This window comes from Gopherus flavomarginatus, chromosome 5 (genome assembly GCF_025201925.1).
Source record: "Gopherus flavomarginatus isolate rGopFla2 chromosome 5, rGopFla2.mat.asm, whole genome shotgun sequence".
Lineage (NCBI taxonomy): Eukaryota > Metazoa > Chordata > Testudines > Testudinidae > Gopherus > Gopherus flavomarginatus.
This window is the reverse complement of record NC_066621.1, coordinates 135,392,790-135,536,968: the sequence shown is the minus strand read 5'-3', so window position 1 is coordinate 135,536,968 and position 144,179 is coordinate 135,392,790. Positions and strand designations below refer to the sequence as shown.

The window sequence follows — 144,179 nt, the reverse complement described above, 5'->3', positions numbered from 1 at the left end:
AGGCTGACTGTAAACTCTTTTGATATATTCCTTAGTAAATTCCTGTCCAATTCAGAAAGCCCAAGCCTTAGGAGTCTTAAAGATTAGCCTCAGATATCTGAGATACTTGTCAAAAGATAGAGTTCCTATTCTATAGGAATAAAGGGCAAAAGAACGTTTTCATAAAAAATTACAATTATATGTATGAACATATGTATTAGTTGTGACTGGCTCATCACAGATAAATACAGATCACTCTTGATAGGTATCTAATGACAAGTTTATATTTCCTACATGGCAATAATCAGGAAGTGGAATTGCTGTCAATAAGTCAATGGTAACAGGTCTAACAAGTAACTATCAAAGGATCTCTTAAGGCAAACCAGCCCCTGACAGGTTGATCCTCTGTTAAAGGGGGTGGGAGACAGACTAAGCTAATACTGCCTAAACCTGAAGAAGTGCTGCCTGAAGCCAATGATAAACTTCAAAAGACCTGGAGGTTCAGTTCAGATAAGTACTGAAAACTTCAAATGGTGATTTGGGCTATCCAGTATCCCACTCTGCAGTATGGGGGCTGCAGAATGAAGCTGAAAATATCCTGAGAACAAGGTTTCAGACATTTTCTGCATTTTTCATGTCAGATGTATGGTAAGAGCAGCCTTTTTTCACAAGATTTTACAGCACAGGTAAGGGATCAGGTTACAATTCCATCACTTCTGTTACTGGCGAGGACCAGGAAGAACAGAGGCCCGTGAAAATAAAAAATAATTGAGGGGAGAGTGATATTATCTGATTTTTCCTTTTTAATCTAAAAATAGTTTTGCTTAGATATAGTTTGACTTTTGACCAAAGTTTCAGGTCAGCACTTATGCAGTATCTTGTGCTAGGGATGAGTACCCTCGAATTTTTCATCTTTTGCATCTTTTGAAATTCATTTCCACATTTTATGGCTTGAGCCCATGTCTAGTAGCAGTCAGAAGCCCCTGGTTCTGCAGTTGGGAAAGAAACTAGAAGGTTTATCTCTGGAGAGGTCAGTCTTGTCCTAATGCCTTTATATCTGCAAGAAATATCTCTGTGGAAATCATAAATGCAATCTCTTTTCTTTGAATTTAAACAAGGAAACACATGAGGCTGCAATAAAAAAAAACATTGCTTTCTTTTAAAGTTATTGTTTCCATATTTCATAGGGCACTGCTGGGAAGGAATGATTCTCACATAATGCATAAGAGAAAAGTTATCCCTTAATGGTTTCCCTTGTGCATAAACTTTGTACCCATTGTAACCATTCCAGTCCTATTGCTTCTTTTCACAAGTTGTTTGGGGTTACAGGTCAGGGTAATTCTCCCCACCAGTGGATAGCAAAAGCTTATGCATATTCAAGGCAAAGTTACATAAACACAGGTTAATTTGCTGACTTTGGGTTGCCACTCCTGATGCTTACAGTCTCCTTCCCATCCTTCTAGAAATACATATATAATGTGCAACACGTATGCAGTCTGAGCCTGGCCCAAAGCCCAGTGAAGTAGATAAAAGTGATCACAGAACTGTGCAGCACAACTTTTCAGCAACATGAGCTACCCTGAGCATAGCAAGCCTGTGCTCCGCTCTCAACACTGGCATCTCATAGAATATTGAATCCAGATCAAGGTCTCAGTCCTTATTTTCAAGGCACTCAGTGGCCTCAACCCAGGATATCTAAAAGATCACCTAACACTCCAGGATGAAGGCAACTCCATGCCTCAGGCACAATGGATCTTTCTGTCATAAGCATAAAGATTGCAGGAGACAGAGTTTCTTCAGCAGGCTGGTCCATGACTGGGGAATGCACTGCCCCAGGAGTTAAGGACCATCATAAACCTCGCTACTTTCTACTCCAGGTGCAAGGGACACTTCTTCAATCTTGCCTTCTCTAACATAAACACAGGGGCAGCATGTACATTTAAACCAAACTAAAACCAAAGCATTCCACTGCACATACAGTTTTCCCCCTGGGGAAAGGATAAGATAATGAACCACATGTGACAGCTGTGTAGTCACATCACTTAACACACCACTGGAAGGTGTTCAGATACTACAGTGAGGAGAGTGGCATAAGAACAGAATAGAAGTGTTAAGAGAAGGACTCTCATTATCTTCAATGGGCTTTGGATCTGGCCCTATATGCAAAGCATTAACTCTGTGGGGGTGGGCTGCATACATTTGTGTGGCACTATTATATTTCCATACAGGTAGTAACTACAAAACTATTTCCAAGCTGAAATGCAAGCTTTGTGAACTCAAGAAAGAGGTAAAGGAAAAGAACCTATTAACTCCCATGGAAAGTAGACCTGGTGAAGCCTAAATTCCTCTGGATTTTGTAGGTAAGAAAAAAAATCTGACTTGACATACTTTTAAAGTCAATATTGCATCCTGTGGGTTCAAGCCAACTGGAGTGAAATATTTCTGCACTTGGAAGAACACACATGCTCTATACCTTCATTAGCATTTAACATTTGAATCAAATTATAGACTGCCCAATTCATTAAAATAAAATGTTAGTCTGTCTCTGCTGGACTTCTATGTAAATTCCATAAGGAGAGTCAATTATTACAAGGATATTCTAAGGAAACAAACTATTCCACAAGGAATGTCAACCACCTGAATGCAACTATGGTTTTAGAGTGTGGGAGTTAGAGAAAAAGACATCAGCAATGGAATGCAGAGGCATGTATTAAAAAAATTATCTCCCATAATCAGACAGTGGGCTACGCTTGAAAATAGCATGACACACGAAAATGAAGATATGTTGAATAGAGGCATGTGAAGTTGTCTGGAACCGTGTTGGAAGTTACAGCAAGAATCATAGAACCATAGGATTAGAAGGGACTGCAAGTGTCATCTAGTCTAACCTCTTGCCAAGATGCAGGATTTGTTTGTGTCTAAGCCATCCAAGACAGATGGTTTTCCAGCCTCTTTTTGAAAACCTCCCTCCAATGAACCTCCCCAAACTCCTTAGCCAGTCTGCTCCATTGTCCTTCTGTTCTTACACTTGGGAAATTTTGCCTGAGATTTAATCGAAATCTGCTGTACTGTAGTTTGAGCCCATTGCCTCTTGTCCTGCCCTCTGTGGCAAAAGAGAACAACTTTTTTCCATCTTTTTTATGGCAGCCTTTCAAGTATTTGAAGACTGCTGTCATATCCCCCCTTAATCTCCTCTTTTTCAAACTAAACATACCCAGTTCCTTCAGTCTTTGCTCATATGGCTTGCATTCCATCCCTTTGATCATCTTTGTCACTTGCCTCTGGATCCTTTCCAGTTTTTCTACATCCTTTCTAGACATTGTGACCAAAATTATGTGCAGTACTCCAGCTGAGGCCTAACCACTGCCAAATAGGGTGGTACTATCACAAATAGCATGATTTTCCCATTAGTCTGTGACTGTTTTTTGTGTCCATGACTAGCTCCCAGAAGTGGCCACTCCGGGGCTGGGCCTGGCTCCATGCTCTGAGCATTGAGACTTGAGGTACCTCGTCACATCACTACTCAGGTTTGACCCACCTGATCTGCCATCATGACTGGAGTAGGAGGATGGGCGATACTTGAGCAGCACCAGGTTGCAATGCCCAAGGTGGGGCATTGGGCCCATCCCCAGAGGACACAAGAGCTGCAGGAGCTGCTGTTGCAAGGTGAGTGCTTGGTGAGCTCCCTCTACATCTCCTCCCCAGCCCCAGGAACTCTGTGGCATACTAAACTGGGATTAGGGCTGTGGTGGTCAGGGCAGAGGGTGCTGCTGCAAGTCGTGGGTGCTACTCTGGGAGGGTGAGGAGGAATGCATGTTTTAACAAAAATCAGGGCACAGTCATAGTAAATTTAGTAACCCATGACTTTTACTAAATTTACCCTGAGTTTTGATACAGAATGTTGTGACAAGTCTGCAGCCCTGATCATAATCCATACACATGGGGGGGGGGGGGAAACCAAATTGAGGCTGTACAGGCAAACTTAATTATGATATTTCTTAACTAAGGAGTGCTTGACTTTCCAACCTTAATAATGTTCTTTTAACTTCTCATCCCAATCAGACTAGGACTCCTGACTCTCCATCCTAGTCATATTACTAGAGAAATTCTCTAGTCTCCACTTTGATTTTCTGATCTTTATTCTGAATAAGCAAAAGTCACTCCACCCTGAGATGGATGCTGCGAACCCTGAGCATGCTCACTGGAAACCCTTGTCAAAAAGCCAAGTATGTGTGAGTGTGGATCAGCAGAATCACAGCTCTGAGGTAAATGACAACAATGAGCATGTGGCAATAAGGGCGTGACAGAGAGGTCAGTTAACTGAGCAGCTAGCTGGTCAGAGCCCACTCATACTTGTCACAACTAGTTTTAAAGGTCAGAGCTGTCAATAAGAACTCTGAAGTAATGGTTAACACTGGGCACATGCGAGTGAGGTCATTGCTTCTAAAAACAGAAAGATATATTAGAAGAGAGGTACCATGTAGCATAAAAGGCCAGCTGCTAGCAGACAGTTTTGGCGCCTGAGTAGTGAGAGAGAGAGGCGATCGGGAGAAGACGAAAGCCAGCAAGAAGAACCAAAGAAAAGCTGCTGCAGAGAGGGAGAGAAAGAAACCCAGAGCAAAGCTGACTGACCAGGAACTGAACAGCAATAGCGACTAGAGAAAAATACTGAAGAATTTAGAAGTAATACCAATGAATTTATAAAGTAAACCTGTTATTCTTAAATTATAGCATAGTATAAGTATAGTGCAGGATAATATACAGGGTTAGCATGTGTGTATGTGTGTGTGTGTTTATAAGAATGCATAAAATTCTGTTATTAATTGCAACATATCTATGTAAACTTTAATGCAAATTTAAGAACTGCTGTCAGTGATTTGTTACAAAGTGACCACATGTAACAAATAGCTTCGCTTAGAATCATTTAAACTATATGATATTGTAGTTTGAATGCTCTTTAACTAGCAATAAGGGATTGTGTCTGAGGGATTTTGTGTTTTGTTTATTATTTTTAAATACATTGTATTAGGAATTATTAGTTACATTAATAAAACGTACTTTGTTTTGGAAAGGGACACTGCCTGTGCAAATTACTTTACTGGAAGGTTATATCCATGTCCTTTAGTGTTTCCTTAACAACCCTAGGAATTTATACCTCAGGAAGAACAGACTAAGGGGGATATAGGCAGCATCCCAAAATCCATTTTGGGGGTAACAGTCTACCCCTCCCCCCCATCTCCTTGCCCAGCCATTCCCAGTTATCCCAGTGGTTGCCAGCTCCTTGTCCCCAGTTTCCTCTCCAAGCCCCAGTTCTGCTCCACTCCTCATCCAGTCTGTCTCTCCCTCCTTCCCACCATGGCCTCAAGTTGCTCCCATCCCCCACCCCAGTCCATGTTCCCCATCCCTACAGTTTCCCAGTCCTAATTTCCCTCCAAGGGCTCCTTGTCCAATCTCTGGGTCCCCTGCTGGCCTTTTGTCCAAGTCTCTCTGCCCAACCAGTCCCTTTTAGCACCCTTCCACAAACCTCCCCCACCACCTGTTCCCTCTGCCCACTGGTTCTCAGTCCAAGTTTCCTTGCCCAGCTAATCCCAGGCTCCCCCAAGATCCTTAACCAAACTCAGTCTTGTCCCCATCTACTGGATCCCAGTTCCCTGTACATTTCCCTCCCTGGCTCCCAGTCGCCATGCCCCATCAGGCCCAGTCTTCGCTCTCAGTTTCTCCCCTGCCTTCCTGGATCCTTTTCCCAGACAATTCTCTCCTCCCTGCAGGAACAGCTTTCATCTCCTCTGCTTTTGTATCATGCGCCTCCCTCTCCCATGCTGTCTGGACCAAGCAGAAGCCATTGAATGCACCAGAGAGACAGTCTCCCTGCTTTTAGTTCAAGTGCCTGGACCTGAACCTGGCCTGGCCTGCAGCAGCCCAGAGTTGCAATTGCAGTGAAAGTTCTGCTCAGACCCAGATTGCAGCATGCTTAGTGTGGATGGACTCTTCAAAGAATTTAGCTGCTAAAATCTAAGACTTCTTTACTGAGCATGAGCAAACTGCAATTTTTTCAAAGGCTTATACCTTGCCTAAATTTGGGTGGATTTTCACAGGGACAGCAAAAGGCACAACCCAGGCATAAAGGCACTCTACAACCAAATTTTAAGTCCCTAGAATACACTAGAATGTCTCCAAGAAAAAGTCACCAGAATTTTTAATATAGGCAAAACAATGCATTTTTCTTAGCCTGAACAGCTGAACCATTTTGGGCTGAAATTTTTCAGTAATTTCAGCCTGAGCCGAACCCCTGACATTGAAAATTCTAGCCCAAATGGTTAAAGTTTGGCAAGCTTATATGCACCTGGAAACAGGGTCTTATAATGGAAAGTGTCAGGCAAGCTTAATAATTGGAGAGAAGGGAGACAGCTATGGAATCACTACCTTCTGCTCTCCCAGGTTTTTCTTGAAGGGTTCTCAATGAATCACTGCCCAGGCTCAACCCTGTTTACCTGGTGTGGCTATTGGTGTTATTTCTATTTTTAAATACTTGTGAAGAGCTCAAATAGCATACCAGCTGCTGGCTCAAAGGTCAGTAGTTGGGAGGGTGCAGCAAGAGATAGATTAGTTATAGACAAAGAGGGTAACTTATAATAGAGAACACCTGGTTCAGTGGTTAGAGTTTGGGACTTAAATTGCCTAGGTTCTATTTCCTATTGGCTATAGATTTCCTGTGTGACCATGGGCAAGTCACTTATTCTCACTTCCTCATCTGTAAAATGGAGATTATAGCACTTCTCTACCACATCAAGGCATTGTGAGAATAAATTCATCAAAGATTGTTAGCTGCTCAAAGAATAGGGCAATGAACACCATATGGCCCTATGATAGATTTAACACATCAAGTTGTACAACAGCAGACAAACCTTTATTTCTCTGTGAAGGATGATCCTTAATTTGTAAAACACCAAAGGTTCTGCCAAATTTCTTGAGGTAAGTAGATTCTTGTTAATAGAATGGACATGTTTCAAAATAACTTCCATGAAATACTGGTTAAGTTGGAACTAAAAGCCTTTTAATATTCTTTCTATCTAAGATATGTTGGTTTCTCTTTTCTTTGTCAATGAATAAATGAAGGAAATATCAACAAAGAGTAAACTCTTTGGGCAGGTGGAGAGCAAATTTCAAGGAAGCACTAGGGAACCTAAATTTTCTTCATCAAACAAGAAGCTACTTTCTGAAGTCTCAGAGACAAGCAAAGTATAATGTACATTACTGGGAGGATGCCAAACCAAAAGTTAGATCTTCAGATTAATGACACAACTAGGAAAAGAAAATGTAACATAGGGAAAAATCATCACTTCCACATGCAGCAGCAGAACCTAATAATATCAAACTTCTCAGGGGGATAGAGCTTATAACATGGTAGAAACCCCTCTCCCCAACCCAAGATAACATGGAAACCCTAGTAAGTTGATTAGAGAACCTTCCCAAATAGTGAAGACAAAGAGAAACTGACATATGGAATATGTTTAATGGCAGGTGATAAATAGTGTATGCAGCAATGCTACTGTCATAAACAGATAGCTAAGGGTTAATGTTCTTTTACCTGTAATGGGTTAACACAGGGAACCAAACATCTGACCAGAGGACCAATCAGAAACAAGACTTTTTCAAATCTGGGTGGAGGGAAGTTTGTGTGTGAGTTCTTTGTCCTTTGTCTTGTGTCTGACCCTCTCGGCTCTAAGAGTGATTTTTCTATCTCCTGGCTTTCTAATCTTCTGTTTCCAAGTTGTAAGTACAAGGATAATAAGACAATAGGTTTATATTGTTTTTTTTGTATTTACATGTGGGTAGTTGCTGGAGTGTATTCTTTTTGGATAAGGCTGTTTATTCATTTTTCTTTTAAGCAATTGACCCTGTATATTGTCAACTTGATACAGAGCCTATTTTTAATGTCCTTTTTTCTTTCTTTTTATATAAAGCTTTCTTTTTAAGACCTGTTGGAGTTTTTCTTTAGTGGGGACTCCAGGGAATTGAGTCTGCAGCTCACCAGGGAATTGGTGGGAGGAAGAAGTCAAGGGGAAAATCTCTTTGTGTTAGATTTACTAAGCCTGACTTTGCATACCCTCTGGGTGAGGGGGAGAGATTAGATCTCTCGGTACTTGTGTTTCCAGGACTGGAAGCAGGGAATCTCCTAGGGTCGTCCAGGGAGGGGAGCCTGGGAGGAAGTAACAAGGGGAGGGAGTTATTTCCCTTTGTTGTAAGACTCAAGGCATCTGAGTCTGGGGGTCCCACAGGGAAGGTTTTGGGGAGACCACAGTGAGCTAGGCACTGTATAATTCTTAGCTGGTGGCAGCGGTACCAGGTCCAAGCTGGTAACTAAGCTTGGAGGTTTTCATGCTAACACCCATATTTTGGACGCTAAGGTCCAATAGCATCTGGGAAGAAATGTTATGACAGCTACTCAACAGTTTAGGACAGGAAGTAGAAAATACTAAATCCATTTGGAAAGTGCAGGAAGAATTTAGCTATGTGGAATGGAATTATCCACATTGGAATTTAGCCAGGGCACCAGGGCTAATAATACCAGGGGAAAGCGCTGAGATGTCTTTGATTACCACACATGGTCACCATCTCATACACCACCAAGTCAATGATCTATCTGAATAAGTCCTTTCGAAACAGACTTTCAGCCTGCCCTCTTTCCCTTTTTTCTTGTTGGGTACTTCAGAAATGAAATGGCACCACATTGTTTTGTCATGTGCTGAGTATAGCTAACTTCCAAACAGCTCCAAGCACACCTGTGCAGCCTGAGGTGACTAAATAAAAGGTGCTCATAGAGCTGTACCTGCCATTTCATTCATTTTATTCAGGAGCTAGAGATTTCAGGGCTGGAACAGCACACAGCTGGCCTTTGGACATTAAATATGCTATATAAGCCAACACCAGTTCAGCACACAGGCAGAAGGTTTCCAGTCTCATGGCCCTCCGCAGCGTTAGAAGGGAAGTGTGTTGGAAATGTAACAACTGGCAGCAGGACTGGCACAGTTGAGCTGTAAATAGTGTGTGCAGGTTGCCAGAGTGAGAGAGGGTAACTGTGCCTCAAGAGGCTTTTAACCACCTGAATAAAGGCATGATGAATAGGGCTCTGCTTGTGTTCAGCGCAAGTGAGGAGTGTAGGCAAATAAAATAGTGGGTTAAACAGACAGGTGCTGGAAGGAGCAAAGATTTGTCTTTGTCACTATGCCTGAGCAAGGAGCAACATTATTGTTGTAAACCTTGCAAGCTCAAAGTCTGCCTCATGGTTTCCTCCTACACTTTCCCAGACCAATACCTAGCACACTGTACTTCCCCAAGTGCCCTATTTAGCAAACTGGAAGGCAGCACCAAGACTCTAGCCACTTCCTGTCCAGTCCTGTCCCACCCACTTGTGCAGGACAGGGTGCATACAGTAGTGCCATTTAAGGCTGCTACTTGCACTTTTGGGTAGCCAAGGTGAAGGATTAAGAGAGCATCTTATGCCCCCTTACTCTCTGGCATGGCCATGCAAGCCGGCCACAGTATGTCCTTTTGTTATTATTCTTCAAGGTCACCAAAATGAAAGAGGTCTATTAGATTTTCTAGTCCATCTCCCTTCTGTACATGCATAGGGTTACCAACTTCCTATTCACATAAAACTGAACACCCTTGCCCCCCCCCCCCGCCCCTCTTCTGCGTTTCCAATCTGGGATGTGACGTGGATGGTCTACTCTTATAGCTTATGTGTTCTCTCATTTGCTTCATTTGATCAGGTGGTTCAGTGGATCAGACATTCCGGCAGAGGAGCTCGCGTTCCTAGAATGGGCATTATTATGGCCAGAGTTTTCAGAAGGGCTCAGCCTGCAAAATTAGGGTCAGATTTTCAAGTGAGCTCAGCCATGTAGGCCCCAAAATAAGTGGTGAGATGTTCAGAATTGCTCAGAATGTTGGGTGTGGAGCTCTTTTGAGATCCAGTGGGAGCTGTTGGGTGCTGAGAATGATTGAAAAGCCTAGCTCCAATCATGGGGGGCTGCACTCTCAAAACCTAGCCCTGGCAAGCTCTTTTGAAAATTTGTCTGTAAAGGCCATTTTCCCAACACCCTCCCACTAGAATGTCTGAATAGCCACACTCAGGACCCAGTACCACAGACCTCCTTCAGGCAAAGCTCTCACAACAGTCTTGCCTGAGTATGGACTGCAGAAATGGTCAAAGAAATTTGAAGTAACAATACAATGTGCATAGTGCCATAGATTACTTTAAATAATTCAGAACTTCTTTATTTCTTAACTAATGTTTGTCCGACTTAGCAAAGCACTCAAATTCTATAATGATGGGTGATGATACAAGAACCCTGACAGAGACATTGATAGCAGGATAAACAGGACTCTATCTATACCAAGTTTTAAATCCAACCCAGGTTTATAGTGTCTGAGTGCAAATAAGAGGTGAAAAATTTCATACAGGTACCAAAGATGGGCTTAAGCTGCAAAATTCAGCTATGAATTTTAAACACCCCAAGGCTGAGAATGTTCGGAAGTGGGATTTTGGCTTGGCCTGTTATGTGTAAAATTTGGATCCAAATTCATATTTCAAACACTGTCTAACAAGTTCAGGACTCTTCTGACCCAGGGTTTTAATTTCAGCCCATTTCTAAAAATGAGAGGCTTCATTTAGAATTTTCTCTTTTGTTTGATGTAAGAAACTCAATATAGCTTCCAATTTTAAGAGCCAGGTCCCCACTCTCCACTATATGCATGAGCTGCCCCAGTAATTTCAGTGGGGTCATCCACAGGGTAGTTGAAGTTAGAATTACATCCTAAATTTTGTGAATAAGAATATCTCCTATTCAGAAAATGTTCATCTGCTTCCCTAGGTGATATGAATTCAGTGTAGTTATCTGTGCCCTATGTTTTTAGGTCTGTTATATATGTCAATGGAAGAACTGCAGCATCTTTAAGAATGAGATTAAAAAAATTTAAAAAACCTCTGTGCCACCAAATAAGAACATTATGAGGATTTCCCCCAGGGCACTGATTACAGTAGAAAATTGTCTCTTTAATTTGCAGATCTCAGAAAAGTCAGAAGATGGCAGCAGTTCATTCATGCATTATGTGTTTTCTAAATCTCATGTACAGAACTGCTCTTCCTTAAACTTATCCTTGTTATGCAACCACGTAAGAATAAACAATCATTATGTACTGAGCACACACATTCTGCTTATCCATGTCATATAATAAACTAAGCTTTTATTTCTGATATTCTCTTGCTTTTTTTCATTGTTATTCCTACAGTGGGGAAATTGATAGGAAAGAAAAAATATCATTGGAATGGTCTAAAAGTGTATTCTTTTAACCTCAAATGTATACAGATGCATTTTTATAGAGATGGGAGAAGTTTTAATTATTTTTAATAATATTCACAAATATCATTCTGAGAAAATGAACGAGAAATTTTTTATGTTTGCAAATGTTACCAAACATAAAAAGGAATTTTCATCTGTTACTCCCATTCCTGCAGTGGAACTTTATTATTCTACAATGTGCTAATCCACTCACCCCATAATTTTCACACAGATAGCAGTGGCCTCTTCCCACTTCTCACCAAAGATTTAGTAGCATTAACACTGCAGTAGGATCTCTTCTTTCTAAATGTTCAAGCATTTGAAACTAGACTGCAGTGCATTTACTAATACAGCATGAAGTGTTAGCATAAATAATTCAAACTAATCAAAATAAATGAACAAAGTGATTGAGACCCTTATCTGAATTACATCAATATAAATATAGTATAACTCCGTTGTCTTCATTGTGATTATTCTGTCTTTGCACTGGTTTATCTGACGTCTAATCTGGCCCATTAGCTTTTGTGATACAATCACCTTGTCATTGTCACTAATTCATAAAATTCAGTCATTTGCAATGGGCCACCCTGTCACTAGTGTAAGAGAGATTCTATTGTATATGATATTTCTTTGATCGCCTACGCACTTAAACTGTATACCCAAGTAAAGCATCAGAGACGATGGCTGACACTGTGGCTCTGGACTGTGAGATTTCCCTCCAGCCTCATTCATATTGCTCTATTGGCATGTTAATGACAAAGTGCTTCCCCAGGTCCTACAAAGCACAGAACAAGTCAGCAAAATTAGAATAATACCCATTCCTAATTAGAACCCAGGTATTTTCTTGACACACAGTTTTGCTCCACATAGCAGCTTCAAATCTTTGTAAATTGATTGATTGCTTGCCCGCTTGATTGATTGATAGGCTCACAGACACACAGGAGAAGGAAGGCTTTTGATGTCACTGTGAACAAAGATAATGACAGACTTACAAACAATGCCAAATGCTGAGTGTATGAATTAAGCGGGAACTAGCATTATTCTATGCACAGTAAGACTCAAAGTGGTGTGTGTGTGTGTGTGTGTGTGTGTGTGTGTGTGTGTGTGTGTGTGTGAGAGAGAGAGAGAGAGAGACCCACATAGCTAAAGGCAACATTCTATTGTTAGGAAGATTTGCAGGTACCATCTCCTGATGGCCTGCAGATCCCTGCATGCAAACAGGGCAGGAGAAATTAATCCAAGGCCTTCTTTTCCTGCAGCACAGAGCTTGGTCTGGAAATGGGTTTCCAGCTCTGACCTGCTCTGACATGCAGGGGCTGATCCCAAGAGGAATCAGATTGAATTCCCTACTACACGTATGTGAGGATCACAAATGTGCCTCTTCAGTGGAACTGGGGCATTAGACATGGCATGTTGGTCAAAGAACAGAGAAGACTGTAATAAGTTTTGGGAACATCGTACATATTACAGGGCCAATAACTCCTCTACCCTTCTCTAAAAAACTTATTAACAACAACAGCAAAACACAAAAACTTTAAGGGGCACCTTGATCCTCAGCTGCTGCTAGGCCCATCCTTCTGTGCTGCCTTTGATCTGCACTCCCCTCTGTTCTGCACAATGACAAATGCACTGCACGCAGGGCACAGAGTGCAGCACAGCAGGTAAGATCCTTTTAGCTAGAGCTGTGCAAAATGTTCATAGCAGAGCCTAAAATCACAAGATACTTGCTGGGCTTCAGGTTTCAGCCCAGACTTGTCAAAAGGTTTGTAAGACTATCTATCTATCTATCTATCTATCTATTTGAGTTTCTAAAAAGAATTACTTCCACTGTATTTAGATGCTAGATAGCTATAGAGGTTTGGATCAAAACCCTGCTAACTTTACCGCTCCTCATGGGTCAATGCAAAACCAGGTGAAGCAAGGTGATTAATTCCAGGAAAATGACCAGTTCTTGCAAAATTAGAAATTTAGAACCCAATTCAGCAAGGGTTTTAAGCACCTAACTTGGAGTATCCAAGTAATCCCACTGATTTTCTTGTTGAGTCAGGGCCCAAACTGGGTTGTTTGAACCCCAAAACTCAAACCAGAACATGGGGGTGTAAATCAAAATCACATGAATCCATGTGAAATGAAACCATGGTGTTTCATGCCACTTTTCTTTCAGTATTTTGCTCACAGACTTTCTGGGACAACAGAAATTCATAACAATAATGCTGTGCCCTTATTGTCCCTTTCAGTTAGCGATCTCACATAATTTTGCAAAGATCAACAAGATGGGTAAGTGGCTTTCACAAGGTCAAACAGGAAATCACTGTCAGAACTAGAACCCAGATCCTCTCACATCCTAGCTACTGTCTTAACCACAAGCTCATTCTTCCTCCTGAATTAAATGCTATATATTTCTGCTTCTACCAGTGACACTTCATAGTTCACTTTGTATGGTTAAATGATCTTTGATTGGACAAACTTGTGTGCCTAGTGCACTTAAAACCAGATGGTGTATCTGTTCAGCCTACAGCATGCTATAAAGTGATATATACATACCTCCGGCCCCTTTTCAGAACTTTCTGCAACCTGTCTGAACTAACTATTCTCTCACTGCAAAACAAAGAGCTGATAACTTGTGCACTAGGAACTGTTTAAATTCAAACCTGACTTTGATGCAACATGTGAAAATGTCACACTCAGGGGCGGCTTTAGCCATTTCGCTGCCCCAAGCATGGGGGGCGCTCTGCCGGTCACCGGTCCCATGGCTCCTGTGGACCTTCCGCAGTCACGTCCACAAGAGCCACAAGACCAGCAGACCCTCCGCAGGCACGTCTGCGAGAGGTCCACCAGAGCCACCTGCCGCCGTCCCGGCGACCAGCAGAGCACCTCCCGTGGCATGCTGCCCCAAGCACACACTTGGCATGCTGGGGCCTGGAGCCGCCCCTGGTCACACTACGGCGCATGACTCTTTTTTCATAGTGCTGACCCATGAACAAAGCCTGACTAGCTTTTACAGATTTTCCTGCGTGAATGTAATTCAGCGCTGAATTGAGTCCAGGTACCAGGACATGAAATGTACAGTGTTTATCTTGTTTTGCAAATTTCCACAGGCTTGGGGACATTAAAAGCAAAAGAATAGGAAGTATCTGGCTAACCCAGCTCAGGTGCAGTTGAGTCATTATGTTTTAATGCCCAACCTTTGTTTGTTTTTTATTTCTCATTTGAGCTCTTTTGCCATGGAGGGTTAAAGATTACTGAGATAACTGGCAATAAATGTGCCTGGCATTGTGACTTTTGACCAATAATTATAACTTGGGTTGACTGAAAGGAATATGTATCCAATTTTGTTCAACATCCTGTAGCAGCAAAAGCAACAAGGGTGTGAATTAAAACTTTAACCCTTTTTATTAATAGCAAAGGGAGGGAGAGGGACAGTCATTTCTCTCTCGGCCATGAGCATGAGCATAGGTCCTGCTCTTTTAGCAACAGCATGGACTTCAGGGCAGCCAACCTGGCCAACTGTTCCTTTGTCCGTTAGAACTCAAATGACTTGGTGCTGAGTGGACTTGAGAAATGACTCAGAGTTTCAATAGACACACACACAGTTACTCGCTTTGCTGCAGACTGAAAAGTTTTCAGAGTAACATTTATTTTTCAGAAGAACCTTTCTAACGGAATATGTAGCTTGTGCTAGACCTGCAAGCTGAAGTCCTATGTTCAGCCACAAAATGGGTGCAGCTTGGACAGCGGCCCAGCAAACTGAACCGTACAACCCTGCGAACAGGCTTAACTCCTATTTTGAAAAGGCTGCCTTTAGGGGTAAGAGAATGCCTTCCCACTCAAACCTCAGACTCTCTGCTGAGGCTTCTGGGACATAGATTCTGACTCAGGAGATAGTGGACTAAGGCTTTCTCTCTATGTGAGATTATAGTCATTGCTGGCCAGCCACCATAAGAGCTCTGCTTCACAACCTTCCAACACAAGGGATTCACCCTTAATTAAAGACAAGAGAGACATTACTGAAGAGCTGGGTCTGTGTCCTACCTATAGTCATGACACAAGGCAATTATTACCAAGTTAACATGAAGCTATAAGTGTTACTTTGTGACAAACACATAGTAATTCCACTGGAAATAACAGTAAGACATATTTCTGTGCACTCATATATCACTTTCCTGTCCAAATGTGTTAGAAATGTGATTAAGGATTGAAATATTTGCATTAGAGGTGAGAAAAATGAGGCATAAAGAGAGTATGTAACCTGGGCAAGGCCACATAGCTAGTCTGTGGCAGAATTGTGATTATTTAGGCCAGGCCTATTTAGGCCAAGTCCTGTGCTCTAAGCCAGTGGCTCTCAACGTTTCCAGACTACTGTATCCCTTTCAGGAGTCTGATTTCTCTTGTGTACCCCTAAGTTTCACCTCACTTAAGATACTTGCTTACATAACCAGTCAAAAAAATACAGAAATGTCACCGCACACTAATACTGAAAAACTGCTTACTCTGTCACTTACCATATAATTATAAAGTAACTCAATTGGAATATAAATATTGTACTTGCATTTCAGTGTATAGTATGTAGAGCAGTATAAACAGGTCATTGTCTGCATGAAATTTTAGTTTCTACTGACTTCACTAGTCCTTTTTATGTAGCCTGTTGTAAAACTAGGCAAATATCTAGATGAGTTGATATACCCTCCTGAAAGACCTCTGCATGCAGTGGTTGAGAACAACTGCCTTAGTGAAGCCAGGCCAGACTGAGAATCCCACTGGCGTAGTTTGCTTCTGCTTAAAACCATGGAGAGTTGCCCTTGTGAAAATCATGGCTACTCCAGGGGTTTACACTGCTGCAGCGACACTGATGGGTGACATCCTAGTGTAGACAAAGCCTAAGATCAGCACCTATTCATTGCACATAGCCATCAGAGGTGGGTAGCTACCAGCCTGACCTGTATTTGAACTGATAACCTAGATATAAAAGGTATCACAAAGCCTTATTGCTAATATGCTGAGCCATCCAAGACCCTAACTAACTAGACACATTTGGTAAACAGTTTTTTTTTGTTTCCTCTTGTAAGTAGTTTCTAGCATCTTGGTGCCATGGAGTTAAAAAACAGCAGGTTTAGTTATTAATAATATGTTGTCATGACAATTTTTTGGATGAAATGATCCAGGAATACAGCAGCATTCATAGTCTGAATAGTCTTTCTGGAGTGAGTCATCATTTTGAGGATTTACCCAATATTTAAGTTTAAAAAAATTCTTAGAGGCCAGCTTGTGAATCCTTTGCTCACACAAGTGAGACGTTCCTCATATGAGTGGGCCCACTGAAATTAATGGGAATACTCTCTACTCATCAGTGAGAGTAAGGGGTTCATGCCCCCAATAGGAGGCACTTGCAATTTCTGTTCAGTCTCAAATTCCAGACCAGCCAATGTGAAGGGCTAACATCCTTTCAGTAAAAAGATGTGATTTAATATAGGGGGACTAGATGGTTTAGGGTAATGAACTGTGGAGTCTTTCACCTCTCAGTGGCCCATTCAAATTCAAGATATTTAGTGAAGTACGTTACCATGTGGTAACTCTTTGGTTTCCCTGTGTAAGATGAAGTGATGGGCTATTCCAGGTCCACGAGCCAAATTTCCACAAAAATCAGTGCCAAAGTTAAAACCCTGGATGGAAGACTCAGGGCAAGCCCATAACTATCTAAGCATGGAGGTGGAGCTATCCTTCAAGTAAGGGTTGAAGCCTATTGATGGGGGTATGTAGGGAAGTTTCTGCTGCCTGTTCTGTGGCTAAATAGGAAACTTCTACTGCAGTACTGTCAATACAAGACCTGTTATGAACACTGCAATTCACCACATTTTTTTCAATAAAGCCCTTTTACATATGTGTTTTGTAGAGTGGTTTATTTAGCAGTTAAGGGTGTAATTAATTTAAAGCATACGCATCTGGACTAAGCTGCAGTCCATGTGAGTCTTTCTCTTTCTGTGTGTTTCACAAACCTAGAGCAAAACTCAGTCAAAAACCATACAGTTTTGTCTGACTGATTCAAAACCACATAAAACCACAGAGCTTTTCATTGTTTCCACTGGACACCATAAATCAGCCCAATGTTTATTAGAAATTTGATTCAGACTCGCATGACTCTTATTCAAGGTTCAATGAAAAGTTCACACTCCTAACTAAATCCTATGGCCCAAATTCCATACAACTGTAAAATGGCACTCCAAAAGCAAAAGCCTATGTTCAATGTGCCGAAGGTCCCTTAACATAGGACACAAACACTCAAGTACTGGTGCATTACAGCTTTGGCTTTAAGAAAGAGATGAGGGTACAAAAAAAAATCAATTTTCTGGTGCCATTTTCCTTCCAGGTCCTACCTGGGCAGAATCTAAATTTTCTCTCCCACCCACAGCTTCCATGCATGTCCTGTAGAGTATCCCAACATTTGGCCTAGATAAAGGCTTGAACCAAATCTCTGCATCTAAATACCCCCTGGCTTTGTAGGAGTCCTGATCAGAATTTAAACTTTGTGGTTTTGACAAATCTCTAATTTGTATCAAGGGACCATTTAGATCATCAGAGTTGATGATGATGATGAATTCAGTGTCTATGATTTCTATATGTCACCTAAACACCAGACAATTTTCAGGCCAGAAAGATCATACATTAGTCAAGTAGAGAATAAGAGACTGTATCACTGCATATGAAGTGAGAGTTATTGGCTAGGCAAGCATCTGATGTTTCCTAATTCCACTGTACAGTAAATCAAGATGTCAGAGGCCCTATCCACAATATCTAAATATTACTGTGCTGTGGAACCTATTTACACAGGACCGGCTCCAGGCACCAGCGAAGCAAGCTCGTGCTTGGAGCGGCAGATTCCAAGGGGCGGCATTCTGTCCAATCCTAGGGTGACACGGCTGCCATTTTTTTTGGTTTGTTTTTGTTCGCAGCTCCAGCCATCTTGTGCCCTGGTGTTTTTTTGTTTCTTTGTTTTTCTTTTGTTTCACTGACAACTTTCAGTGCACCACTGTAGGAGGCGGCGGTGCAGAGGAGGGGAGTGCCCTGCTGGGAGCAGGCTGCACACTCTGTCTGCCCCAGCCAGTGCCAGCTTTACAGCAAGCCCGGCAGCCCATGTCCTGCCCTCCCTGCCGACTGACGACATTCAATTCACCTGCAGGCGGGAGTGGCGCGGAGCCCTCCCGGAAGGTAGAGCAGCAGGAGGGACCAAGTGGCGAGCGCCCCAGCTGAAGGAAGCCCAGGCCGCCCTCTTTTCTCTCTCCCCCCTGCTTCCTCCCCCCCGCCCCGCTAGCACTCTGCTGCCCGGGGCAGGTCTGCAGCTCAGGGAGTCCCGCTAGCCAGAATGCAGCCTTTGCCTGCCCAGAGGCTTGCCAGCATAGCGGGGGGCGGAGGCGGTCGTGAGCCATCAAGTAAGTGGCACCGAAAGTTTGCACTCTGATTTTTTTTTTTTTTTTTTGGTTTCCACTCTGGCCTCCCTGAACCCTGGTTTTTTTCATTTGTTTGGATTTTTTTTTGCTTGGGGTGGCAAAAAAGCCAGAGCCGGCCCTGTATTTACAACACTGTAGCTAGCACCTGATATAGTTAAAGATGGTTTCACCTTGTAGTATAGGTGAGATTAAACTATATGTTCCAGTTGCATGAAAACACCTTATATTTTACCAAGTTTTTAGCATGATTTGGGAACCCAATCAAAACACAACTGAATCACATCTCCAAGACTACACAGTGTAGACAATTGAGACACAGGTTGGTTTGTAGTGTAGACAAGACTGAACTATGTTTTAACTGTCTTTCTCAATAAGGCTAAAACCTTGAACTTTTCCCAGGCTGTAGAAGATTTGAGGTCATGGTTAAAACATATTTTGGCCCTCTCAGTCCTAAAAGCCACATTGTTCAGACTTGTTTTAATCATATTCCTTGGTCATGATGATGACTTTGAGCATACCTATATTTGTTATGTATAAACCATGTTTGGAGCTACTATGTTGTAACTGGGTTTCAAGACATACTACACCTCTACCCCGATATAACGCTGTCCTCGGGAGCCAAAAACTCTTACTGTGTTATAGGTGAAACCATGATATATCGAACTTGCTTTGATCTGCCGGAGCACACAGCCCCGCCTCCCCTGGAGCTCTGCTTTACTGCGTTATATCCGAATTCATGTTATATAGGGTCGCATTATATCAGGGTAGAGGTATAGCTCTTTGTAGTGTAGTTGGGAACTAAAAGCAAAGAGATTTGGGTTTGTAATCATACTCTTTTCCTATCCAACTGCTCCTCACTCCCTTTTCTAAGTCCTTCCCTACCCCTGAAAGAGTTAAGTGCATCTTGTCAACGATATTCAGTTATCTGGAACTTCTGTTTATACAGAGTGGCAATAAAACCTTCAGTGCTCTAGGCCAGTGTAAGATGGGTCAATACAAGCTCCAGCAGTTGTATATAAATTAACCTTTTAAGGCTGGCCTAATCCATAATGATTCTTTGACAAGAATTATTCCAAGAGGCTGAGCTGCAACAAATTCTAACAGTGGTAGCTAACTAAGTAACTCACAACTGCTGAAAGCCCAGCTGCCTCATAAGATCAGATATCTAAGGAAACATTTTAAAAGGGTTTGACAATGTATTTCCATGATCCTTCTTAGAATGAGGGTCTCCAATGATCTTATGCTCTTAAAGTGCAGAATGAAAATATCAAGAGTCTGAATATATACATGAAGGATGTTTTGGAAGATTTTTTTGCTTTCACCACAACACTGACAAAATATGAAATACTCTCCACTCCAGAATGCTGTAGTGGTCACCCAAGAGATCTCATTTGTTCTGTGCACTAGGAGTTAGCCATGATGGTATGATGGTGCTTTTGAACTGAGAAGCCTGCAGCATATTTGCAATTGTCAGAATTAAGAGTGAAGAAAGACAAAACAATCTCTCCACTCCTACCTTTGAAAATGTGTAATGACTATCTGGACGTGCACTGTATATTTAGCCCTGAAGTCTGTCTGAATGCAAACGATTAATTTGATTGCTAGCTGTTATATTTAACAAACAGGCATGGTTCCAATATCGTTAAGGGGCAGAAAGATACTCTTCTGTGACCTGGGGAAACCTGAGCAGGGGGTGGAGTCTTTTAATGTCAGATTATGTTCCAAGTTGGGAAATACAAAGTGGGCTGACTAAAAGGAGAAAAAGCAAATGCATAATTGAAGGCAGTGAGAATAAACTTTCCCCAAAAGATGTCTGTGGTTAAATGGCACCAGAGTCATGTCTTTTTAAATGAGCATCTGCAAAGTTTCTAGCAGTGAAACTGTGCACGGAACTGCACACTTGTCAAAAGTTGCCTTCCTAGGCTAAAGTGGACACTTAAAGCAGCTCTCTGCTTTTAGAACTGGTCAGGCAGAACATGCCATAATCCCCCAAAGGTTCATTTCCACTTCCTTGGACATCTAGCTACCTAATCCCTTTACAGATAGACATAAAACCTTCAGGATGAAAGGCACTAAAAATATAAACTGTTGCAACAGGTACATGGTCACATAGGTCTTTGCAGTTGGTGTTATACTGCAATAACAGTGGGACCAGTTCTCAGCTTCTTGTTTTCCAAATAGGGTGAAAAATCAGGACAGGGAGTGCGGGGTAATAGGAGCCTATATAAGAAAAAGCCCCAAATATTGGGACTATCCCTACAAAATTGGGACATCTGGTCACCCTAGTTCCAAATGCATAAGGCCGTACTACTTGGGCTAAAGGGCATACCATAGTACATCTATCACCATTAAGCAGTTCTGATTCAGAGCAGAGTGCACTGGATGCACACCAGCTAGCTGGCTCACTACATTATTATAACTATCATCACTTCTTTAGTTGTGCTATAGCTATTTGGTTCTTTTAATCTTGCCAATGTCATACTCTTTCCTTCACTGTTATGGAAGAAGGACACTCATGCTGCCTGTGTCCAGTTTCTTTGTGGATTTTTAGCAAATCCCCCTAACGTGTTCTTTCTGTGTGGGGAGACCAAGGTTGTGTAGCCACTGCAGTGCAGGGTGCTGAGTATTCCATAAGAGTTGCTGAGCACCTGGAGGATCAAGCCCTTTGCAAAAAGGCAAAGGACATGGAAATCTTTTTCTCTTCTCATGTTAGGTATACTTGCAGCTTTTGCTAGGGTGCATTCCTCTTCGAAAATTGACCCTGTTTTGTAAAGAGTTGCCCAGCTAACATTACAGGCCAGCAAAGGTCACAGACCAGCAAACTTTGCAAAACAACAGCAGGTATGTGGAATTTGATTAAACTGGACAAAAACTCACATCACAAAGATAAACTCACAACATACTAACTGTTTTCAGTTTCATGTAAAACACAATATAAATTTTAAAGAGCTTTAGCATCACTTCATCCATCTAAAGCTGCTCCTCCAATTTTACTAGATCTGTGACAAAGTTGGAGATGTCTGGGCCTTGCAAGGGTTCTTTTCCTAAAAAAGAAGGGTTGAATTTTGTCCTGATGTACACCCAGTGATGCACTTATGCAAGTCAATGAAGCACCCACGTGGAGGCATTGCAGAACTGAGCCTCATTTTCTAGTACCGACGTTGGTAGTTTACAATCAATCAATAGGAAGCTGTCCAAAAGTGAATCATTCTGCAAAGACAAATAACTTGGATAGGAGGAATGTATCTTTGATTTAGCAAAGCACTTATGTCAATGGGATGACTTGTGCTTAAAGTTAAGCACATGCTTAATTGCTCTGCTGGATTGGAGCACAACATACAGAGTAATGGTTGCAAGATTTTCACTTTCTGGGAATGTTCTTGGAATGAACAGAAAAGAATTGCTCTTACAAATGTTTGTGGGAAATGAATAAAAAGACATGTGAGTGCCATTTATATATGAAAGAATGTTGCTGACTCTTTCTTATAGTATTCCCCAAACTATTAATCATGCAAACACATACCTAGTTTACAGTAATAATGAAGAATGAGTTTTGTTGCCTTCTGCAATCTATTTATTTCATATTGCGAAATTTTCAATAGCACTTCACTGGCCAACAGTTGAGCAGACATTGAGACAGAATGAATTTCCCAGTGTTTGGCCTTCCAGAATAAAGATGAGGGCAACTTGTGATGCAGTGCTACTGCAGCCGGTCTGTGGATAACTAGAGGACTTCGGACTCAAGAGTGCTCAGTCTGATGCCTTTCATGAGCATGACATTTGCTAAAAAGAAATAAAAAATCGTAAAAGAAAAGTGCTAGAAAATCAGGTGCCTATGTTAAACCAGCCCCTGGCACTGATCTAACTTAAATGGTGAGCGTTTATGAGGCAGATAATCCAGCTTCTCATTGATCTTGGCAGTGCTAGTAGGGGGTAATATTTACATTTGGTTCAATTGCTCTTGGACAATTTTTTTTCCACAGTATTAAACACAAAGAGACTTTCCATTAACACCAAGGAAGCAGGGCTTTTCATTCAACTACTTTTTTCTCATCTATTTTTAAAAACGTGTGGCTGGATTCTCTACTCCCTTCTGCTGGTCTTATACTGGTATAAGTGCACTGAAGTCAGTGAAGTTGCACTGACACAAAACCAGAGCGATAAGCTGAAGAATCAGGCCCATAGCATTTATAGAAGCAATACAAAGAAACTTTTACTTTCCTCTAGTTGCTGAGTTCCCCTTTGCCCCTCTTCCATGAAAACAGAGCAAAATCATGTTCCTCCAATATTTCCTCCCTGTTTTCCCAAGCTCCCTTCTTTTCTAGCCTGTAACAATTGCTGCTCTTTGGTGAGTGGAGCTAGCAATTCTGTCACGCACAGGGGAAATGAACAAGGTCTCCATGTTGTGGCATGATGATTCGGAACATGTCCCTTTTCCAGCCATCCCAACATGGGTGCTGGCATCAACATAAGTGGGGGCTGAGGTGACAGTATCCTGGGTATCAGAAGAGGCAGCACTGGGGAGCAAGCATCGGGGTCAACAGACTGTGCTTAGGCAGCATTCTCTCACTGTGAGATAAAGACAGTACCCTTCCCATTGCCCATTGTGTCCAGCATAGCTAACAGGTGGACCGGGGGCACAAAGGAACCAACAGCAGCTCCTTGATTCTAGGGCCAGTTCTATGAGCACCTCAGCCCCATCATATACTAGAGCATCCCAGAGCCATCCGCCAGCCGGGGTAGCCAGAGCACTGTGCTCTGCCACAAGGTTATCCTCCACACCACTTGCGGGTGAAGCAGCCAATCAAGCCAGCTCTATGCATGCTGAGGAGATCTGGCTAATTTCTGTTTCCTTTGCACCACCAGAGCAATAAAAAGGAGCTAGAATGGGCTGGAGAAACTGGCCCATGTAATCTCTGACCCTTGCATCATAACCAGAGAAGGCCTCATTCTCAGCTGCCTTGCTTAGACATTTAACACCGGTGCAAGCTGTGTGAAGAGCTGGTGTAAAACACTACTGTACTGACTTGGTAGTATTTTACACTCACTTTGGACAGGCGGGTAGTGGAGAATCAGGCCCAGAGCTTCTATGTTATTGTTTTATAAAGTGCAATGTATATTTCACAATAGGCCTTATACACTTAATGTATATAATCATCAGAAGTTATTCCCTTAGCCTATATTTTAAATAGATGGCTAAATTTGTGGTTTGCCTTCTATGCCTACAAGCTGGCATGTAGCCACATGTTTGTACATTTCTTATTACAGATTATGGGCTGGATTCTAAAACCTGTTGCACGAATTTAAATCTGGAGTAATTCTACTTACACCAGTGCGAATGAGGCCCACTGTATTTCTTTGACTGTACAGTTTCAGTGTATACAACTATCTGTAGCTACTTACACATACATTAATTATTGGTGAAACAGCAACCAATATTAATGTAATAACTGAGGTCTCCTCACTTCTGGTGAGAAATTTGAAAGGAAGCAGTTGTTTCTTTTGTTGGTGAAAGCCAATAACGGATCTTTGCCAGTATAAAATGTCCTTCTCAATTGATTTTGCTTTACAAAAAATCTCAAATGAAAGCTGTATACAGTAATTGCCTTCAAAAATAGCAATAGGCAGAGATTGTAAGAGGGACATTTTTCATGATAAATGTATGAGTGTAAAGGTAACACTAACTGTACAACAGTACTAACCATGCCTGTCTTTTTATTCCAGCATATAAATGTAAAATATAAAGTATATACTTAAAAGTGGCATATTTTATTATAGATACATTTTGAAATGTTAATCAGGTTAACACATATAAGCAACAATAGTTGATAAAATATGCCTTTTCATTCTCTTTGATTTATTATTATTAATAATAATAACAATAGCAATAATAACAAATAAATAAATAAATAATATGTTGGTAGTGCCTGGGGTTCTCAACCAGGGATCAGGGCTATATTGCACAAGGCAATGTACAAGCAAGTGATAAGAAGAAAATCCCTCTCCCAGAGACCTTACAGACATTAAACTGGATGATGATGATGATGGCTACTATTAAAAAAGCTGACTCTTACATGCACTTTGCCGGTGTAGATCTCAAAGCTCTTTACAAAGGAGGTAAGTATAATTTTTCTCATTTAGCGAATGGGGAAACTGAGGCATGGAACAGTGCAGTGACTTGCCCAAGGTCACCAAGCACTGGAACCCAGTTCTCTTGAGTCCCGGTCCAGTGCGCTAGCTACTTAGCTACTTGGGTCAGATTTTCAAAGGTATTTAAGACCATAAAGATGGAAATAGACTGCCACTGGTCTTTTCAAAAGCACCTAGGTGCTCAACTCCTGCTGATTTCAATAGGAGTTTGGTACCTAGGTGCTTTTGAAAATCCTCGTAGGCACCAATCTGCATCTTTGGGGACTGAAATGCATTTAAAAATCGGGTCCAGAGTCCCTGCCCCGAAAAGAAAACAATCTAATTTGAAGCAAGGTGCAAAATGTGAGTGCTCCAAAAGGAGAGAAGGGAGAGCAGAGACAAGGGCAACAGCAATAAAATCATGTGGTTGTGCAGATTAGTTATAGCACAATTTGATGGTTCCAAGTCATCTGAAAGTCCTTCTCCTGTTCCACCTTTTATAATATATATAAAGAAAACTAACCCTCCTGGACGGCTGCTTAACATAGCTATAATTGATTGACTGATTTCTAGAGGGCTGCCTTGGTTCAACCTTTTTTGAGTATGTGTATCACTCTGATTTATCCTCAGAACTTAAGCAGTTTAAAACGTACATAAGTGTTGGAAAGGGTTCAGAAAAGAGCTACAAGAATGATCTGAAGTCTGGAAAACCTGCTTTGGATGAAGAGTCTCAATTAGCTTATCAAAAAGAAGGTTAAGAGGTGTTTTGCTCACGATCTAAAAGTACCTAAATGGGGAAGAGTTTTTTAACAGTAGACAGCTCTTTAATCTAGAAAAACAGGCATTATGAGATCCAATTGCTGGAGGCTGAAGCTAGACAAATTCGGATTAGAAAAAAGATGTAAATTTTTAACAATGAGGGTAACTAACTACTGGAACAACTTACCCAGGAAAGTGGTGGATTCTTTATCACCTACAGTCTTTGGGTATGTCTGAACAGCATCTGAGAGTGAGCCACCAGCCCGGGGGCCACACACGTGTGCTAGCAGGACTTGGGCTAGCATGCCAAAAATAGCAGTGTAGAGGATGTTTTGATGTTGTGGCTCGAGCTGTAGCTCAGGCTGTCATAAACAGATAGCTAAGGGTTAACGTCTCTTTCACCTGGAAATAAGTATCTGAAGCACCTGACCAAAGGACCAATCAGGAAACAGGATTTTTTCAACTCTGGGTGGAGGGAAGTTTGTGTGTGAATCCTTTGTTCTTGGTCTTCTGTCTGACTCTCTCTCGGCTATGAGGGGATTTCTATTTCCTGCTTTCTAATCTTCTGTTTCCAAGTTGTGAGTACAGAGATCATAAAAACAATAGGGGTTATTGTTTTTTTCTTTTGTATTTACATGTCTATAGTTGCTGGAGTGCTTTGAACTGTATTCTTTTTGAATAAGGCTGTTTATTCATATTTCTTTTAAGCAAATGACCCTGTATTTGTCACCTTGATACAGAGAGACCATTTTTATGTACTTTTTCTTTCTTTTTATATAAAGCTTTCTTTTTAAGACCTGTTGGAGTTTTTCTTTAGTGGGGGACTCCAGGGAATTGAGTCTGTGCTCATCAGGGAATTGGTGGGAGGAAGAAGTCAGGGGGCAATCTGTGTGTGTTAGATTTACTAGCCTGACTTTACATTCCCTCTGGGTGAAGAGGGAAGTGCTTGTGTTTCCAGGACTGGAAATAGAGAAGGTGGACTCCCTCTGTTTAGATTCACGGAGCTTGCTTCTGTGTGTCTCTCCAGGAACACCTGGAGGGGGGAAGGGAAAAGGTTTATTTCCCTTTGTTGTGAGACTCAAGGGATTTGGGTCTTGGGGTCCCCAGGGAAGGTTTTTGGGGGGACCAGAGTGCCCCAAAACACTCTAATTTTTTGGGTGGTGGCAGCTTTACCAGGTCCAAGCTAGTAACTAAGCTTGGAGGTTTTCATGCTAACCCCCATATTTTGGACGCTAAGGTCCAAATCTGGGACTAGGTTTATGATACAGGCTCTGAAGTCCTTACTCTCCCCAGGCTTCAGAGCCTGAGCAACAACATCTAGACAGTTATTTTTAGAAGACTAATGCAAGCCCTGCTGACACAAGTCTGGGGACCTGGGCTAGGAGCCTTGCTCCTAGATGCTGTGTAGACATACCCTTTAAGGCCTAGGTCCTCAAAGGTATTTAGGCATCTAATTCCCATTGATTTCTAATGGGCAGTGGGACAGTGGTGAGCTGCCTGAATACTTTCAAGAGCTGGGCCTCAGTCAAGACTGGATATTTTCCTAAAAGATATGCTAGAGTTCAAGCAGAAGTTATGGGCTTGATGCAGAAATTATTGGGTGAGGTTCTTTGGCTTTGTTATGTAGATTGTCAAATCATAACTATCCCTGCTGGCTTGGAAATCTAGAAATTTGTAATGTTTGAGGGCAACGGACCAATCTCAGAAAACTGAAAGATTCGAATTGAATCAGCTCTAGGAACATGGCGTCTGAACGCTCAGTGTCCCAAAGAGCTATAAAATTAGTCTCCTCAAGGCACCTAAATGTTTCCCAATATTAATCAGGAAAAAATCAAGATCCTATGCATGTGGGAACATGCCTGTGCCAATGAGGAGTTAAATCTTAGTAGCTTCCCTCAGAGTCACAGGACAGCATTTCAGTCCATCAGTGGGTGAACATAAATACTCCCATGGATGAAGCATGTACTCCATGCTGTGCAGTGCCAGCTATCGCAGCTGGTGAAGAGAGGAAGGGATAGGCTGTGCCATATCTAATCCCTATAGCTACCTTCCGTAACCCTGACCAGTATCATGTGATTGGGGGTAGGAAATAAAATGTTAGCCTTCTGCCAGCACTCCTACCTGTCACACCTTCATTGTACCCAGCCCTCCAGGGATGCTGGCACTAGCTTGGAGCAGTCCTTGCACTCAGGGACTGCTGTTGTGCCTGACTCCCTCCCTTCCTCATTGTGCACCTGCGCATTGCCAGGCATGACTCAGCCTGCAATGGGATGGTGGCTGCTCTTTGTCAGCCAAAGCCCTAAGCTCGGCTGCCTGCTGTGACAATGGCTGGTGGTTCATTTTCACAGTGTTATTATGCTAAATGACAAGTTGAAGCATGTCAAGCAAGCAAACTGGTAACTGTGAGCACTCAAAAATCATGAGTTTGGCTGTACAAAATCATGGGATTGGATTAAAAATCATGAGATTTTTTAAAATAATAAAAGTTGGATTCTTTTTCTTTGCCTTCTGGTTGCTGAGCCTTAAGGATGCACGTGGGTCACTTTTTCAAGCTTTTTTTCTGCTAGAAACTTAACTTTATTTTAATTAAAACTGAGATTAACATGGAATCACATGAATCTGGGAGCTGGAGCTTTCAGAAAACTACCAAATATCACAAGACTTTCGATATAATCCTGCGAGTTGTCAACACTGAAACAGTGGCTAGCCCAAAGGCATGGCTTACAGTCTCATTGAGAGTGCTGATGTGTACTTTTGAGAGCTAGTGGCTGTCATATGGGAGTGATGCATTTGTGCCTGGTCTGTGGAAAGCTAGTGTGCAGCAGATGCTTTTGTAAGGGATGATACTGCTGTCTTTGAACTTTTATTCCCCAAGTCCAGAGTTATTATTGTTTCAGTCCAGAGAGACACAATTTTTTCACCCTTAAAAAAGTCAGTCACCTCAGTACATCAGTCACCACAGTGACAAACAGCAGGGACATACTCTACCTAGGCTTCGAGTTGTGAAATCTCTCAGTGTGTTGGAGCTGCTACTATTGTTATACGTGCTGTTGCTGCTGCTGCTGCTGGCCTTGAATTTTGTTATTTGAGGGATTCCCACCTCTTGGTGCACAGTGCTGCAGTTCCTCCTTCATAACAGGTAAACAGAACAGAGAAGTTACGTCACCCCACAGCCAGCGAGTGGCTGAATCCAGCTATAAAACCTGGTGACCACGAAAATGAGGGTATGAGCAAAGCAGCAGATGCTGCCATAGCATCATTATTGACTGCTAGCCTGTCAACCCCACTGGGGGATTTCTCGTTGACTGGGCAAGGTTTAGGCATGACACCATATGTCAAGCTGGTGTAATGATATTGGTGGTGGCATTGGCTGGAGAACTGAGAAAGCTGCTGTAGAAGTGGAAGAAGGGTAGGAATGGGCTGGTAGTAGCTGCAGAATAGTTAAGTACTCCAGTGAGCTCTGAAAGTGTGCATGGAGCTCTGTCTAGCTACCAGTGGTGGAGTGACTGATACCTCCAAGCCCTACCTTAAACACATCCTTGAGAATTTTTGAAACATTTCCTTCCAAACTGCCGGATAAATGAAAGGCATGGCAGCAGCAGCACTTTTCCAGAGTAGGTAGAGCTCGAGGGGATAATATATCTCTGGTGTGGAACATACATCAGCTGCCTACAGCCTGTGTCCATCTCCTCCACCAGTTACAAAAAAGGCTGCAGACTCAGTGCCATCACCTCTCCCATTAGCTGTGTGACAATCAGAACCACAGCAGTGGGAGAAGAAAGAGTTTTCCTAGGTCTTGACCTGAAAGGACTGCATCATGGGGGGATTATTAGGCAGGGACTGGCAGGCTCTAATGCTGCTCCTACTGCTCATGCTGCTACAGTACTGTGCCTCATCAAAGGGGTTGCAGAGGCATAGTAGGAGAGCAGCAGGAGAGTAGGATGCCACATGGTGAGGGGGAGGAAAAGAAAGAGGTGGAGGAGGAGGCGGACTGGAGATATAGTTTAATGTGTCACGCCAGGCCTCCACTGCTGCTTTCGTCTCTCACGCACATTCATTATGCACTTAATTGGTGGGGGTGAGGTGGAGGAATGTTGTTAGCATTATTGTGTTGCTATGTTGTGAATTCACATATAGGGTAAGAATTGGCAGCATTCTCAGCACTGTACCTAAAGGAAAACATGGTCCTTGCCCTGAGGAGTTTACATTAAAGGCCACAATTCTTTGATATGAGTGATTTCATGCCCAAGGGATCCCACAGTGTGACTACCCATGTATGTAAAGTTACTCATGCTTTTGTCTTCACCTCAGAAAGGATTGTTTTTATATCATGGCAGCTCACTCAAGCTAATGGAGACAAAGGGCACTGTAGATTTTACTTCAGTGTAGCTAGTTGAGGTAAACCTCAGGTTGCGGGTATAGCATTGAGCTCATCTGTAGCTACACTGAGGTAAAACTATGGTGCCTCTCTTCACTGGTATTTTACATCAAGATGCACTTTTTTGCACTGAAGATGTAGTGTTCGCAGAGTCAGGCTCCAAATGGCAGCAGACACCAGGAGGATGTTTCCATTTGTGAGGAGAAGAGAAACATTTATGGGTATTGCGGAGAGAGACACTCATTGGTTTGGGAGGGTAATTTGTGGGACAATTGTTCATTTGCCTAGGGTTATTAATATACTCATTTAAAAATTATATTTGGAAACTGTGGATCCAATCTTATTGTGATTTATACTAAAAAAACTTTTTGGTTTCCTGCCATTTGGGGAATGGATTTTGTATTTTGGTGGAGCTGAGATTGGGGTCAGTTTAAAAAAAAATTGGATTGTTTTAAAAAAAAGTTTTGAAAACCTAACCCTGGCACTTGCTGTAATGGCCATCACCTCTAGCAGAGGTTTCCTGGTCTCGGTAGCAGCAATAGCATCACATAAAATCTACCTACCATTCAAAAGCAACCCTTAAACTTGGACCAAAAGTTCATTTTGAGTGTATGCTTTTAAAGACTCTGTTGATGAATGGATCTGAATTTTTCAGATCCCTGCCATTCATTACATGCTGCTGTTGACCCTGACCTACCTTTAGCTTTAGAACTTAGTTTTCATTTCTATTTATTTTGTATGGGGGCTGGTGATGGGAATTTTATTTTTAAAACCAACTGCTGTGTGCTATTGCACTGTGGCTGACCCCTTGCTTACCTTATGTTTCCTGCCATAAGTGTTTCCAGATTCAAATATTCCTCCATATCTACTGAAGAGTAGGGAACTTGAACCCATATATCTTGAAAATCAGACTTAGGAGACTGGGGTTCATATTTCTGCTCCATAACAAATGTCCTGTATGACCTAGCACATATTATTTAGTCTCTTTGTGCTTCATTTCCTCAGCTGTAAAATGGGGATAATAGCCCTTCCCTACTTCACTGGGGTATTGTGAGGATAAATCATTAAAAGATGGTGAGGTGATCAGATACCATGGTAATGGGGGCCATGTAAGTCCCTAAGATATCTGAATATTGAGGTATTCACCCATCTTCAACAAGTCAGTCCAAATGCATGCATGTATCCAAACTTTCTGCAGTTGTCTGACTCTCCATCTCACACATCACATTCTTCTTGCCAACACTTTTAGGCCTTATCTGCACTGCTAAAAAGGTACATTTTTACTATGGGGGTAGTAACACACATGAGCTATCCTGATATAAAAATTCAGCGAAGACAGGCATTTTAGTTTTACTATGAGATAAGCAGACTTCTAGGCCCTCCAGGTGTCGACCTTGGTGAATTTACCTCAGGGTAAAACTACAGTCCCTGGTCTTCATTGTGTTTTTACCTCAGGATGGCTCACATGTGTTAGTTACCCTGAGGTAAAAAATACACATTTTTTTAGCAGTGAAGAAAAGGCCTCAGATACTTCTTTACACTGATCTTTTCCATCACACAATTGCTACCCCAATGAGCCCCACACCTATTTCCTTCCTCTTTCCCCTAACTGTGGTTGGTTTCCTGTCTAACCCCACTGGCTTGGATTTAAATGTCCACATTGTCAATCTCAGCACCCCCACCCCACTTTTCATTCTCTCTGTCTCTCCCAACAAAGTCTGATCTGACCCTCTGATTCCTCTAGTTTCCTGATATTCCCTCAAGGCCACTGGAAGGTCCTCGCAAAATGTTTCAGTAGTCCAGGAGGCTGGATGCAGCATTGCATGCTTCAGGGCATCCTCAGATCAAAGGATTTCTATCAGAGCAAGTCTATACTACAGCACTACATCAGAACAGCTGCACTGATGCAGCTGTGTCACTGGCGAGATGCGCTATGCTGACAGGAGAGTGCTATCCCATTGGAATAATCACTCCACCTCCTCAAGAGGCAGAAGGTATGTTGGCGGGAGTGTCTCCTGACGACATATCACTTCTGTGGACAGCCCTTAGGCCACTGTAACTTCCGTTGCTCTGGGAGGAGTCTTTTACATCGACATAAGCGGTAGCGCCCTGATCTGTAGTCATGGCAACGGAGGCAGATGTAAAGACAGCAATTGGCCAAGCAGAGCCTTCCAGACCAGATGAGACCTCACAATGGGCACCAGCAAAAACAGAATAAGTTGAAGGAAGAACAGACCTTGGGTGCAGGGCTTGTGTGTAGCTTGGGAGAATGTACCTGAATCAGTTTGTATCATTGAGAATGTTCTCATTCACTTCCGTCATGGCAGGGTTGAGGTTTAAGCCAGCTCTTATTGCTTGTCAACCAGCTTGCTCATTCATAGATCCTGACTGTATTGTTCATAATAGTAGATATAATGACAGTGGAGATAAAAATTAATTGCATAATATCGGGCAATAAAACAGCAATTCAACTGCCATTGTTTAAAAGGAAGGCTCATTATGATGCCACTGAGAAATAGGATTATTGATTAAAGCAGTGGTTCTCAACCAGGGGTACATATACCCATGAGGGTATTCAGAGGTCTTTCAAGGGGTACATCAACTCATCTAGATATTTGCCTAGTTTTACAACAGGCTACATAAACAAACTAAAATTTCATACATATGATGACTTCTTTATACCACTCTATATATGATACAATGAAATGAGAGTACAATATTTATATTCCAGTTGAGTTATCTTATAATTATATGGTAAAAATGAAACTGTAAGCAGTTTATCAGTATGAATGTGCTGTGACACTTTTGTATTTTTATGTCTGATTTTGTAAGCAAGTAGTTTTTAAGTGAGGTGAAAGTTGGGGGTACCCAAGACAAATCAGGCTCCTGGAGGGGCACAGTAGTGTGGAAAGGCTGAGAGCCACTGGATTAGCATACAGGACTTGGCCTAAATAGTGCTGGCCTAAATAATCACAGTTCTGCGACAGACTAGCTATGTGGCCTTGCCCAGGTTACTTACTCTCTTTGTGCCTCATTTTTCTCACCTGTAAAGCAAGTATTTCAATCCATAACCACACTTGTAAAACACTTGGAGAGGACAGTGATATATAAGTACACAATAATAATATTATGTTTTATTACTGTTATTTTCAGTGGAATTACTATGTACTTGCCACAAAGTAACACATATGGTTTCATATTAACTATGTAATAATTGCTTTGTGTCATGACTGTAGGTAGGACACAAACCCCGCTCTTCAATAATGTCTCTCTTGTCTTTAATTAAAGGTGAATCCTTTATATTGGAACTTATTCAGTGAATGCATATGTTTACAGTCTTCCAAGTAATTTACTATTCAACACACTAATGCAAATCAATGGCCACAAACAACTTATTTATTTTGTCCTGTACATGCTTGCACCTCTCACTTTTCATTTACAGTTTCTATTTTTACAAACTAAAGTGTTGAATTAAATATGTTCAGAAATATGGCTCCAACCATCTCTCCTTTTGATCAAGGGACACGTACCCATCTATCTGTATGCCCTTCCCTGGAACAGTAACCCTGGGGGATACAATAGAGCATAGAGACGATACAATTTAATAAAGTCACAATAAAACATCCAAGGCCTTTCATACTTTTTCACTTTCTTTAACTCAATTTATTTTTCATTTCATGGACAGAGATTTAGTCCTGGTATTAGTTTATGATTTTGCTGAGAGAATTACTCAACACATACAAAAGGAAATATTATTTTTATTATTTATTTTGTGCCATGTATACCATAGGAAAAAAAAACAGGGTTGAAATCACTTCAGTACCGCTGTGTTTTTCATTACAGAGTTATTACATATAGAAATTACTCCAAATTATCTGAAATGAATGGAAATTATGAGGTTTAAATTCCCCAGGTTACTGCAAGCACAGCACTGGAAATTTATTTTGTCATCTTGCTGAACATAATTGCTACAACAAAATTTCTTCCATTTTACTACCACAGCATAACTTATTTATACTAGTGTTGTTGTAATTTTACATCAATACGATGCATGGGAAGGAGTACACAGGTGGTAATTGAAAACAATAATTTGTTGTTTGGTCCAGGTGGAACAGTTGGCTCAAAAAAAGACTTCAGTTGCTGTTCTGTAAAAGCTTTGCATCACTGTGGCCTTTTACCATGGTATTATCAAACCTCTGGTGCATCAGGCACTGAGGTTGCCTAATTATCCTAAATTACATTTCAAAGTGTCAGCTGAGGTGAGGGGAACATGGGATCTATCATTATGGCATTGACCTGCAGACCACAAGCAGGAGGCAAAAGCTGTGTGTTTGGGGACATTGTAAAACTGGAACCATAGACCTGATCCAGAAATCAGCAGGGACTCTGGTAAGTCAATGGAGTTACCCAGGTGGAAAACGGCAGTAAAGGGAGATCAGAATCCAGCACCACATGAAAAAAATGCTGACAGCCAATCCCAGACACTGCTCCTTATTTCCCTAAAATATTACCACTTCCCAGTAGCATGAAAAATGCCTGCTTTTTGGTTGTAAAAGGAAGTACTATTATTTGATCAGTTTCAATTAAGAAACACAAACTCTATGTTAAAGTGTTAAACGCATTGATTCATACATCGTTCCACTCCTTACCAACAAGAATGCGCAGTTTGGGTGCAATATACAATCACTTCCAGGCCAGACATCCTCACTTTTAAGTTCCCTAATTGTTGATGGGAATAATGAAGCTGCAGATGTTTATAGTGAATCTAGAGGCTGATGAATTTACCAGTTTGAGTTCAGTTGTCCAAGTTTAAAAAAAAAATAAAAGAATGACCATAAATCTGCCCTATTTAAAGACCACAAAGCAGGAAGATTTTAGAGAATAGGAGAAAGACAAACGAGATGTCTTTCTTTTGTGATGTCCAGATTCATATTTTCATGAGCCTTGAGAGACAGGCTGAAACGTTTTCTGTCATAAGTTTAAGTGGAAGATTTTATTGCCACATCGATATCCTAGAGGCCTTTGTTATTTCAAACAATTCCAAGGAGTTTATATCCCCGTGAAATCATGGCTGGGGGAAGCTGATTGAAACCAACATTAGAAAGCAGAGGACAACAGGAGCATCGCACTGTTTCCCAAATTTCAGGATTTGTTAGTGCTGGATTGAGAAGTGATTCCCCCCCCTCCTCATGCAAATTGAGTCCCGAGTGAGCCTCCAAACCGAGATAACGGTCGATATAGTTACATTATGGGACAACTTTTTTAAACGGGCTCTCACCAGGAAGACACCAGCCCGTCTCTAATAGCGTCCCAACTTTTCGCACAGTTGTGCCAGCTGCGGGACCTCACAGCGTATCTGTACTCAGTCTATTCCGTGGAGCCGTGGCACTTAATACGCAGCGTTTTGCAAAGACACAAGCAGCAATCCCTGCCTTGCATTCATTAGCAATAGCGAGCACGCCAGCCCTGATAATAAAGCCCACCCCGTTCCTCCCAGCAACAACAGACAACTTTAGCGGTCCCCCTTGTTCTTTGGGTTTCAGTTAGATTCGGAAACCCGGGTGCTCATTTCATGGCATGAAAGAACCCAAGTGGCATCTTCTCATGATTCATGCACTGAGTCCCTTTCACTGAAAGGAGGGCGTTAATAAAATTCCCCCACGCCCACACACACACACCCTGTAGTTCATCCCATTGTCTTGCTTTTGCCTGGAAAGTGGTACAGAAACAAACAAACACACAAACAAAAACCCTAAGTAGGAGAGACAGAAAAGGAGCTGCCTCCTGGTTAGCAAGAGAGGCACTCGGGTCACAAATATCCTACCCCCTCTGAAGTCAGTGGAAGTTTTGCCACTGCCCTCACGGGGGGCAGCATCGACCATTTAGTGCTTGGGTCCAAGATACAAACAGGCTGCCCTCATGTCTGCAGGAACCTGTCTCTCACAGACGCGGAGGGCCCGATCCTGCATCCCTGACTTAACACAAAGCTCCCGTCTGCTCCAGACTTAGATGGGTGGGGTTTTTCTTCTTTGGAGGTTTGTTTGGGGTTGTGTGGCTCCCCCTCCACTCCGCCTTGATGCGGGAGGGGTGAAGGATCAGGCCCCCACATTTCAGCTGTCACTCAGTAAATGTTTGGAACGAGGATGGAGGCACAGAACTCAGCTGGAAAGGCAGAAGATTCCCAAGGAGCAGAGCACTGGAGATAAGCATTGGGGATGTCAATGTTGCTGGGATGTTACTTCCCAAATCTGGTCCCGAAGACGTCAGCAAGTGACAGACAAAAAGTGGGACAAGCCCAAGTCTAAAGAAAGAGCTAACTTTGCATCCCTTGTGGCTCTATCAAGAGATCTGGGGAGTGGTAGCAGATAACGCGTTATCCCCCTCAGCTTTCATTTGACTGACAGCCTGAAATACGCCAGTGTTCTCACTTAAGGCTCATCCTACCTCACTCATGACAAAGAAAATAAGGTGACTCAGCGGTGCTCTCTCTCTGTCTCATATTAATGGCTATCAAAGCTATAAATGAAAGAGACCCACCAAACTGTTCCTCTGATTGTTGTTTTGCAGTCCCGTTTACTGCTACAAAGTGTTTTGCTACAGAAAAAATATACAGTTTGTGTTATTATATCACCCACAAATTTGGTGCTACAACTACATCATTTTCAGAAATGATGTAAAATCATTGCAGACAAATATACACGGAAGCCCCAAAGACCTCTTTTTATCTTTTTCTGTAAGGGATCTGAAATGAGAGATACTTGTACAATACGTGAAGGCAGAACTGCCACCACGGGAGCTTTATTAATATGTATGTAAATGTGATCTAGTTAGATCCTGTGTTTCTATAGCTCCTCACAAGGCAGAGCGGCTAACTAAGCCGATCGGACCAATGCCCTGCGTTTACACTCCTTTTCACAAACACCACCGCTTAAAGATTCAAAGGGAACAGGAACGAATAGACTCGTTTCAGCTAAGGTTGATTTCTCGCCCACTCTGCCCAGAGCTCTGTAAAAAAAACAAAACATTTACTTCCAACTTAGCACGAGCTTTTCGAGTGAAGCATGTGAAGAAACCTAAAGTCACATCAGACAGACTTTGTTGCAGAAATTGTAATTCTGCTGAAAAGTTGTTTGGCCAAAAGGGAGAGCGTGGAGACGGATTTAAAATGCGCCCAAGTAACAGATTCATCTCATCCTCTTGCAAGAATGTTGGGAGTTCCTCTTTTACATTGAAGTTACAGTTATTTATACCCACTCCAAATTTCAGCAGAAGACATCACATGCTTTAAAAAAAAGGGGGTGGGGAGGGACACTCAGGAGCTAAACCACGTCTAGGTGCCGAAAGCTCTTGAATCGCCATGCCTTGTTGCATATACAATAAAATCGAATATTTACAACTGTATTGGTTTGTTTTCCCTTAAGGAAGATGTTACTGGGTGAGAGTGATTTGTTATGATCCGGTATGAACAGAATCATCAGCTCGTCGGGGCAGGATTTTTGTTTTGCTTTATTTCTCCTTTAAAATAAAAGAACTGGAATCTGTAAAGCCTGTACACAGGCAGCGCTTCTTTTTAAAAATAATTTTTCGTGTTCCTTTTTGTTAAGTGCCAAGCTGCTTTTCCTAGCTTTAATGTTCGCGCGCGTGTGTTTGTTATGTGTTAAAACACTGAGATGGGGGAGAGAGAGAAGAGAAAAGGAACTTGGACAAAGCAGTCAAATAATCAGTGGGACAGAAATCCTCTGACCATAGCGCTATTGTGCCTTGTCGCCTGAGACGGGGGAAATGGGGAGGGGGCAGTTCAGCTAGCCCCCAGAGAGAAGCAAGCCCCTCTTGTTTGTCTGCTGTCACCGATTGTGACTTGGATATCGACAGAGTGGGAAAACAAAGCAGTGGGCCAGCTGCAGATGGAGGCGGGGTCGAGGGATAGGTCAAGGTTAGAAAGAGCCTGCTATTGATCTGGCTTTGAACGCGAGACAGGGAGAGCAAGGAGACTAAAGGGGGAGCTGTGAGACAAGACATTAACAGCTTTCAGTGCTAATGATCACAAGTGCCAGACAGGGGAGAAAAGAGGAGACTGAAAAATCACTTTGGAATCTCCCCCCCCCCCCAATTGGGATATATTTTAGAAGGAGGAGGAAGAGAAGGCAGGATTTTAAAAAATGGTTAAAATAAGCTCTGTGTAAGGCGATGCCAGCTTTTACACTAGACTGATCTCACTTCAAAGGGAGAAAGACCGCATCCACCCCAGGCTGAACCATTAGAGGCAATAAGGGAACGCAGCATGGTCAATCATTTATGTGTCCTTATCTTTGGTTTGAATGCCCACTGTAAGACAGTGGTGAATCAACAAATGATGCCCAGGAACTCCCTGATAAGGGTTGCTTCAGGTACGTGCAGCTTCCTGCAAAGATCTGAAACCGGCCAAAGTAATGCGAGATGGACTTTGCACCCACCCCACACCCCTGGCTATCAGTAACGCCATTCGCGCTGCACCTTTAACCAGGAGCAGCCAGTGGGTTTGCAAATGCCCTCTCCCTTTCCCTCTAGAATCGCGAGACACATTTTGTATGAGAGTCACACACACAAAGCCTGTTTGCCACGCCAAGCGAAGTGCAAGGAAATGGGGAGTGGGGAGCATGGAGGGACCAAAAAAGAAAGAAAGAAAAACTTCTTCTTGGAATGAATGAAAGCGAACCCTTATAGGAAATGGCTGTAGAAATATGACTCAAGTATCTAGAAATGCATGAAGTGCAGTATGTGTGTGTGTGTGTGTGTGTGTGTGTGTGTGTGTGTGCGCGAGAGAGTCGGTAGAATTATTTTAAACTTTTTGTTTTTGGTTGCTATTTTGTATTTTCTTTGGACTTTCAGCTGCATTCCTGGGAAGGCTACAACCGACCCCTGTGGCATCTATCATGCTGACACCAGGTGGGGCTGGTGCTTTTCAAGCTTTAGGTAAAACGAGGGTGGAGCTGCAGGAAGAATGGTTCAGCAAAAGATCCCCTGAAAGGCATGGGAGGGGACATTGCTGCTCCCCCAGCCCAGATTCCTCGGAAGGCGTTTTTCCTCTCCTCCCTCCAACCGCAGGCTACCTCGGACCTGGACCTTCCTCCACCTCTGGCCCTTGCTGTGCCACCCTTTTCGCACCCTATTGTTTGAACAACTTTTTGACAGGGCTCCGTGTGTGTAGGGGCGTGTGTGTTTAAAGCAGCTGTGGATCTCTGAATTCCCGCCCAGCTGCTGCGAGTTGTGTTACCACCACACCGTTCATTTTCTTTGTAGGACCCTGTTAGGCAAAACAAACAAACGCCAGGAAGAATCTAGGCAGGGTGCTAGGAGCTGAACTGGCTTTTCCATAGTTGCTGTTAAGGGAGAAAGGTGGCTGAGCCAGGGAGAAGAGGGCATGGTAAGGTTGGCCCTGTGCCCGCCAACAAAACCCATCCCTAGGCCTGGTGGTGGGATTTCCTTGGCTTTCCGCATGTGACATCCCCAGTCAGAACTAGGGTCTATGGAAAGAGTGAGGCTGATGAAGTAGATCTCTTAGATCTGAGAGGGTCTCGTTCTCTGTAGGGGGAAGCAGATTTCCCAACAGTTGCTGGAAGAGGCAAGTGTAGTTGGTTAGCCAAATACTGCTCAAAGCAGATTAAGGGCACGGAGATGAATTTTGGTCCCCTAAGGCTCCCCTGCGACTTCACACACAGAAATATTCATTCAGCGTAGAAAGCGAATGACACGAATGCGGAATGTCTTGCCCAGCGTGTCCAGGATGAAGGGTGATGATTTTTATTGGATTTCACTGCAGCCCCCATATCTGGCTTCAAAGCCCCCCCTCCACTTCCTTCGCTCTGTCCAGACCTAGTGCTGAAAAGCACTTCGCAAAGAAGTTTGCTTTTCTGGGGTGGGGTGGGGGGAAAAGGGGAAAATACAGGGGGGTGGGAAGAAGGAGAGGGCGGGGCAAGGAAAGTTGGTTTCCAAGAATCTTAAAGTTGGAAGCGCACTCAGCCGGGCATTTACCTGCCTGTGAAATCAAATGAAAAGTACATGCAGTGTCTTGTTCCGCCGTGATCTAAATGCCTCTGGATTCTCCCTGTCTTGGGTGAGTGCCACTAACTCACACAAAGATCTTCCCTGTCAGGAATTTTCATACGAACAACCACCATCACCACCACCAAAGGTCGAAGCGGTGTGCGTGTGTGAGAGAGACAAAAAGAGTCTCCCGGTGTGTTTCCCTGTAGCATCACTCACAGATCAGGGAAAGAAAAATCTCTCCCCAGCCCACACAGGTATTTGTGTTAGTGCAAAACTGTTTGAAATACACTGGGAATGTGCCTGCAGCTGAGTACCTGGGGTGCTGTCTGAAGGAAAGAGAAGCCGTTTACGCCGGTGATCCTAGAAATGGAGCACAACGAAGCAAGACGCAGAGTCAAGCCTGGACCATGGAGATCCTATGCCATCATTAATAACAGAGCGGAGCGATCACTCTCCCAGGACCCCGGCTTAGCCCCGCTGCCTGAGTCGCTCTGAGCTGTCCACTCCGATCCTGACCTCTCTTAGCCCGAGTGGCGGTGCCACGCTGCCTGGCATAATCCCTTGGACGATTTAAGTCCAATCGAGGCACTTTGCCCCAGGGAGATTCCCAAGTCACTCCCCTAGTGAGTCCCTGGCCGGGGTGAACAACCCGCTCGAGCCTCACCTCCCCAGCCCCACGGGAGCTGGTCTCAGCACAGACAGGCCAGTTAGAACAGGGGAGAGGGAAGTTTAGTTTGCACGATGATTATTTATCACGATGGTGATTACTGATCATTATTATTTGGCTGGCACTCGGAGTGCCGGTGAAGGAGGCAATGCACAAAGCCCGGAGCTGCTCCCGATCCATGCATGTGCTTCAGTTTGTGTGTGTGTGTATGTGTGTGTTTCTTGTTCTCTTGCAGGGTACAATGTTAAAAAGCCACCGCTAGTCGCCCCCAGTGCTCCTACTCTCTGGGTCTTTTTGTCTCTAGTGCAGATTAAACGTCACGTCCGCACTTGAACTTGAATTTTATCCCATTGTACAGAGGCAGCCCCAGCCATAGAGAGACAGAGCGCTCCCAGAGAACCAGGACTCCGCCATCTTCACATTGCAATATATAATAGTAATAGCCAGCACCAACCCAGCTGCACTGGGGGCTTCCTTCCTTCCAGTCCCAGTGCCAGGCGAGGGGAAGCAGTGCAAAGTGGTGCAGAGGCATTGGCAATCCAAAAGCACTAGGGCAAAGCAGTGCCACTTGAACTGGGAAAGAGGAGACACAGTTTTGGCTACCCCTTTAAAAAAACCCAGCAAGGGTCAATTTCTGAAAAAAATATTTTTGGGGGCATTTTTGTGTGTGTGGGCAATCCCCATTCTGTACTTTAAAAAAAATCCTGATTTTTTTTACCCTCCTGGTGGAAGAAGTGCACTTGCCAATTTGCCAAGCACTCTGGAGAGAGAGAGAAAAAAAGTGTCACTGTTGGTGCAAATCCTCCTAAGTTCGAGAAGAGATCTGGAAGTCCAAGTGACAGAAGCAGTGGAGAAAAGACAGTGAGAGAGAGAAAAAAAGAAAGAGCTTTTCCTGATGATGATGTTTTTTTAATTCAGGGGGATATCCCACCTAGTGCGCCAGAACAACAAAAAAGAGGGTTTTTCTTGTCTCCATTTTATTTTATTTTTTAAAAAGAAGAAATCAATAAAGAAGAAGACGAAAGAGTGAACGAAAAAAAAAGAGGAGGAAGATCCGCCCCCACCACATCCCCCCCAACCCAGTACAGCTCTCCGGGCGATGCCAGTGTAAATGCCAGGGCAATGTCCCGTCGCAAGCAGGGAAACCCGCAGCACTTGTCACAAAGAGAGATTATCACACGTAAGTTTGAACTTGAAACAAGAACGATCAGAAATCAAGACTCAAAAGGGGCAAAAAGTCCAGGAAAAGCCAAGTCTAGTAAGTCACTTTAGAGCCAGAGAGAGAGGGGGGTGGGGGAAGAGGAGAAGGAATTAAAGGGGGGAGGGTGTGTGTGGATGGGAGGAGGGGGGACTCGAGAAAACCAAAGTTTGCAGTGAATTTGCAGGCTGTGGCGGCGCGGGAGGGAGGCGGCAGGCGGCGTGGGGCAGAGAAGGGGCCGGGGAAGGAGTTGGCGGTGGGGTCTCGGTGTTTTGGTTTGCAAAGCCCGCGTGCTGGCTGCAGTGGGAAGGGCCGGGGAAAGTTGGCGAGCACACGCGGCGGGGTGACAGCCGGCCGCGGGAGATGCGGGGAAGGGGAGCCGGGTGGGGAAAGGCGGGCAGCGGAGGAGAGCGGCGGGAGGACGGAGTGTGTGTGCTTGTGTGTCGCGGGGGAACCCCACGGAGAGGGAGCTGCCGCCGGGGAGCCCCTCGGCCAGCGCGCTCCGGGAGGAAGGGAGGCGAAGCCGGGACCGTCCGCCGCACCATGCGGGCAGGGGGATGGGGGAAGATCGCCGGCCGGGGGGTGAGATCCAGGCAGCCCTTGGGCTGGGGGCTGGGGGAGGCGAATTCGGAGGGGGAGAGCAGCGGCAGCGGCAGCCCGGAATGCTTGTCAGGCTCCAGGTAGCTGGGAAGGCGGCTGCCCTCCCTTAGCCCCCTGCGGAAGGAGCTGCCCAGGTGCCAAGGCACGGGCGGGGGCTCCTTCCCCTCCACCGGCCACCAACTCAGGCATGGCAGCGAGCGGACCGGCGTGGTCCGCTGCGCGCCAGGACCCAATTTGCAAGGGGGTGGGGGTGGGGAGAATTACCCCACGAGGCATCAGCTGTAGCAAATAATACTAATACTAATAATCACAATCACAATAAAGCAACTAAGCAGAAGCGTTAGATCCCCCAGCCCGGGCAGGACTGAGAGCTTCACTTTGCAAAAGCTCCCATTGTAAAAGAATGAGAAGGTAATAAGATGTAACAATCTCTACGAAGATCCGGGGGACAGTGCAGTTTTGTGTGTGTGTGTGTGTGTGTGCGCGCGCGCGTGTGCTACAGAAGCGGCTGCAATTGCACCTTCTCTGTGCACGTTCCCTCCCCTCCTACCCCTGTTTTTAGCGTTTATTTCCCTAATTCGCCATGCACAATTTTAGTGCACTAAAAATCAAACCTCTTCTAGGTGCAATGAAGATTGCAGGCAGGATTTTCCCTTGCATGGTTCTCCGAAATCCCACCATCTGATGTGGGCAAAAAAATGTAGCCAAAGAACAAGCAAACAGCATCAACAAAATAAGTCCCGAACTTGTTTTTAAAGGAGTGTTGCGCATAGAGCAAGCCAGGGGCTGAGTCTCAAACGCTGCAGATCCGAATATTTATGTTATATTTTAAAAAATTTAAATAAATAAATAAATAAATATATACGAGAGTCTCCCCTCCCCTGAAAACCAAGAATAGAAGCCATCTGCCAGGAGCATTTGGTGGTTGCGATCTCTCCTTTGTTACAGCTGATAAATTTTGTTTGTAAGAATTTGTTGGAAATACTTTTTTTATTAGATATCTTGGGTGGCGTTTGCCTTCTGAAATTTCAATTTCTTTCTTTTTTTTTTTTAGCTCATCTGGTTATTTCATTTTTTCACCCCCATCTCCCCCCCCCCAACCAGCACTTGGTGCAACAAAATGAAGATGCATCTGATATTTGACTCTTTTTTGGGGCGGGGGTGTTTTTAATTCATTGTTATTTTGCAACCAGATTAGCATGCCCATTTAAAAAAAAGGCGACTCTCCTCTCCCGCTTTTGTTATTTGCATTTTTTTTTTAAATCTGGTTTGGAAATTGCATTTTCCTTTTCCTTTTTTGTGTATGTGGGGTGATTGTTGATTTTTAAAGACATCTGCATCATCTATTGCAAATTCTACTACTTATTTTCTGTCTCATTTGCAAGGAGATATGTGGTTTTGAAAGGGGCCGTGGACTGTGTGGATAATCTGGTTTGTTGCGCACGTTTGAATTTGTTTAAAAGGGACAAACATATATATATATATATATATATATATTTTTTTTTTTTTGGGAGGGAGGGGAGCCAGGTAGGTTCGCTCTTTAATGACATCTTGTTTTCATACCGCCTTATTTGAAAGGATGTAATGAGACAGGGAATCATTAATAAGGGTTCCAAGAAGCAGCGTGCACAATGGGTTTGGAGGGGAGCCTGCGAGGAATGGAAGGGAAAGCTGCATGCAGTTTCCCTCCCTCCCCTCTTGTATTTATCTCTCTCTCCATCCTGAGGAAGCTGGCGGAGAAATCAGGATGCATACTGAATAGTGGCAGAAAAAAATAAAGGTATCGATTCGGGGGTGAGGGGGTGGGTGGGAAAGCAGGAAATGCGGGCATTTTAGCACACATACACTGAGCCTAAGCTGCAGACTTTCAGAAGGGTGTTTTGCCAGACAGGAGTAGTGCTACCAGTTTTCAGGAGGCTTTAATTCATTATTAAAGAGCCAGTGTCTGTCCTGTGAAAAGGAGAGTTTGGGGAGTAGCTGGGGGGAAAAAGCCTAAACTAATAATCAAAACAACAAGCTGGAATGAATTTGATATTGTTTCCTCAGATGCATATATCTGATGTTTAGCTCCGCGTTTTTGGCATCTGTCAGGATAAATGCTTTGCAGGGTGGATAGGAGTCCTGTGCAAGGCAGAAAAAGAAAAAAGAGGTTTTCTGACACTGTTCCACTGATATATATATATATATATATATATATATATATAGTTGTTTATTCCCAAATTGGAACAATTATTATTATTCATAATCTGCAAAATTGAGTGGCCTATTTGCCTCACTCTAGGTTTCTCATACAGTGTTGCAATAGATATATTTGCAATGGAAAAAAGAGAAAAGAAATTTAAAACAAAAGTCTGGACCTTTATCCAGCGATGGAGACAAAAACTTGTACCTGAGCTAGTTAAATTTATAGACAAAGTGAAAAAAGGTCTTATACAGAAGAGATGATGATATGCTGTAGAACTGCTCCATACCAAGAAGGATTATTTTGGTTTGATTAAAACTGCTTATTTTGCAATTTAGCAACTTTTTAAACTAGAGAAATGTGTTTTAAAACCAGAACTATATTTTAGAGTTGAAGGAAATGTGAAAGAGAATCCGTATAAAAAGCCAGCTTCTATCAGTTTTGCAGAATAAGGCAAAATAAGCAAAATGAATAAAACAGTAGAAAATATGGAGGAAAAAAGCACAGTAAAATGATAAAATTCCAGATAGAGAACTAGAGTTCCCCAGGGAGATTTCTTTCAAAACTGGTCAACAGGTTCCCTAGGAAGATTAATAATTTATCCTATCAGTTCATATATGTACAAAGTAATTTAAGCAAAAGAAACAACTAATAAAAATTCTAGTACATAAAAGTTTTGCAAATTGCTTCTGAGTGCAAAGAACTCCACTTAAAATGCATTTAGATTTGCTGCAATTAGTGCGCTTTTTGCCTTCAAAGAAAACAATTTCACCTAGTGTCACACATTGAGAATGTAAGAGATTACTAAAGAATTAGCTAGGAAATTATTTTTGGAGATGGCTGCATTTTTCTTAATACACGCATAGCTGTGCATACAAAAGCATAATATATTTTTTAAAGACGTTACATGACAGCTTTAGGTAAGGCAATACAAAAGATGTGTTCTTTATCAGTCTTTGGGATGCATTTTATATACATTTATTTGTAATTTACTCTTGAGAAAAAAACAGCTCATTTTCATAGCCTTCCTGGCTTTAAAAAATAGCGTATTTTAAAAAGCCAACACGTTGTGGCTTTGTATTATGAATCTGTATTGCTTCCTAGTTTTTGCTTGATTTGCTTAGTGATTTAAATAGCTGTACGATGGATAAGAAAGCGTTTCTTATTGTTTCATTGGTAGGCAAATACAGAGAATATTTTGTCAAGCTTATTTAAACATTTAGCAAACAAGTCTAAGATTTTCCTGTGTTGTTGTGTTTAATAGTAATAGTTTGTTGAATCCTTGTCTAGTGCAAAATGTATCTTGCTATGTTGAACAAAGGGATGTCTAGTGGCATATTTGACAATAATTATGACTTAGATGAGTATGTGCTAGGTAAAATAGTACAAATTATAGATATCAATGACTGACTTTCATTGACACCTATTCTGTTGTTTTTATCAGAACTGAGTTTGCTTTTAGCATAATCTTTTTGTTTAAAAATGCTTTGTACAAGGCATTTATTTCCCTTTCACATTTCCTATCTAGATTGCTTTGCTCTGTGGATTGTTTGTTGATATAAAATACCTTCCAAAATAAACTTTGCTTGGCTTTTAGTTGAATTGCAAGTCTCAGTTGTGCCCTCTGGCTTTAAGTGACATGTGTTGACAACTAGGGGGAGCTCATAGCCTGTATCATAGTAGATTATGGTTTGAATCATCCAGTACTGTAGTACTGGTGGGTGGGATACAATAGCTTGGGAAATAATAGCTGTATCTGAGGCAGTTTATGTTGCTGCAAAATATTTTAAGTGTAAAGTTGAAGTATTGATTTTCATGCAGAGATCTATATGGTACTAGATGAGTGAGATTGCAAGTTAGATAAATCTATTTTTAAACAAATCATGACTGATTAACAGACTCCTGCAGTTAGAAGTTTTTAATTAAAATTAGTTTTTAACAGTGTCTTTTATCCTCAACATATAATTTTTAAATTCTCAGTTTGTTGTTGTCAGATAGTGACCAGGCTGATGATAGCCATAGGTATAGATTCATTGTAAAAAAATGGGTATCTATTTGTCTGCTTCCAGCGTATGTATAAACATACAGCGAATATTAGATTGTGTACACTAAAAAGCGCATGCACATTCGTGTAATTGTGTGTGCTTACATTTCAGAAAGCTTGAAATCCCACTCAATTGTATCAAATTTTGGATAGCTTGTATTGCTTTTGATCCTTGAGTCCTTTTAACATACAGGCCGCAGTTCCTGTAAATAAAAATACATCTTTCCCTAAAGAAATAAACACAAGTCTCATACAATGTGTAAAACTTTCTGTGGAACAAGCGATAGGCTGTATAAAGGGCTTCTACCGTTCACTGTTTTAGTTTGCCTGTGCATTGTTGATAGACTTTAGTGGGACACTTCTTGCCCAAACATATAATTTAATCGTGTACACATGGAAAGCTTTGATCACTGGATGTTAGGATATAATGTTTACCTCACCAAGTCCGAGAAATTCATCAAGTTACAGTTTTGTTAACATTGGAATGACTTATTCTTATTTTAGGGCACAATATGTGGGTGGAGGTTATCCCGTGACAGGAAAGAGTGTTTTATTCTAACCTGAAAGAGAAATAAATTAGGTCAGACAAAAGATCAGGGCTGTCATCAACTGTAGAAAAAGCCTTCACTCTTGAGTACAGAGGGCCAGCAATTTATCTGATGATTTCTCTACTTCATTTAATGTTTGAATTGAGCTAGTTGGAAGCATATAGACAGCAGCCAGCCCATTTGACAGACCTGGAGGATGAAGAGCACAGTGGCTCAAACCCTGATGATGCTAACATTCTCCAGCTATGGGAAAACCTTTTCTGCAGAAACCTCAAACTTTGCTGATCGTGGCTGTAAATTTTGACTAAGAGACATAATACCTCCGCCCCACATACGCTATAGTTGGGTAGAAACCCCCTGAGATTGAAACACCTTTTAAAAAGTCTCGCTGAAGAGACTTACTACAACCAAAATGGCTCTCCACTTCCGCTGAACATTTTCTTCTTTTGGTGGTTGTTCCGCAGTGCAGCAGTCCTCTTTGGTTCTCCGCGCCCAACACATTGAGTTAGAATTGTTTGTAGAATTTGGTCTTTCAAGGTTAAGAGTCGGGTAGCCTCAGAGAAGGCTAGAGGAAAAGTAAGCTGCCTTTTGGGGCTGAATCATGACGCACAGTAAAGTTACGGGTGCCAGAAAAGTGCCTTGAGAAGTGTGTACCGCTGTTACATGCAGATAGATTTATATATATCTTTGTAATGAGGGGGAAAAAAGACATCAATAACAGCGTGAAGCATTGATAAATGTATGATTCATTCAGCTGCTGCTACCACAGCACCTTCCTCTTTCATGTTTATTTACTTTCATAAAATGTGTCTATGCAGGCTGTACACTGCGCACTGTTCCTTTGCACCCTCAAAGGCAGTTGTGTATTCAGAGTAAGTTACAGCTTCTAAACATCAGTTAAATTTGCTCACTGCTTTCCTCCCTAAAAAGCTGTTGCCTAGCCTGTTCTGTATCCCCTCGCTAGAGCTCTAAGCAGCAGCAGCTTTCCCCAAGGAATATATAAAAAATGCCTAAAGCAGGCTATTCGAAAGCAAATTAAAGCAGAGGGATGCACTTCACGCATCGCAGGCACGCGCCAATGGAAGGGGTTAGAAGAATACCATCATTTTACTGGCAAAAGTGACACCAGATCGGGGATTTGATTAATGGTATGGCATTCACAGGGACTGAGTTCTGTATTTTTGACATATGCAAGTCTTTTGTGTAGTTGCCTCAACGGAAGAAATTCAATTTTTTTTGTCTGAAGCAGCTGATAATTTGTGTGTGTGCTGTAATGTGCCCAGGGTCCTTTCCAGAGACTCTGTACTAGACAGCACATTATAAAAAGGGAAGTTAAGGGGGAGAAAAAAAAATCACTAGTTTATTTAACTTTTTTATGACCCCTTCCACTAAGCCACTGGCATAAGCCATAAATTCATTGAATGTTATAATGAATATGCTTCAATGAAAGTCAAAAAAATGGCTCAAGAAAGTTGTATACGAGTAACAGTGATTTATGCTTCATTGAAAACACAACCTCTTTGGAGACTGAAATTTTAAAAAACAATATAGCTGTGTGTTTAAATCCACACGAGAAACAAAATACCTAACTTCCATCATGCTTTTTAAATATTTTGTTAAGCGTCTGTAATTCAGAGATTCTTTTCCAATACAGTTAAAAGATTGTACTTCAGTAGTTTTTTTTCTTTTCTTTTGTGTATCCAGTATCTTTTTTTTGTATGTGTGTTTAGTTTTAAATAAAACAAATCTATTCACTTGGGAACAAAGAATGCTTTTATATCACATCATCACAATCCCTGTTTTATCTGTGAAGATTTACAGCTTTTGTGGTCTATAAAAGAACTGATGCATTTTAGGCTCTCAATAGCAGTAAATCTTTTTTTTTTTTTCAAGAGCATCTATTTTATTTAGGAAAGCATACATCACCCCTTTCTGTAACATTGTGTGTGTGACTTCTGATTAAATTACATCTGAGAAATGCCCAAGATTTAAGTACACATTTGGATATGCCTGGCTTTTGTTTTGTTTGGTATTTACATTATTACTATTTCATTTCCATTTGCATTTTTCTTATACTGTAATCCTTATAGCATTTTCTGCAGTGGCAGAGAAGTTTGTTCTGTCTCAGGTGTGGACTGAGAGTTAAACTGCGCTCTGAGAGGTTCAGGACACTTCCAAAATAGGTGTTTGATGTACTGTGTTGCAGAAGAGCCCTGAAACTCACAGCTGTGTGTTCTGTTTGCTAATGCATTAGATCTAAATGGGCTATTCCCCTCTCCCCTCCCCGCATACTAGTCCCTGTGCTGCCTAGTGATCGAAAATCATAAACATCTGAAGGCTGTGCAGTGGGCTATGTGAAGCACTGATCTCTGTCCAGTACCTAGTGAACAGGTGTTCACATCATAGCAAAAAACGCCCCTCTCTGCCACAGTTGGAACTAATTGGCATGCTATGTGACTGTCTTAGCAGACTGAATGGGCCAACGAGACTAAACTGTCCTCTACACCCAGAGATTATCCCCACAGGTCAAGGTTGAGGCACATTGGCTGGGCAGCTTGGGGAAGCTCATACAGCTGCTGCCTGTGCTATTTTGTGGATAAGTGGAGAATCTGAATCTCTTGGGCTGTCATACACTTTTCACAGGCATGAGGTTCACTTAAAAGTAATACAAAAATACGAGAGCTTTATTCCCTTTTGCTGTTGTTTTTCTCTTTACTAATCCATCCTCAGCTTTCTATTTACGAAGAATTGATTTTTAATCGTGTGGATCAGAAAAATTAAATATTGATGGCAGCAAAAACTGGCCGGTGCTGCTGAGTGTGATGTTGGTGCAATTTAGACATAATACAATATCTAAACACTGCAATTCACAGCTGCGAAGATGAAAAGAATCTGTATGCAGGTTATTGCTAGACTTTGGATGGTGAGGAGATGAAGCCTTTGGTTTCCAAAGTATTAGTTGTAAGCAGGTAAAATCATGACACTAGGTGCTTCGGATAACCTAGCCACAGCATGTGTTGTCTGCGCTATTTCAATAATTCAATATTACAATAAGTGTGACATGCAGGTGTTGTCAGTGGGACATCATTCTAAAGTCTAGTTGTGGGTAGCACCTTAAGGCAGTGGTTTTCAACCTTTTTTCATTTGCGGACTTCTGAAAAATTTCGAATGGAGGTATGGATCCCTTTGGAAATCTTAGACATAGTCTGTGGACCCCCAGGGGTCCGTGGTCCACAGGTGGTAAACCACTGTTTGATGGCTTTGACTATCTTTCTCGGATCTCTTAGACATAGTATGCAGGCTCCAGGTTGAAATTCACTTCCCTGAGGGCCCAGTCTTTCCTTTGTGCCTTTTTACCAGGACGATGGGTAAAACATTAAAAGTAGGGATTTGGTTTCAAAGCACTGTAGAGTTTCTTGTGTTTCAGTGCAGTGACTGTAACATGGATCGTGCGGCTGATATCGCCACATACATGGGGCGTAGGCAGGAGGGAGCGTTTGCCATATCCTTGAAGGTAGAATTTCCCTGTAGATGGGGTGCAGCTGGCAAGTGCTGCAAGATTTATCAGTTCATCATTACAAGTCGCAGTCAGACCTGGTTAATCTGAACTCTGCTCATCTGGGACTGTGGAAGATTTACATGGTAACCGATCTCACAGTACCCATGGCAATTGGGGCACCCGCTAGCTCCTCTGTAGTAAAGGCTGTGGCAGTGTTTCCATCAGCCTCTGCTTTTATGGATTTGCTACTCAGCTGTAGAAACGGTTCATGGGGAAGAAATTTGACATGCAGGACTTTGTTCTGCGATCAGTGTTTTCTCTCCCACTTCTTTAAACAAAATAAAATATATTAACATTTCGTATGTTTTATACTGTACGATAAGGGAGGGAAAATAAGCAAGAGGGCAGTTTATTGCTTTTGGGTTCTTTTGTATGTTTAGTACTTAAATACAACTAAAATATAGAAAGAAATGTAACACTCCCTTTTATAGGCCTCACCCAAAGCCCAGTGGGAGTCTTTCCATTGAGTTCCATAGCCTTTGGATCAGGCTCAGAGTGTAGTAACTGAAACTCTCTTGGTATTATGAATGAGCTTGAAGCATCTGAAAGTCAGAAACCATTGCAAGTGTAGTAATTTTAATATTGTGTGTTGGACAATATACATGTGCATAAATGCTGTAATGGTGCCACCAGGCTAAGAATTGTAGTGTCAATGGTATTGTGATAGAGCCGTTACAGTCTTGGATGAAAAAGCACTTTATTTTTAATGCAGATTGGTGCGAGAGATAGTAACAGTGCTTAGAGATGCCGCTAGGAGTCTGACAAATACAGTGCTGTGAATGAACATTGTTTAAATACATTCGCATGAAACCATTGAATGACACCAGTTTCAGAGGGTTTCCACTTTGGACACCATCTCCGCTGCATGGATCACAATATTCCCTGTGAGCGATTACTGACGGGTTGTTTGGAGAATGCATCGGGGTGTGGTGAGAGGCTGGGCACACCTTCACCCACCTGGCTGGAAGCAACTAGTTTTCACTTTGCCCTTTTCCATGTGAGAGCAGCCAGTGTTTTTTAGTTCCTTTCTTTTTTTTGTGGTTCAGCTTTTCCTCCTTTTTAACATTCTGTTTTCAATAAATAATAATTAGAATAAAACCTAAGTAATGGTGAAACCCAGCAGCCCAGCAACAGAAATGAAACCACAGAAAGCGAAGTTCAAATAATGCGAAGGAGCATCTCATTTTAAATCCACAAGCAAAGTCAGAGTTTTCGTTCAGAGTCTGACCTAAACTGCCCAGTTGAAACTGCAGGGATCTTAAGTGGTGGAGGACTTAACTTATGGTGTTATCCAAGCTTGGCACATGAGTTAAGGCTGGATGTTTAGCCTTTTCCGTCCTTACCTTTGTGAGTTTATGTCTGTCCTGTAATGCTATTTGAATGTAGGTTTTTAGTGGCTTATCTTTGTTGAGAGGGAGCTTTTTTTGTTCTTTTCTGAGTAAAAAATTAATATGCAAATTGATATGGATAAAATGCATTTGAAGACATAGTCAGTGTTTTGCCTGACATTATTTTATGACCATTTCCTGGCCCTATAGAAAGCTGTGTATGTATCTTACATCGCTTTGAATTGATAGCTATCAGACTGATCTTGTTCTGGATGATTTGTTAAACTAAAATCAGAAATACAGTGGAGTGAAAATCATTGAATACTTTGGAACCCAATTACTACAGATCACGAGGGCTTAGTGCACCCAGAAAATGAAAAGCTGATTTTCTGTAATGTGAAGACTGCCAAAATACGAAAGAATACCAGATGTTATTTTAAAAAATACCAGTGCAGAATCCTTGGAAAAAGAGAGAGTGTATAAATGAAGAGACATATGTGGACGTAACTAATATTCAGATTAATTGTAGAATTGAAAAGAAGGAATTCTGAACAATTTTAGCAGCTAACAACTAAAGGATACTTCAGCTTTTCCACCTAGGCATAGTCAGAACCCTTATCAAATGAAGCAGTTTTGCTACGTTTTCTGAAACAGCAGGGGAAAAAAATCCTATACATCAAAAAGATAATAAAGTTGAGATCCATATGTGTGTTTATTTATCAGTACCATATACCAGAGTTAAACTTTTGTAATTTGAGAGACGTATTTAATCTGAAAGCTGAACAGTGATGTTATATGAACCTGGTAACAGGCATTTTCCCCCCTCCCTACCACTTTTCCTTAGTTCAATTCAATTCTCATTTTTATTTTGTCTTTTGCAGGGCTTTGTCCCATCTCTCTTTTAGTTTGTCTGTGTTTTAATATTTTGACACTTTGCTCCCACTTAATAAGAATTCTAGCCAGAAATGGTGCACATATTTCTTAAAGACCCTGTTCACAGTCCTTTTCGTTTGGCTCTAAAATTATGTACATGCAATTGGTAATTAAGGTGCAGTCTTTCTTCAATATAAACAATATTGCTCAATGTTAGATCATTAATGGGAACAGAAGCACTAAATAATTACCTTTTGCATTCTGACACACTGTTCACAGAAATTCACTCTCTCCCCAGCAATCTTTGTTCAGCACAGGGTTATGATTACGTATTCACTATGGCATAGCATCTTTTCAGAAAATAAATTGGTAAATTAATTATGTAGCATTGTCTTCAAACTCCTTTTAAAGTTAGATTAAGGGGGGGGGGGAAAGTAATTAATCGTTTGCAGAAGGTGTATCATGCCTAGACTTTAGTTACCTCGTAGATTTATTTTGTTATAAGTTAGTAAATTCAAAGCCCTATATTATATATCTTCTGTCGATAGGATGTGACTTGCTCAGACATTTGTTTCATAGGATGCTAGGCCTAATCTTATTACCATAGATATACGAAGCATGGTATTTTTTCTCACTTTGCATACTCTAAGCCAGACTACTGTACCCCTTTCAGGAGTCTGATTTGTCTTGCATACCCCCAAGTTACACCTCATTTAAAAACTATTTGCTTACAAAATCAGTCATGAAAATACAAAAGTGTCACAGCACACTATTACAGAAAAATTGCTTGCTTTTTCATTTTTGCCATAATCCTAAAGTAAATCAATTGGAATATAAATATTGTACTAACATTTCAGTACATGGTATATAGAGCAATATAAAAAAATCATTGTATGAAATTTTAGTTTGTACCAACTTTGCTAGTGATTTTTATGTAGCCTGTTGTAAAATTAGGGAAATATCTAGATGAGTTGATGTGCCCCACCCTGGTTGAGAACCATTGCTCTAAGCTGGTAGAGAATCCTGATGCAACTTGAGATACAGCTGGTGGAGGTACTAATCAGCAATTTATCTTGTAAGGGGAAGACAGGGGATAAGCCTCCTCTATACTTTTTCTGTGGCTCACAATGTTCAGTAACTTCCTAGCTATAAAGCATATTTCTCCCGTTCCTCCATCTCTTTTTGTATACTTTTTGCTGCAGTTTGCTGTATATATTGGCCAAACTCCCACTGACTTCAAGGGAGGAGGATCCAATTCTATATTACGACATGTTGTTTACCTACTGCTTTGAGAGATTTGCACGCCTTTCCTTTTCCAGGAAACTGAAAAACAAAGCACTGATGCTAATGTAGAACTTTCCCCCTACTATTGCCTACTCCAGATTCAATAGTGTTGTCTCTCTACTTACTGATTTACATACTGCTAGTTCTCTATGTACTGTTTGGGCCAAATCCTATACTCCTTTCTTAGGTAAAACTCCCTCAGGTAAAAGTCAATGGAGATTTTTGCCTGATTAAAGACTAAGGTTTGTGAGTTTTGTCAGTTCGGCTGTAGAACAAAAAACCAAAACTTTTCGCTCTAGAAGAGGTTTGTGAACTACAATTATTTTAGATGTATTAATTGGCTTAGAATACTTAGTGATTGATTATGAAACTAATAGAAATTACATGTTCCTTCGAAACTGACTTTGGTGATCGAGTAAAGAAATATTTTCTGAGGCTGAAGGTTTTAAGGTAATTATTTGAAACCCGCACACTTTAATTCTCTATCAACTTAATAAGAAAATGTTCTACAACCTGTAGAGCCATCCCGAAATTTGGTGGTAGAACAATGAGCAGAAGATTTAAAGTCCAGCTAATATTCCTACATGGAAATAAGTGAGTTTCTCTCTCTCTCTCTCTCTCTCTCTCTCTCTCTCTGTGCAAAGGCTTTTGAAAAGTCCCTGACTTCTCAGCACAGGCCATATCACCCTACTTACTTGAGTAGGTTAATGTAACTAGTGCTATTTGGCTGCCACTTAGCCTTGCTACTGTCTATGTGTTTGGATAAGTGTGTGCCATAGGAAGCCCAACTGTGAATTCCTCAAAGCACCCAGAACACCCATGGTAGTCAAGTGAGAGTTTTAAGTGTATAAGGATTGCTGGAGTGGGTCTGTGCTGGTTCGCAGGGAGATGCAGTAGGAATGAGAAGATGGGACAAAAAAGTAACCCTTTCAGAACAAAACGTGAGCATTGCAAAATGGCTCTTTGCTGATATTATTGCAGTGTTGGCAGCAGTTAGGAGCTATCAGGAAATCTAGGCCAGGTCAGTCTATGATTTTGTTTCACAGACAGTCTTGGTTGCAAAATATATTGAAATCATTTGGGGAGGGGAGGAAGACATGGAAAAGAAAAGAAAGATACAATCAGGCTGTTTTGGCTGACCTCATGGTGCATCATTCAGATTCTATGAACATTCAAACCAATCTCTCTCTCCTCCCCACCCCCTTTCCCTCTTTCTTCTTGTCCATGTAAAGCAGAGGCTGACCATGTGGAAACGGTGCTTGCCGACGAAGATGAGAGCCTGGCAATAGCGGAGCCGGGCGGCATCAGCATCGCCCCAGGTGGGACAGACCCCGATTTGTTAACCTGTGGACAGTGTCAGATGAACTTCCCCCTGGGAGACATCTTGGTTTTTATAGAGCACAAGAAGAAACAGTGCAATGGCACTGGTGGTGTCTGCTATGAAAAGAGCCTGGATAAGAGCAGCCCTCCCCCCTTGTCCCGCTCCGAGCTCAGGAAAGTGTCAGAGCCAGTGGAAATCGGGATCCAAGTCACACCCGATGAAGAAGACCGTCTTCTCACGCCTACAAAAGGAATTTGCCCCAAGCAGGAGAACATTGCAGGTACAGCATGTTTTACACTCAATCAACTACCTAGGTAATCTTTTAAAGCAAGCCCTCTAGAAAGTGCTCTGAAACGAAGGAACCATTTGCCTGGAGCAACCTCACTAGTTAGGGCTGCGGAAATAATATTGACCAATTTTTTAATATGGCAACACCTTTCTGTGGAGGACCAGCTGTCAGGGAGACATGGCTGTTTTCAATGTTTGCAGTTGGTCTTCTGGGATAGCTGTAGGTACTGCCTGCACACACAAGTAAAGCTCAGGGCCCAGGGTCAGAGAGGCCGTTTTGGTGGTGTCTTCCCCAAGTCGGAAGGCAGATAGTTACTCAGGAGAGACAACAGAACATGACACACTCGGGAAATTCATCCCAGGGCAGAGGCCTTACGCAACACTTAAAGCCTGCAGAAAGGGTCAAATCCTGATCCCACTGAAATCAACGGCAATATACGCATTGATTTTAATGGGAGGAGGATTTGGTCCTGAGGAATAAAGTTGGGGCTTACCTGGTGTATAGGGCCTTCCTCACTCCCTCTGCAATGGGGTGAATTTCAGTTTCATTATCCAAATGACCTTTTGATGGGGCTGTGTTTACCGATGCCCCGTAAATCCTGGATTTTCATAGATTTAGGCGATAAGGAAGGGAGCTATTCTAAAGCATGCCCCTAAAGGAGTTTTTGAAAGTAGAGACAAGCACGCACTGGCCTGGGAGAGCAGATTACAGCATTTTCTTTTCTAAAATGATTGGATTTCTTGGAGAAATTGGGTGGGTAGGTTAAAGCTGCCCCAAGGCCAGCACTTATTCAGCAGATCACCAGCGGTCTCACTGACCGGGACATTACAGGGGACTGTATCCACCTGGATGAGTTGTTCTGAAACCTTTTCTGCAGCGCACACGGCACGGAAATCTTTTCTATTGCATCAAGTATATAGTCCGTTCCTTTGCTCTGCACCTATGCTTTCCTCGGTTACTAAGCACACACTGCTTATGACAGTTATGTGACTTGCTCTCTCTCTTAGTGTGCGGGTTTCCTGTACTATCAGAGCATGGAATCTTGAGTCAAACTTGTCTTCTTGGTGGAGTCCACTTTCTCCATCCAATACTGAAGAGCAACAGGATGTGGTTATTGCTTTCAGTATGCTGGCTTCCATAGGAATTGCCATGCCGGATCAGATCCGCTGACCCAGTATCCCTTCTCTGCTAGTGACCACAGCACAACCCCACTGGTCAGTGAGTATTACGTGTCCTCAGCGGGGCTTGATTGACAGAAAATGTGTGTCGGTTACATCCACTAGCTGTAGCGGCTGTCTGTTTAGTTTGAGCTACAAAGACTTATGCTGTTAGCAGTGGAGGCTGCTGGTTCAAGCCCTAGTGTCTGCTGTTACGTAAGTGGGTTTAAACTGGTGTGGGCATCAGATGCTCCAGATGATCTTCCTCTGTTGAGAGGAAGTATGTAACCACTGCTGGTGTGTGCTATGCCACCCGCCCTGCGATAGCTGCTATCTTGGCTGACACTGGAGTGCGAATCGGGGAATCTCCAAAGCTAAACACATGAGTCTCTATCAGATGATCTAAAGAGCCAGGCTCTGTAGCTAGGCACTGTAAGAGACACACATCTCCCCCTCAATTTATGCACTTAGCCCCCCAAATTAGAACTTGAGCAGGTACTTTTCTGTTTTTCCCATTGGAATGTGATTAGTCAGAACATGCTTTCACCCCATTTCCTCACAAGAGTGCATTGGCTTTTGAAGTGGAGCATGTGAAGGTAGCAGTTTTTTGGGCATCAGAAGTGATAGCATCATGAGCAGGTTGCACTGTGGTAGTTCTCCCACTCGTTTCCCATGATTCCAAGATGCCCTTGTGCATGCATTGTCTGGCAGATAGGGCTTCTTTGTGGTCTAATAACTTATTAAAGGGCCAGATCCCATTGAAATCAATCAATTCAGGCCTTGACTTTAATGGGAACAAGAGAGAGCTCAAAGCGTGCACTTGGCACCTGATTTTGCAGCCATTGAACCCATATTGCAAGGTGCTGAGCATTCTCAACAACCATCGACCTCCATGGGAGCTGAAGGCATTTGGCACCTTGCAGGAGGTGCGTAGTGCCAGACAGGATTGGCCCTAGAGTCTTTTCTGTAGCTGCACGTTGCCAAACGTCATGCCCAAATGTAATCCATAGTTAAAACACACCGTTGGCCAATCCCAGACCAGAACCTAGTGCACCATTTCATGATGCTTTGGCTGTTCTTTGGGCCAAACTCAGGGCAGCCAGGACACTGACACATCAAAGATCTGCAGAAGGAAAAAATGCTCACACATAAGTAGAAGGAATTAAAAAAAAAAAAAAGAAGAAGCAAGCCAATCCAGAGCTCCTTATCTCTTTCACACTAACCTGAAGATCAAATGGAAGTGTGTATGGGATATTCTGAATTTACAAAAATAAAAGGAGTTTATAGATTGATTGGGATTTTCTCTGCACTGCACTCAGATAGGGACTCACCACTAAATACTGCAGTAATAATGCTTTCTCAATTAGGAACTGAAGTCTCAGATAAAAAGGTGGTGTCCTTCTATGTTTTTTAATAGCAGAGGATAGTTTTCAATAGTAGGATAAAAGCCTCACATTACAGCCATGGAGTGTAGCCATGAAAAACCCACAGAAGTCATTCACTGGAAGGCTTTAGTGGGGTATACCAGGCCCCTTATTTATATTTCAATAGAAAGGCTTTCTGCATTAGCCAAGAAAATCAGAATCTGCATTTAACATTAAAGGTATTTCCCAGTGAGAGGCTGTAGAGCATTGTTGTTAGATTTGTTAAAAAAAGAGGCTAAATACGATTTCATAAAAGGGAAACTTAATCTCTAAGGCAGCTTTCCCCTACCCTGCCCCCTCCCGTTAGTTTTTTTAATTTTTTTTTCGGTAATAATGCAGCAGCCTACAGTATTTTTACTTTATATGTGACGAAAGATATTCTTAGCCCTTCTGCACTGTGACAGGAAGAATGAATTTTTTTATTCCACCAAGAAATATGTAAAATAATCCCTTAGAAGTATGGTGAGATATGTTTGTTCAAAGCATTTAAAATGCTATTTTAATCAAAGGCACAAAACACTCTACATGCTGTGTCAGCTAAAGGAGACCATTACATTTTAACAGCAAATCATGCTCCTTTTTTCCCCCTCTTAACCAACCCCCCTCCACACACACTTTGAAACAAAACTTTTTTTTTATTAAATAAAAAGGAAAAGATTAAAGAATAAAAACTTCAGTGGCTCAAATGTATAAAGTAATTTAATATAGCGGAAGCATTAATTATTTTAGCTTAATTGAATTCTGAGGACTGCAATAGTTGCATTTTTGTAGACAAGCTCTGTTTATTATTTCTTTGTGTAGATTAACAGTAAAGGAAACATAGATAACTTTCAGTTATTTATTGTAAAATAAATGTGTCAATTCATGTGTAAAGCAAGCTGTTCAAAGATAATTGAGTCTTTATATTTGAAGAGAGAAACCAGAAATCACCCACTTGCCACTCCAGCTTCCTGAAATATGCTGCCACCGCTGCTGCCCTCAAATAGGTTTCAGCTACTCTCCTTGATCCCGTGTTGTTTTCGTAGACCTTCTTGTTCAGTCGAAATGATTTGTGTGGCCTTCTGCTGCGTGACTTAAGCTGCACGACATTACAGCCCTCCGTGGCTGAGCGTAGCCAAGGTAAGTCAAGCAACGAGCTTGGCTGAGCCACAGAACCCTCTTACTCTCTGCATGCGTGGGTGTTTCCTCCGGAGTGCCGAGAGGCAGCACATTGTAAAACTTTAATCCCAATTCAGGGTGCTCCATAGTTGTGAGATTTTTTCTTTTTTGGAATGGTTGGGTTACAAGGTTCCATATTGCAAATTTCCAGCTGGATTCACGGCCTCATTTTTCAAAGCCTTGAATTTTGTTCTTTAACGTTTCATGATTTAGCCGAGTTCTTCTTTCTTTGATAGACCAATGGATAGCTTTCTTTCGTTCTTTCTTTCTTCACAGCATTCATCTGAAGCCAGGTGTGACTCCACTTAATATGCTCCATGAATCCTACTTGACCACATCACTGGTGGCTTTACAATACTTGCATAGTAAAAAGAGACAGGTGGATCCTGAGGATCTGCAGGAGAGTGTGCGCGTGTGTGTGTGCATGTGTGTGTGTATAACACAAATCCAGAACTTCTGGACTGCCATAGAAGAGGAGGTAACTTTGTCTCCTGAATCAGGATTAGATTTTAAAGACCTTTTGATATTGAAGTCTGTAGTGTTCTCTTAACTTGTAATTTGCTAGGCCGAACTCTGTTTGATCAAAGAGCTTTCTTTTTGTTATCACGAAAGCCGTCTATAAGATATGCTTTTGAATGTTACATGGCCAATGTAAAGACATGACTTGACTACGGGCGGTTCATTCTGCAAATATTTTTTTATTTTAAATTGGCTAACCTGTTGGAAACCCATTCTCGCTCTCCTGCAGAAAGCACTGTATTAACAGATGCTTCAGATTGTTCCACAACAAAATGAAGCCAGGCCAGTGTATTAGCTAGGAGTTGTCAATCACTGTTGCATGTATTTTATAAATGTCAGTTGTTTTAGAAGTAGTACGAGAAATACAGTGGCGTTCTGTAGCTTGTCTTGCTTTCCTTGGATAGGTTCTGTGGTTTTTGTCTCTAGTTCACAAGTGTAGACCAGGAGCCAGACATTTCCAAAACAACAGCAGAAATTCATTAGGACAGTGGAGTTAATTTATGCAAAGACAGTGATGGGAGTAAGAGTTCATTTGAATTCCTTGTCCATCCAGTTCAGGCCACCAGTGCTGAGTTCCATCCATTATGGACTCGAACTAGATGTGCAAGGTGGAAGAAAAAACCCTCCCTGTAAAATATGGGATTTAACTGCAACCCCTGCTCCACGAATGTGCATTTCAGGCTTTTAAATGGTAAAACTGCCTGTAGAGAAACTAAATAACCGGCATGTGCTGGAAGCCAGAGATAAACACTGCCACAGGTTGCCATGAAATAGGCTATTTGATATATTTAGAATTGTTATTTTTCTCCAAATTAAGATTAGTTAAATCCATGTGTGTTGTGTGAGTGATTGTTAACTCAATGGCATGGATTATCCTTTTTTCAAATCATGACAGCTAATTATTATTGCTGTCTAGTCTGAGACATTCACTTACAATGTACCATTACGGGCTTGTGCACCCATATTAACTATAGGACTCAGCCAGCCGTCACCATGTCTTAGTACACCAGCAAAGGCAAATGCAAGCTGAGAAATCCTAGTTTGATCGCCCGTGATGTCAGACAGGTTGGGAACAGGTGGTCTGAGCAACACTGAGCTGGCATACGGCGCTGGAAACCAGTCAGCATTGGCTGATCTTCTCTTTATGAAGTCTGCGGTGGCACCTGATCCCACCACCAGTAGCTCTTCAGTACAGTAGCTGTAGCATGGATAATTTATCAGAGCAAGGAACGGAGATGGCTAGAAACAGTGTTAAACAGGAAGAAAAGGCTTCCGAAAGTAAATGATATGAGGGCCTAAGAAAATCAGCTTACTGTAGGAGCCTTTTCCTTAGGCTTCTAGAGACAACATTACGGGCTTGATTCTCCTCTCATTTTTGCCATTTCCCCCTGGTGTAACTCCAGTGATGTCACTGGAGTTACCTTGATCTATCCTGCTGTGAGACCAGAATCAGGCGCTGTGATTTTGTCAGACGTTTATCAATATATTTTGCTAATTTGCATATCTAACATTGGAAAACAGAACTCTTTTCCCCCCCACAAGAAACAACAAAACACCCCAGCCCTATCAGCCCCAAACCTGATGAGAGCAGTGGGTGCAGTGTTGCAGTGGTTTAAAGAACAAGTCTTTTGCCTCTGGAGACCTCGGTGGAGGCCCTGACTTGGGTCACAAGGCAGAAAAACAAGTTGGATGAGCTCATCCTTGTTTGTGCACATCACCAAACGAGTGCAAAATAAAGCATGTTGAGGAGTCTCTCTAGTCCAAAACGAAGAAGAGAAAATCAGTCCTGCGGTACATTCGTACAGCAAAGTGAGAACAATTGCACAGTGCCTGCCTGCATTATTCTAGGATCTCCCCAGTGCCATAACTGTGGTTCCACTCATCTGTAAGCTGTACACACTAATTCTGGGAGGGGAATTTCTCATGTAGTAACTGCAGAAATATACTACAGCATTAAGAGTTTAAACCAATTTCTAACTGTGAGAGACCAGAATCAGGCCTGTGTGAGAGGGCAGATTAACCCACATCTGTCTGTTGTGGGGTTCTTATACTTTCCTCTGCAGTCTGGTGGTGGCCACTGTCAGAGACTGGACACTGGGTTAGATGGACCTTGGATCTGATCCAGTATGGCAAGTCTTGTGTTTCTAGAATAGATTTCTTATTGGTTCCTCTTTGGCAGGTTAGCTGCTCAATAGAATAAAACCCTTTGCCTGGTTCAGTTTCCACTGCCATTGGCTTAGTCAGAATTGTAACTCTCCTGATGGATGAGTTTCCACTTCTAAACACAATGCAGAAGTTGTCCCTGGAGGGGACAGGAAAGCTAATGGGGGAAGTTCAGAGATGCTCTTGAGCTACTTTCTGCTATTGAAGTGGAATAGGCTGCAACGGGAAAGCATATGGCTGGTAACCACAGTCATGGTAAAGCTTATAGGGTAGGCGTGAACTATAACTTGTGTTGAGGGTCGGGGACTAGGTGATGAGAGGGGAGCAGAGAGTGAAAGGTGGACTTAGCACTGGACCAGGAAAGAGGAAAACATGGGTGAAAAACAGAAAGATTAACCTAGTGTCCCTTAATTCTAAACCTGCAAAGAAATACATGTACAGATACACATCTAACACTTAGCTAGACACACACATATGCAGTTGTATGGCATCACTATAGGCATAGTGCCTTGGGCAGATGTTTGAGGAGATACATACACAGAGCTCCAGCACAGATAATCACAGAAATAACGGCTCTCGTTTATTTGTCAGTATACAAAGTGTCCTGCAAAGGCACAACAGCAAGTGTAGGAATCCTGGGAAGAGTTAAAGGTGAGAAACCCGCTTATTATGAAACCTTTTCTTTTCCCCTTTCTTGAACTTCTCCGCACCCATTTGGCACTTCTGATGTAGTCTTTAGTTATTGTTTTTCAACTATCCCTTGGACAGACTAGACAGCCCCTGCCCTGTGAATTGTGCTCCGTGTCAGGGGTTTGTCTTGTGTTTTTGCCAGTAGTCCATCCTATCAAAGCAAACAAGGAAGCCAAATCCTGCTCTCCTTACTCTGTCGATGACTCCTCTTGATTTCAGTGCGGGCTACTGCTGAGAAAGATGAGAAGGAGTTAGCCTGGATGGTGCAACATTTCTCCCAAAGTGGATGAAATTTTGTTATTTAGATATTTTGGAAGAAACATTTTTTTTTTAAAGGATGCTGCTGTCTATCAATTTGAAATCTAGATAAAATAAATAAAAGTAATTTCAGGTAAAACACCCACCTCAGATTCTCCCTGCCAATTTTTGTGTGTTTATAATCACACTTTCTTATATTTCGTAAATGTTTTTGTCTTCTGTTGCATCATGATAGACCCACACAAACAACAGGGGAAAGTGGCTGTCTGACTGGTCAGGAGGAACAGTGAAAATGATTACTCACAAAGGGCAGGTACATCACTGTATTACTCCACATTCACAATAGGGTAACTCTGTTGAAACCAGTGTTGTTACACTGAACTGAGTGGGATAATGGAGCAGTGACTCAAGCCCAGCATGCTGTCAAATGCACGAAGTAAAAAAGTGAAAAAATCGGAACAAATATAATTTTTCCCTCTAATCTCTTTCAGTTACAGTCATCTTGTGACAATACTAGGTAAAACTTTTTCAGACGGAAATGTGATGTTTTTTCAAGTTGGAAGAAGGTCGTAGAGTAATGGAGGTCAAATTCTGTTCTGATACTGATATAAATCTCGAGTAAATTCTCTGTGATGCTGGTGTCAGAGTAGTATTTGCACATTTTTTAAAAAAGCAGTGGGCTAGAATCCCCCTCATTTACATCAGCTTTACACTGGTATTACTCTTTTGATTTCAGTGGAATGACTCCTGGTTTGCCCAGGACTAAGCAGAGCCAAAATCTCCCCCATTAAAATGTTTCTCTGCCTTCATTGGGACCTCTGTTGCAGTTATATAGGGCGTGTGTGTGAGATGAGTGAGCATGTCTGATAATTATTACTACTGACAGGTTGATAGATTTTTAATGACAATGTGATGGCAAAAGATGAACAAGTGCTGGTCATCCAATCATAAGTCATTTTCCTGATGTTCTTGCAAAAAACCAGTCCATTGCAAAATAAAGACATGCCTGGTAATTATAAAAACCTGCTATGGCATTTGTTATTGCATGGAAAATAATAATAAAAATACTTTGTATGATTAGTGGAGTATTGACTGTAGAAGTGAGTTTGCTGAGGAATTAGAGGCAGCACTGAAACCCTAGTTGGTAAGGACATTTACATGCGCACCTTGTATTGTAGAAAAGCCAGCCTGCGAGTGCAAATTATTGGATTGAGAATGATGAATGATCAATAAAAGCCACGGTTATGGTTTTACAATACATAAGTAAATAAAAATAGATGCTCCTTTGCCTTTGCAGGATAGGACTGCTGTACCACAAGAGTAGCCTCCCATCATGTCTTGTGGAAGATTGTAGTGATTTCTCGGTCCATGTTTGAACCTGTGCTGCCTAAACACACTGTGACCAAATCAGCTGTGACACAGGTTGCCCTTTCGCAGGGTGTCTGAGATTGGAACATTTTTCTGTTGTAGCTAAAAATCATGAAATAATCATACATTTTGTACTAGGAAGACTTAGATTTCTCTGTCATGTCATCTCATGTCACTCAGAGGCCATTGATTTTAGGTTGAATTTCACCTGTGAGCATGTTCATGAGAGTAGGGCGTGGGGGGCAGGGAGAGCACGAAGGAGAAGGAAAAAAAAAGTCATATATGTGAAATAGTGTTGCTTAATTGACAAAGCTGGAAATAAATCCAGAGCCCCAGAGAAACTGGGTAGTTCGCAGTTTGAGAGACAGACACGTTGATTTCACCCAGAGCATCCCTCTTTAGAATCACTTGTCCCCATTCCCTCCCACCTTGGTAATTGGTGGGTTGTGCTGTATAAATCTTTAGAAAAAGTGGGTGGGGTATCTGGGGACTTAGTGTCTAAGCTCAGGAGCTAAGCCGGAAATCCCAGAGATGTAATGAAAACAAAACGGACTTTTCACTCGCGCTGTGGCATTCTGGCAGTGAGAACGCTTTCATGAGCCAATGTTTTCATTGTAGGTTTTCTCGAGAGAAGTAGTGGAAACGAATCGTTAACCCCTTAACAGGAATAAATGTGGTTGCAGCAGAAGCAAAGCATTCTTGCTCTCAGTTGGCATGTTGGAGGGCTCCAGGTGGGTGAGGAAGCTGGGAGGAGATGCCACTTGTAAGAAATTTAATAATCTTAATGGCAGATGTGAAGTGGTTTCTTGGTGGTTGCTATTTTTTTCTTTTTGCATTTTGCATGTTTGCCTTTGCAGAATATTCGAGCATGCTCAGCACTAACCACTGCTGAGTCCAACATCTCGGGACCTTCAGTATTGTGTTCTTGGGCTTGTTAGCATATTTCTTGAGCGAGAAAAGGGGGACACTGCTTGTTGATCTTTCAGCAGGGTCATGAAAGTCACAGATGGAAAAGACCAAGCTGTTGATCCTTGTCCCTTTTCCAAGAGCAGGGTATCTCTATCTATTGCATCCTTGACAAGATTACAGGACCAAGCACTTCCATAAGAACACATTAGCAAAAAGAGGATTTTTTTCCCCCAGTAATTAAGCTAATTTACTTTAGCAGCTGGTTTTTGTGAAGAAATCATTCCCCCCTCTCAGCTGATTGTACTGCATTTTATTTTGATATTTTCTTTCACCTTTTGATCACGGGTGGCACTTACCATACGCTCTCTCTCTCTCTCCAATCTCTCATTAGGGTCTTTTATCCACATTTATTCTTGCAAACAGTGTGGCGCATCAGACCCTTTTCTAGCTAGAGAGCATCTAATCTAGCCTTTAGAAACTTGCAGAGCAATTAAAATCATTAGACACCTCATTCCTGCTGTCCTAGATCCTCCTGTCCAACCTCGCCATGCAGGTTCTTGGAAGCTCAGTGCCATGCATAATTTGGGCATAATTGCACAGCTGCTGCAAGGGGGCTGTGTCTGTGCAGCTGACCTTGGTCAGTGTGTCTGGCCTCTGAATACATCTTCTTCTTCTTTCTTTCCACTTTGACAGTTCCCCCTCTTCTCCTCGCCACCCTCTTCCCCAGCCCACTCCTTGTCTGTTCTCATTCTATAAACACCAAAGTGGAAAGGTATTCCTGAAGAAAACTGCCTTTGCAATGCACGAGGGCGGCTGGTGGAGGGACCGTTCCAGCTTGCTCGCTCTCTCTCTCTACGTACTTCCCTTTGGAACATTTAAAAAAAGAATAAATGTTATTTAATAAATGACTCATCTGGATTTTTACACCAAGCTGATGTTTTTTACTGGTCATTTAAACAGGGTGGGGTGATGGGGGAGGAGCAGATACAGTAAGACAGCTAACAAGGATTCAACTGCCAGTTTCCTTTTAAGACATTTATTATTTTCAGAGTCAAACCCGTAGCCGGCTAATATAACTGTAAAAGTTGCTATTTGAATTATTGGCTAGGAATCCTGAAGTACTCTATTATAGCTGCTATTATTCTGCGCAGACAAATCCAGATTAGAATTTAGCATTTACTTGTTTTGTTTTATTCATTAAAAAGACTCTCTGCTAATTTTTCCCCTCTGAACCCCCCCTTCCATTTTCTAGAGTGCCCTGTTACTAGCTCATAAAAAAGAGTTTGAAACTGAAGCGAAGTTTCCTGAGTAAGGTTTTCTTTTTCTTTCTGCCCTCACCTCCACCCGCGCCATGGTGGTAGCTAGACTTGGCCCAGTGCCAACTTGTCTTTCATCAAGTAAAGAGCCATTCCAAGTTGAAATTTATAGAGCAGAGTCCAGGTTCAAGGGCTGAGGCCCGCCAACCGCTCCAGCCTCTTTGTTACTGATTAATTCTGCAAGCAGTTCAGCTGGTTTGCTCACTTTTGCCTCCTCTTCGCAGCACTGCTGCATTGCTTCCTAGGCAGCAAGCAGCGGCTGCTGCTGCTTTCCCTTTCCCCCCTTTTCAGCAGCGATTCCCACTTCTCTGCTTCGTTGTTTTAACCACTTGAGGGCTGAGTTGTGCAACAATGTCTTTAAATTAAAAAAACAGAATTCTCTGCCTCTTCTTATTTTACCACAGCTAGTTGTAAGTGTCTGGGGCTTCCCCTTTCACATCAACTCCCATTAACGATTGCTTCTTGGCAGCATTTGGACCCAAAGTTCCCATGTTTTAATTAGTTTATTCAGACGCATGCAGCGGGGTAAAATAGTTTCTTTCAGCTCTACCTGCAAAGGATGTTTCCTGTCACAGCACGGTTTCCTGCATGGCAGGGTCTTAAAGAGGGGCCTTGAGGTGGGAAAGGGGCATAGGTCAAAACAGCAGCAACATAAGGACAACTGCAGAAACGTGGCTTAAAATGGTTATGGCCTCAATCCTGCAACGACGTTAGTGTGAAAATCTGACCCTCGTGAAGTCAGTGGGAACTTTGTCATCCGCCCCAGTGAGGCATCAATTTCATCCTTAGCATGCACTTAGCTTTCTGAATGTGAGCGGCGTCATTGAATTCACTGGGATTACTTGTGCATAAGGCTAAGCATGTTCATTAAGTGTTTGCAGGATTTCTGGCCCGTGTTCGTATTTTCAGCCCAAGTGGATTGTGTGTGGGAAATGCATAGGGGTAGATAAGGAAGGTGTAGTGGGCTGCCATGTTTAAGCACCCTTGGGAAAAACCTGTGATGCTATTACAAATATCTGAGGACTAATGTGTTGCAAACTGTGACACGCTTAAGTTCTTAAAAGTATCCCAAGAAAATAAAAGACCAGGATGAATGCGTCTCCCCCCCAAACCCCAAAACAGTAGTTTCTGAATCCCCTGTATGCATCCTTACAGTGAAGCTCTTAATTTCTTGTTTAAACATTTCTCCAAAGCTGTTCCTTAGGAAATAAAAAGGTACACTGTTTGCCTATAGCAGATTAAAAGTTTACCTTTAATGTGACAGCTTCTCAAGTCTAGTGTCGGAAGCATGTCTCTATTTTATGATATTGTGAAACAGGTCTGGACCAGACACAATGCATTTAACTAAGAGAAAACAAGGTAGAATTTGTGTGTGGTTTATTTTTTTTTTTTTGGGTATAACCAGAGACCTTTTCTGTGTCTCTCTGTCTCTTAAAACTTGTAAGTTTACAAATGGCAAGCACATGTAAACCACACTTGAAAATTTATTAACAAACAGTTAACCTTCAAGATAAATTGTTCTGCAAAACTGAACTTTTTTTAGTCTAAGGACTGCTCTGTTTAATGACCTGGCAGAGAAATCTGAAGATGGCTTTTTTTTCTTTATAAAAAATTTATAATTTTAGCACTGGAAAGTCAAACACACACAAACTCTAAGAAAGCTTTCACATCTGTCTCAGCCTATGTGCTGTTTCCCTGGGGTCCCATTTATAACAATCTAACAAGATAGAATCTGCCTTTGAATATCAGTAAATATGGCTAAAGATCACAGAACTGTACTCATAATTGTTTGAGACTAAAAGGCAGAATATAGTGTTTAATTAATGTTTATGGTACGGAGTTTCTTTGCAGAAAACGATAAATCACTTAACCAACCTCCCCTCCCCTACCTCCCTTCCCCCAGCCTCCACCGCAGAAACCCTACCCCATTTTTGCAGTGTTCATCGTTTAGGGAGAGGTGCTTTATTTTAGATTTTGAAGTTGATCAAAGGTGCCTAATTGTATGGGGGAATTTTTCTTGAAAGAGAGACATTATGTGATTTCACTGATACTGTACAGGATCTGGTTTATTTACTGGGATTTATTTACCACCAAAAATTATCCATCAGTGTTTCCTCTAGGGCAGGGTATGTTGGCAGGGGAAGTCTTGCCTGATGCTGTCCTTGCTAGATCTTCCATGTGGACTTCAGTCTCCAGAGCTCTGGATCAGACCCCTACAATTCACTAAAAATATTAATCAGGGGGAAAAATGCACAGAAATGGTCATAAGAGGTCATGAACAAGGACACTTGTTTATGTTTGAAGGGTTAGTGTTTGTCATCTAAGTGCTTATATCGTTGCAGCCTGTACAGCTGTCATCAAAGGTTCCGATTTGTTCAAAGGGATTGAGAACTATAGCATTAGTTACGTGGGGGTGGTATCGTACCATCCTGCATTCTGTCCTCCTGTTTTTTTCAGTGCCTCTCTAGGGATACTTGGGAACTGATTCCCATTGTCTCCACTACTCATCTGGAATGATGTATCATTTGGGGAGAAATGCAAAATAAATCCTATCTATTATCTATCCATCCTGTGCTAGTTAGCTCTTCTGAAAATCTTCTTAAAATGGTAACTCGGACTTTAAAATAATAAATTTATCGGTGTTTAAAATTTTTTGGCTTTTCACAGAGGGAATGAGGAGAGGACTCAGAACTCTGCTCCATTATAAATGCTGCTCTAGATTCCCTTGAACAGATTTGATGAAGTGGTAAAGATGGTTTGCCCTCCAGAGATGCTGTGTATGCAAAGAGGGGGATAGATTTGTGCAACAGCATGTACTAATGTATACTCAGTGCTGTTCTCCCTCACATGCTTCTGCCTGTGCAAACACAGGCTCTGGCCCCTACCAGCAAAAAGTCTGCCTGGAGGAGTTGCGGGTTGTAGTCTAGCAAAGGCTACAGGCTGCCTGTGCAGCCCAGGAAGTGGGAGGGGCCTGCTGTAGATCGGGTGTGGCTAGGATACCCAGCAAATGAGCTGGCCGATCCATGGTGAATTTAACAAAGAGAAAGGAGTGTTCTAGGGAATCAGGGTTAAAGTGCAGAGGTAAAGCCTGCAGGGCAAGAGATGCGTATTTCCCAGAAAAGGTTGTTTTTTATTGGAGAGAACACTATGACTCTTCTGGGTGAAATGGTAACTAATATGCAGAGCGCCTTCATAGCAGAAACCCCTTCCCCAGTATGCAATTAGGTAGGAACCTTTGCACTTTGAAAATCATGCTTGAATATAGCTGTTTAGCATTTGCAGCTACTAGGATATATTTGCCAATTTTCCCCACTGTGTCTACGACCCAGGCAGTTCTACCAGTGGTAGCAGTGATAGAAGTGTAGAGGTCTCCATACAGCCCCCAGCAGTTTAAGTTCAAAGCAGGATTACATGGCCTTACGCTTTAAAACACCGGAGGCCAATGGTCCTTTATCTGCACTAGAGCTGTCCCTGGTCCATGGAGCAAGGGTGGGACGTTTTTCTAAACATCTAGCGAGCACCAGAGTTTGTGGTGCATCTTCCCTTCCATCTCTTTAGAAACATCAACAAATCATGATGCCTATGTGAGCAAAGGATTTGCATCCCCATTTTATAGATGAGACAGAAAGATGGTAATGGCTTGACTTTCAGAGGTGCCCCCACATGAGTGAAATTCAATGGGAGTTGCAGGTACCAATACCAAAAGTGACATGTCCAAAGCCACTGAAGGCAGTGGGTGTCAAAGACAGGATTAGACCTCAGGAGTTCCTGGCCTTCAGTTCAGTGCTCACACTGCTACACCTCTCTGCATGTTTTGCTATTTTTGAGCAGCAAGACCATATCCCTCCAGGTTTTAGTACTGTTATTTTGAAAAGATAACATTCACCCCTCTACACACACACCTCCTCAGCACACATGAACACAGGTGAAATCACAGACTGAATTTAAGACCTTTTCTCTCCTTCCCCCCCTTTCAGCCCCTCCGCTGGCTACATGTATAGGGTGACTGCTGGAGGGGGCTTGATGTGTCATTTCTCAGTGGCACAGCATTGTTGCTGCTGTGGGCTCAAAGCCAAAAGATGGATGCTGCTACGTAGTTGAATAAGGATCTAAGTAAATTATCACTTGGCACATTCTGCAGTCAAAAAAAAAAAGGAATACTTTGCCCATACACAATAATTTTTCTTATAGTCGTGGGCTAGATCCTGCTTCTATTGAAAACATTGGGAATCAGCCATTACGTTCAGCAGGTGCAGCTTGGGATTCTCACCTCAACCACATACACTGGTCCAAAGCTTGAGTCAGGATTCCTGCACTGTAGATACCCACAATTCATGTGCTAAGGGAGATGGGCGGAAAAAAAAAGGAAAAGATCTGTGGTAAAATCGTGCGACGCCCACGTAAATATTGTTTGTATGAATTGGGTCCTTCATCTTTTGTTAGCAGCAGCTTATTAATTAACAGCAGATTAGTGCTGCTTTCTTCTGACACATGAATATATTTTGGGTTAGAAAATACTTGTACTCAATAAAATTGTGTGACTGAACAATTCAGAAAGTACTAGCGAAGATCTGTAATGGATTCCCTTTTTATGCCTCCACAACGGCCCCCTCCTCCTTCCTTAAATGCAAGCAGATTTCTGCCGTCTAGTGCAGAAGAGATGCGTTAAACACATCTAAATAAATCATGTTTACTCTTGGCGTTCTTGGTAGTGGAAAATCTATTGGCTGTTTTTACTTCCTTATTTCTCAGCATTTGCTTCCTACCTGTTTTTGAGTGAGTGCCCAGAAATAGTAGTTTTGTCAAAGGAGTGGATTATGCCAACCGGCAGTTTGCTCTGCCAAGTAAGCTGCTGGATTGCAAAACCTAGTGACTTTTTTTTCCCCAGTGACACTGAGCTACCTCCTGCCCAAAGAAATTAGGATGTAGAATATGGGTATTAAAACCTGCATGTGGGGAGATGGAACTAGATACTAGCAGTTTGTGAGATCAGTTTAAGAAAATCAGAACATGTATTACAGAAGCGTTTTTTTTTTTTTTTTTTAAAGCAAACTATTTGTGATTGTGAAGGAGAAAGGACTGGAGTTAGCAGTAATAGAAACCAGACATTTTTCTCTTCCCTTAGTCATTCCCTGTCCCCCATCAGAATAGGTACGGATATCATTTCAGTGTTTTTTTCCCCTCCAGATACCCTCTCAGATGTGAGGAAAAGGTGACTAAGCCTTTATTTTAACTGAGTTGCAACTCCGTCCTCTCCTCATATGCTCTGCTGTTGTGAAGGAAGCAGGTTGTTTTTCTTTTTGTCATTGTGCCTGTTAGGGATATGAGTGGGGACAGCCATTCCATTTTCTTTTGGATTCCAAATGGCAGGTTTGATTCTGCAGTCTGTCTTTACTTAGGCAACGCTCCCACTGATTCTGACAGGGGTTTCACCTGCGTACAGACTGCAGGATGGGGCCTGGGCTCACACCTTAGAAGTGGAAGGAAAGTCCCTTTTTCACAAAGACATACAGGGCTATATTCGTCCGTGGTGCTGCTCTGTTGTAGTCAGTGAACTACGTCCTCTAGAGATGCCCAGACATGCCTATGTCTCCAGACTGTGGGCCCAGTGCTGCATAATCGATGCAGGCAAAGCTCCCACTGATTTAGAATTGAGATTATTTTAACTGTAGGGCATGATCCTGCAGTCCTTTATGCCAGCAAAGTTACTGTTGAAATCAATGGGAGCTTCACATGAGTCAGCGCCCTCATGAGTTTACTCAGGCTAGGTCTCCGTTATGAAACATATGTTGGTATAATTATGTTGTTCAGGGGTGTGAAAAATCCACACCCCTGAGCGATGCAGTTATACTAACCTAACCCTGGTATAGACAGTGCTGTATTGACGGGAGAGCTTCTCCTGTCGACATAGCTATTGCCTCTCAAGGATAGTGGATTAACTACGCTGTTGGGAGAAACGCTCCCATCAGCGTAGTAGTGCCTTCACTGAAGCACTACAGTGGTGCAGCTGTGTTCAGTGGAGACCTACCCTCTGATTGATTGAAAAACTAGAAAAACACTCCTTTCCTTCCCGCCAAGGCCTCAAATGTGATTCTGTGGTCACACTGGACGGTCTGTCCCTTCCCCCATGGGAGCCTGTGGAAATCTTACCTTCGATTTCAGTGGGAGAAGGATCAGGCCCTCGATAAAAATAGGAATTTCTGAGGCGTACCTAAAAATCCATCATTGTAAAATTCACCCCAGGGTGGAGGCTCCTATGAGGCCTTTTCTACCTGACGAGCTTTTTGGGGTGAGAGCATAAGGTGAGTGGCCGCTCAGAGGGGCATCCATTTCCTGCACATGCTTTTGGTGCATGCTACATAGTAACTCTGAACAGGTTGGTGCAGAATAGGGGTGATACTGGGAGCAAGCTAAAGTCAATGGCTGGGAACACAGCACACTGGAAGGCTGTGCCCTGTCCATTGCTGGGAGACGGTGAATTCCATATCCCCAGTCCCAACTCAGTTCCCTGCACAGAGCCTGTTAACTCAGGCTTTGTTCTTACACCTTAACTGAGCTCATTATTCACTGTAGATTATTGCTGTAAACAACCACATGTCCTGAGAAGTCAAATTAATTTCTTCCTTTGCTTTAGTAAGTCCAGAAATGCCTGATCAGTTTCAGAACGGGAGGAAAAATAAAACAGAATCAAAGTTTGTATGTTATGATTCCTTTAAATTTCTGGTGGGAATACTCTGCGATCAAAATGATATTTCCATGGAGGCTTTTGCTGCCAGTTTGTTTAATTACATTAAACAGTGGTATAAACCTCAGCAGAACAGAAGCCTCTCTTACAGCCAGTCAGTAGAATATTAAATCATAAGGAATAATGATACTAGTGTTAACGGGTTATAACAATCTTTATCAAATTAGTGCTCTAAGGTGTTATTTTGTTTTACCAGTTCTGATATGCATACACATTTTGCCTGATCACCTGTTAAAAGACTGGAAAATGGATTGAATTCTATTACAGAAAAATCAGGAAGTTGTTTTGAGTGATACATCAGAACACTGTTTGTGATTTTGCACTCTTGATTCCACTCATCCTTTAAGGAAAGGTTCACAATATGTATATTGAAATGCCATCTACATCCAGAAAATCAGAGTTAAAAGGACTGCTGTGTTGAAACTAATTACAGGATGATTTAATTTTTTTAGTCAGTGACATTTCAGAAATTTGGCTTGAAACCCAAGAAACCATAGAAAGATTTTGTTACAGTGTGATATAAAGCAGTGAGCTCCAGTTTGAGGGTATAGACACTTCCATCAAAAACAAAACAAAAAAATCCACTGGCATTTATTTTACTAGGATAATAAAGATGAATTGACTATAACTTCCCTATGCTGAACATGGCTAAAATGGTTGTCTTTTGCTTGCCCCTCTGATGGTGCAGTACTGCCGTCTTGTTTTCGACTTGGTTTTATTTTTTTAAACGTCCTTTTTGATTCAGTAAATCAGTTTGGCTTCAATTTCAGACAGACATACTAAGAGGGCCTGATTTGGCTGTACTCACAGTAGGACTACTTGCGCAGTAAGATACTACTCAGTATGAGTAAATGAGGTAGAATCAGGCCCAAAGAGAATATAATTACAGCGTCATGTCCAAATGGTTCTTGTTTTCTTGAGGCTGAATTTGCTGTTATCATTCTGCCCTGGTTGTGAGGAACAAGGGGTTGTTTCTTGATTGTGCTAGTCTTGTACCTTCCCAGATGGAATTTGATCATCCAGTCTTCATCTAGGCAACATTCCTAAAGAGCCTGCTGCTGCTCAGATTGAAGCACTGGACAAAACTATAATTGATTAATTTATATAACATCAGGATTGGGTCCAAAATTTGTAACACATGGCTTCCTTTTGCAAATAACATTTGATTAATTCCTCAATTATTTTAAAACTCCTATACTACCCCTTTCCCGCTTTTTTTTGTCCACCTTAGATGACTAATCAAACCAATCTGCTTGGTTAATTTTCTGTTCATGTATCAATACTTTCTGTACATGTATCATTTTGTTATTTATTCAGATTTGTTGGCTGACCATTGAATTGAGAATTAAGTTTAAGATCCTGCTTTTGACTTTTAAAATCCTCAGGACTCTTATAGCTTTGTGGATTGTGTCAAATTTGCTGTTGGTCACTTTACCCACTTCATTTGTACATTCAAGGTATCAAATTTTGGCACATTTTAAGTCCTCACTAGTGGAGTTTTCTCCCCAGAGAGATCCACAAATCAAAGTCCACCCTTATTTTTTAAATCTATATTGAGTATTTTCCCCCTAACTACTTGCCACTCTTTGCTATGTTTTAGTTTGCTTATGTGAAATGTCATGGTGATTGTTAATAGCGCTATATACACGGGGGAAAATTGTGGTTACAAATTTGTATGTAAAAAGTCAGGAAAAGCAAAAGTGAAATTGCTAGTAGTATAATTAACTCATCCACATTGTACGTGTTTGCAATTTTTAATTACTAGAGGGGCTATAAAATTTATAGCTTAATGCCCACATTATAAATACTAGATAAGTTAACATTGCTATCAGCAGCAGACTGTCAGCAGGAGACTGGAAAAATAAATATGTGTTACTCTCACAAACCAAGCCCAGCTAAGTTGCAGCCTCTGTAGATATCACTTACAGAAGGTAGTGCAGAACTGCAGATATGCTCTGCATACAGTGATATGAGCTGATCATCCTCCCTCCACTTTCTTGAGCTAACAGTGAAACAGTTGACATTGTTGAGACTTAAATTGTTGTCATTAGTCTTCAGAGTTAACAGCTGTTGAGCTGAATGGGGCAGTTTGCAGCTCTCAGAGCTAGTGTTTCAAAATGTCTCTAGCCTCTGATAAACAGCACTTCATTGATTTACATCCCATTCACAGCAGAAAGTTCCATCCTAGCCATGAGCACCTTAACATTTCCATTTCATTTGTGCCCATTCTTGGCTTTAACATTGCATCAAAGGGTTAAACATTACAATCCCTTTGTTTCTTTTTAGACAAAAAGAAGGAAAAGAAAGGAGGAGGGGACAGAAAAAAGAGACAGAATACCATAACTTTCTGCTCTTGTTCATTCCCTTCATTCTTTTATTGGTCCTCTCTTCTCTCTTTGCCTCTGCCTTCTCTCTTCAGCCTTCCTTTCTCCTTGGTCACGCTCTCTCTGTGCGTTTCACACCACCACATTTCACATTCTTTAAGTCTCCTGAAATTCACCATAATAAGAAAACCACTTTTGAGACCAGAGAGCTGCTTAAGCCCCACTACAGTCTAATTCTGCCACCAGGTTTTTTCATTGGTGAGGGGTGATTTGTGGAGGACAGATGAAAAAGAGGAAGGTAGAGGAGAAAGGGAAAAAAGGGTGAGGAGAATGGTATGGGGACAAATTTAGGGGTGGTTGGTGGGAGGAACTTGTCCAAGCCGCAAATTCCTTCTGCTTTCTTCTCTAAGGGCCAAATTCTGCATGAGAATGCTTGTGTGCATTGAAATATGAGCAGCTGAGAACAACATTTGGTCCCAAATGGAGAAGTTCAGAAGCCAAATGGTCAGCATAATTGACCACTGGTTAGTCCAGGCTCCTGCCCTGCTTGCTTACTCATGTCCCTTCATTTTTGCATTTTAAAATAAGATCTATCTCACATGCATCTGTGTGTCTATATCTATATCTATAGTGTGTGTGTGGGTGTATGTTTGTATCTTTGCCCACATGCAGCCCTGATTTCACCCTCTAATTCCCTCCATTAATTCCAGGATCTGTTAAATTGCTCCAATCACCTATTGGGGCGATTATATGTTTTAATTATGATTATATCAAGAATATTTGCTGAATATTCAGGACTAAAAATGTAAATCCCCACAAGGATTTGTATAACCATTGAAACTCCTCGGGACTTAATTATGAGAGCTAGGGAATGAAATCAGGGGAAAATTCATGCACTGTTTATTGTCAATCCTGTATTTTTTTTTAAAAAACTTCCACAATTGGAGTGATTATTATTATTTATTACTTTATTTCAGTAGCACCTAGAGGCGCCAGCTGAGATCAGGGCGCCATTGTGCTAGACACTGTACGTGCACGTAGTAAGAGACCCTGAAGAGGTTACAGTCTGAATAGACAAGACAGACAAAAGATGGGAGGGGAGAGAGGTGAAGTGACTTGCCCAAGGTCACAGGAGGTTAGTGGTAGAACTGGGAGTAGATTCCCCACTATCCTGACTCCCAGTCCAATGCTTGCTTTACTAGACCACACTAGCTCAAATGAGAAATGGTTTTGATGTCCTGTTTGTTAATGCTAGACACTTTAGGCCTGATTCTGCCCTCAATTACCCTCCCTTCTCTTCCTCCTGTCACTCTCTAGTATTTAATACACCCTTATAGAAATGTAGGCAGCTACCAATGATGCAAACACTCTTGTCTTGAGGAGGAGAGAGCATGGTTTAATTTGGACTATAATAGCTTTGGGTTTTGGTGAGTAATTCTTTTCATATATTTAATGGAGGGGATTTAAAATGGCAAATATTTCTTAATTATTTTGCATTTTAACTGTGAGTGGTTAAAAAAATAACAGAGATAAATGAGCAGGTTTGGTTCAATGACCCTGCTGTGACATTAGACAAAGTAGAATGTAAAGTCTTTGACCTGGTTCTCTAGCCAGGTCTATTGACCAGGTAACAGGAGCCCCTGCATGAGATCCAGAGTGGCATACAAAATACGCACTGTGACATCAGTTGTTGCCGAATAGTGGGACAAAGACAAATGAACATACCTGTCTTCTAAAGGGCAGGTTTTGGCACTCCATAAGCAATCTTCAGGGATATTAGGGGTCATCTGTGAAAATTCAGATTGTTTGTCGGGTAAGTAAAAATATCCTCATCCTACTCTTTAAACATGAAAACCCAAAATAGGACACACAATTGTATGGATGATCAAAAACATAGATATGTACACACGAAGAGGATTTGCGTGCACAAAACGGATATTTAGGCATTTAATAACCTCACATGGGGTGTTTTAAGCTCAGTTTATTTATGTTTGTAAAGTGCTTCCAGAGCCTTGTATGGAAGGCATTAGTGAAATGAAAGTTGTTTTTTATTATTGTTGTTATTTGTATTACTATTATTATTATTTATTTCATTATAGCATCTGACTACTACTAGGACCCTACAACTTGCATGCACAATTTGGGGCCCTTAAATTTAGAGAGTGATTCATAAAAACGTGACCCTAACACTTTTCACATTGACTCCTTGTACTGAATGTGTATTCAGCTGATCCACTGAAAGATCATTTTCTGTCTAGAAGTGAGTAAATAGGGTGCCTTTTAAAGACAGCTTAAGTAAATCTTTACCTTACATATAAATATGCGTTCTTATGATTGAGCATAAAAACTTCAAAGACAGAGCTGCAAAGGAACTGACTGTGTGAGCTGTTAGTTGCTTCCATGACATTTTTTTTAAATACTACTATTAAATAAAACCAAGGAATTGCATGGACAAAAGACAACGTTTACATTGTGTTAAGGATCTGACATAAACTAACAAAAGTCAGGAAGTATAAAGCTGAAGTCACATTCACTCTTTTAAACCAGCTCTGTTGTGTTTAACCACTGCAGCATATATGTTATGTAACATAATACTTCAGACTCCTACAAATGCTTAGACACAACAGGGCATGTTAGGAAGAGCTTGGCATTGTTCAGAAGACAAAATCTCAGCTATAACTTTGCATTTCCTGAATGATGATGTTTAATCTTAACTTTATTTACATTTAGGCTTTTTTCCCCTTTACAGTGCTTAAATAATAGATTTTTTTTGTCTTTCTAAAAATGGATAAGCTATGGGAGAAAATCCCATCAGATCCATCTTGCCCTTTTAGAAAGGCTTCGTCTGTGGAGATTTTATGCAATTTGTGGCTTCATCCTTGTTCTTTTTTTAAAAAATAGCATTGAAATGATACATTCTGAAGAAATCAGCTAATTCTTTAATGATTCCTAGAATATGTTTTTTAGATTTTAAAATATGGCAATAATTAACCTCAGATTGTAAAAATCTGCAGAAAAGCCAAACAGGCCTGTGCAGCCCTGGGATCTAATAACAAAGAAGGTGAGTCCGATTTCCGCTGTCTTAAGAGAGACCCACGGAATGATGACCTACATGCCTTGGTCCCTTGAGCAGCAGTTAGAGCTTAGCTATCTGGTGCTCAGTTAAGGTGGCACTCAACTTATCTGGTGTTGGAAATTTCAAAACAGAGGATGTTGTCTGCGGTTAATTAGATGTATTTTAACTGCAAAATGATTTTGGTAGTTAATACTGCTGTTATGTGCTTCAGTGTGAATCCTTAGTGGAGCTATTAAAGTGTGAGAGCCTGAACTTACCAGACATTTTGTAAAACTGTTGGATTTTTGTAGCACTGTTCAGAAACCCTGTCAGGAGGGGAGTCCCTTTCTCACTTGGAGAATGTTGCATGTGCATTTCCTACCAACTGATCAGTTGGTTGGGACCTTCTTGAACTCCTCTTTTCCACTGGGCTCCCAAGGATGCATGCTACTCCTTACCTGGTATGTTTTTTTGTTTCCAGACTATGGCCACACCCAAGGGTGGACTTTATAGTGTAGTAGAGACCACACATACTATTATAGGGCTTGGTCTGCTTAGTGCAAAGCACCTCAACTCTTGCTTGAGTCATAAACCATACGTTGAGGGCTTTCAACATTTTGTAGGTGCTGAGCACTATGCAAGAACAGACACCTAAAGAGCAGTGCCTCAGAACAGACAGGAGAGTTATTCTGTATTTTCTTATCAATTTATAACCAGGAAACTCCCAAACTTTTCCAGGGTAGATTTGACAAAAATGACTCGCACTTAATAAGCAAACAGTACATTTAATTATGGGGATATTTCTCCCCACCCTAGTCTTACTATATAGTTGTTTTCCCTCTTATAATTTAAAATAAAGTGGCTGGTGCAATATTGAACCAATGAAAAGAAACTAGATATTTTTTTTCTTTATTTGCTTGAATTTGAATGGGGTTATCTGCCTATCTTGTTTATGAAATTTTGTGCTGTCTTTGCTGCACAGACTGTGACTCCCAAATCTTCCACAGCTCCATTTCCATATTCCTGCGTGCTTGTTCTTTGTTAATCACTTGGCAAGCGCTTATTTGAATATTAAAAATTTCTTTAATCATCAAAGGCAGGAGCACAGCTTCATGAATATTCATATTTTTTTCCTCCTCAGACTGAATTCTAGTTCATTACCCTGCAGTAAAGCCAAACAGTCATCAATCGCGCTCATTACAGCCGCTGGCGTTTTGATTGGCTGCCTGCTGCTGGTAGCTTTCTCCCTCCCCCTGCCCCCCACCTCTCCCCTTTCCTTCTCTTTGAGCTGTCGTGTACCTGCCAACAACAACAACAAAAAAATATCAACAGTGCAAGAATAAATTTCTCTGGTTGAAAAACAACTTTGCAAACTTGTCAAACAGTCCTCATCACTTTTTCCTGTTTTACCTAGAAAAATAAAATAAAAAAAAATTACAAGGGAGAAACTTGAGCTTTAGAGATGAATATTTGTCAAGAGAGTTGACGTAAGTTTCATTTGCATAATGACTTTGTACTTCTGCATTAATAAAATTTGCATATGAAGCCATGTTAATTACTCCTGATCATGCTTTTTGCATTCATGCATAGTAATTTTCTCCGACTTGTGAGAATTAATGTCTTGGCATGGGGGGGGGGGAGACAAAGAGGGGGAGTTAGGGTACTGTCAAGTTTCTGTGCCAGTGTCCCTCACTCTCACTCTTTCTCCTTCATGCTCACAATGTTGCTGTTCTTCTATGACTCATTTATGCATTATCAGTTGGAATCCTTGGGATAAAAAAATGTATCTATTCAAAAGGAAGCCTCATTTGCCAAAAAACAAAAAAAAACACTAAGCAGAACACCCCTTCCTTACAACATTGCATTTCATATTTGTAGATAAAGTTTAGCTGGAGAAAGACCAGTATAAATCAGGCAGTGTGTGAGTCTGAATAATCACAAATAGTTGTGTGTGCTTCGGCTTGTAAGGTGTCGTGGCTCGGGCGTCCATACCTCTGAGTGTTTGTGTGTGAACATGCCTCTGTGTGTGGGTGTGTGTGCACGTACGCATGCATGTACATGTTTTATGTGTGTATTTGCATATGCTCTTCTGTGTGTGTGAGAAAGGGGTATTTGCCTCTCTCTGTGTACATGCCGTGGTATGTGTGTTACCACTGAAAAAGGTTAGAGCCTCTATGAAAACCTCAGTACTGTACGTACTTGGTGTGTGTGTGCTTGCTTCCATGTGCATGTGTGTGTCCCTGTGGCCATGTGTGTGCCACTGTGCATATGTGTGCCTGTCTTTGACCTCTGTGTGTGTGTGTATATGTGAGAGAGAGAAAATCCATGGTTAAGAGATTATAATAGTAGATGGAAAAGATTTGTATTGTAATATGTAACATAGATGAAACAGTTCGTTTTAGGAAAGGCTTTCAGATCAGCAGGAGAGATTATCAAATAGATGCTCATTGCACTGTCAGATGTGTCTGGCTCATGGCTGCAGCACGGTAAATACAGAATACCAGACTTCTCAGAAATAGCTGTAGGAGTGTACCTGAACACAATGGGATGGTGCAAGCATGGGTTTGCAACCTATATCCTGAATTTCCTGCTTAGTACTGACATCTGCCATTATTTTAAGAGCTATTTTATATAATGTAACTGAATCTGTCTGCCTGCCTATTTAGCTGTCTACCTGGACATGTGGGCACAGAGAAGTATGTACATACAAAGGCACGCACACACTTGGAAGAGAGGCTTAAACAAATGTACACACACACAAACATAAAGGCAAACACAATACATCGAGAAAGGAATACAAAAATACACACACATATGCATGCACATTGGTCACAATATAATACGTAAAACAAGATCTCTCTTCATCTGGTGTCTGTCTTAAAAACTCTGAACATAACGTTCCAAGGGTAGGCTACAATTCCACTCTTGTACCACTCTGTTGTGCTTAGATACTGTTCTGGTGATGTGTCTGAGAGGATTGTTTTTTTTTTTCTTCATATACAATACAGTATGTCCAGCCATGCCTAGCCACGGTGAGGGGGACAATGAAAGGATAACATTTATGCTTGGATTGTGATTTTCCAGGGTTTTATCATTGTCAGCAAGATCCTTACACTCATTTTAATTTTGGGGGATTATATTTAATTTATCTTAATTTCTTAGACTCATAGATTCAAAGGTCAGAAGGGATCATCATGATTATCTAGTCTGACTTCCTGCACATGGCAGGCCACAGAACCTCACCCGCCCGCTCCTGTAATAAACCCCTAACCTCTGGCTGAGTTACTGAAATCCTCAAATTACGATAAAAAAAACTTGAAGGTACAGAGAATCCACCATTTACACTAATTTAAATCTGCCCCATAGTGCAGAGGAAGGCGAAACCCCTCCAGTCTGACCTTAGGGAAAATTCCATCCTCACCCCAAATATTAGACCCTGAACATGTGGGCAAGATGTACCGGCCAGATATCTGGGAAAATTATCTGTAGTAATTCTTCTTTGTAAGTTGTAAAAATAGTGGGAAACAAAAATGACTCTCAGATGTATCTGGGAGTCAATTCAGTTGTGCTGTATATGCAATGTAGAGCCTTTTTAAAGTGCAAGGGAAAATGTATTCTCTCCCGTATGCATTGGACATCTTTTATCCAGACTGTGATCTCTCTAGGCTTGCTTCACGCTATTCTACCTGCAAAACTCCCATTGACATCAATAAGAGCTACACATGCAGAATGAGTAGAAAATATGCAATAGGGATCTGCAGTGCAGGTGAGTGATTCTCCCATACTGACTGCAAAGGAGAATTATGCCTCAAACATCTAGGCCTCAAAGATCTAGGTATTTTATATCTATCTAGCTCTCTGTCTATCTAGATAGATATAAAATACACTAAAACAATTAAATCAATTTTTCTAAAGTAGCTTCTAAAATTGCACCCACTTTTTCTTTACATCCAGACTGTGCAGGCTGGGCATCTAGATTTCTGAGTATCTGATTTTCATGTGTAAATGTGATTTCCTCAGCCTGGTTTGAGTTTTTTATATGTACAAAACTTGGATGTGAAGAAGCATGGACACAGTTTGACAGGCCAGTTATGGACTGGGCACTTGTCAAATTTTAGTCCCAGAGCCTGCAAACCTACATGTTAGTGTGATTGGGCCAATCTGGAAGTCTTTACTTTGTTTCTGCTCTGCCCCTATTCTGGCAAAATCTTGCCGTGATGAATGAGACAATTCTATCTCTTAGTTACAGTGGTGTCAATCCAGAATAACTCCAAACCATTCATTGGGGCTACTCCAGAATGATAGTAGTGTGATTGGGAGCAGAATTTATCTCAGTGGGAGATTTGCTGAAGTAAAGGATGGGTAAATGCTGAGTATCTGATCTTTTGAATTAGGAGGGAGTTCATAGATTTTTAAGGCCAGAAGGGACCATTTTGATCATCCAATCTGAGCTCCTGGATAACACTGGCCATAGAATTCAAGCCAGTGATTCCTGCATCGAGACCCGTAACTTGTGGCTGAATTGAGAATGATCAGTATCTCACATCACTGTCTTAAAAGGGCAGATTTCTGCTTTTCTTGCACATGTCTATACTTAAAGCAGTTAAACTGATGAGGAGGTACCCTACCTTCATTTTCATCTTTAAAATACTCTTTGGGCTAGGGCTGCCTGGTACCCACTGACAATGGGTTGGATGTGCAAAACCCAGACATATCCTTAATGTACACACCCTTATCGGGGTGTTGCTGGGCACCAGCTCTGCAATTTATACAACCAGAAGGAAGCTTTGTTTGTTTAAAAAAATGCCCTAATTTTCTCTGGCAACTTCCCTTGAACCAATGGATGAGGCTTCTCTGCAAGTTTATTTTCCAGCCATTTTGCATTTGCCAAGGTGCCACCTTGTCTGACCCTCATTTGCTTCAGAAAGTTATTAAAAATGAAGGGAGAAATGAGAAAAAAGGAGGCACCAACTGGTCTGTAACTGCTGACAGAGGAAGGCATGGCCATGTGCTAGTCTGTAAGCCCTGGGAGTTTTCCTCTCTCACAGCACCAATCCATGCGGTAGTGGCATTTAAGACCTGCCGGGGTTGTGTTTTATTGTTTATTGCTTCTCACTTCTTTTCCTGCTCTTTGCCTCACATTTGCTTTTTCCCCTGTTAGAAGTGTCCTTTTTGATACTTAATTTCCTTTCTTGACTAGAGCACCTTGGACTAGAATTTGGACTCAGTGTCACTACCTGAGGGCTGTATTGCATCTTTTTATGATCCTGAGGGCTGTGGCTAAATGGAGCAGCTTGCAGCCACCCTGATCCTTAACAGAGAGTTGTGGTCCGTTGAGATTTTAGGAAAGACTACTTGTGCTTCATTTTGATCCTGGCATTTGGGTCATGCTGCATGCTGGGATCTGTGCTCCTTGAAGGCCTCACCTCCGTATTAAAGCTGAGTTCACCCACCAGTAGTATAGAATTCTGTAGGCCCATATGGCCTGGAGGCAGAACTTTGGCCACCCCTAGACTCCATTGTAAGCTTTGGTTTTGTTGAAAGGTGTAAGTGACTGGAGTACACGTCACCTGTACTCCTTCTGTATGCCCCAGTCTGTCTCTTAGAAACATTATGGTGCAAACGTTGTGGTGCCGCACATGAGTAGTTGGAGATCTGACACTGGTTGCAGTATAATTTTGAATATTAATGCCCAATAGCCATCCTGTGTACTCAGATATCAAGCTCACAACTCTTCCCACGACACACAAGTTCCCCAGTAACCAGGTGGTTGAACCAAGCCAGCAGAGTGCCAACCTAATTCATTGTACTATTTTTTAAAAATAAAAGTGCAATGATTCAATAGCTTTAGGATGCCTTCCCTCATTCTTAGGTCTTTATTGTTGTATAAAAATACTTCTCTTATTATTGTACTTTAAAATTACAATGAAGTGGCCCCTATATGTATATGTCTGACATCTGTTTCTTTTTGCCTGGCACACAGTCATACTCAGAATGTAGTACAGATACAGTCCAGTTAATGGTTCTCTTTACCTGTTTTTGAAGCATTTGCAATGAGATCAAACAGTTCCAAAAAAAATGCCCCATGAGCCGCAGAGATGGCTTCTATTTAAAAGCAGCCCTTGCAAAAGAGCACAAATTTTATCCTTGATGCTTGGAGCTCAAGTATTTACACAGGGAATTTAGATTCTTCACTTGTGGTTTTGGCAAAAGCTTCACACAAATGTTTTGCACTGGTGGTCTCTTAGCCATTTAAGATAAACGACAAAATCAAATGCAGTCCTTGCAGACTAACGCTCTGGATGCTTTGCCAAGGATGAAGTATCCCTATTTGCCTCACATGTGTAACTGTCAGATCAACATGTAGCCATAGTTTTCGAACTGGGACTCTTGAGATGGAGAGGATGCATTATAACATGCGGCTTCTAATGTCATAGGGCTTATGGCAAAATAGTTCTTGATGCCCGGGTGTGTGTATGTTTATGCATGCACATGCATGCACAGACCGAGTTGTCACCATTAAAACAAAAGAGCAACAGTGTTTGCCAGAAGATACCCCACAGTTAACACACTTATTTCCTGATCTAAATGTAGGGGAAAACCTGTGGTTTCCGAGGTACTATTGTGAGGTAATTGTTGGCAAATGCCAGCTTTTGAATGGTGACCACTGTACCACATAGCTTTATTTAGAAGCTACCCTGGATTAGTTGCAACTGCTTTGTCGAGTAATTAAATAAAAGTCATGGCTTTAAATAAACATAAGAGTGCCAGATCTTCTGTTCAGTCACATTTGTGTAGTTCCATTGACTTCAGTGGAATTATGCTGATTTACAATATTGTGTGTGTGTGTGAGTCTGCATGTGCATTTGTGCATAGGTATGTGTGTGTATACACATATTTTAAGATTTATATTTTCTTTTTTAAGTCATAGGGCTCCTTTCTGACTAGTGCCTGGAGAAGAGAGGGTTTCCAAAGAAGCAGGAGAGGATTCTAAACACAGCTTAAATAGCAGAAGATTTCTAGCTGCATTTAAAAATAAATAACACAGTTTGAGGCTACAATATCATTTTTCAGCTATTAGGAAAAAGGTTGTTGCATTCTTTATAGGCTTGATAGGGAAACAGAATACACAAATGGGGCATGCAAAATGCATAACTGGCTGCAGCTCAAATGGGAAGGAAGCACAGTGGCCCATGAATGCTTTATTCTGGGAACTTGATTTCTGGCACCTCTCTGAAGCCATTTGAGCTGTAAGTCGCTGCACTTTGTCTGCGCTGGTGGGTTGATCCTGTTTCAGCAGCAGCTCGGCAGAAAGCTTACCCAGTTATGTGTCAGTTAAATGCATTAACACGCCATAAAACAAGAATCCCTCTTTTGATTCAGTCCCTAAGCACATGTTGGTGGGTCTGGTAACTGCCTCCAGTTCTCATCTGCACCATCTTTGACCTTCTCTAGCTTCCGTCACCGGCCACCTCATCCCCTTTCCACGTCCCCCTCCCTTGGGCCCCTCCAGTCTGAGTTCGCTTCCAGAAAATTGCCTGTAGCAATCTGTGGTTTTGTAGTTCTTCAGGTCTCTTGCCTGCCCATCCCCCCGGCCTGGCTTCTCCTCCATGGCTTTCCAACGAGCCACACCATTCTCAGCCTGAAATATAAATTGGTTAAATAAAAATATGTAGCGAGTTAGGCCTAGTTGCCCTCTGCCCCTCCTGTTTTCCCTGATGATGCCTCCTCTGTCCCTTCAAGCTTAGATCCGACTGACAGTTTTTTCTATTGTTTTTTCTCCAGGGCCGTCCAGGCCTGCAAAGCTGCTGGGGGCTCCCATAGCTGCCTCCTCCCACCCTCACACATCAGTGATCACGTCACCTCTCCGCGCACTGGCCTCTCTCCCGCCCTGCCTTAGCCTGCCCTGCTGTGGTGCCCGTGCAGTCTCAGTTGGCGGGACTCAGACTGAGACTCAGACTGAGACTTCAGGCACATTTGGATGTCATTGTCAGTTGTCAGGTAATAGAAACATTTTTTTTTTGTGCTATCTGAAGATCAGTAGTGCTGCCAAGTGATGTCACCGTTACTGTGGGCTAGTGGTCTTCGCTGGGTTGTGTGGGGGAGACAGTGAAAACGTAAATATTCCCTCATCACTGAGGATGGGGAATGGGAAAAGGGATGTGAGTCCATTCCTTCCCCCCCCCACATCTACCCACTTTCAGATGTCACTGCCAGTCGCTGCTGATCTGTTTATGCCACATTGTGAGCAAATGTCTGAGAATCCTCACATAATGTGATACCCTGGTATCAAGATTTCATCTCTCTGGGCTGTTTATTTTAAGCTTAATTGGATAACATTTAACATCTGAGGTCTTTTTTTTCCTAATCATTTGTATTAAGGGCTTTCCTCAGACTCCATGTGCATGCAGGATGTATGTACTCCATGCACTTTTCTGCCTGGCTTTTGAGAAAATGTTCCTCATTAACATTTTTTTGTCTTCATTTTTTAAACCCTGACTCTTGTCACTGCCATGAAGGAAAGGCAATGTGGATTAGTGAAACCTAGGTAGCCAGGGAGGACCCTGACATGTGACTGACTGAAGAGTTGATGCCTGACCCTGCCATTTCAGACACAGGGATCTCTTTGAAATCAAGGGGTGTTCTGAGTGCAGCTTAGTTAAAAAATCAGGCCTGTAGTGAATTTAGGGGGTTAGAGGTGAAAATGGGAAGGGCCTGAAAGAAAATTCAGCTAAGGCAAAATTCTAAAGTGCTTACACAGGCAAAACTCCCATGTGTGCCAAATTCTGTAGTCCCTATTTGGGCAAACTTACTCGGAGTTTCACAGAATAATGCTGAGTAAATACTGCATAAGGACTGCAGAATTTGGACAGTCAGGAAGGAATTAGCAGAGTGAGAAGTGAGTAAAGCCTTAAAGAGTTGACCCCGATGACTTCTTGGGAGGGCCATCATAAACTTGCTCGCATACAGCTTTTCATTGTAGCATGTGCAGATAGAATCCTACCACAGTATAACAGTGACCATATATCAAGACAGGGTCCCTATGCTCAAATAAATTTGTCTCTAAGGTGCCACAAGTACTCCTGTTCTTTTTGCATATAGATACAGACTAACACAGCTGCTACTCTGAAACCTATGATTCAGTTTCTTTGGAAAATACCTGATTGTATTTCCTTACATGTCTGCAGCCTTTCACTGGGGGATACCAGGGCTGAGGGAGAAAGTTAGGAAATTCAGATTTAATGTGATGAACAGAGATCGAAAGTTTTGCAAGTACAGTATTTTAAACCTTGAGTCTTGAAGGATGAAGAATTCTCAAGAGGAGGTTTAAAAATACACAACAGTACCTCCTAGAGCCTGATCCAAAGCTTGAAGTCCACGGAAAGACTCCAGTTGACTTCAGAGGATGTTGGATCGAGCCCACAGTGCAGTCAGTTTTTATACACCAACTTTTCTCTAAGCACAAACTCTTTATATCCAGCATGATGTTGCACAATGCAAAGTATTCAAATAATGTCTGCCAGCGATACGTAAAGTTAGACTATATCCAAGTTCCCTATAAGCAGGTTGCTTTCTCAATGAGGTTGATTCTCCACTCTGTTAATCTGGCTTCACTTCATTGGCTTCAGTGGACTGACATTGCCATAAATAATATAATCAAGCCCTTATAAACAATTAACGCAGTATGTGAAGGTAGGTAGTTTTCCCCCCATAACCAGTAAAACATACTGGAGGCAAGCTCATATTTTCTGTTCCCCTCTCTCTCTCTTATTTTTTGATATAGAATAGACCTGGGTGTCTTTGATATGTAGGTAGTTGTAACGATGAACTGATACTCTTATTCTCTATTGCTTCTAAAACAAATATAGACAGTTAATGGAGAGAGAAGAAAGTAAAACTAAAAATAGAAAAGGAAGGAAGGACTAACTCATTACAGCATGTTGGAACACAAAGCTTTTCTATTTTACGTACTTTCATTTTATAGTTGAGCGCTGCTAGTGTTTGGAATGATCTATTTGCTAAAAGAGTGATGCCAGCTTTGTGGGGAGATAGACCTGTTATCATGGCTTCCTATAATTACTGCTACAGTCTATGGCACTTAGAGAATAGGTTATATCAAAGCACACGCTAAGTGTTTATGACTGTAGTTGGTCAAGTTCTGCTTGAAAGAAACATTTTCTCCCCTTGGAAAGGAGGCTCATATCTACTTAACCCTTTATCGTCTTCCATGTATAATGTTGAGAACATAGAGCAAGGTCTTTCTTACACCCAAAATGTTTTGTGGAAGTGAAGCAAAAAGAACCTCTTTGTGTTGACTATATAATACCAGTGATGATCTCAATGTTGTTTTCTTTCCTCTTCATATAACCATTTACACTGGAGAGTCACTTACTCCAGCTTTAGGGATCTGCTTGTGTCTCTAACTCGATTAGCTCTTTATTCTGTCAGCCTAGTTCCTGTTTCTGAGGAATTGTTTCATTCTTTGAAAAAAAGCCATTAACATTACTCTCCTCTCTCCTCCCCTCCTCCATTTCGTATCTTTTTTATTTTTCAGCTCTTGCTTAAATGCTTAGTAAGGACCTCACATTTTTCAGTGTAGCCTCAACCTCACTAAATCTGAGGGCAAGCAATTGCAGGTGCATCTGTGGGCACCTAGTATCTCTGATTGTCACTCACAAATCAGGTCTTTAGGAGTCTGGGCAATTTGTGGCAGCAACAACCTGAGTTGTTGGCTGCATATGGGAGCCCACGTGTCAAAGCTGCTGTTGAAAATTTGATACTAGATATGATTTGTCTTATATACAACACACAGATAATATTCAGTGTAGTCAATAATAACCACAACAAATGGATGATGTGGAAGTTCTGCTGTGGTGTGTGCTGGGCCACTTTTTGATTGCTTGCTACATTTTCTGTTATGCTTTTGTTAATTTCTTTGTGTATAAGTAAATACAGGATGTAGAATTAGCAAGTTAGAGCCTACATATTAAAATATTATTATTTTAATATCTACACATATCACTGTTGCAGTGTCTTTTGTGCCTCAGAAGCTTCTGTCTGCTGAATTGGGCTCTCTTGTTTTAAATGTTTTTAGTGCCTATTTAATTAGAAGTTGGAACAGAGTCATGAAATTCACGGGGTTGTATAGCTTGGATCTAAAATATAAATGGGCACAAAATTCACTTTGCTTTGTGTCTTGCCAGATCAGAGTGTGTTTTTAAATCTCTTTTTTATTTTGTTTAAATTAATTCTGACAGCTTAGCTTAACTGTAACATACATAACAAAGACATGCAGATGATTATTGAGTGACATAATTATATGTAAAATTATATGTATGTTTGTGTATACAAACACTCTGGAAAACTTTCACTGACACCATTTTTCACAATACATACTATAAATACAGGCTTCTTTTTCAAGATCTGATTGATTAATATTGTACAAAGCGGCCTACGAAATGGGGATGCTCAATTCCCATTAAAATAAAAGAGAAATGGGCTATGAAAATCTCAGCCCAAGAGTACATAGCATTTTATGACATACTGTACAAACACAAAAAGTCTCTGCCCTAAAGATGGTACAATCCAAAGGTGCTAGAAATGGAATTGCAGTAGGTACATTGCAATGCACATTGAAACAACATTTGTCTTTAATTTACCCATTATGCTTTTATTCATATGGGCTTGATGTAAATCCATTGGCACTGGCCCTGTGAGCATGGGTTTTATATACATATATAAAAATAATTAAATCTATCTAACATAACGTATATCTAATCAATCAGTGAAACAGCTTCCTTCCCACACAGACATATCTATAAGAGGTAGAAAGCTATTGTAATACTTCAGTTGCATATTTAAAAACAGCAAGTGGGCATTGACAGCAGTGATTAACGGGCAGGACTGTGAGGTTCAGGATCTAACACAGAAGCGCCATGGGGTCCTAGATCACATGGTAAGAACAGTTTTCCTTTAATTCAAGGAGTTGACCATATTAGTTAAGACATTCTAATAATTACCCAATAATCTTGTAAAGTTAACATCAATTTATTTTGCTACTAAAATTTTGCTGACTGTAGTATTTAACTAGTCTGGTGTTTTCTTGGTACGGGTTAAAGTGACAATAAAGTTAAAAGAAATACCTGTAAGTAAATAATAGATTTTAACAGTAGAATATTTTTCCTCATTTAGTTATATCATGCTATTCGTTTTGTGTTGGTTTATAACCTGAGTCAGCCAATGAGGAGACAGGCTAGAAAAGACCACCATGCTGTAAAAGACTTGATGCAATTAATACAGTGTGTCTAGAAAGCAATATTATTTCACAAACTTTTATGTTAATGATATGGTATGTGTTCTGCACATTTCATACTAGAACAAGAAGCAAGCTTTTGTTTCATATCAGACTGGGTTTTATTAACACTGGAAGATCAATGGAAAACAAAACAATAATCAGAATGGAGAATGCAAAGTCATCCTGCAAAAGCCTCCTCACGCATCAAGTCCCAGGACAATGACTGATATGTTACTCCTCCCCCTCTTACTCAGTGGAATCTGAAAAAAAAATAATTCATCCAAATTAGATTTCAGATCCACTTCCCCTCCCCTTTTTTTTGTGGAGAGGAGAAAGAGGAGTTGGTCAGTGTGTGTGTGTGAATGCAGACAAAGAGCTACAGCTATATTAAAATCATTTGCAAATGCTGCTTCTCATTATGCTGTGAAAAAAATGATTCATGCTAGAGTAGAACTGACTAAAATTTGTGCTCAGAAGAGACGTCTCTATTAGTCACTGATTACTTATATTTATTTACTTATTTTAGTGAAATATTTAATGCATTTTGAAGATTTTATTTCATGCACAGTGTTTAAAGTATCTTTCTGTCTATCTATCTATCTATCTCATATCCAGCCACAAACTAGACCTCATCATAAACTTATTTTTAATACATGGTATGTTACAGGAGACTGTAAGACAGCACAGAGGCAGCTAAAATTAGGGCGCTTCACAGGGCAGCGGTGCTGGCAATATAAGTGAGGCTTAGGCTTTGTTCTAGAAAGACACCCTTCAGTATAACTTAGTAAGTCCTAATTATGTAAAGTTAAGAACCAGCGGGGCAAAAGGGGTATTTAAAGTTGCTTAAAACTAGATGCCTCCAATTTCCAGACATCCAAGGAAAAAGAAAGGTGCTTAATTGCAATATTAAGGAGTGGAACTGGATCCAGTAGTCTCAAGACAAAGGGGTTCAAGGAAACATTGCCTACAGTAGAGACAATGGCTCCAACATTTAGAGAGTTAACTGGATTGCATACCACTACGCCAAGTCCGAGAGTCTGAATTCTTCAAACGTTCCAAATGTAGAGCTAAATCAAAGAATTCTGTTTCAAATCCATACAAGATGTTGCTGTTTTTCTCCTCTGACAGGAGAAGCATTTGGAAGTGCAGTTTCTTTCTTTTTTTATAGCTGTCTTAAAAAGGAGTTTGGATGTTTAGCACAGCTGGTGCTCATTACATTATGCACTATCAATAAAATAGCATGTGTAATTAATTTTTAATGCAGTGCTATATGCAGCGCTTTAAAGCAGTTACTGTATGGGGAGAGCTGACACCGGTCACCGACATCAGAAATATTAAAAAAAGAGGGCTAGATTTTTGCATTTTTAAAGGGTGTGTGTATGTATGTTTGTGTGTGTGAGTGAGTGAGTGGGGAAGGGCTAATTATTAACCATCAGTTCTCTGGCCATGATTAAATTTAAAAATATTGGAACAAGATAGAGGTGTTTTTTAATTTATTTATGGAAGTGGATGAACTCCCCATGACTGAGGGGCTCAGTGTATGGTAAATGATGGCTTGTTTAGGAAAAAATGTTTTCAGAGCAGGTAAACACCATTAGGCTAAGCAGTAAGTTTGGTGCATTTGTATTTTTTAGTGACCGGTCTTTGTTAAATCCTGACCACAGCTTGTCAAGTGGAGAAGCCTATTGAAAAAGGCGAAGTGGTTTGTGAGGTTAAAAGAAAATAAAGGAGGCGCATTTGAGTTCCTTCAGACCCCCCTTTTTTTTAAAGAGTGCTTTCTTGTGGCATTTCGTCGGTCACAATAAAAATAAACCCCAAATTTCTTCTCTTGAATCATTTCATATTTGGAAGCAGCGTCAGTTTGAATGAGAGTAAGTAGAAGGATTAGGAAGCAGCACCATTGATGAGGGAGTTGCTACTGCTCTGACAAAGGACCGACTCAGAAACAAACCCATTTACACTTTTGCTTTTTTCTCTGCAGATTGGGGCTCCTGCCATACTTTTCAGGAGGCCCAAAATAAAAAGAGGATGCCCCTGCTAATAGGAATGTAGGTGGAGCTTAGGTGAATATATAGCTGCACACAGAAATCATATCAGGAAACACCTCCACTGCCAGGAGCAAGAGCAGACCTATTTTCTTAGTTGAAATATTGTGCACATTATTACTCAACAAAGAAGACAGGATCCACTTTGTTTTGCAGCAGGAGCAACAGGGTAACTGCTGAGGATAATTTGTGCTGTAAGATCAACCGTTTGATTGCACTGCCTTTTACCTGCCTCTCCACTCTTTCTCTAAATGCAGCCAGTCTCTTCGTAAACATTTCATAAAAATATTAAAAACACGAAGAGAGGAAGGCTTGTGTGAAACAATAATCTGTTAGGAAATGGAAGGATCAAATTAGGATTCACACTGCCTCTCTGCACTCACTGGGCTTGCCTTTTGGCTGTGTAGTGCACAAGGTTTGGTTTTTTTTAGCACTGAGATTTTTAGACACACAGACACACAATACATAGATGTTTGCAATTATTCTTTATTTCCCTCAGTAAAATCCCATTCATTTGTATGTAGCATATGCCAAACCGTTTGCTTGCATTGCTTCACCTGGCATGTGTAGCACTGAGTTATTCTGTCCCTTCAGAAATGGTTTCTGTCATTACTTTTCTTGGCACTTTAGATTTGATGTGTGTGTGTAAGGAAATGTGCTAACTAGGCTTTTCAGACTCAGTGAGGAGGATTAGTGTCCTGAACGTAGACATATCTCTCACAATCAAGGGCAAGTAGTCTAATCTATGAAATATCATGTAGATGTTATCAATCCTGTGTGTTTGGCCCACAAACCAGCGTGAAAAGCATTGGTAAGTGTACATTTCTTTGTGAACCTTATAGTTTTTTAGAGGCACTGTGCCAGTTTCCCCTCTGCAGTACCACAGCATAACTCCATTGAAGTCAAAGGAACTTACTGAGGTACCTCTGGCACTTCTCTTGATAGGTAAATGACTGCGTAAATATTTGAAGCCTACATTTTCGTTTTCTTCTTCATTTGTCTGTCATTTCCATACATTTTTATCACATATAAGTGTATATAGTGCACTGGAGTGTGGCATATCCCTTATGTAATCCTCTTCTTTCTGCCCTGTGGATGTTGTTTTTCTTGTTTCTTTTAACCAATGTCCTTGGTACTAGAGACAAGGCCATTCACCATAGCAAGGATTGGGGAAGGAAGGTCTAATGAATCAGTAAAATGTGTACTTGAAAAGAAACAGGCAAAAATCCCACAGAGAAGGATTACATTTTTTATGAATTCAACTGTAAGAGTCAGAGGTCCTGAGACTTTTGGAATGAGGTTAATGCAGGTGCTGAGCGAATATCTGAGGAAACAAGAGTATTTGGAATCTTCCATAAAATTGTACTTTTAAAATTATTCTTTGCTAATAAGAGCCTAAGGTATCCGTGGGTAGAGAGAAGTCAATGTATACAACGCACCTGGACCCTTTAGGTTTGTTGAAACACCACTTCCTTATTTTGGGCCATATCCCACTTGATTACTCATATAAACAGTCCCGGTGGAGTATAAAAGGAGTGGGATTGGGCCCTTTGTCTTTTCGTCCTTCAATCCCACTCCTTCTGTATGGGTGGTTGACTCTTTAATTTTCATAATATTGACAGGTTATTTTGTGTTCTTTGTCTGTATCTTGAATTGCTTGCTTCGAGCGGTTATAATTCTTTCAGAACACAAATGGTCCATTTAGCTGTTCCTTTAACCTATTTTTATAAAACACTCCAAAGATGATTCAGTGCTCACGAAAGCATACCTATGCCTTTTGTTTATTTCCTGGGTTTCAGTAAGCCTCTAAGTCATTCAGCTTCAGGAGGATTCTGGGTAATTTTTGAGTACCCACTTTCATTTCCTAACACTGAGCCATGTGGTAGCCTCCATGAGCCAGGAAGAACAATGATCATACAGTGCCATCAGTCTGTGTGTGGAATTCTTGTTGACAACAGGGGGAGCACATGTGGTACTTAGTCCTATGAGCATGTCTTCCTGAAAGGTGCCTTAGTGGTTTTCACTTCCATCAACTTCAGTGTGTTACACCCGTTTATGCAAGCTGTGAATTTCCCCTATGCAGCCCAGGAAAGCTTTAAATGAGAACCAGTATATGGTTAGGAAGGATCTGTCATTTAAAAATATTAACAATAATTTATGTAAGAAATAAAAATTAACAGAACTGAATAGGATCTTAAAATAGCAGTAAACCTGCTTACATTTAATCCATCTTTAAAAGAACTACTGTTATTTTAGTTCACATCTTCTAAAAGGTCTTTCTGGTTTTTTTTTCCTCCCTCCAGTAGAACAGGGAGTGAATAAGTGCATGCATTATGACGTAGCACTGTTTAATATTTAAAGGGTGTCTAAAAATTAGGTCTGAGTGTTTACAGGTTAATTAATCCAAATCCTTTATAAAAATATGTGTACTGTTGATTGAGCTGGAAACAGGATGTTTGTGGTTTTGCCTATAGTGAGGACAACATTAAAATAAGTAATTTTACCCTTATGCAGAAGTCCTATAGAATTTAATAGAAAATAAACCCATTCTGTAAATTTTGTAAACCTTTTCATTTAATTAAAATAATATCCCTGTTATAAAATTCTGTAGTATGGTTATAAAAGCCCTATAGCATGGATATAATTTTCTATTACATTCAGTAGGTTTGTAGAATAATTTTGATAGAATCCTATTAAATTTCTCTAGAAACTTACTGGCTTCATCCTTATGCATTCTGCAGGGCTTTGCGTAACAGGTAGGGTAAAAGATGCTATTGAAATGAGAGGCAATAGAGCTCTCTTATTCCTCCTCTTCACTATCATTGTCAAAGATCATTAGGATAAAGTCAAAGCATTCTTAAAAACACAATCTCTTGAAACATTCAGTGGCCACTGGCCAGCAAGTCTGCTTTTCAAGGAGCAGGCAGATGATCCGGGTTGGGAATGGGCAGTGGAGGGTAGTTTTTTTGTGATTATAGAACGGTACAACATAGCGTCATCCAGACCTTTGTGGGAAAATGAAGATGTACTGGGAAAAAAGCCATTGCGTTTTAATGTTGGGTTGAAGACTGCCTTATATAATTTTTCTGTCCTTTCCCATTAAGTCTGCCAGCACCACTGCACATCCCTCTGAGATGATAATCGATGATTAATTTTTTTATTACACTAAAATTGGCAAAACCAAATAAATCTTTTGTCTGTGGTTGTTTATATAGTTGGTAGCTCTTTTTCTCCACCCCCTCCCTTTCTCCTGTTATCTCTGGTTAAACAATCTGGTCTACTGAGATTGTTAGAGGAAGGTTGCCCATGTGATTGTATTCCCCTGGGGATAGCACCACACGCCCTGCTCCTCTGTGGTTCTCTTGGGAATGCTGGAGCATTTTGCACACAGACAGACAGACAGACAGACAGACACTCCTCCTCCCCATCATGAGTCAACATTTTGGTTATTTTGATATGTAATTAAAACAAGTTCTTCTGTCAATGGCCTGCTTGACTTGTGGTGAATGATCCGCACACTTAATCCACACCTAATTTTTATTCTAGAATTTCCTATTTTGCGGATCTATTTTAATATTTTCTTAAAATAATTAGTCCCTTCACTTTCTTTGATTTCTTTCCCCTTAGGAAAATTTATCTTTATTTACCCTCTCCACATTACTTTTAAACACATTTTTCAGAGCCTCCTCTACAAAAGTCAATCCCAAAGTGAAATTGTTTTAATTTTTTTTTAAATGGAAGTATCAGCTGAAAGAAAACACAGCTCACAACATGCAGATTTATTGAGCCAGCATGAGCTTCTTTAATCAGATTTTTTTTTTAAACTGGAATAAGAGCACTGTCCTTTTAAATCTGAACTCAAACTTTACTGGATATTTTACAGAGCCTGGTTTCATTTATAGTGGAGCCAGACTTGCTGTGTGAGAGCTGTCCGCATGCTGGAATTAGTCTTAAGCTTGCTTATGTGGCGTTGCCAAATTCCATGTTTGTGTTTTATTTAGAATTCTTTTCACGGCCAGTCGAATCTGTTCAGGCACACACAGGCGCTGTTGCGCCCCATGGAGAAAATAAGCAAGCTTGCGTTTTCTTTGGCATAGGCCTTGGCCACAAAAGACTGCGGTCTAAAAAAACATTTTTTAAAAGCTATTTTAACCCATAACAGATGTATAAAGTAGGCACACGCATGCCAGTTTTCTTAGTTTTAATTAAAAAATAATTGCAGCTTTAATGGGATGCTAGTGACAAATTTGGATGAATGGTGGGTGACATTATCTCAAGGCTCACTTCAACTTATAAATTAGTGTATTTCTCTTGGCCGATGGTACAGATGAAATTAAACGAAGGAACAGATTAATATTTTTTAAAGTCACATTTAACCAAAAGAAAAAAAAATACGGACTCCAATACTACATACTCTCATGAGGTTGCAGTGTATGGGGAAAATGTTTTCCCCCTGCTGATGAATGGTTGGAATGGATTTGGGCTCTGCTTTGCAAGTTACCTGTCCCTTTCATAATTTCACTAGTAGTCATGTTGCCAAATTATTGTGATTAATGTCAGCAGGCGATTCTATTTATAGCTTCATCTAACTAGCTGATAGTTTCTCCAAACCAGGGAATTTTAAACATAAAATAATACGTGAATTCTATATGTTGCAATGGCAATCCCTGGATATGTCTGCTCACATGCTGGCCTTTTGGATTGGATAGTATTGCTTTAATTCTTCATAACTTGAGGCTATTTTCAATTTGGGGCTTTTAAGAAATACCAGAGACAGTGCTGGACTTGTGTGCAGATACCAATGGTTTTTATTTATGAAGAAATAAACAAGGGAGCAATAAATATTAGATGGGCTAACCCCAAACCTTATTCCAGTTGTTATTACAGAAAAGCAAGAGGAAAGAATTGTTATGGGAGGTGACTGGACTGGTAGATACATAAGGAAGAGGAGAGGATGGACTGCTTAATTCAAAAGGGTGTATTCTCTCCTCCCTGCGCAAGCTCTGTATGGGCACTGATAAGAAAGAAGACTCTAGCGTCAGCAAATTTCTTTATAGGAGAGGGCAAAAATCCATTTCTAGACTCGCATGGCACATGGGTTTTCCTCCAATATTGTGCTCCGCTGGGTAAAACTTTCCAGATACGTGCACTACCAGGCAGGGGACTGACTTTCCAAATGGGAATATGAGGTCAGAATCATGATCCACTGGGTGGATCTGTGAGGGTAGTTTTGGCCATAGAGGACCAAATCATGCTTGCAGAACTCATATGCATTCCGACTGTCTGTAGTGGAATGGCTTGGGTGCATAAGATTTGGCCTCCAATGTAAAGGCAACTAAGAGTTGTTGAGATACATATTAGTACAGGTAATAGGAGCTCAGAACAGTAGCTTATCTTAGCCCAGAAATGTCCCTCTTTCTATAACTTTTCCTTAAAAATATATCTATTGTGTTTTTCCTGGTTAAAAAATCAGCAGATTTCATTTATAATTTTTTTATTAGCTCATCGTGACTGGCAAGCAACTTCATGCCTGACACTGAATTGAATTGGGCACCATCCTGTTCCTGTTGAAACCGTGAAAGTTTAGATGTTTATTTCCAAGGAGGCAGGGTTGGGTCTCCCATGTTACCTGCTGACAGTAGCCTGCTATATCAGGAAAGACAAACGCAGCAGTAGGGAGTCGTATTGTCTGGCCTGCTTGAAGAATTTTGAATTCATTACTGTGATTTATCCTGCTTGGTTTTTCCATTCTAATAAAAGCAGATCCTCTCTTGTTGGTGTGTCCATTACCTGAATCCAAGCCAAGCCAGATTCTCCAAAGATGTGACTCCTAGGGTTTAACCACACTAAAAGAGAGATTTTCCTTTGTCAATTGAATGACTATTTCTGAGGCAATGTTTCCCTAAACCTGAATTCCTCAGAAGTAAAAATTAAGTTCCAGTATTAAAAACATGAGTCATACCAGTGCAGATGAGAGTCATTTCAGCATTCCTGGAATTTTTGGAAGAGAAACATTGCATTCAAGTTAATCCTTTCAATTATACCTTATTGCGAAAGTAATCCACCAGGCATTATGCAATAGAACCCCTCTGCTATTTGATTACAGTTCAGACTTTGAAAATAGCACCTGAAATTTTCAGACTCCTGAGATTCAATGTCTTAATTTTCTTTTTGTGTTGCTACACACAGGATGGTCTATTGCCTTTTTTATTCACTTCTTAGGATTCTTTTTTTTTAAATAAATAGGGCTAATTTAATTTGTTCTGATGTGTCTCAAGTATCTAATTGCTGCTGTGGAGAATGATTAATGTCCAGTTGAAAGGATTCCACATCCATAAATGAGAATTGAAAACAGATGCTAGTTTGAAAGTGTGCTCCCCTTTCCTTGTCTGCAGAGACTCACAGAGCAGGCTGCTGAGATATAGCTATCTATCAATAGATGTTAGATGCCAAATACAGTTCATAGTCATAAACCCATATACATTAAAAGCTGAGCGACCAGATAACAACAAACAGTTTATTGAGGGACTTTAGTGCGAGCTGTAAACGAATATTCTCAGATTTTCATTCAGAAGTACTTGACAGTCTTTAATGTCATTTAAAAAAAACCCTCCATGGATTGATTGCAAATAGTTCTGTGTGAGAATTTGATCTTTAGTATTCATCAATTGAGCTGTGCTGGTTAGTTGTCAAAAGTCAGATGAGTCACATAGAGCCAGATTTTCAGAGGTGCTCAGTCCTAAGGTTTAAGTCAATGCAAGCTGTGAGAACTCATGGGAAATTGGGCTCATGTTGTTGGGATTTTACTGGTGGGTTGGACAAGTGCACAGGAACTTTTGGCACAGGAAGTCATGCGCATCTCAAAGTTGGTTTCTGCAAATGAATGTGCCTGTGATTTTGCAGTTTGCTAGTAAAACTTGATTGCAAGCAAATTTGTGAAAAGAGCCAGATTCCAGGACATTTTTTTTTATAGTATCCAACCAGCTTTGATGTGCATGTGCGCGCGCACACACACACACACACACACGTGCAGAAAGAGACAGATTTAATATAGCAATAACTACAGACAGTACCTATTCTGTAATACTTTTCACTTCAAGAGTATCTCAGCTTTATAAATTATATACACAACAGATCTCTTCACCCGTCTAATACAACCATCTCTGAAGTATCAGCCATGTACATCTCAGGGTGAAGGAGGAGAAATTTTGGCCAAGAACAAAAGGGCAGAGGCTTTTGAAAACTGGTAGGATCACCAGTGTTCACAAAGAGCAGACAGGATTTGTTTTTTTAAAGTCACAGTAAAAGGATATGTGATGGGCTGTTAAAATGTTCTAGAGGGTGACTGAAAAAAAGTCTAATTTAATAGATAATTAGCAATTTGGAATTTATTCTTGAAATGGGCTTTACCTTTATATTTTAGATTAAATCATCATTTATATAATGCATTTAATTGAAAAGTTATATCACAAATCGCCAAAAGTAAAAAGTTAAATGCATGGCAGGGTATTGTCTGTGTGTGGGGGGGATGCACGTGTGTGTGTGAGGGAGAAAAGGAGACGGGTTGAGAGAGAGCCTTAAGGACAGTGTGGGTATTAGCCTTTTCAAAGCTCATCCTCTACCAGCTTCTGTGCCGCTGCAGCAGCATAAAAATTGCAGAAAATGAACAAGACTTCCATGGTGACCTTCCATTTACCTGGTATACACATGGCAATGTAAGTATATTTCCAGGTATGTGAGAGCAGCAGAGAGATTTCTTTTGCATTTGTTTGTGTTATAATATTAATGTTACTTAACTGTATTTTTTAAAAATACCTTTGTTTCCTGTAACTCTTTTGTAGTTGTAAGGAACTGAGAAGCAAAGAACAGGAGAGCTGCATTATTACCATGCGGAGTTAGGGTTACCACCCCTTCTGGGGACAAAATTCACCCTTTCAGTTTGTCCCCACCCATTATGTACCGCTTAATTCCACTCCGCTATGCTGTAATCTCAGCTGTCCACCACCAGTATACCCCACAAAGTGATTGTTAGGCTTAAAGTGGACTAAAATAAATACCAGGCCTTCCACTGTCTAACAATAGCTTCCTATTAGTTTAAAACAAAATTTTCTTTTCATCTCCCCTCTGTCCTCCTTTCCCCTTCTCCCTCTTCTAAGCTCTCCTTTCTTGACATGGAAATGCATTCAACTGTGGATGTTGTAAACACAATTACTACTCGTGAGACTCAACAGTGAGTTACATGTCTGTGAACTTTACTGGTTATGTCTGCATTGTATGGGAGGAGTGCTCACTGAATGTCCAGGGTGAAATCTTGACCGCATCAAAGTCAATAGCGAAACTCCCACTGACTTTAATGGGACCGGAATTTTACTGTCAGAGTTGGAATCCAAGTGAGATGCTCTCAGGTCACTATAATAGGAGTATGGAGATTTAGACAATTAAATGATTTATATGAAGATGATTTAGTTGGAGTTGGTCCTGCTTTGAACAGGGGGTTCGACAAGATGATCTCCTGAGGTCTCTTCCAACCCTAATCTCTGATTCTATGATTCTATGAAAGAAAATTACCGTTTTGAGTTTGGCAGCTGCTCACTGTTCTGTTGGGCCAAACCAAATCACCAGACACAAACAATCTTTGAGGAGTTCCTTGTTTGGATTTCCAAATTTCAATCTGGATTTTGCAGTGCAGGGTCCATTGCTGGTTTGCATACAGTTCCTGAATGTGGTCAGTTAACTGGGTACCAGTGTACTAATAAATAAGAATCTTTTTGTTCCATCTCTTGTTTTATTGCTCTCCAAGGCTTTCCTATGAATAGCGTATATGACCCTCACTGAATGCTGGAATTCCACACTGGTGGCAGTGTGACTGGTGTGGAGGCATCAAGAACTGTATATAAGCACATAGTATATCCAGAATTAGTCGTTTAGCATCCGAAAGCTCAAATCTTGTCTTCACCGGGAATCGACTAAGGGCAGAATTCTGTTCTTATATTTGTATGGTGAATCATTCTGTTTCTTGTCAAACATCATATCAATGAGTTTGGAAGAGAATGACAGTGGGACCAGACACTCAGAAAAGCGGTACGCCCTGAGACCCAATCCATAGGAAAGGTAGCCTAGCAAACCAGCCACTGTCTTTTAAAGCTGGGAGGAAGGAAAACTCTCCTTTCCAGAGGACCCCAATGGAAGAACTAAACCAAGTATTTGGTGAGAGCAGAATAACTGCACCAAGAACTATCATGGATAGATTTGAGACTTTGGCCCTGACTTTAACTGGTGAATAATCGAAGGTGTTAAAAAACAGATGTATGGCTTCTGCATTGTATTCCCTATTCCCTAGGACTAGGGAGACACAGATTCATGTCTCTGTGCCTCCACATGTTTCCTGTGTGACCTTGGGAAAATCATGTAGAGTTTGTGCCTCAGTTACCCATCTTAAAATGGAGATAATAGCACTTCCCTATCCCACAGGAGGGCGGCTTCAATACATACATTACAGATTGTGAGGTACTCAGATACTGCAGTGATGGAGGTCAACTAAGTACTTAAGATACACATAGAGAATATAGTTTGTAGATCCTGCTTTTGCTGTGCAGACTGAAGGTTATTGATGAGACTGATTGGGATTGATATTTGATTATTATTGTTTTATAATCTTTACAAGTATAAAAGAATTACAGCGGTTAGTCCCCTCTTTGTGATTCTGCTCTCAGGTATAACAGTGCAATCATCTTGCAAATGAAGCTCATTGGAAATCAGTGGGGTTACACGGTTGTAACTGAGACCAGAATTTGGCTTGGCATTGAACTGGGTTTTCTTTGTTAATTCTGGCTTCTAAACCTGGAAGAAATGGCTTTTTTATTACAGCAGTGCTTTAAAAGACCCCAGGAAAGCAAGGTGGAAATATTTGAGGCTGCCAACGGCTAGTGGCAGTTTCGGCCTAATAAACTGCAAGTAAATAACTTGGTGATTAGCTGGAATTGGCAGGCCACTTAAACACAGTGCTGAGTAGGTAGATGGTTTCCCCTATCCACACCTTAATACTATATAACAGCGTGGATAGATGCCTGGAAGACATGTGAGCCTTACCAGGGGCAGTCACCCAAAACTTGTTCTGCAGCTACTGAGACATCTCTATTTGTGAATTATAATAATTATAAAAACTTTACGCATTTATTTTAGTATCTTTTGTCCCAAGGAGCCCCGAGCACTTTCTGATTGAAGTGGGTGTAAGCAATAGGCTTGGATTAGTCATTATGAGAGAGACATTTTTTCAGCTGAGAGACAGAACTGGAAGTGGAATTGGGTTCTCTTCTCATTTCTGCTTCACATTCCCTGCATGAGCTTGGCCAAGTCATTTCACCTCCATGTCTCTCCATTTGTACAGCTATAGTGGGGAAAGTGCGAGATAATAACACCTGTCTCACAGGCAGTGTTGTGAGGCTTAATTCAAGATGCTCAGATGCTGTGGCAATGAGAGCAGCATATAGAACAGAATTAACTAATATTCATAAAGTGCTTTGAGATTGGGATGCAAAAAGGGTTGCTAATAACAGTGTGTACGGGATACGAAGCGTGATTGAAATGGTGAAAAAAGTAACCCTTAGTGCGTGACTCAAAGCCCAGTGAAATGGTCAGCAAGACTTCCATTGAGTTCACTGGGCTTTGAATCAGTCCCCTAATCCATTTGTAGTTCAGCAAACTTCACTTCTTTTTTTTTTTGGTGGAGCAGATTCTGTTCAGTGTTTTAATTTCATTCTCTGCCTTTCCCCTATTCCTCTCCTCTGTGCTCCCTTACATCTCTGTCCATAATGAAAGCCGTCCTGAGCAGTGAGACAGTGAGGGCTCTGCTGTAATTCTTTTTACAGCTTCTGTCAGTTGATGCCATTTCTTTGGCAGCATGTGCATTAGGCTCCGTTGGACAAACTTGTTCTATATCCCTCCCTCTGTTGCTATTGGTTTTTTTTTTTTGCTCTTGATGCCTTTCCCTCAGGGAGATTGCTGCTTCAAGGAGCAATTCCCCCCCCCCCCCCCATGTAGTAAACTGAGATTGAGAAATGCTAATTACCAGAGTGGATTGGTGTTGTATTCCCGAAGAAACATGAGGCATAAAGAGCAGAAAACATTATCAGGCTCCCTAACAAGAATAATACTTCCCAGTAATGTGTTGCCTCTCTGGCAGCCACAGAATGTAGTTCACCCGTTCTTCTTAGTCATTTCATTAGTAAATATTTTTGCTAATGCGTGGTGCGATTTTTGTTAGTTTGGAAAGCACCTCAGACCAGTTTATTATACATGTATATTGGACTGGTATAGTATTCATAAATAATCAGCATCCTGTTGATCTGTGAATTCTTTTGAAATTAAGTGCAGGGTGAGCAGGGGGGGGGTGTATAGTGGTTTGTGTTTGCTCCATTTCTTTATTCTTTTCGTCTTTGAAATGTGAACTTTCGGCTGCTCAGAAATGGGATCGTGTCTCTTTAAAACTTCACAACTTTTGTGAAAATAAACAGTAGGGTCATCTTTGCTGATTCTGTATAATCAACCTTCACAACACCCCAGCGAGATGGGTAAGTAGGTTTATCACCATTTTACAGGTGGGGAAAGAAGAGGTGAAGACTGATGTAAGTGACTTGCTCAGAGACACAGACTTAGTAAATAGCAGCTTGCAGGCCTCTGGTCAGACCACCTCTCTCTCTGTAGTAAACTACACACATGGCAAAATATACAGAAGCAGAAACTGTTCCTGTGCCAGCATGTTTGTGAGATACAACAATTTCTGCTTCAGCGGGTTAAAAAAAAAGGAAATAAATAACATTATGTTCTACAGATGTGTTTCTAGTGGCATTTATAGTAAAATCCTGGGATCCATTCAGCTTTTATTCTGACTGACTAAATGAGAAGTCAGTAAAAAAGGCCATTAAAGGTTTAAGTAGAGCTAGTTTTTCCTTGCTGACACTGAGAACTAGTGAACTTGCATTTGTTGGGAAAGCAGCCTCTACGGGTTGGATCCATGGTGTGTATCCCAGTGATAGTTGAGAGATCAGTAATCCAGAACTATTGCTTTGTGTGGTGTTTCTGTGCAGAACTGAGAAAGAGATTCCGACCCAATTCTGCAATACTTACCCCACAGTGGGTAGCACTTTTTGAAGCGTTTAGTTGCATTGCGGGAACAATGAGTAATGTTACTTATCTTAAGTAAAAGTTGCAAAATCAGGACCTTTGTGTAATTCATAAACCTAGTAACCTAGTCACTGACTTATCATTACTAATATTTGCGCTTATTTCCCATGGGCTTTTCTTCTCACTTGGTGACTATCACTCACTTCCATGCTATTCTTCCAATCCATAATTACATCTGACTGCCCTAAAGTAACAACTGTCACTGATGCTCTCCAGCCTTCACCACACCTTCAGGATAAGCCAATGTGGGCACTCTTTCACCTGCACTCAAGGTTGGTTTGTAGTCTGTTGAGACTGCCCACTCTCTTTGCCTTGAAGAAATAGGGAGTGGCAGTTCAACCACAACACTTATTACTCGGAAATGAGTGATCTGTAATGCTGATATTCCCATCCTGGGAAGCGCACTTGAAAGGGATGATCCATGCTCAGAAATAAATAACCAGATAATGCAAACATTGGGTCATGTGTTCTAGTGTGTTTCCAAGTTCTTTGTTCTGTATTTGGTTTGTAGTAAGAAAAAGTCTAAGAATGTTAGAAATACAGATTTTCTTTTTTCCCGCTTATCATGTACTTCTATGAAAGTACTGATATACCTTCCTTTTTGACTTCCGGCTGGGGGAAATTGGACGTCATAATGGTGGGAAATTTGAATGGTTCAGAAAAACAGTTTAGTTTGGAGAAGCACGCCATGGTTAGTCCTTATTGTTCATTATTTAGTTAGTGGCCATACCGTAGGCCCCAGTAAGGGTAAGTACCCTATTGTGCTGGAGACTGTTCAAACAACAACAGAAAACACAATATCTTCCCTAAAGAGTTTACAGTCAAAGTTTATCCAAATTGCCTGAACTGTCAACTCTGCAGAATTGAGCTTAAAATTGTAGATGAGCTTTCTTCTATTTTCTGGTACCAGTAGAGGTAGAGAGAGTTTTCTCATAGTGTCTCAATATTTCCATGTCTGGCCCTGAAAGTTTGGAGGTTTAGGAGGAAAAATCATTTTAGCTTCAAGAAAAGGTTTAATCAATTCAAATTCTGGGGGCTCCTGCTGGGTCTTATTTTAACCATTCCTAGTTGCCTGCAAAAATGGAGAATGGAAGCAAAACTTGATGTAGCCAAAAGTCATCAAAGATATCCAAGGGTTAGAAGAACATTTTTTTTAATTCAGTGCAGAGGAAGGAAGGTGCATGCACATATAAAAATCTACTAACGAAAAGCACTATATAAGTTAGGTATTGTGATTATTATCTTTGTTCTCATTGCCTTTCTCTACAAACAAACAAAAAACAATTGCCAAATTGCTCTTGAAAGTACCCCCTGGTACTCACGCATGCTTGACATTTTTAGAATGTACTTATAATATGAGGAAAGGTAATATTGTACCGTGTCAGTGCACCTTTTATCCTAAAGCATGTCACCAAATGCAAATATGCAAACTACTGAAATGTAGCTACCCCTGAGGTGGAGGCCAGTGTCTCACACTGCAATGTACACAGTCCAGTGAGAGGAGATTCAGTTTTGGCTAAGGACATCTGGGCGAACCCCATCCATTCTGAAAGATGCAATGGGAGCTTAAGTGTCTACACAGAGCACAATCATACCTGGTTTTTTAAATACATCATCTGAACCCCTAGTCAAGAATAAAGTTATCTTCCTCTGAAAGAGCAGGGGGCGATTCAAACTGATCTGGATTTGAATCTGTGGCTCCAGGCATTCCTCATGTTCATCCATCTTAAACCAGTCATCTCCTCCGCTACTAAAAGCATTGGGGCCACATTACAAATCAGTGATCAGTTAAGATCTTTTAGTCTTGTGAACTGTCCCATGGAAATGTATGTGTAACTCCTCCTGAAGGCAGCAATAGCGACAGACCTCCAAGGACTATTCCTTAGTTGTTTGCCTCCACAGTACTAAACATTAGAACAAATAATTGAAAGTGATCTGAATTTTCTTTTATTTAGATAAAATAGTTTTAAGATCTCACATCACTAACACAATATCTGTGAACAATGCAAATACATAGTTTTTTTTTTTTAAAAAACCAAGTCATTTGCAAAATATTTCCTCTTCTATTTACTTGCCAATGTCTGAGTTCAAGATTCGGGTTTCCCCTGCTACATTTGATGTCACCACTAGCACATAAACCAGGAATTCAGCTCCTTCCACTGGTTCAGGTGTTCATGATGGAATTGACTGCTGCAGAGAAACACAGAAGCCAGGGGTGCAATTCTGGCCCCACTGAAACCAATCCCTTTGATTTCGGTTGGGTCAGGATTTCACGCCGGGACTCTGGTCCTAGTGGGTAAAGAGGAGAGGGGACTGGAGGGACAGTATTTTTGTTTCACAGCAACTTTTGGAAATTTGAGCAGAGTTTTTCATCCCAGGACACAACGAAGGAGTCAAAGCAGGGATTTGAACTTTACCTATGTTTCCCACATCCCAGTTCAGTGCCCCAACCACCAGACCACAGAGTGCGAAAGTCTCTTTCCTGCTCACAAAATCTTCAAATCAGTATGTCTCCGAAAGACATTTTAGCTTTGGCAACAATGAAATTGCATCAAACATGTTCTGACCAGCTCTAGTAAGGAGCTTTCAAGTTCGCCTTTAAATAAAACCATTCATTTAAACACACATCAGGATCTTTGTGTACAATAGAACGTAATAAAAGCTAGAAATGTATGAAGATTGCATTTCTTGGGTAATACAATTGCTCTGAAATAGCCTTTTTAATGTACTGAAAACAAGAAAAACATACCATTTACCTCCCCCTATGTCCTGCACATTTTAGTCAGATTCCAAATAGAATCTGAAAGTCCAGAACATGGGCCACTCAGCCCTGAGCTGGTAAGGATTCCCTCTCAGACTTGGGAGGGAAATAGTGGAAACATACCTTGTAGAATGAATGCACTTGTCTGTTGGAGAGATGTAACTTCATTTGTCAGCTCTCACGAAACACACACTCATTTTATTTCCATTGCTGCACTTCTGGCTAGAACTGTTCAAACCCTGCAGGGTTCCATTCACAATGGCGTACGCAGAGCAAATCCTGCTCTCGGGTTCATGAGGGGTTGATGGTGAACCAGACCCTTCAGGTTTGCCTGGAAGTTCAGGTCTGATAAATTTAGAACTTCAGACCTCTTCATCCCTCCTAGCTCTCCCTCACCCCCAGTTAGCCCATGGATTTCTTACTTAGGATTTGTTGCCTTCAAGGAGTTCCTGGTAATATTCTTTCCTATCCTTCTACTTTTCAGGGTTGGAGGGGGAAGAAAGAGGGGACTGCAGTTAGCTGTTCCTCATATCTGCTGTTCTTGATGGGACTTCAGTGAGGTTGCATGAAGCTTAATTCATTAGTTTTTGTAAAGTGCTTCTAGAGCCTTAGATACTGTAGATCAGAGGTCGGCAACCTTTGAGAAGTGATGTGCTGAGTCTTCATTTATTCACTCAAATTTAAGGTTTCGCGTGCTAGTAATACATTTTAACGTTTTTAGAAGGTCTCTTTCTATAAGTCTATATTATATAACTAAACTATTGTTATATGTAAACTAAATAAGGCTTTTAAAATTTTTAAGAAGCTTCATTTAAAATTAAATTAAAATGCAGAGCCTCCCGGACTGGTGCCAGGACCTGGGCAGTGTGAGTGCCACTGAAAATCAGCTTGAGTGCTGCCTTTGGCACCCGTGCTGTAGGTTGCCTACCCCTTCTGTAGATGGTGCTACAGAAGTACAGTCACAATTGTTATTGTTATATAGTAAGTTCAGAACCTGAGATCCTGCCCCAGAATTTAAATGATATAATTGCAGATCTGGTTCTCCCTAGATAACACAATTTGAGATAAAAATTTTAAAACTACAACCCCCAGGTCTGTCTTCTCTCTTTCACTCTGTACGTTACAAAGTTCATCAGTAGATGTAATTTAAAACTTGTGGAAAAAATTAAATAGGGATCCAGCAAGGGCCATACTACAGAGAACAAACATTGAAGTAGTCCATAGGTGACAATGTTGTGATCTGTAAACGATCTTCTCAGCCATCTTCACATACATGGCTCCAAGAAAACCAAATGGCAGAATCTTGTCCATGCTCCACTGCCTTGACCTCACATTTCCAAGGATCTGGCAATAATTTGAAATCCTCTATGTGAAAGGGCGGAATCAAGCCTCACAACAGTATCCCGACCAGTTTCCTCTGCTTGAATGACTTTGAGAGGTAATTCCTTTCTCAGCTGCACACTGTCGGCCATATTCTGCTCTGACTTGCACCCTGTTGACTTCAGTGGGAAGTGCATCCATGGAGCTGAGTGTCCTATTAGAGCCGAGATAATAAAAGTACATAATTTTGTGAACACTCCCGACTTCCTTTGTGACTAATTTTCACTTCGGCTTTAGGGATACTTTAAAATGTCTCCCAGACTTGGCACAAAGCAACTCCTCTCCTCCCTGCTGCCTGAAGGCATCATAAGAAAAAATGATAAAAAGCTGTGAATGATTGAGCAGAGCAGTCTCTCTCCTTAGTTTTCCCACAGTGACAGTATCATTTCTCCATTAAAGTGCAATGTGGAATATGTGGCTTGATTTGGTGCAAGCCAAACACGCTTTTTCTCCCTCGATGTTAAAAACGACAAGAAGTTGAAATATTCTGGTACGGGTCTAATTGAATTTGAAGTGCATGTGCTTCGTGTGTTGTTATCGTTGCAGAAAAGAATCCCCCATCCTTGATATATATTTTGGTGTTTCTGTTAACACACAAAAATGAAAAAGTAAGGGGGAGCTCTTCCACAACAAATATAACCACATGCTATGGGATCTTTTGGAAACAAAATCTTTCTTTTTTTTTTTTTTTTTTTAATTTCTCTTCCAACCGTCCTTATTATTAAGATATTCTTTCTTATAAGAGATGTTAAATAATTAAGCCTATGGAGGGGGCAACATCAACAAATGCTAGAATATATTTAAATAATGAAGAACTTCTTTAATTTGTACATGTAAAATAATTGCAGGCTGGTGGCAGGTTAAGCATTCATATTTATTAAAATGTACTTTCCTCCCTATTTAGAAAAGGCAGATTCTTTTCTTTTACTCTGCACGAGCCCCCATCACTTCAAGGCTTCCTTCTTTTCAGTCAAAAATCAATTATGCTTTGTGCTTGCTTTCCAAAAAAAACACTTTGATTATCTGATTTTATTTCAGATGAGAGTGCTCCAGTCATTCTCCTGGAAGCAGGAGAGAGGGGTATGTTTAAAAAAAAAAATACTGGGTCTGATACCAAATATCTGGTGCTTCAGTATAGATTCCAAGCGATTCAGTATATTGACAGCAATCAGGATTCTCAAGCTGTTGAAACTTCCCCTCTAATTGAACTGGGAAAGGTAAACCAGTTTCAGTGCTCTGCACGCTGTAATTGCAATAATTTAATTTAGCTATTTAACCTGTAATTCAGTGGTATTTATTAAAGAGCATAGGAGAAAATGAGACCATTAGGAGCCAGAGATGAATACATTGAAATGAAAATGAACACTTCTAACTGCTAGTTGACCTTCGTTTTGTAGCAGTTTTTATTAGGCTGGTCACGGTAATTACCGGGACGTGAATCATGGAGAAAAGTGAATAATTCTGTAATGAACATTTTTATTCATTATCTCACATTTTCAGGAACCAGGAAAGTATCGTGTAAAAGTATCTGCGATGTTCTCCTTTTGTTTGTTTTTCGACAAATAATGGTTTGTGGACATTAGCCCAGTGCAAAACATCATTCCACTGAGCGAATTTGTGTCATGCTAAATTGATGGGCCAGTGGTGTTCAGTATGCAGTGCGCAGGGCTTCATGGTACACTTAGGGAGACAGAGTTGTTTGTAAATTGAATGGGAAAAACAATAGTAAACACAGGACAAGCAAGTTGCATATATTCAAAGCCAGAATAGGAAATTTTTTGGACATGATTTATCAGATTAAAAGTTTGAGTGACTCATGTTGAATGAGGAGCGCAGTTCCTGCAATGCCTCATGCCATCACCTTGGCTCATGCTGAGTAATTCCTTTCTTTATGAATAGTCCCACTGATCTCTGTGGGGCTGCTTGTGGAGTAAACTACTACACAGCATCAGTACAGGTGGCAGAAGTGGTCTTGTAGGGATAGATTCTGCCTTCATCTAACTCAATCTAACACAATCTGGCAGGAAAGTAAGAGGGGCGCAACATCTTCTCCGTGCAGTTCACGTTAAAGCTGCCAAAGCTACAGTGGTTTTGGGGAGCAACTGGGTGAGGAGAGGGTAGGGAAGGGGAGTCATGGCTCTGACTCGTCCACTGGTCAGGGGAGTTGGTGGCTGTGCAGGGTGGAAGTCAAGGAGAAAGAAAGTGTTATTCAACCTATAAAGAAATGTTGCAAATTACTCGTCCATCCCTAGGAGCCTATGCACTGCCCTTTACTATAGCCTGTGTGCTAAATGTACAGCGCAATCTACCAAGCATCCTACTCATGTCATCCTTTCAAGCCATAATGTTTCATTAAATCCTCTCTTTATATTGCAGCCTTTAGCTTGAATAAGGATGAAAACTTGACACAGTTTTGTCATTTGTGCTATGATTTGTATTTTGTTCATTGTTCTTGCAAACTCTGGTTGCTCTGTATGTCTCGCTCTTGTTTTCTTGCCATCCCATTGCTATTTATCCAACTGGACTCCACTAGGAACTAGCCTACTTCACTTGCTATAGTTCACAAGATTTTTTTAATTATTATTATTTGCTGTGACAAAGCGTAATCAGTGTGTTAGGTGTTATGGGGACAATTACTATTTGAAAGGCTGCTAGGCTGTTGAAATTTCTCCAGCATATCTGCATTACTTGTGGCTACAATAATTCTAACTGTGATGGAGAGCTTGTTCTTAATAATATTAATAGCAATTATGCATACAGGTATGATTGCTAACTTTTTCAGACACGAATCAGTGCACCCAATAGATGGTCCCTGCTAAACACCATTGAATCTACTTAATTGTGACCACAAAACCCATACTAGATACCATGATGATGAACCTCAGTTGTGCTATCTTCTCATTTCCTGCATTATATTTATTTATTGGAGTTTTATGTAGTTCATATGCTGACTTTTAAAAGGAATAGAGAAGTGAGTTTGCTTTAAAACCCCCAAGCAATGCACACTCCTGATATAATTTCACTAATTTCTCTCATTGTCTTTATTTTGAGCAACATCCTGGTCCCACCAAAGTCACTGACCAGTCTCCCATTGGCTTTGCCGGGGTTGCAATTTGGCAGCCAGTGCACTATAGGTATCTTATGAACAAATACTGTTATGCTGTGGGCCACATGCTAAGATAAGAACTACCAGTGGTATCAGATATCAAAAACTGGTGTAAGTGTTAAAGTAGCATAACCTGGAGAGTTTTGTCATTCACTTGGGCTTGGAAAATGAGTGTAACTTAAATGGTGAGGAGGCTGGAGGAGAGTTCATATGGAATAGCAACCAAGAAGATGGTGTAAGATAAAGGTTTAGCTGACATTCTGCAGTTAGCTGATTTTCCCTTTTGATGTGTAATCTACATTCATTCTGCACAACCTAGTATGCCAGCTTGGTGAAAACTAGGCCACTTACACCCACTTTCTCATCCAGCTATGTCTGATATGTGATTTAACCCTCTGGTTACATCAGCAAAGAATATGGTCCAGAGACTTCCATGGGAGCTGAAGTCACCGCTGCCAGTTTGGGATTAGGCCATCTAAGTTTAAAGTGCCTTGTCAGAGCTTTCCTGTGAGCATTAGCTGCCTTTGACTCAAAGGATAACTTTTTTTAGGATAACAACACATTCTGCTGATTCCTTATAGCTGAACAGAGATGTACCAATGCAGGTTCCACGCGCCGTCTGCCTTCCCCCCATTTCAGTGATCAGCCAGAGAATTTCACTTCGCTCCATCCTCACAGTTTCTAGTTGTGTTATTAGCATTTTTCTACTATGGTGGCCAATTAACTGCTAAATGTAATATGTTAATGCTGACTTTATATGTCTGGGTAGTTCTGGATTTTAAAATGTTTAGTATAACTCAGAATTCAAACAGCGGAACAGACATTGGTCTGTATTTCAAAGCTCATTTAGTCAATTTGGCTTTATTGATCCAAATTAGTAAGAGTGAAACCTTTTGTGGGCATAGATTATCTATCTATCTATCTAAATTTGCATATTAAAATGTTTTATAATTTTTCTACATATACATACACAAATGCTACAGTTATGAGGGCCACATAAGTACTTATATTGAAAGAGACACAAAATAAACACACACACAAACGATATATTTCTCTCTCTCTCTCCATATATATAATATAATATATGTAATATACGTAGTTTGACCAATAAAAAGATTTTGTAAACACATACATATGGGATAACTGTATACTTTGCTAGCAGAGGATCTCTTAAGCAATAGCCCCTGCTCCTGGGGACTGTACTGTGAGATAATTGACCTCCAGGGGAGGTATGTGTCTTGAGTTGAAAACAAGGGTGTGCATAGTGGCATCAAGCTCAGTCATCTCACAGTCAATACCCAGTGGAGAGGGCAGTTACAGTTAGAACAGGCATTGGAAGAGATGTAGTTGTTTTAACATGTTTTAGGATACTCAGTCTTTATAAATCGTGTTCCTATATTGTGCAAATATTGGTGGGGGATTAAGCTATGCTAAATACTCTGAACATTCCCAGGCACTTCTAATATATGCTAACTAGCAAATTGCTGGGGATACCTGGGGCAGTTCCATTGCTGCCATGGAGCTGACTGGCAAGTGGGTGCAACTCTGCTTCACCAGTGGAGGTCACGCACCTGTTTATGTCAGGAAATAACAAAGGTAATGAATATAGGTTTTAAGGACAGAGAACCGAATTCTACCTTCGCATCCCATGCAGACCTGCCAGGGTTGAATTAGGCTTAGAGCATGAACCAGAGCTCTCAGTGTGTATGAATGGATTTAACTCAGAAAATGGGTATGGCCCCTCTAGTCAGATCCTGATCACCCAAATGATAATAAGCTAAGCTGTCATGTGCTGGAACTTTGAAACTCTTCATCTGTCCGGTTGCTTGGTTACAGAATCATTTGTCATGTATTCTGGTAAAAGGGCGGGAGGTGTGGGGGGAGAAGATTACATGTGCTGTTGAAAATGGAATGAGCACATTCGATCATATCTAATTCCCATTTATATTACTGTGGACACCCCTACTGCCCAGCTGCCCTCTCAAAGACTCAGAGCTATGGGATTTTTTGACGCATGAATGAAGACTGGGAAGTGGGCCAGAACTCTGTTCATAGGCTTCTTCATCATTTATTACCTTCTAGTTTTAATTGTTTTCCTGCTTCTTTCCAGATATTTATTGGGGAAGAACTGTACTATGCATTGCAGATACACAAGGTGGCAATTGAAGAGTGCTTGTTTGCTCAGAATACTATACAATAGATGAATCTTAAAAAATAGAGGAGACTATTTACATTAAAGGAAGAGGCCCATTTGTTAACATTTTAGTACTTAAAGTGCACCAGTTTGACTTCTGTCCGTCCATTACAAGGGGATAGAATATATAATAATCACCATATAACTGCCACCTGCATCCTTACAACCATCGAAAACTGTTATTTCCTCATGCCACCATTTCACAAATCCTATTGTAAATGGAGGGCTAAATTTATCCCTGGTGTAAACCTACAGTGGGTTTAGACCAGGGCAGAATTTGGCCCATTATGCTTATGATGCTAACTGGGGTGGAAATAAAATAAACAAAAGGCACCCAGAAAGAACCTGATTACAGGAAGTAAAATAAAGAATTAGTTGTGTGATGGGTGGGGAGGGAATGACATTTTGCTTAAAATTATGTAGGAATCAATAGGAAACCCCAAACAGAATATTTGTTATAGATTTGTGCTTGAAATCTGCTCCATCCACTTGGATTTCCATGCACTTTTCTCAGAAAACTACATAGTGTGCTCCCCAACTTCCATTAATTTGAATGGGAATCAGGTATCCAAATCCCCTAGACAAATTTGAAATCTCACCTCTGTGTCTTTTGGATTCACTGTTCATCCCGTGATCATTTTTTCACTCAGACAAAACCAGCCAATCATGTTACACAATTTTCATGCAATTTTCTGACTCAACTCTCTTCTGATGTGTTTCAGCATCATATAGGCATTGCGTTTCCCCTATAAAGGAATGTCCTAGATGAGGATGCGAGGTCTTTGGCAGGGCAGCAAGAGAATTTTAGTTGTATCAGCCAGCTTCCAGCTCCTACTGTTGACCCAAACAGTAGGTAGAACCCAGATGTGAAGGGATGGAATTGTGTGAAATGCAGCTCCAGCTTTCACTGTTTATATCGTTTGACTTTCAGAGCTTTTATACTGTGAAGAAGATGTGAGAAGACTCTCAGAATCTTAAAGGGAGGTCAGGGCAGTTGACTGAAATAGGATTGACCACCTTGGTTTAAGTCCTCTTTGATTTGATAAAAAGATACAAGAGTACTTTTATTTCTGTTTAGAGGGCTGGAGAATTAGGGGATCTTTCGTGCCACAGCCCCATTATATTGAGTTGAAAACGATATATTTAACAAATGGGCCTCTTCCTTTAATGTAAATAGTCTCCTCTATTTTTTAAGATTCATCTACTGTATAGTATTCTGAGCAAACAAGCACTCTTCAATTGCCACCTTGTGTATCTGCAATGCATAGTACAGTTCTTCCCCAATAAATATCTGGGACAGGGTAGTTTTCTACTTGAAAACTAGTTTCTTCCCTCAAATGTGAGTGCCAGAGTACATTGAGAATATTTGTGCATTCATTAAGAGGCCTACAAAGTGGAAGAGACTTCTTATCATTTTAGGATTAAAGACTATTAGATCCAGGTGATCTTGTTCACCTCCTGGGCAGAGGGGTTGGCTTAGAGGTGGCATTTTCCAATTTCTGTAACCCAGAAATTAGTCCATTATTTCTCTCAACATTACATTGAGTTTTAGTGTTTGGCTGTTACCTTGGAGTGTTCATCATCAGGATTAGTCCATATAGTCCACAAAAAGGGTAGTGACTTAGCTGTAAATTTAGCTTCTGAGACCCAGATTTACTTACACATCAGCGGCCTGATCTAAAGACCAGTGAAGTCAGTGGGAATATTTTCATTTACTTCAATTGGTGTTGGATCAGGCCCTTTGAGACACTGGATTGTTCTGCTGAATTATTGAGAATGGATTCCTTGTGCAGAGCAGAGTTCATGGTGCACAGAGCAGTATAAGTAGACATTGCACCAGATTCATCCACCTGAAGTTACACCAGGGATAAATTTTGGCCCAGTGAACAAAAAAACTCCTCACATCCATTATGGATGGATCCAAATCACAGTAATCAAGTTTACAGGTAAGAAATTACATTGCTTGCAGATATGAAATGGAATAATTCAGTAAATCTGTGAGTTATAGAACACCTGCCTTGAGAAAAACGTAGACCAGTTGATTTTATATAGTAGGTATATTTTTAAACTTTATAATAATCAGTTTACGTGAATCAGCTTATTTGATTTAAAAATGCAAAAAATTGTCAAAATACCCAAACAGTAAGTCTGTGCTTATATGTTGGAGAGAAGGAATGTATGGCGCAAGTGAAGAATGCATTATTTTCCTTTCTCTCCTGAGCTCCTATTGATCGTTACTGGTAAGCAGCATTTCTATAGTACCGTAAAGGCTCTCCCATTGACTTCAGTGGAGCTCTGATTTCACCCCTGGAGTGCCCCTGAGACAAAGTAGCTCTGCTTTGCCCTTTGCTCTGGGCTTTGCCTAAAAGGCACAGTGTTGTTCAGAGACCCCATTCAGAAATGTACTTAAGCACGTTCTTAACTTTAAGCAGGTGAATAGTTCCATTGACTCTAATGGGTTAGATTGGATTACTCTGGTGCTTAATTTTAGGCACATGCTTAAATTTGTGAATCAGGTCCATAAGTATGAAGATGGAAAATACCTATGGAATTATGCTGCTCACCTTCTGCCAATGTAAGATTGTTGCTTACAGTGTATTCTTAAGTACTTTTCCCCCCAGTTTTGTTTTAAATGACACAAGTGATAGGAATTCCATCAGTTCCCTTGGGAAGTTTATAGACCTTACTGTTAGGAAATATTTTCCTGATAATCAGCCTGTCTTGTCCTTGGCACAATTTTAGCCCATTACCTCTAGTTGTCCCCCCTTGGATCACCCAAAACAATTCCTTACCATCCTTGCTATCTACCCCATTCAGATACTTGTGGGTACTTACCACGTCACCTTCCACAGTTGTCACCTCATCAAGCTTTGTGGTTAAAAAAGGCATGTTTTTCACACTTAGGCCTGGTTCCTGCATGCTTCCTGGTTCTTCTTGCAGCTGCCTGCCTCTTACATCCATTAGTTTTATCTTTGTGACTCTGCTATGCTATTGCGTCTTAAATGGAAAATAACTTCTTGCTGTAGGATCATGTAGAGTTAAGCAATTGGTTCAAACTGACAATGGCAAGGCAATCCAGAGTCAAGGTTGCCACTTAATCCTCCCTTCACTCTCGTGTGTCTCGCTGTTTCAGGGGTCTTAAAAGAGTGATCTCTCTTGATCACTGCTTGATCCAGGAACAAAGGGGTTGAGTTATGGACAGTACTCCTACCTCTGAATGTACATGCTTCTATCAGCCTTAGTTACACACTTTGAGCTAGAGTCTGCTCTCAGTTACACCAGGGTAAATGTTACTGAGATCTGAATCTGATCCATGGTGTTATTTGAAACGTTATTTCAGCATTTAATTCTGTTTGGGCTTTGTTTAAAGTGAGTTTGAAAAAATAATACTGATTCAACATGGTGTATAATTCTGAGCATCTTGATATTGGAAAGATGCTGGTAAATGGGAGGGAATTCAGAGAACAACAACAAAACTGATTAAAGGGCTGCAGGGCTTGATTCACTAGAAAAGATAAAAGGAACTAAGTATGTATATACGAGTAGTATTACTATAAATAAAGTGGCTAAGGGGAGGGTGGATGGGAATACGATACAAGGATTTGAGGAGCGTTTCGCAAATAGCATTGCGGGAGAAGAATATCTGAGGATGGTCCAAGGGCATAAAAGCCCCAGTTCAGGAAGCCCTTGCTATTCAGAAAGGGCACTTAAAGTCAATGGGATTAAACCACATGCTTCAAGTTCAGCATGTGCTTAAGTGCTTTCCTGAATGGGGCTCATAACCATAAGTAAAAGATAAAACTAAGAAATGAGAAATTTAGGCTCAATATTAAACCATGACTTACATTAAGATTTGGATGATTGTCCCAAGTGGAGGCAGTTGAAAAAATCCAAGTTTCGACAGTTTTTGAACAAAAAATAATTCTGATCATCTCCCTCTCAGTGGGTGGTGACAAAAGACTCATTGCTTGGGACATTTCAAACTAGCCAGGGAAGAGCTCCAGAAGCCACACAGTATCTTTCAGGGGAAAAGGGCTGGACAAAGCAACTTAAATAGGCTTTTTCCATTTCTAATTTCTGTGGGCCAAATCCTCAAGTCTTTTCTTACTCTGACAAAACTCCCATAGCATTCAGTAGGAGATTAGGCTGAGTAAGTTCTTGGTAAAAACTGAGGGTCTGATCCTGTCACCTGTACTTTGAATAATATAGTACTCTGGTTCTGCTGCCTTTTCTTACGTTGAATAGTTCTTAACTGCACAAGCACTCTCATTGAAGGCAACATGAATAAGCATAGCAGAATCTCATTGATTTCAATCTGGCCCTGAGTAGGGCTTGAGGATTTGGCCAATGATTCCATTACATCTCATAGTAACTCTGTCAATGGAAATGAATGAAATACTCAGGCCTGGCCTACACACAAAGTTGCATTGGTTTAACTAAAGGTGTATTCCAACTGATTTAGTGCAAGTATGGGTATGTCTAAACTACCCTCCGGATGGGCGGGCAGCGATCGATCCAGCAGGGATCAATTTATTGAATCTAATCTAGACGCGATAAATCAACCCCTGAGTGCTCTCCTGTCGACTCCTGTACTCCACTGCCACGAGAGGTGCAGGCAGAGTTGACAGGGGAGACACGACGGTAAGTTGATCTAAGTACGTCGATTTCAGCTATGTTATTCACGTAGCTGAAGTTGCGTAACTTAGATCGATTCCACACACACACACACCCAGTGTAGACCAGGCCTTTGTGTGTGAACACTCTTAAATCAATGCAAACCTGGCTTACACTGGTTAAGTTAGCCCTGTGTCAAGCTATAGAGACAGAACCAGTTTTAAGCTGATGTGTCCACACAGGGATTTGCACTGGTTTAACTAAACATGTTTAATTAAACTAGTGCATATTTGTGTGTAGACAAATCCTCTCTTTCCCCTGACAATCATATCAGGCTGGTGAGTCCTTTAGACCCTATCTAATATAAATGGAATTTTTACCATGCAAATCTTGTTACCTAACGTGCCAATGAAACTAATGGGATTTGGAGTAGAAAAAATTCTCTGGATGTGACGTGGAGTTTGGAATATAAACACACAGCAAAAAAATTAAGGAAATGGAGCTGCTATTGCATAGGCTTAGCAAGAGCCTGATCCTGTGAACCCTGATTTCAACAGCAACAGAGGGATGCTCAGTATGAGCTGAGAGATGCTGAGTACCACACAGGCTGCAGACATACCAATACTTGTCTCATTTGTTTCAAAATGCATTTGGGGGAAAAAGCAGGAATAAAAAATACAGCAAATGTGCCACTTCAAGGACAAACATCCAGAGGAATTTATATTTTTCCAAAGGGAACCATTTTTGCTGTGGAGGTCGGCAGAAAGCATCAGGAACAGAAGATACATTTGGATGTGTTTTGACAATGTCTAGCTCAAAAATGGCTGAACCTATTCAGATGAAATTTTGTTAAAATAAAAAAAAAATCCTCCAAACCCCTGGCTCCAGGCTGTGAACCTGTGTGGCGTGTGTTGGGCTAAGGACACTGCAGACAGATGCGTTGTCAACCCCTTCAAAGCAAGGTTAGCAACAGAAATACTGCTGTTCTTTTAACTATATCAGTGCTACAGATGTGGATGTAACACAGCACAAGCCACAGAGGGTCCAATCTCACTGTCCTTATGAAGGCAAAATTCGCATTGACTTTGCTGGGAGTTTGGCTTGTGGAAAGCTGGGTGGGGATTAGGCCTAAATCACATTTTGAAAAACCCAATACATTAAGCCCTTTTGATGGTTCTGACTGTTGTTTGGTTTCCTGTCACCCTGGAAGTCCAGGTATAATAAATAATACCATTTTATATATTAAATTAAATGAAACAATAAAAGACACTTCAGGAAAGAGGAGGAGGTCAGAGAGAAACAACTAAAATTCGATGTTTCTTTTTTGTGGAGTTGATGGTTATTATTCCCAAAGAAAATAATGTCCTTTTTTTATTTGCTTTTAACATTCTGCCCTTGGCATCTGTTCCATCCATTGTGGACTAACCTAGATCGTGTTCTGACAATGGGTTAAAGCGAGCACTTATTGAAGAGCATTCTCTACTTAATTACTTTTCTTTCTTCTGGAAGCTATTTTTTTATAATCACATGTTAATTGTGTATTAGCAGGCCTTTCTGATTAGTTGAAAACATAATGAAACCTTTGTAAACAACAGAGAGAATGAGAGAGAGAGGAGGATAGAGGAAGGGGAGAGAGAGAGGTGTGCAGTGGAGGCATTGCTGCTGGAGGGGGATGTTTTGAAGCCAAAAATAATACTAGGGGTCTAGATGCCATGCAGTTTTGTACCTGGAAATTTGTTCTTCGAGTGACATCTTTCCTTGCCCGAATTAATCAGTTTACCTTACAAGAGATTAAATGTACGGTGATGCAAATTGCTGTCAGTCTCCAACAGCAAGGCAGCAAATACAGCAAGTTGGAAAGTTGTATAGGACTGCAGCTGTTCCCTAACAAGTCACTGCTGTTCCTAAAGTGCATTCAGAATCCCCGCTTGGTTTTTTGTTCTTTTGTTTTTCTTTCTTCCAGCCTTAGGTGTAAATATAGTGGTTGAGTTTCTTAATGATCTTTCAGCGATGTAGATATCTTCCTCTTTTACATTTTATGCCCGTTTGCTTTCAACAGCTTGGTTCTGCTTTCCTGGTGCCCCCAAATCTCCCTCAGTTCAGTGGAAATGTTGGTTGCGCAAGGATGCAGGATTGGACATCAGATCTGTAGCAGGCTAGGAGATATTAGGGACCACTGTATGGTCTGTGCTGTCAGAAGAAGCAGCTCATTCTTAGTGCCTGATCCTTGTAGTTGCTGAGCATACCAAACTTTTTATTGACTTTGGTGAATCAGCAGAATCAGGCCTTTTCACTGAGTTGTTGTATCTGTCTCTGTCTGTCTCTCTCTCTCTCTCATTTTTTTCCAGAAAAACTGCACCTTAGACATAATTCACATTGGTTGTTTTTAAAGAGACTATCCTCCATTTGCAGCACTCAGTTTTGAAGGGGCAGAAATCCCCCCCCCCTTTCTGGTGTTGCTTTAAAGCTCTATGCTTAAAGGGATTTTGCAGCTCTCCGTGTGTTATTAGAGAACGTGTGGCTGGGACAGTTAAAATGGGAGTGCTACTGTGTGCAAGAGCAATATCCACTGTAAGCTATCCAAGGAAATCCTGCCAAGGCAGTATATGAACAGCAGCCAAATAAAACACAGGCGCCTTTCCAGTGAAAACCAGCGCACTTCTGCAAATAGAGGAAAAATTGACTTTCTGATTTGGAGTGTTTCTACAACTAAGAAGAATTACTACAGTGATTGTTCTAAAAATATTTTTAGGCAGCACATTCTCAGAGGGTTTGGGATACTTAGCATTCTTTAATTGTGATTCTCTTAGGTGATCAATCTGGATTGTATAGAAATAAAATATGACGTTTGTAGGATTTGGAGGGTGTTTTTAAGCTTGAATGGGCATTTTTTCTGCAGTGTTGTAACAGCATAAAACAGCAGTTTTAAGGAGCAGAAATTGTATTTTTTATCTTTGCACTTCAGGAAATATATTCGTCTATTAATCTTTTGCCGCTACGCTCACAGAGATAACATCTAAACTGCTTGATCTAGAGCAACCCCCAAAATCCCTGCCTCTGTGGCTGAACCTTTTTGTAGTTTGTAGTATTTTATAGCATTTTCCCCTTAATATTTATACTTCTCATGTTTCTACTCATTCTGCTTCTCTTTTCATTCAGCCTGGGCTTTTTTGCCTTTAGAGGACTTAGAATCTTATCGGAGCAACTTTACTATAAGATGCGACCGTAGGCATTCTGGCATTTAAATAATTTCCATAATGATGGAAATTGACTGGGATTCCGCAAGTTTGTTTATTGCCAAGAATAAATAATGTATGTGTGTTTTTTTCAAACTGTTTTGCTAGCCTCAGCTACATACAGTTCCTGCAAAGAAGTCTTAATAATGGCACTTAAAAGTAGAGTCAATTTATCTAAACTGGGCAAAAGAAACAAGAGAGCCTAGAGAGCCCTTTTTCTAATTTCATCCCCCTCTCCCCCCATTATAGTGTAGTTAAAAAAAAAAAAAGCAAAATTTGTCAGGGACTGATATTCAGCTAGTGCATTTCCTGTTTTTCAACATGTGCATTTACCAAAGAAACAAAAAGTACTTAACAGAGATGATCCAAATTAACCCTTAGTGTAATGTCAACTGATGTCTTTGGGCTTTTTGCTGGGATGAACTAGCTCCTGTATTCTTAACTAACTGCCATGCAGTAGGTCGGATTTATCCCTGCACTGAAAATGATGGCCTGGGAATAGCAAATCCCAGTAAGCAAGAAGCCTAATCCAAAGCCCATTGAATCCATGGAAAGACTCTCATTGACTTCAGTGGACAGTGGATCAGGCCCTTAAAAATAAACAATTTTTTTGGCCCTTTGAAATTAACTAATTGAATTTAGGGTAGTATTTTTATTCTTAACAAACATTAATTTATCCAAGTTTCCCTGGCAAAGCTCACAAAATAAACTTTCTACCACTAGACAGCTCGATCCTGAAATACTTACTTGGGCAAAACTTCCTCTGGAGTGAATGGACATGGTGTAGACTGCAGGATCAGACCTCACATGTTTGAAGGTATAATAGAAGAGGCTAAGGAGGCCCTTCTAGTTCCTTGTGCTTTTCATCATCCCTCCCCTCCGCCCCTTTGGGAATATTGCAACCGTGTTCACAGTGAGAAAAATGAAGATTAAAAAGTCATCGTTCCAACCATGAATATAAGGATTGCTACCCACTGTGTTCAAATTAGAACATTTAATTTGTGTGACATATGCTATCTCCAGTCACAGCAATAGTGTTCTGCATCTTTAAACCTTGACTCATAACAGTGGAACCAGGTGAGGTCTGGCCCCAGGTGCTGGCTTGTGCATGCATTGCTGAACAATTTTCAAGGCATGTCGATTGGATGGTTGTAGAAGAGAAGAAAATAACAGAGCGCCCCCCCCCAAGTGTTTGGGTGGGTGTATCACAATAGTGGGAAGCTGACAGACAGCACATCAATGTGATTCAGTTCTGACCTGGATCCCCTTTCGGACCTTCCTGAACTGGGCCTCCTTTTTGTACAGAGCCCCAGTTCTTCTAACCCTGGGGGATGGTTTGGTGATATAGACAGTTGAGACCATAGAACTCATTTCACTTGTGCCCCTTCCGTATTGAAAACCTGAGTTAAGTATCATTCATGGAGAGGGCTCCAGTAGGCTTGCTGAGGTAAAGAGGAAGGACTGAGGAATGGGAATTTGTGGGCACAATTCCCAGTATCACTTTCCACTGCTACACAACTAGTCCATATATTGTTATGAAAAAAATCACTGACTAGAGAAGGGTGTGCACTAATCCTTTCCAATATAAAAGCAAAGATTTCATTTAACTATTTGACCTTCAGGAGCAAGCATATTTGTGCCCCCTTCTGTTTTTTTCCATCATTTTTCCACCACATTTTTTCTGTCTCATGTGGCTTTACGCCCTTCGTGGCTTTCCCGCTCACCCTGCCCGGGTTTCGGCTCTGTCCTGGTGCACTCCCGGTTAAGTCAGTAGGGTTGCATTAGGGTAAATTTAGAAGAGAATTTGGCCTGTGATCTGGACTGAAGGTGTGTTGTTTCTAATTCCAGTCAGAGCAATGTGATATAGTAAAAATTACCAATACACGAGGAGGGTTTTATTCAGAGACATCTGTAGGTTGGCAGCTGTGCCAGTCATGTCAATTCATTTAAATAACTGAAGCTTTGAATTCAAGAATGTTAGCGTTTTTGTTGGTGACAACATTGTGAATATTGGTGCACTATGACAGATTTATTTTTTTTCCAAGTGGATTTGGGGGGTGTAAAACACGCACGTGTGGGGGATTAGAGGGAGGACTAGTCTCATTTTTAAAAAAAAAACACCTCCTTAGCATTTTGCATATATCAGCATCCTAACAGAGTGGCTTGCTAATCACACTAGAAGATCCACTTTAAATTCAGGAGTACTGAAACTTTGAAACTGTAACATTTTGACTGGCGAGAATGACCAGTCTTCTTTTCTATTTTGCAGTGAGCTAGTTGAAGGAAGCTGGCATTGTCACACAGTGAAAGCTCTGCAGAAGTGCCGCAGGTTTTTCATATGGAAATGTGAAATAATGGGGTGATTAAATAGAGCTGTATATTAAAGTACATCTGACATTAGAATTAGCATAATGTGCTCTAGCCCTAGGCTGAGTACTTTATTTGCCATCTGCGTCGGACCAAAATCCCCTGGGGAAGCGCTAAAATATTCTGAATAAACTCAGCCCGAGTTCTTATTGAGAGTAAAATACCATTTGTGGCACGTCGTATTGATTCGTCTTAATTGCGGTGCAGAAAAGAACATTCAGTTGCTGATGACTTTTGTACTCTGTGACAAGTCGGCTGGAGTTATTCTAACACTGCAGTTGGTTAACCTGAACAGACTGTCATGCTCGGAGAAGGAGAAAACCTTATTTTCAGCAGCATAAACCGCAGTATCATCTCTCTGCTTTACTCCTTCTTATCTTGATGCATCATCCCTTTTTATTTTTAAGAGTACAGCCATCAACTAAAAAAAAATGGGACTTAATTCAGTCAGTCCAAGGAAATTCAAATTCTTACCCCCCCCCCACATCCTCTTTAAAAAAAAAAATATCCAGAAACATCTGACCAGCTTTCATCTAAGTGAGTGAAAATCAGTGGAACTTGTCCTTGAGGATACATCTCCGGAACCATTAGTTCAAGAGATTTATTATGTATATTTTGTAAAAGCCAAGGTTTCTCCTGTGCTTAAGCCCACAGTCTTAGTCTGTTGTACTGGTTTGATTTTTGTTAACTCTCCACTCAAATAGGTTGCTGAATACCTTTGAAAAAGTGCTTATAGCATGCACAAAAGATAAATATTTCATCTGAAGGAAAATACTTTGATGCTTCATGCAATTCTGTAACATTCATAAGGTCCAGTTTTTACCCTATAATTGCCTATCATTATACACAATTTACATATTCAAACATTCTCTACAAACCTTAGTCTAGCATGTTTTTATTACAAATTCAGATCAAGGGAATAACCTTTAACTTCAGAGACAAATGAGACAAATTTACAAGTGCATGTCTGCTGTTTTCTTGTGTTTTATAAATCCCTGTAGACCTGAACACTTTTGCTATAACGCCACTCAGAACAATATACATATATTACTACTTGTTTGTAGTGCTTCAGTAATGAGTCCCCTTTGTATTAGATAACCTATATAATTCAGCATCTAGGCTCTCCATAACGTCAATTATCTCCTCATAGCTAAATGTACATTCCATTAAAACAAGATTTACAGCCCTTATAATACTTCTTAGGATTGAACATGGAAATTTTGTGGATTTAAAGAAGCAGAGATGGGAGTTAGCATTTGTTAAAGAAGTAATGAATTAAAACAAAAGTGCTATTTCATTTACTTGCTATGAATAGATACTTAATACTCTAAAGAGATAGTTGCAATAAAACAGACACAAGCACTGAAAGAAAAAAAATGTAAAATTTGTTTTCACCCTTTGGCTTATTTTATTGTCTCTTAATTTACTCTTTATTTTTCCATTAAATGATATGGACAATTTCCTTTATGTCTCCCTTCAAGTTCCTGTTCAGGTTTCTGGCCTACACTTGCTGCCTGAAAGATCAGAAAATGGCACCTCAGAAAAGTCTGCTGGGCAAAAAAAAAAAAAGAAAAAAGCTCTTGCCAGTTTTCCAACAAAGCTACTGTATAAGAAACAGATTTAAAGGAAAGCTGCTGGCATATTTCATATGTTGTAGAAAAGACTGACATTATTTCAAATGTATTTGAATGCCATATGCAAAGAAAAGCCCTAAAAATGTCCTTGAGAAGTACAGTGGTTTTTCATGAATGCTATAAATGGGATCCTATATATAAACCGCCATACCATAGATACGTCCAATAGCCTTTTCATCTCACTTATGGGTACATTTTTCCACCCAATATTAAGGTGCTGATGATTTTCACTATTTTATAGGCCATGTTTCTAATGCATCCATCCATCCACTCTCTGCTAACTAGTGTATAAGGTTCATAGAACCTACCTAAAAGAAGCAGATCTATTTAGATGCTGTGTATATGGAGTCAGTTGAAACTGTTCTATCACAAAGGGCTAATTTAAAAGTTAGCTCATTCACTATTGATCTCTCAATATTGATTTTCCTGTCCTCTCCTTACCTTTCGCACCTCTCCCTTTCTCTCTTTTATAAATTGCTTTGTATTTTAGAGTTTAACACCAATTAGAAGAATGTGTCCAGAGATGACTAATGTGCTCTCCTCTTCTATTTTATGCAGTGATTTCCATTCAGGGAAAATTGTATTATGAGGTCGAATTTTTGCTATGCATGTTTTCTTTTTTTCCACTACATAGGAGGGGGGAAAGTGTTTCTTACTCTTAAAAGTGCTGAGCATCCACTTTCTGTGAACCTCAGGCCCCTCCAAGGTATGCACCCAGAAACTGAGGCTCCCAAAGTCATAGGTCACTTTTGAAATTGGAGATCTGGACAACACTGCTGTAATGTGCTGTGATAAAAATTAAGCTGAAATATACAGCTAATGGCTTACTGTATTGGCCCCTGGATGTGCAAGCCTGAAGTTTGATTAGGGTGCAACTGAAAATGAGTTGTTGGACATGCAGCCCTGTCTCTAGCAGAGTCTACATCTACCAAGAAACAACATGCACCAACCCATATTACAAACTAGACTGAGCTGTTAGCCACTGATTTTTTTTACAAGTGTTAAATTTCATCAAACATTCAACAATTTTTGGGGAAAAAAGTTAAATGAACAACATCAACAACACTGTTCATTTGTTCACTTTGGGCCAGATTCTCATCTGTGTTCTGCTGGTGTAACTTAGCCTCTGTGATGGAGGTAAATGGAATTACTTTGGATTTATATCCCTGCAATCAAAAGCGGATACTGGCTCAGTGCATGCTAGTGTACAATAAGTTTTACATCACTAGTTCTCCCTAGGATTCATGCACTGTGTTCCTATTGACTTCAGCAGGAGATGCACATGCATATGTGAGCATAACTTGGCACAAAGTGACAGCTAAGGTGCGTGATTGGCAATTGGTCTTTTTGTTTTTCCCTGGGTTGTGTAAAAGAGTTTATTTAGCAAGAAAATAATGTTTATTATTGATTACAATACTGATGCTTTGGTGTCTCGCTGAATATTTGCTCAGTGTGGGCCTGACCCAATGCCTTTTGAAATCAATGGAGAACTCCAGTAGACTTCAGTGAGCATCCGTATTTGTGGACCAACTCTTAACCCTGCTGAAGACAATATTTTGCCACTGGCTTCAGTGTGGCAAAGATTTGGCTATACATAAAAATATTAGTATATTGGAGCAAGAAATAATGAAATCAGTTAGTGCTATTATAAATTGTCCGCCTGGGAGAAACAAATTCTCTTCTGAGTATTTTGTTATTAATTAAAGGCCGTGTTGGAGAAGGGCTCCTTAACAGAGTTGGAGAATACTCAGTATGAAAGCTTATCTGAAGCCTTTCCAATCACGGCAGAGCAATTATTATTATTAATCATGTTTATTAGGGCAGTGCCTAAGGACCAACCAAATAATGGGGCCCCATTGTGCTCGGTGCTCTATAGAGTAGTAAACGAGGCAAGACAGATGCTGGATGGGAAAAAGGAGTATAATATGCACAAGCAGAGTGAACAATGTCATAGCAGCAAATGTCATGTTAGTTCTATTTTTTTTAGGGGGAGGGATTTAAGTAGGGCAGTAGAAACTAATGGAAAGAAAAAGAAAAGTGAAGGGAGAGGGAATATAGAAGGGAAGGGAGGTGAGGACAGGACGAGGATAGAGAAGGTTGGAGGAGAAGTGTGGAGTGAAGCTGAAGTAAAGAGACTGTGATGGCTGGAGATGGAAACTGCCCTTGCCCTCTTTCTGCTCCCATTCCCATTATTTCCCCTCCCACCTTCTCCATCCCCAATTTTTCCCTTCACCTGACCTCATTCAAAAATTTCACCTCCCCAGATTCCAGCAGGCTCCTTGGACACTCATTCCTGCTCTCTTTCTCCTTTACCTTCAATTCCTTCTCTCTGACCTTCCAGCAGGCACCTGTTTAAATCCCTATGTGCAGTGGGATGAGTGGTCTATCAGGCACTCTTTGCCTTATCGAGGCCAGCCAGTGTAATCTCTTTAAGCCCCCACCTCCCCAGGTGTTGAGGCTACACTATGACAGCGACATCCCAGAATCCATGTCCTCCTCCTCTTAATCCAAGATCTCAGGAGAATGCTAAATCTGATGTGCTCTGAGGTGGATTTTAGCAAAGCAGGGAGGTTAGTCGGCAGTCAGGAGAGGAACGAATATTTATCTGAGTTGGGAACTGAGTGGTTCAGGAAAGTAATAATCAGGTCTGGAGACATTCTACCTAAGTCAAAAGAGGCCAACATTTTTTTGCCATCTGATGGCTGATTTGTGGTCTGTGTGAAATGCATTGGTAGTCTTAGTCCTGTTTTCAATAAACAAGTGTCATTTTCACAGGACACATCAGTGCTCAATAGTCATTGCAAGATTTGAATGGACGTGAAGACTATTGTCTAGTAACATCCAATGAGCCATCCCTTCAGAACAAGTCTGACATTGCCTGGGTTATGTAGGGAAGTATGCACTCTACTAGTAGTCTTTGGATGGACCGAAGATTTAGGGGTTATGTCATTTCGTCAGCTTTCACTGGCATCAAACTGAGCTATTATTAAAGAAGTGTAAAAGTCAATGGTTCAGTCTTCGTTTGGGGTGCAGGTTAAAGCACTGGGTTGGCGGTGCTTTGGAATTGGAGATCTAGGTCCAGGTCTTGGCTTTCCCACATACCACATCTCGGACATTGAAAAGACCTCCCAGTGCCTCAGTTGCCCTTCTGTAAAACAGAGATTAAAATATTTCCCTACCTCACAGGGATATTGTGGGAAGAAATTCATTAATGTTTGTGAGGTGCTCATATATTATGGTGATAAGGTCAAAGAAGTAAGTAGATTAATATTCTAGCTTGTTTTGGAGAGCTCAATTAATGGCACAGTTTGTGAAACCATTTCTGGGAGAAAAGACACTGGGGCAAAATTGTGCTATTGGATCAGTATCACAGATCTCTTTGGAATGCTCCATAGAGCTGGCATGTGGGCGATGCAACAGAGATTCCCACTGTGGATTGCTAGGAAGGATTTGGTCCCATCCTTGATATGCTGTCAAATGTTATGTACTCATAGATCTTGTTCACCATGGAACTCTAAATCTTTTTAGTGTTTAATGTCCTTTTCTTTAATGTGAGCTGGTCTTATGAGGAGACTTGTTAAACCAGTGGTTTCAATTATGGCATTTTAATTTAATAATTCAATTAAAGGTGTGTTTTTATTGAGCATCAACGCTACCTTTATAGGTAGTATTAGAGTAACTAGCATAATAAGAAGGAGTAATTATTTAAATGCTCATTAAAAAATCAAGTGGCAGAAGGCAAGAGTAACACTGGTGGAATGATTGTAGGAACCGGAGACATGTCTGTTCCTGAGTGTTAATGGGGTCCTTTCTCTAAAGCTTGCAAGTTTCTACTTTTCCTGAACTTCTAAAGCTGCAGTAAAGCAGTATTAAAATTCCTAATGTTTTTACTGCTGCTGTCATAACTTTCTAAAGCATACCAGAAACATTACCTAGAATGTATTGCTAGAGGTAAAGAATGGCAGTAGTTATATGGACCCAACTTTGTGTATGCCACAGTTCTAGTGAGGGTCATGCGTGTCTGATTAAAGGGGGGAGTTTATTCTCTTGTTACAGCTAATGGAATTATTCAGTCCTGCTGAGTTCGTAAGGCAGAGAATGTCTCGGTAGTCCAAACAGAAAACAATGAATTCTGTCAAGTTCTGATCACACTATGATTATTGTTCAATATGACACCGAATATCTTGAAGCATTTAGGAGGAAATTCACCTCTGCTGCTGAGGACTCAAGGTTGAGCCTATATAGGGAGGGTGTGAACTGATTGCTTGTGGAGGGCCTCTGCATCACAAAACCAAGTTGTGCATTGGTCACAAATAGGCCTGCAGAGCGCCAGCTGGGAGCTCCATGATTATACATACGCGTTGGAGCAGCTGACTCACAAAATCTAGTTGCTCTAGCATTAAGCAGAAGTTCGGATGGGTGGAATTTACTCCACCTACCTGTCTGCTAGGTGCCCAACATAAAACCAGAATTTTATAGGTGGGCAGGGGGCAAGGAAGCTGAATTTAGCTTTGTTTTGTACCGTTTATTAAAAAGAAAAAAAAAGTCTTGTTATTGTTTTGACATTTTGAATGAAACTTAATCAGTCACATAGCAAGGGAGGGAACAAATGTTAATATTTCTGGCAAAGACAACCTTTAGCTATTATATGCAGAAAAGACAGAAGTGTTCAATAAATTCACGGTCTATAATTACTTACTCAGGGGAGGGATATATGATACTAGAGAGCTCTTTAATCTAACAGATAAAGGCATAACAAGATCCAGTGGCTGGAAATTGAACTCAGCAAAGTTCAAACTGGAAATAAGATAAAAAAAAATTTAATAGAGGGGATAATCAACATTTGGAACAGACTATCAAGGGAATTGGTAGATTCTGCATCACTTGGAGTCTTTAAATCAAAATTGGCTGTCCTTCTAAATATATGATCTAGTTCAACCATAAATTGTTGGACTAGATGCAGGAAGCAATGAACTCCATGGCCTGCTTTATGCATGAGGTCAGACTGGATGATCATAGCAGTCCCTTTTGGCCTTAAAATTTATGTATCTCTGAATCTGTAAACATGTGTCCCCGGTCATGTTACTTTCTGTAGGTGCCCATCCTATGCTCTGAGTTCTCATCCCACTATATAAATTACAGTATGAGGACTGGTCATCTCATCATAAATAAATACCCACCAATTAATAAGGATAATAAAATAAACTCAAGCCCTCCTTTGCTCCCCCAGAAGCCATTGACATCAGAAATTTTGTCTGCTTAAAGATGATAGTGTCATGCCTACATTCTTGAAATGTGTTCATTGAGGCCCCATTTAATAAAGCAACTAACATATGCTTAATTTTAAGCACATGTAATCCCATGCCTATTCAACAAAGCAGTTAAACATATACTTAAGTTTCATTGACTTCAGTGGGATTACTCATGTTGCTTAAAATTAAGCATGTACTTAAGAGATAAAGAGGGCATGGCATAGCCACTGTAGCTAGTTGTTATAAAGGGGTTATTTAACTTCAGTGAGATGGGCAAGAGACTATGCCATATATCAAAAGAAGCCTTATAACAAAGAGTTTTACAGTGTAGGTGCACTGCATTATTAAATATAAGAATCATTTCTGAGAAATACATGGCTGTTCCTGGGCATGTTTAAAATATTTAGCAAGTTTTAGACTATAAAAATGTTCGGAGTGGATCTTCAAAGACTTTTTGACATTGTTCTGTACTTAAAAGTGAGCATCTACACTGCTCAGGGCAACTTCTAGGCAAGATAACCATGAAGTGATAATATGGAAATGAACATTTTATTTTATTTTTTAAAAAAGATGCATCTAGGGAGAGCCTTTGAGGGTTGTGAAAGTATTAAAAAGAAAAGAAAAAGAAAAAGCTGTCAGAGGCCTGGTAGCCAGGTAGCCTGCAGTCAGTTTTGCCATTGTGTAGGGGTCTCCTGAACAGAAGAGTTTAGAGGCGTAAAAACTAAATAAAACAAAAAGAGAGAGTACTGATTCTGTTACGACCGATATCTCATAATTCTTGTCTCAGCAATAAACACTAATTTGCTCTGTTTGAAAGAAAACTAAAAAGGAGCTGGTGAGAAGGAACTTTCCTCACTTGAATTTCACAGAGGTGAAGTTTTGGAGAACAAAACAAAACATCTGAGCTTCATATAACATGTAGTAGCAAGCTCCTAGCCAGCTGCCATTTTGAGGCTAATTTTTTTAATCAGCCATTTCAGTTTTAAATTAGCCTTGATCCTCAGCCTGCCCAGGAATTCCTTTTCTTACATATGTGCCTTTTCTGAAGTAAACTTTTTTTTTAACCTGCAGCTGAGGTTTTTTTGGTTTTGTTTGGATTTTGTCAGTTCTTGTACTAGATGAGCAAGCTTATAAGAACACATACACACGTGTGTGTGCATGCATGCGTGTGCACGCGTGCACAAAATTAAAAATAGAATAAAATATCATGCACAGTGTGACTTTTAAAAATGAAAAAATTGAACAGCTGTGGGTAATAAATTGATTAATTAGAGTGGATAAAATGGAGGTGAAGGGTGCAGAGCACTCTCTCTTTGGAAGATACGTGACCTTGTAAGACACTGCACTTCATTTGCTATTAGATCGCACTTGAGAAAGGGCTTTATTAAAACCATTCTAGGGTGAGCTGAGGTAAAACATATTGTTAAAAAAAGCTTTTGACAGAATATCTTATAGACTTCAGTGTGCTTCAGTGATTTCTGTCACTTTTTATACTACATATATTGCTGTTCAAGAAAAGTTAAGTCTAGACATTTTCATCATATTTCTATAAGAAACAGAAATTTAAATAGTTGAAGTAATAATGGGAGCATTTAATGTTGCTTCGACTTCAGAGTTGACATAAAACTCTATAACTGCCTCATCACTAAGTAGATTTTAAAGGATACTGTATCTGCTCCATTTGGTGTGTGCATGCAGCTCTTATTAATGTCAATAAGAGTTATGTATGCATGTTAGAAGGAGAATATAGCCCCCTCTCTTTTATTTACAATAGCTATTGTTACAGATTAATCACAAAAGTTTAGCATATTACTCTTAATTATCTCCCCTCCAAGCGCAAAATAAGAACCTGTGGGAAAAGATCACGTCAATCAAACAAAAGTGCATTCCACGCCAGATTAGTTTTTTGTAAAAGGCCTGATTCTACCACCTTGACTCACATGAATAGGCTATTAAAATCAGTAGCAGTGCTTGTGGTGTAAGGAACTACTCCTCCCAAAATATTCTACTGAATATTAAAAATAGGTCTATTTAGGTGAGTCAAGGTGGTAGAATCAGATATAATTTTCTCTATTCTCCCTTTTTGTAGGCACTCGGATGCTGTGATGATAAGGCCAGATAAGCTGGATGGGTAGATAGATATCCCCCAAATTCTCTCTGTCTAAGGTTTCCTTGTCAGGAGCCATTTCTGGAAGCTTAGAACACTGGAATACAGTCAGTGGCAGTTATTCTTCTCATAGACTATCAGGGTTGGAAGGGACCTCAGAAGGTCATCTAGTCCAACCCCCTGCTCAAAGCAGGACCAATCCCCAGACATTTTTCCCCTAGATTCCTAAATGGCTCCCTCAAGGATTGAATTTACAACCCTGGGTTTAGCAGGTCAATGCTTAAACCACTGAGCTATCCCTGCCCCTTCCCTCCTTTTTTTTGGTGTGTTTTGGCTTAAGGTTTCTTGGTCCCCATCGGCATGTCTAAACTGCAGTTAAACACCTGCAGCCGGCCCATGTCTGTTAACTAAGGCTTGCTGGATTTGGGCTGCGGGGCTATAAAATTGCATTGTAGATGTTCAGGCTCGGACTGGAGCCCAGGCTCTGGGACCACATGATAGGGGAAGGTCCCAGAGCCTGGGTTCCAATCCGAGCCCGAATGTCTACACTACAATTTTATAGCCCCGCAGCCAGAGTCAGCTGATACAGGCCATCCACAAGTGCTTTATTGCAGTGTAGACATAGCCTGTGAGTCACTTAGCTTTAAAAAGGTAGTTTTGATAGTACAGTTAATTCACCTATAAACACTTTTGTTTTCAAGCATAATGGTTGAGCAACAGGCTTCTGCATAACCTAATACCTACAACTGGAAGTGGGCTGAAAAATTTAGATCCAGAGCCAAACTCTTGCAGTTGTTGCAAGCTGGGATTTGGTTCAGTTCATTATGCAGAGGGAAAGACGGGACGCTCAGTCCCAGTTCTGAACTTCAAAACGTGTATGGCATTTGGGGTCAGGGCTCTGGTTTAGGTCCATCACTGCGTAGAATATATTAAGTCATAGAAAGAAATCCAAGAATTCAATTTTAGTTTTTCCATAAAAGGTAGCTACTTTCAAAGAGACACTTAAAAAAAAAAAGTCCTGAAGTGTGATTTTCAAGCTGACATGTATTTATGCATTTATAGGTGTTAGACTGCTGCGGGAGCAGTAAAGGGGAAAAGACCACATTTTTGAAGATAGTAAAAAGTTTATATTGTGTCCAGGGCTGGAATATTTTAGCTAGTAAAATTATGACTGTACTGCGGGCTTGTCCACACCTGTCTTTTATGTAAACCGAATCAGGGTTAAAGGAATGTTTCCCACCTTATACAGTTGTTCAAAGGAGGCTAGAAAGGCAAATAGAAAGCCATGTTTTTGGCTCTGGTTACTATTTCTGCGATGGAGGCCAGGCTCAGACTCAGAAATTCTTGGGATCCAGTTCAAGCACTGCCCGACATTTGTTACTGTTAATTGCAACTGTGCTGTCAGCTTTGATTACTGGATATTTCACTTGAGTGGCTTCTTGGTGTTTTGGCAGAGAGAATGTCAAAGTGGTTTATACAGGGATACGTTTTCCAAGCTCCTGTTGACTTTAATGGGACTTGTGCAGATAAATACCCACCTACTGCTTTAAAAATTTAGGGGACAGCATGATTGAAGCATGTTTAAACGAATGCAGCAAAGATCTGGGGTGACTGCTGAGTAAAGTATATAAAAATGTAAAATTAAAGACTGAACGTGATACCACAGCCTATTTAGGTACCATAAAACTGATCTGCCTACTACATCACATTTTCTTTTGACTTTATACATAGCATTAAATCCCTTGAAACAAGTATTTTTACATGGAATAAATGTGTGAAGCGAGTTTGATCCCTATATTCCAAAAATATGCCTATATAAGGTTTTGTATGATATAGTATATAAAGACATACTACACATAATGCAAGTATGTGTCATGTATGCGAATAAACATGTTGGATGAGTAAATACACTGGGCAACATTTTATATCAATCAATAAATTGCAATTAAATCTCCCTTTCAGAAATTCCAAGGACTAAATTTGTTAACAAAATAAAGTACATGCCAGTGGTATTTAAATATTCTCCATTGTATTATTTTTTGAGTATTCTCTCTCTTTTTATTTTTTAGGTAAAGATGAGCCTTCAAGCTATATTTGCACAACATGCAAGCAGCCTTTTAATAGCGCTTGGTTCTTGCTTCAGCATGCCCAGAACACACATGGATTCCGCATCTACCTGGAAACCAGCCCTTCAAACAGTTCCCTTACTCCACGCATCACCATCCCTCCTCCTCTGGGACCAGAGACTGTTGCACAGTCCCCGCTGATGAATTTCCTTGGAGACAACAACCCTTTTAGTCTTTTGCGGATGACGGGCCCCATCCTACGTGATCACCCCGGATTTGGTGAGGGTCGGCTCCCCAACACACCTCCACTGTTCAGCCCACCGCCTCGTCATCATCTGGATCCACATCGCCTTAGTGCCGAAGAAATGGGGTTAGTTGCCCAGCATCCCAGTGCCTTTGACAGAGTTATGCGTTTAAACCCCATGGCAATTGAGTCCCCAGCGATGGATTTCTCCAGAAGGCTTCGAGAACTGGCAGGAAACAATTCTACCCCTCCTCCAGTCTCACCGAATCGTACCAACCCTATGCATCGCTTGTTGAATCCTTTCCAGCCTAGCCCTAAATCACCCTTTTTGAGCACTCCGCCATTGCCACCAATGCCCCCAAGCAGCACTACGCCGCCGCAGCCTCAGGCGAAGAGTAAGTCCTGTGAATTCTGTGGGAAAACATTCAAGTTCCAGAGTAATCTTATCGTGCACCGACGCAGTCATACAGGAGAAAAGCCCTACAAATGTCAACTCTGTGATCATGCTTGCTCCCAGGCCAGCAAGCTAAAACGTCATATGAAAACACATATGCACAAAGCTGGCTCCATGACAGGCAGGTCAGATGATGGACTCTCCACCACAAGTTCTCCTGAGCCAGGCACAAGTGAGCTCACTGGAGAGGGACTAAAATCCAGTGAGACAGATTTCAGGAATGAGAGTGATCCCTCTCTGGGCCATGACAATGAAGAAGAGGAAGAAGAAGAGGAGGAGGAAGAGGAGCTTGAAAACGAGAGCAGGCCAGAGTCAAGCTTCAGCATGGACTCAGAGCTAAGTCGTAACCGAGAGAATGGTTCCAAATCGCTACCAGATGAAAAATCCCTTGTTCTTGGAAAAGTTATAGAGAATGTAAGTCTCGGTGCCATCCAGCAATACAATGACATGCTAGCTGAAAAACAAAAGAGGAGTAGCTTCATGAAAAGGTCTTCTGATCAGCGAGACCTGTGTCCTCGAGACCTCTGTCAGAGAGACACAGGCGATGAAGACTCAGTGGCAGGAGAACTTGACCGCACTGAGGAAGGGACGGTCAATGGAAGAAACTTTGGCCCAGGTGAGCCCTTCCCAGGCTTGTTCCCTCGCAAGCCAACACCTATCACGAGCCCCAGTTTAAACAACTCTTCTAAAAGAATAAAAATAGAGAAAGATTTGGACTTACCACCAGCAACAATAATACCTTCTGAAAATGTTTACTCCCAGTGGCTGGTAGGGTATGCAGCATCAAGGCACTTCATGAAGGATCCGTTTCTAGGATTCACAGACTCCCGACAATCCCCCTTTGCAACTTCTTCTGAGCATTCTTCAGAGAACGGAAGCCTGCGTTTCTCCACTCCACCAGGTGACATGCTAGATGGGGGTCTCTCAGGGCGCAGTGGGACAGCGAGCGGAGGCAGCACTCCCCACATCAGTGGACCTGGTCCCGGTCGACCCAGTTCAAAGGAAGGGCGGAGGAGCGATACATGCGAGTACTGTGGCAAGGTCTTTAAGAACTGCAGCAACTTAACGGTGCACCGCCGGAGCCACACTGGAGAGCGGCCTTACAAATGCGAGCTCTGCAACTATGCATGTGCCCAGAGCAGTAAGCTGACACGTCATATGAAAACGCATGGCCAGATAGGGAAGGAGGTCTACCGCTGCGACATTTGCCAGATGCCCTTCAGTGTTTACAGCACCCTGGAGAAACACATGAAAAAGTGGCATGGAGAACATTTGCTGACAAATGACGTCAAAATTGAGCAGGCAGAAAGAAGCTAAGACCCCCACTGGGTTAAATCAGGGGTCTAGGTAACATTTAATTTGTACAGTTTAACTATTGCCAACTGAGAAAAGCTGACCTAACTTGCCTCCGTAAACATAACTTAGCATAACTATAGTAGGTGCCAGACCTTGGCACTTAAATATAACCTGTGTCTACAAAGTTCTATTAAACCTGAGGGTTGATTAAGGCAGTAAAATTGTGGAGCCTTTTAACTGTGCAATAATTTCTGTATTTATTGGGTTTTTGTAATTTTTTGGCATGTGCAGGTACTTTTTTTTTTTTTATTCTTTCTGTTTAAATTTCTTTTAAAATTTTGTTGGGTATCCCTTTTTAATTTTACCCAGTAGTAGCCTGAGATTACTTGCATTGTAGGGGGAGAGGCATATCTTTTTAAATTATAATTTTGGGGCCGCTGCTTTGTTGAAATTTAAGCTAAGCATGTGTAATTTCTTGTGAAGAAGCCAACATTTTAACTGAATTCTTCTTCTTCTTCTTCCTTTTTTATAAAATAACCTTGGAGATTAGGGAAAATAAAATTGTACAGCGGATAACAATCTTTAAAATTAGCACTTTCTTTTGGAATTGGATCTGGTATGTAGCACTGACAATGTCGCTAAAGATAGAGGCCTTTTCTGTGTAGACTTCAACATTCAAGTTATGTCAACTAAAAAGACATGGGTGCAGGTATTTTCTGAAGGCAGCTACATTGAACAAAGCAATAGCATTCTTAATTGTGGATTATTATCAGATAGTTTCTTAGCGTTATTAATGATATGTACTGAGATGCCGCCATTTTGTCACATGTTCCAGGTTCAGTAATTAAAATAACCGAAAGAATCCTCACAGTTGTAATAAAAGCTCTTTTAAGGTATTGTAGCATCCTTCTCCACCCTTGGATGAATGAAATGCCATTCTTTTAGTTTCTCTCTCTCTCACACACACACGCACGCATGCACACACACACACCCCTAAACAAGTTTGAGATATATGTACAAACCACCAACTTAGCTCAGTAGTATACTGCAACTAGAATCACTATAATTAAGGCAGTTGTAACTAGGGCTGATTGGTAGTTTCTCAATCCGATAGAATTTATAAGGTATTTGGATGGCGAGTAGAAAATATCAGGATTATCTCATATAATGCACAACAATGTTATTGTGAGGAAGGGGAAAAAGTAATCATTATACATGTGATGGGCTGATTCTGCTCCCACTGAAGTCAATGAGAGTTTTCCCATTGACTTAATTGGGAGCAGGAGCAGGCCCTATATGAGCAAAGCATTGTAGGAAAAAAAATGCAGCTGCTCTGTGTTCCAGTTGTTTTATTTTTTAGCATAATAGGACTAATAATAACGAAGAGTGGACAATTAAGCTTAGACATTTTCATTATGTTGACCCGCACTTTAAAACTTTTGTTTGTGTTTAAGAGAAAATGGCTTCTGAACAAGAAATTACAGCATATTCTTCTCCTTGGCCCAAAGGTGGGTTAAACTGTAAGGGAACAGCTGAGATTAAGTGTCAGTGTTGCTAAGCATGGCATTCACAATACTGGCACTATAAAGAAAAATAAAATAAAAATAATTTATTGGACAGTTTTTCTACTGCCATTCAATTTGACGTGAGTGCCTTGAAAACTGATCTTCCTATCTGAGTCTCTTGAGACAAATGCAAAACGTTTTTGTGAAATGAAAAGACTTTTAAAAAAGTAAAACAAGAAAAGTACATTCTTTAAGGGGAAAAAAAAGAGCCACATTTACTTTAAAAAAATTACTGGTTGAAGATAGTGGACATGAAAATGCCATAAGACCCAATCAAATGAAGATGCATACCCAGCACAACTTCGGACATCCATTAGCTGAATTATTCTCAGCCTTTTTTTTTTTCAGGACAACGCTGCTTAGGAAATGGAATGGAAATGATTTACTGCTGAATTAAAACTCATATGACACAAATTACGAGTTATCATTGAATGAAAAAAAAACAATTCAGGAACAATGGCGAATTTTTTTTAAAAGTTAAATTTAGTGCACTCTGTCTTAAAATACGTTTACAGTATTGAATACATACAAGGGTAAAAAAATTGTGTGTATGTGTGTTTGAGCAATCTTTTTTTTTTCAAAGTTTGCTTAATAGGTTATTAAAAAAAATGCCATGATGGCCATGTGTATATTGTTTTCTTTTGGTGACGGGGTTTTAGTATATATTATATATATTAAAATTTCTTGATTACTGTAAAAGTGGACCAGTATTTGTAATAATGGAGAATGCTTGGGCATTTTACAAAACCAGAAAGAAAAAACAAAAAAACAAAAAACCAGAAAAAAAAAACCTTTTCTTTTTTCCTTGAAAATGTTGCAGTAAAATTTAAATGGTGGGTCTATAAATTTGTTCTTGTCACTGTAACTGTAAAGTCTTGAGTTTTAGTAAATTTTTTTCTGCCTTGGGTGTTGAATTTTTATTTCAAAAAATGTATAGAAACTTGTATTTGAGGATTAAAAGGTGATTGCTACACCACGTAGAAAAAGTATGTAGAAAAAAGTGCTTAATATTGTTATTGCTTTGCAGAAAAAAATCACGTTTCTGACCTATACCTATTTTTCTCTTCCCCCTCTCCTCCCTTCTGGAATGGATATTGATATTGGTTGATTCATATGATGTAGGCACTCGCTGTATTTTTACTGAAGCTTGTAATTTTTTAACTGTACGCTTGTCCTTTTAAAGGGATTTAATGTACCTTTTTGTTAGTGAATTTGGAAATAAAAATAAAAACAAACAAACAGGCTGCCAATAATATATTTTTTTAATTTGGCAGGATAAAATATTGCAAAAAAAAATAATTTGTATGTTAAGTCCTTATTGTACAGGAAAAAAAGGGGGGGGGGAGAGGGGTTGTTAGACGACCTTTAAGTAAAAGAAACAAAACAAAATAACTAAGTGTTTTTTTTGTTTTTCATTTTATTTTATTTTGTTCACAAATGATTTTAGTTTGTATATATATTTTTTTTGTCAGAAATGGCCTACAAAAAAAAAAAGTGCTGTTCCCACAGGGCTCTAATATCTTCAAAGTTGCCTGGACCCCTTGCATCAAGGTTTTACCAGGTATGGGTGAACCAGGCTGGAGGATTATTGCCTATTCATGTTAAGGGAAATTCAGTTTTTGTAAAGATGTTTGAAGTAACATTCCACAGATTCCTCTTCTAAAGAGAGAGAGAGGAGATTCCCCCCCCTTGCAAATGAGTAGCTGTTTATAGCATCTTCTCTACCACCACTGCCTCCCACTCACTCCCCTAACTCCTGCCCTCCAGAATAAAGTAAATTTACTCTTTAAAAGCGAGAGCTGTTGCATCTGCTTTGTCACAGGTAAAGTGACCTGCTCTTGGTACAATTGTAATTTGGATTGAAGTAAAATTGGTCCAGGCACAGCCCTCGTTTTCCCTGTCAGAACAGGACCTATTCCATGTACAGGTCTTGCCAGTCCATGTTATTATCTGCTTTGCTGCTGTACTCCTAATTGTACATTCCATAAATTTCTGAATGTTTGAGGGACTGGGATGAAATTCTGTGCCTTTTGATTTCTCTTTTCTATTCTCTCTCTTTCTTTTTTTTCGGTCGGGATGGGGGCACATAGCAGAAGTAGCAATGACAGTCTATTCAATATTTTAAGGTGGGAGAGAAGGAGGAAATTGCATTGTTTCAGAAAAAGGTGGTAAAAAACACCATGGCAAATTCTTCCTTCACTTTCATCTGTGCAGTGCAGTTGAAGCCATTGAGATGGCATGGTTGTTACTCAGAGCAGAATTTGACCCAGCTATCTTGCAGATGCTGCCTTCTTGCTTGACTACACCCTATCCTAAGATTTACCTATTGGGTGAAGTTTTAATTTCAATTATGCTGGTGTAAATCAGGATTAATTCATAAGATTTACTCCTGATTTATACCAGTGTAACAGAGATCAGAATCTGGCCCCTTAAAGGCATATACTAATCTTTGTTACACTGGTGTAAATCTGGAGTAACCTCATGGAATTCAGTGGAGTACCCTTGAATATACACCAGTATAATGAAAATCAGCACTGAATCCTAGGTTTCCAGTCTAAGACCAGTTCCTTGAAAGAAAAAAAAATCAACTTTCATTTTAAAACAAATTGCTTAGGAGCACCACTAGTCCTATTGTTTCTTACTAAGGTAGTTAAACCAGCAGTTGTCTAATCGTGTGACTTAAATCATTCATAAACCAACAGTAAGTCACCCAAAAAGCACAAGGAATGTGTTTCTACAGACTGTAGTAACAATGGAGACCCTCTTTTTCCTATTTAGGAGAATCATATTTTACTAGGCCATAAGCACAATATTACATAGACATACAGTAGCTATTATGCTGCCATATTTATATTCACAGTTCAGTTTAACATTTATTTAAGTTGAAATTTATTACTTCCAGTGCCCACTTCTGTTTCCATTGAAGTCAGTTGCAAAACTTCAGCTGACTTCTGTGGGAGCAGGGTTTTTTGGGAAGGAAAATATCTATATGAAAAAAAAGGGTCAAAAATCAGCATTTCATCCCAGTCCTGAGTACAAGACAGTCCAAGGTTTTGTTTATCACAAGCAAAGTCATTTTTATGGTGCTCTCTGTATTTTAGAACTGCAAAGCAAAGTAATGTTGATTTAAGTTGTTTGCATTTGTACCGGCAAGGCAAAATATTTTTATTACCTTTTTCTATTACTTATTGTATGAGCTTTTGTTGTTTACTTGGAGGTTTTGTCTTTTACTACAAGTTTGGAACTATTTATTATTGCTTGGTATTTGTGCTCTGTTTAAAAAACAAGAGCACTTTTTTTTTTATTATGGATAAAATGTTGAGATGGCTGGAGGTCATTTCAATATGGCTTAGTGAAATATTTATTGTTCCTTTTATTCTCTGTACAAGATTTTTGGCCTCTTTTTTCCCTTATTGTCACCAATGTTGAGTTCAGCATGTGTCTACCATTTCATTTGTACGCTCGTTCAAAACAACGTTTGTTCCAATTTCAAGTTATAAAAATAAATTGGACTTTTGACTTGATCTCCAAATCTTGTCTTTCCTGTTTATTTTAAATTTGGGAGGACCTGAAAAACTGAGGATCATTAGACTTACGGAATATCTTTGTATCAGTTCAGTTAGGTATGGATTCAGGAAAGCATCCCTATTCAGGAAGGGCCCTTGAGCACTTGTTTAACTTTAAGCATGTGCTTAAATCCCACTAAAGCCAATGAGACTTAAGTGTATACTTTAAGTAAAGCACATGCTTAAGGGCTTTCCTGAATTGGAGCCTTAAGCAATGCAACCTGAAGCATGTTTGAAACACTTAAAATGTCCCGGAACAAGTAGCTTTAAGTACTAGAAGGTAAGCGTGATTGTTTCTGTTTTTTCTGAGCTGAACTTTGCTCTCAAGCCCCCACCCAGAAAAGTACTTAAGGATATACTTCACTTTCAGCGTGTGAGCAGTCCCAGCGGTTTAAGTTTGTTGGGGGCTTTGCTGGATCAGGGCCTCTGTTCTCTAATGTAAATATGGAGTAACGCCATTCATTGACTTAACTGAGAGCAGAATTTGGCCCACGCAGTATGGGCTTCCAAGCAATATTTTACATACACCAAAATTTACCTGTAGATACACATTTGCCCTTTTGACTGAGTGCAGAGGGAGTTATGTATATGCATCAAAAGGCAGAATTAGGCTCGATTTGGAGAGTATTGTAAAGATGGAGACAGTTATATCTCAACAGAATCTACCACCTTCTTCTTCCCTATCAAGCCAACACTTTTAACAAGTGTAAGAAAACCTTGACTAGGATAATTGTATACAACACTGCTATTAGACAATTCAAGATTTATTTGTGAAGCTTT

General features: G+C 40.8%; 1 protein-coding gene across 8 annotated transcripts; it reads left to right on the top strand.

Annotated features, from left to right (window-relative positions):
* The first annotated feature begins 41,093 nt into the window (after positions 1-41,093).
* Positions 41,094-143,365, top strand: BCL11B (BCL11 transcription factor B). 8 transcript variants are annotated; one of them, XM_050957195.1, is made up of 5 exons: positions 42,866-42,931; positions 54,858-54,932; positions 55,574-55,939; positions 86,820-87,035; positions 136,278-143,365. In XM_050957195.1, the coding sequence occupies exons 2-5, from the start codon at positions 54,923-54,925 to the stop codon at positions 138,287-138,289; spliced, it is 2,604 nt and encodes an 867-aa protein (XP_050813152.1). In that variant the 5' UTR covers positions 42,866-42,931; positions 54,858-54,922; the 3' UTR covers positions 138,290-143,365. The 8 variants fall into 8 exon arrangements, with proteins under 8 accessions (XP_050813150.1, XP_050813149.1, XP_050813157.1 ...); XM_050957193.1 differs by lacking the exons at positions 42,866-42,931; positions 54,858-54,932 and adding an exon at positions 41,094-41,902; XM_050957192.1 differs by lacking the exons at positions 42,866-42,931; positions 54,858-54,932 and adding an exon at positions 41,094-41,902 and having other exon boundaries at positions 55,571-55,939.
* Positions 143,366-144,179: the final 814 nt, after the last annotated feature.

Coding starts and splice junctions, on each gene's coding strand:
- BCL11B (XM_050957192.1), top strand. CDS start 41,845: ATGTCCCGTCGCAAGCAGGGAAACCCGCAGCACTTGTCACAAAGAGAG. Junction 41,903..55,570: donor ACAAAGAGAGATTATCACAC/GTAAGTTTGAAC, acceptor GTCCATGTAAAG/CAGAGGCTGACCATGTGGAA. Junction 87,036..136,277: donor ATGTCATTGTCAGTTGTCAG/GTAATAGAAACA, acceptor TTTATTTTTTAG/GTAAAGATGAGCCTTCAAGC.